At 41.7% G+C, this 136,168-nt stretch overlaps 14 protein-coding genes and 1 long non-coding RNA gene across 47 annotated transcripts in view; 6 read left to right on the forward strand and 9 right to left on the reverse strand.

Moving 5' to 3' along the window:
* Positions 1-299: 299 nt before the first annotated feature.
* Positions 300-12,667, reverse strand: LOC109642324 (uncharacterized). 4 transcript variants are annotated; one of them, XM_020107048.2, is made up of 17 exons: positions 12,560-12,662; positions 10,232-10,286; positions 9,622-9,654; positions 9,353-9,526; positions 7,596-7,747; positions 7,417-7,506; positions 7,058-7,124; positions 6,603-6,766; positions 4,893-4,998; positions 4,778-4,807; positions 4,506-4,682; positions 4,121-4,269; positions 3,951-4,040; positions 3,643-3,678; positions 3,211-3,292; positions 2,957-3,120; positions 300-909 (listed from the first exon to the last, which is right to left on the reverse strand). In XM_020107048.2, the coding sequence occupies exons 2-17, from the start codon at positions 10,284-10,286 to the stop codon at positions 742-744; spliced, it is 1,737 nt and encodes a 578-aa protein (XP_019962607.2). In that variant the 5' UTR covers positions 12,560-12,662; the 3' UTR covers positions 300-741. The 4 variants fall into 4 exon arrangements, with proteins under 4 accessions (XP_019962607.2, XP_019962608.2, XP_019962609.2 ...); XM_020107049.2 differs by having other exon boundaries at positions 12,529-12,632; XM_020107050.2 differs by lacking the exon at positions 12,560-12,662 and adding an exon at positions 10,522-10,571.
* A 149-nt stretch (positions 12,668-12,816) lies between these two features.
* Positions 12,817-17,252, reverse strand: LOC109642329 (sarcoplasmic reticulum histidine-rich calcium-binding protein-like). Its single transcript, XM_020107056.2, has 6 exons — positions 16,216-17,252; positions 14,644-14,750; positions 14,474-14,545; positions 14,330-14,384; positions 14,215-14,251; positions 12,817-13,499 (listed from the first exon to the last, which is right to left on the reverse strand). The coding sequence occupies exons 1-6, from the start codon at positions 16,871-16,873 to the stop codon at positions 13,478-13,480; spliced, it is 951 nt and encodes a 316-aa protein (XP_019962615.1). The 5' UTR covers positions 16,874-17,252; the 3' UTR covers positions 12,817-13,477.
* Positions 17,253-19,237: 1,985 nt separating this feature from the next.
* Positions 19,238-32,988, reverse strand: LOC109642330 (transient receptor potential cation channel subfamily M member 4-like). The gene is made up of 28 exons (XM_020107059.2): positions 32,847-32,988; positions 31,245-31,306; positions 30,959-31,136; positions 30,492-30,672; positions 29,286-29,455; positions 28,834-29,011; positions 28,305-28,369; positions 27,976-28,209; positions 26,836-26,938; positions 26,638-26,759; positions 26,250-26,546; positions 26,035-26,136; positions 25,580-25,708; positions 25,244-25,373; positions 24,851-24,996; positions 24,503-24,615; positions 24,247-24,363; positions 24,053-24,102; positions 23,472-23,710; positions 23,223-23,338; positions 22,370-22,502; positions 22,095-22,269; positions 21,792-21,957; positions 21,528-21,709; positions 21,248-21,380; positions 21,093-21,165; positions 19,970-20,063; positions 19,238-19,852 (listed from the first exon to the last, which is right to left on the reverse strand). The coding sequence occupies exons 1-28, from the start codon at positions 32,916-32,918 to the stop codon at positions 19,815-19,817; spliced, it is 3,798 nt and encodes a 1,265-aa protein (XP_019962618.2). The 5' UTR covers positions 32,919-32,988; the 3' UTR covers positions 19,238-19,814.
* Positions 32,989-34,657: 1,669 nt separating this feature from the next.
* On the forward strand, positions 34,658-46,553 carry LOC109642326 (synembryn-A). Of its 3 annotated transcripts, XM_069517440.1 has the most exons (16): positions 34,661-34,799; positions 37,558-37,598; positions 38,285-39,221; positions 39,943-40,037; positions 40,136-40,183; positions 41,173-41,190; positions 41,293-41,382; positions 41,472-42,079; positions 43,007-43,142; positions 43,265-43,453; positions 43,768-43,862; positions 44,317-44,467; positions 44,567-44,662; positions 44,788-44,932; positions 45,362-45,641; positions 46,107-46,553. In XM_069517440.1, exons 4-16 carry the CDS (start codon positions 39,948-39,950, stop codon positions 46,246-46,248), a joined length of 2,088 nt encoding a protein of 695 aa, XP_069373541.1. In that variant the 5' UTR covers positions 34,661-34,799; positions 37,558-37,598; positions 38,285-39,221; positions 39,943-39,947; the 3' UTR covers positions 46,249-46,553. The 3 variants fall into 3 exon arrangements, with proteins under 3 accessions (XP_069373539.1, XP_069373542.1, XP_069373541.1); XM_069517438.1 differs by lacking the exon at positions 37,558-37,598 and having other exon boundaries at positions 34,658-34,799; XM_069517441.1 differs by lacking the exons at positions 37,558-37,598; positions 41,173-41,190 and having other exon boundaries at positions 34,658-34,799.
* A 252-nt stretch (positions 46,554-46,805) lies between these two features.
* irf3 (interferon regulatory factor 3) lies at positions 46,806-52,579 on the reverse strand. 2 transcript variants are annotated; one of them, XM_069517442.1, is made up of 11 exons: positions 52,308-52,579; positions 50,898-51,082; positions 50,570-50,741; positions 50,051-50,130; positions 49,884-49,944; positions 49,671-49,736; positions 49,298-49,543; positions 49,009-49,099; positions 48,076-48,365; positions 47,868-47,986; positions 46,806-47,448 (listed from the first exon to the last, which is right to left on the reverse strand). In XM_069517442.1, the coding sequence occupies exons 2-11, from the start codon at positions 51,060-51,062 to the stop codon at positions 47,335-47,337; spliced, it is 1,404 nt and encodes a 467-aa protein (XP_069373543.1). In that variant the 5' UTR covers positions 51,063-51,082; positions 52,308-52,579; the 3' UTR covers positions 46,806-47,334. The 2 variants fall into 2 exon arrangements, with proteins under 2 accessions (XP_069373543.1, XP_069373544.1); XM_069517443.1 differs by having other exon boundaries at positions 50,898-51,064; positions 52,308-52,560.
* Positions 52,580-54,436: 1,857 nt separating this feature from the next.
* prr12a (proline rich 12a) lies at positions 54,437-70,308 on the reverse strand. Its single transcript, XM_069517423.1, is given in 16 exon segments — positions 54,437-55,822; positions 56,049-56,144; positions 56,636-56,767; positions 57,265-57,362; positions 57,820-57,939; positions 58,040-58,536; positions 58,842-58,975; positions 59,119-59,235; positions 59,395-59,921; positions 60,141-60,840; positions 60,965-61,192; positions 61,392-65,466; positions 65,468-66,062; positions 66,317-66,478; positions 66,907-67,064; positions 68,919-70,308. Coding segments are annotated over 16 exon segments (7,857 nt in total). The 5' UTR covers positions 69,002-70,308; the 3' UTR covers positions 54,437-55,687.
* Positions 70,309-71,942: 1,634 nt separating this feature from the next.
* LOC109626844 (uncharacterized) lies at positions 71,943-73,734 on the forward strand. Its single transcript, XR_002202562.2, has 3 exons — positions 71,943-72,103; positions 72,923-73,035; positions 73,494-73,734. It is a non-coding gene; the product is annotated as an uncharacterized lncRNA (long non-coding RNA).
* A 2,551-nt stretch (positions 73,735-76,285) lies between these two features.
* brsk1a (BR serine/threonine kinase 1a) lies at positions 76,286-86,846 on the forward strand. Of its 14 annotated transcripts, none has more exons than XM_069517432.1 (19): positions 76,286-77,513; positions 77,609-77,703; positions 78,131-78,216; positions 78,626-78,766; positions 79,132-79,248; positions 79,631-79,664; positions 80,105-80,173; positions 80,309-80,455; positions 81,033-81,064; positions 81,252-81,416; positions 81,694-81,902; positions 82,662-82,815; positions 82,905-82,965; positions 83,886-84,510; positions 84,746-84,809; positions 84,943-85,066; positions 85,348-85,601; positions 85,855-85,944; positions 86,458-86,598. In XM_069517432.1, exons 1-18 carry the CDS (start codon positions 77,429-77,431, stop codon positions 85,916-85,918), a joined length of 2,526 nt encoding a protein of 841 aa, XP_069373533.1. In that variant the 5' UTR covers positions 76,286-77,428; the 3' UTR covers positions 85,919-85,944; positions 86,458-86,598. The 14 variants fall into 14 exon arrangements, with proteins under 14 accessions (XP_069373533.1, XP_069373532.1, XP_069373531.1 ...); XM_069517431.1 differs by having other exon boundaries at positions 76,288-77,513; positions 85,855-85,941; positions 86,443-86,583; XM_069517430.1 differs by lacking the exon at positions 86,458-86,598 and adding an exon at positions 86,134-86,435 and having other exon boundaries at positions 76,289-77,513; positions 85,391-85,601.
* Positions 86,847-89,959: 3,113 nt separating this feature from the next.
* On the forward strand, positions 89,960-104,429 carry LOC109626920 (carnitine O-palmitoyltransferase 1, liver isoform-like). Of its 2 annotated transcripts, none has more exons than XM_020083164.2 (19): positions 89,960-90,124; positions 92,958-93,103; positions 93,902-94,041; positions 94,526-94,697; positions 95,070-95,171; positions 95,460-95,597; positions 95,795-95,872; positions 96,287-96,394; positions 96,865-96,952; positions 98,913-99,108; positions 99,199-99,387; positions 99,478-99,583; positions 99,673-99,789; positions 100,800-100,964; positions 101,075-101,203; positions 101,320-101,475; positions 101,597-101,710; positions 101,879-101,971; positions 102,362-104,429. In XM_020083164.2, the coding sequence occupies exons 2-19, from the start codon at positions 92,963-92,965 to the stop codon at positions 102,485-102,487; spliced, it is 2,358 nt and encodes a 785-aa protein (XP_019938723.1). In that variant the 5' UTR covers positions 89,960-90,124; positions 92,958-92,962; the 3' UTR covers positions 102,488-104,429. The 2 variants fall into 2 exon arrangements, with proteins under 2 accessions (XP_019938723.1, XP_019938724.1); XM_020083165.2 differs by lacking the exon at positions 96,865-96,952 and adding an exon at positions 97,497-97,581.
* Positions 104,210-106,479, reverse strand: LOC138406176 (macrophage mannose receptor 1-like). Its single transcript, XM_069518083.1, has 5 exons — positions 106,443-106,479; positions 105,978-106,361; positions 104,951-105,283; positions 104,490-104,593; positions 104,210-104,320 (listed from the first exon to the last, which is right to left on the reverse strand). The coding sequence occupies exons 1-5, from the start codon at positions 106,477-106,479 to the stop codon at positions 104,210-104,212; spliced, it is 969 nt and encodes a 322-aa protein (XP_069374184.1).
* A 3,233-nt stretch (positions 106,480-109,712) lies between these two features.
* LOC109626922 (troponin T, slow skeletal muscle) lies at positions 109,713-112,538 on the forward strand. Of its 3 annotated transcripts, XM_069517929.1 has the most exons (11): positions 109,713-109,721; positions 109,819-109,845; positions 110,233-110,251; positions 110,344-110,404; positions 110,504-110,620; positions 110,754-110,831; positions 110,952-111,065; positions 111,549-111,658; positions 111,822-111,912; positions 111,994-112,034; positions 112,298-112,538. In XM_069517929.1, the coding sequence occupies exons 5-11, from the start codon at positions 110,522-110,524 to the stop codon at positions 112,341-112,343; spliced, it is 579 nt and encodes a 192-aa protein (XP_069374030.1). In that variant the 5' UTR covers positions 109,713-109,721; positions 109,819-109,845; positions 110,233-110,251; positions 110,344-110,404; positions 110,504-110,521; the 3' UTR covers positions 112,344-112,538. The 3 variants fall into 3 exon arrangements, with proteins under 3 accessions (XP_069374030.1, XP_069374031.1, XP_069374032.1); XM_069517930.1 differs by lacking the exon at positions 109,713-109,721 and having other exon boundaries at positions 110,236-110,251; XM_069517931.1 differs by lacking the exons at positions 109,713-109,721; positions 109,819-109,845 and adding an exon at positions 109,931-109,977.
* Positions 112,431-116,637, reverse strand: LOC109626921 (dynein axonemal assembly factor 3). Of its 2 annotated transcripts, XM_020083167.2 has the most exons (12): positions 116,553-116,637; positions 116,186-116,268; positions 115,615-115,721; positions 115,424-115,517; positions 115,190-115,344; positions 114,808-115,008; positions 114,559-114,681; positions 113,760-113,882; positions 113,530-113,674; positions 113,158-113,272; positions 112,920-112,994; positions 112,431-112,735 (listed from the first exon to the last, which is right to left on the reverse strand). In XM_020083167.2, exons 2-12 carry the CDS (start codon positions 116,265-116,267, stop codon positions 112,594-112,596), a joined length of 1,362 nt encoding a protein of 453 aa, XP_019938726.2. In that variant the 5' UTR covers position 116,268; positions 116,553-116,637; the 3' UTR covers positions 112,431-112,593. The 2 variants fall into 2 exon arrangements, 1 of the variants encoding a protein (XP_019938726.2); XR_011239762.1 differs by having other exon boundaries at positions 113,151-113,272; positions 116,186-116,628.
* A 508-nt stretch (positions 116,638-117,145) lies between these two features.
* On the reverse strand, positions 117,146-121,686 carry syt5b (synaptotagmin Vb). The gene is made up of 9 exons (XM_020082954.2): positions 121,528-121,686; positions 120,295-120,498; positions 119,327-119,499; positions 119,143-119,241; positions 118,889-119,056; positions 118,411-118,578; positions 118,171-118,288; positions 117,909-118,042; positions 117,146-117,806 (listed from the first exon to the last, which is right to left on the reverse strand). The coding sequence occupies exons 2-9, from the start codon at positions 120,491-120,493 to the stop codon at positions 117,597-117,599; spliced, it is 1,269 nt and encodes a 422-aa protein (XP_019938513.1). The 5' UTR covers positions 120,494-120,498; positions 121,528-121,686; the 3' UTR covers positions 117,146-117,596.
* A 1,312-nt stretch (positions 121,687-122,998) lies between these two features.
* Positions 122,999-125,006, reverse strand: LOC109627169 (ferritin, middle subunit). Of its 3 annotated transcripts, none has more exons than XM_020083613.2 (5): positions 124,835-125,006; positions 124,257-124,360; positions 123,983-124,129; positions 123,772-123,897; positions 122,999-123,530 (listed from the first exon to the last, which is right to left on the reverse strand). In XM_020083613.2, the coding sequence occupies exons 1-5, from the start codon at positions 124,989-124,991 to the stop codon at positions 123,381-123,383; spliced, it is 684 nt and encodes a 227-aa protein (XP_019939172.2). In that variant the 5' UTR covers positions 124,992-125,006; the 3' UTR covers positions 122,999-123,380. The 3 variants fall into 3 exon arrangements, with proteins under 3 accessions (XP_019939172.2, XP_019939170.2, XP_019939171.2); XM_020083611.2 differs by having other exon boundaries at positions 124,468-124,857; XM_020083612.2 differs by having other exon boundaries at positions 124,477-124,853.
* Positions 125,007-126,771: 1,765 nt separating this feature from the next.
* The window catches only part of LOC109626912 (receptor-type tyrosine-protein phosphatase H-like), an 11,895-nt gene continuing 2,498 nt past the window's right edge, over positions 126,772-136,168 (forward strand). Inside the window, exons 1-21 of one of the 8 annotated variants that reach the window (XM_069518035.1) lie at positions 126,809-127,132; positions 127,827-127,944; positions 128,430-128,684; positions 128,818-129,075; positions 129,209-129,466; positions 129,709-129,963; positions 130,097-130,354; positions 130,488-130,745; positions 130,988-131,242; positions 131,376-131,633; positions 131,876-132,133; positions 132,375-132,629; positions 132,763-133,020; positions 133,338-133,592; positions 133,674-133,895; positions 134,203-134,466; positions 134,679-134,772; positions 134,860-134,907; positions 135,475-135,556; positions 135,668-135,758; positions 135,878-135,954. In XM_069518035.1, coding sequence (XP_069374136.1) covers positions 127,058-127,132; positions 127,827-127,944; positions 128,430-128,684; positions 128,818-129,075; positions 129,209-129,466; positions 129,709-129,963; positions 130,097-130,354; positions 130,488-130,745; positions 130,988-131,242; positions 131,376-131,633; positions 131,876-132,133; positions 132,375-132,629; positions 132,763-133,020; positions 133,338-133,592; positions 133,674-133,895; positions 134,203-134,466; positions 134,679-134,772; positions 134,860-134,907; positions 135,475-135,556; positions 135,668-135,758; positions 135,878-135,954 — 4,152 coding nt within the window. In that variant the 5' untranslated portion in view covers positions 126,809-127,057. Of the gene's footprint in view, positions 127,133-127,826; positions 127,945-128,429; positions 128,685-128,817; positions 129,076-129,208; positions 129,467-129,708; positions 129,964-130,096; positions 130,355-130,487; positions 130,746-130,987; positions 131,243-131,375; positions 131,634-131,875; positions 132,134-132,374; positions 132,630-132,762; positions 133,021-133,337; positions 133,593-133,673; positions 133,896-134,202; positions 134,467-134,678; positions 134,773-134,859; positions 134,908-135,474; positions 135,557-135,667; positions 135,759-135,877; positions 135,955-136,168 lie in introns of all 8 variants that reach the window. The other 7 variants (XM_069518038.1, XM_069518039.1, XM_069518037.1 and 4 more) reach the window with 7 other exon arrangements.

Genomic DNA, 136,168 nt, shown 5'->3' on the forward strand with positions numbered 1-136,168 from the left:
CACTGGCATTTTGAGTTATTACATGATGTGATTAATAAATCAATGAATGAAACACATCATGCCAATTAGGTGTGGCAATAAAAATTGTAATTAGAAGAAAAAAAAAATTTGTGACATAAACCCCATCAAAATGTCAGTCTAAAATTCCCACTTTATTATCAAAGTGTCAGATGGTTTTTTTCCCACTTTAAGTAAGAAATTCATGTAGTGTTTGGTGTTATACTCTGTATTAATACAGCATAATACTCATCAGTTAATATGGTGGATCTTTTAGTTTTGGTAATGAAACAGTCAGAAGGTGGTTTCAATACAGTTATTTATTTAAGTTTCACAGTTATTAATTTCCTTCTGATAAATACACCCAGACACTGGTTAGTATGATAGACATCAGTCTGTGATTCACTCAATTCCATTTTTTTTTAATCCATACAGCATATGTATTTGTGGTTAGCAATCTCAAAATTTTACAATTATTCACAGCCATGGTTGAAGGTAAAGAGCCTGATAACACTTCGAAGTTTAATAAACCATATAAGATTTTTTTTAATTAACCTTCTGTAGTCAACATCTTGATTATGAGATCACAGCTTATTATACTGCATATACGAAAGTGTCAAAATAAACTACAGAAAACACCACATCGTCCTTTACTTACAACTACGGATATAACCTTCAGAGTACAAACAGATAATCAATAAGATATGATTATCCTTCACAGCAATTTAAGGTAGGTAGCTCTTTTTAAATATGCAAATTGGATACAATGGTAAAAAGACATGCCGGCAGCAGAAACTGCATGATGGGTGCAAGGCAGCTGGCTGCGGCTGAGGTGTAGACTGTCCTGTCCTGAAGAGCCTGCGGAGCCCGATACACGTTGTTGTATTTCATCTGAGTTGGGAACAGCATCATCTGGTTGGGTTAAACCAAAAGTCAGCCTTCAGTTGGTAACAAATTCACATGCTCCGCTCATCCACCCAAAGTAATTCTTTTTTTCTCCCCAATCTAGAGACCTGCATGAACATTTCAAAGAGCTGAAGACTGAGCAATCCTGCGATACACGTCCTAAAATCAGTACAATAGTAAAATGTCAGTAATAGTAAAAAGGCTTTTTCACACTGCAGAATAACCAAACCATGTCTCAGTTTGATCCACACCAGGATCAATTTGGCAAAGGATGAAGGCAAGGTTGTGTATTATTAGATGGTTGTTGGGGTTGATGGATAGGTTTGTAAAATATTAACACAGGAAACCACAATTTGTTTCCTGTGAGAAACCTGTTTATTCCAGCTTAGATGGTACATTTGATTATTAGAGCTGTCATCAAGGTTGCGACATGCCTGTAACTGCAGCGGATTTCAAGCATTCATTTGACACTTGAAAGTTTGAAGGAACTTAAATGAACTCTTGTTTGAGAAGGCACTCAGTCTTTGGCTGACCACAATTTTAGTTGATGCGGGTGAAACCAAGTGGAAATGGCGGCTTGGAGCCGTTGAGCCGGCCAGACTTGTAATTCAGTGGCTAAGGGTGGGGCTGCACCAAGCAAGAAAAAATTACCAGATATCTTAGAAGGTACATGACGTTCTGATAAGTCATATAGTTTCAGCTTTCAACTCCTGCCAAGTGACGTTGATATAAAACACTAACAGTTTTAAGGGCCATCACAAGGTGACCACTGCCGGTCTCGTAACTTGTTGTACGTCTTGTTAACCTCCCATGTCAAACATTGAAGACTTTATTACCAGCACAGTTGAATGTTTGACTCATCTGACCAGACTAAAAGCAAAAAAGTCAAGCAAGTCTATGATGGTTATAAATATGAATTTTAAAGTGAGTTTGATTATATTCCAACTAATCCAGAAATTTAAAAAAAGTTTTCCCTGTATAGTTGAAAACTAGTAGCTCGCTCTTCTGTGCATTAAAGGAATAGTTCAAAATGCCTGCTCCTGCGGGACACTTGGATGACCACAGGAGCAGAATGGAGGCGTTTTTTTTTTTTTTTTTTTTTTTTTTACATTTGACAAATCGGTCACCATTTACTTCAATTGTATTGATTTGGCTGCAATGCTGCTTACCCCTGAAACCCCAAACACTCCACCCACCCCTCCATCGGCATAGTGGTGAGTAGATGAGTGAATTTTCATTTTTGGGTGAACGATCCCTTTAGGCCCAATGTTTATTTACAAAACTACTTATCATTGACATGTAGACACGTTGCTTCATTGATATGAACATGGGCATTGTAGTTTTGTAATTAGGGAATCGCGCTCACACACACACACACCATTTTGCTGCCCTAAACACTGGCTTGAGCAGTCAATGTGTAATATTAAGGCATTTAAAGTAGTTCCCTGAAAAACCATATTTTTCTCTTGGGTAAAACTACAGCGCTCAGAAATTTAAAATAAAAGAATGATGAGCTGTTTAATAATTTAAATCCTCAGTGGAGTCCACTGTGTTAGCACCAGAGAGAAACCACACAATTGTTTGCATTTGGTCTTTTAAATTGGATTAATGAAGAAAATTCCGGACTCTACGTCACACCCGTTCTGATTACTTTGTGCTCTCTGTGATCTGGGTATGAACTCCTTGAAGATCATATGCATATACCATGTTGGTGTAAATTCCTAAAATTACATTGGAGCTACGAGTCAACAATTTAATCTCAGCCATTTATTTCAAATCTTTGATATGCATGAGAAACAAACAATGATGTCAGAGAAAATCTGACAATGCATTTCTGTATAATCTACTGAAAAATCACTGGAGACTTGATTGTGCTGTGATACAGTGGAACAAACAGCTTCTGGAAATGAAACGTAATGACCTCACCACATGATGATGCAAGAAAACTGTTATTTAAATCTCATTATGCTACCAATATCATTAAAGCTGTTCAGGAAAATACTCTTACAAATATAAATCCCTTTTTTGTTTGAAAACAGATGAGTCCACTCACCAGTTTTTGGTCGACTTTGATAGACTCTTTAAAGACGGTCCAAACCACAGCTTCGTTACAACCAGGGGTGGTTAAGGAGCCATTGTAGCGGTAGTACACAGTTTTGCTCACACTGCTGAGCAGGTCATCAATAGAGATCTCCTCTGTGAAGTTAACTTTTGAGTCTGTATTGAAGCAAAAAATGCACAAAATGTAGTGGTACATTTATGTCTGCACATTCAGTGTTATATGCATTGAAACAAAGGGGCACGCACCGATGTCTTCAATAGCTGAGAGATAGTTTGTCAATTTCTTCCAGGCTCCAGTATCAGCTGCTGGACTCGGTGTGGGATTTGTCTGCAGAGACCAAAGACTCTAAGTAAAGATGGATGACCCATCTCTACTACCTTCCACTTTCCAAAAATGAAGCCAGTAGCAAACAGGGGATGGCACCACGGTGGCGACCAATTAAAAGTCAGTCTGAGCTGTCAATCATCACATTTTAGCTAATTTTTATAGCATAAACTAATAAAAACCAAATTTACTGGAGAATTAGCAGTTGTATGATAAGAACTACTTAAAATGACATATTTGAGAAAAAATTATTTGATGTGCACTTTGACTTTTTAGTTTGGTCCTTGTGTCATGGTGAACAATGTCCGGTATCAACATTTAAGGCCCTGGTTTAACAAAGCTATGCTACTTACCTGTCCTGAGCCGCTGCTGCTTTTGGTCGATTCAGCCTGGAAAATATGTGAGAAAGTCTCATACAAAAGATTCACTGGTAATGTCAAAGTAAGACAGGGAAGAAAAGAAAGCAGGATTCACTTTGTTCAGTAAGACTCCCTTTAAGTTTTTTTAAAGTGAGATATTTAAGATGGACACTAGTTGTTTGGTACATGTTCTGGTTGTCATGTTTTTTGTGTGGAGACAGGTCACATTAAAAATCTACTTAGAATCAGCAGATACTGTACATCATGGATTTGCATCTTACTATTAACAAACTCAACATTACCTCAATAAAAAAACCCAGAACTGCCAGGCCATTCGAAGTCTGTACAGCCTCGTCCAAAGTTAAATCCTTCCTCTTGTTCACTATATGCATCTGGACAAAGACACAAAAGCAAACCTCATTACAAACCACTGCATTTAATGCAACAGAATTATTCAGAGTTTTGCAATTACCTCCATTGAATATCGTTTTGAATCCACCATGTGCTCCGAGCCCTTGGAGACAGTGGAACCCCAATGGAAATGGAACTGAAGGGTGGAGTAGACATGTCCCAAACCGCCTCCCGATATCTCCACTGTGTTTTCTTTCAGCACACACTTAACTGGGAGTTGAGTGAGGACACAAGCACAGGAGTAAATGACCCTAACACATTTAAAAAGGGTCCTCGCTCAGGCCCTAATTATAGAAATCTAAGTTTCTCCTAAATCAGCAAATTCTCATTTTTAGGTGTCATTGTCATAAGGCTAATAAAAATACAGCTAACTTGAGTTTCAGTTGTGAGATGTGTTGGATTTCAAAAACACAACAGCCTGTAATGTAAAAGGAAAACTGTCAAACCTGCGTGGCCGGTGTTGGTGATGTACTTGATGGTGTGTTTGTCGTCAAACTTTGTAAAGGTGAAGGCGTCAAGTTGTTTGTCCAGCACAGCCTTCTTTGACTCAATGTTGATGGGTGACTGATTTTCACCGCCACAGTGTGACAGAGACAGAAGGTGCCAGCGAGACTGATTGTAAACTGATGGGAGAAGAAAACCAAAGTTTAAAACAAGCCAGAGTCCTCTGCCATCCAATATGTCTGAGCAGTAACTTTATAAATTTGGTGATACATACTGCAGTGATTATCATAGCACCATGGACCGCCTGTAAAGAATGGAACTGGATATTTAATGCGCCAACACAGAGTCAGAAATATCATGAGTCACATGTGTGTGATTTTTCAACTCACTGGGAGGGAGAGAAACTTCAGGAGACGCAAACACTTGACGTCCATTAAGTTCTTGTACAGGCCGATAAACATTGGTGAGTCCCGTAATCGAGGCAAACCGCTCAATCTTAGAATATAAAAAGACAAACATTTCCTCCGATGGATCCAACAATGTAGGGCTGTCACTTTTTACACACTTCAGTAATTGATTTGAACGTGGTAAATGTATTATTTCAATTGCATGCCCCGTAGGGCCATCAGTATTGCTATGTTGCAATGAAAATGGAGGACGCTAGCAGGCAAAGCTGTCCTGAGCAGACAAGCATGACACCAGAGAACCTGAGAAGCAGTGTGTTAAAGTCTTTTGGATTCTGCGGCGTAGACCGCAAAGGTGTAGCCGTTAGCGGAAGCTGAGCAACACCAAGTGTCCAACCTTCTCATAGATACAATCAAACACATAGTGTGTGGTGTGAAATTTGTTTCCATTCAACACAATGAAGATATGCTGAAATAAAATATTTTGTAGTTGCTAATGAGTAGCAACATCAACTGGTTATTAGTCGACAGGCTCCTGGGTGTGGACTTTATATTGTGATCATTTTTACTGAATTTATCCCAATTCCAAACATTTGATTTATTGCATCATGCAGACGTGCATCATAGGTTAAGCTCACTTTGACATCTGATTGTGTTGTGCTGTTGGTATACTATGACTGGTATACTATGCTAAGACAAAATGTAAATGCACCTTTTCAGTTATGGAACACAGCCAAGAACAATTCACATGCAGAGAAATGTGAAACGTTTTCTTATCAACTGTTTGCTGTCACACAGATAAGAAATCATTCTTGGATCATCACATGCAGCTAACCAAGGGCATTGTGTTGCTACGACAGAATGGTTATGAAACACAATTATCCAACCATGCAGAGAACAGGCTGTACAAGTATATTGGCATTTGTCTACATGCAGGCAAGGGTCACCAGATGACAGTGTGCACGTGATTCCTCTTGACATAGGTCAAGATATTAAAGAAGCAACAATTAAGACATTTTAGCCGTCACTAAGGTAGCCAGAGGACAGGAACAGGGAAACCTGCACCAAGACAGCTGGGAACAGACTCTGACACAGCTCCTGTTGACTGATCGTGCTTGAGTATTTGCTGTACACAATGCAGTAATTATTTATGACAGTTTGTCTCTAGGCGTCAGCAAAATCAATTGCAGTAACATAATGGGTACTTCAAACAAAGTCTTAGCTTTAGTATGAGTATACATGTAATAATTAACTAGTGAGTACCCGTGGGTCTGACTGTCAACATGTTGACTGGCATTGTGGCTGGGGTGCTGCCACTGCAGGACGGTCTTATCTACTGATAAGGAAACATGTACACCTACATCCTGAAGAGGGTTCTTGACTTGCATTTTAATTTGACTCCTGAGTGGTCATAAATGAATTTCCTTGACCATGCAAATCCACCATTATGTTCACAGCAATTTAGCTTTTGTGCTAAGCTGGTAGTGTTCAATGTATCTTGCCATGGACATGGTAAAGCAGTGCCTGAAGGCTTTGTACTGGGGCACAGTCTCTTTGCACTTTTTGAAATACTACAAATACAAGCACTTTAAATGTCTCTTAAGGAATTTAACATTGCAGGAGCATGTGTTGTCTAAACTTAGCTTTTCCTCCTCTTTCTCTCCAGAATGAAGATTTTCAGGCTGCCCAACTGACCAGATTTTTGTTGATGTTGATTGGCTCTTGAAAGACAGTCCATACGACCGCTTCACTGCAGTTGGGCGTTGTCAGGGAGCCCATGTAGCGATAGTACTTTGTTCGGGAAACACTTCCAATCAGGTCATCAATAGAGAGGCTATGGTTTATGGCAATCTCAGTGTCTGTGGAAAAGGGGAAAAAAAAGCTGTTATCAACTAAATGTAGATATATGGATTTAAATGCACCAACATGGCAGAATCCTTGATTTGATGCCATGAACTTGATTACAAAAAAATTAAAAAGACTAATCCAACCAAACAATCATGATTTGACCCGCAAACCTGTACCATCTATACACCGGCCCCTGCATCACACACAAACCCTCATATCCCTTCATGCCCTTGTCCCCAAGTACCTGTCTCACACTTTAAAAACTACCATTCATGATTATGTAATTATACTATTTTATTTACTTATGTTGCTCATCAGGTAAGATGTGAGTATGCCCCATGGTCCTGTCATATTTCCATCTTCTGTTGCCTTTAAGGAGAACACATCATTATTGAATTTGCAACGTGGATATAATTGTGTTTTGACAGTTCATGCGTTCCTTGTTAATTTTGTTGTTGGCAAAACCAATTCTGACTGTTTGAGTGTGTTAGCATTCAGAAGCAGCCAATGGATGACCTTGAACAAAAAACAATTTCATGGGTGCATTCCCAGTTCAAATTAGCAAGCTGGGTTTCAGCAGAAAAGTAATGTCTTTGTTTGTTTTGTTTTACAACAGGTTTGCCCAACACTTTTCTTCGCAATAATAATTGTGTACACATACGTTAAGGAAAAACCCAAGAACAGCAATTCCTTCCGGATTTGCGACGGCCTGTTCCTTAGTGAGACCTTTCTTCAGACTAACGATATGCATCTGAAAGAGAGTATATAATTAGTGATGACGTAAGAGAAAATCACAACTTAACAGAAGAAAAACACAGCGAATTTCAAACTCGAATGTACCTCCACTGGATATCTCAACTTGTCAATCGTGTGCTCCGAGCCTGGATGATGGGCAGTATCACCCCAGTGAAAATGAAACTGGAGCGTAGAATATGTTCCATTAAGTCCACCTCCACTCACTTCAACTTCATTATCCTTCAGCAAGCATACCACTGTGCATAAAAGAGATGTTTGGTGTGCTTCTGTGCAATTAAATGCTTAGATTCATTTCTTGATATCTGTCACAAATACTTGAGCTCTTGTTTTGCTGGTTGATAATTTGCTTTTAAGTGATGGACAACCAGCAGTGTTACATTCCTTAGCAGAAAAGCACTATACCCAGAATGTACTGCAGGGATCATGTATTGCATGCAACAATGAACCCTATTCAAAATAAAGGAAGTGAACACTTAAATCACACACCAGATCTTGATGAACAAATTATTCAAGTTGAAAATCTTTACTGATCAACATTCTATCAATTGTTGAGAACAAAAAAATAAATAAATAAATAAAAAACGCTTGGTGGAAACAATCAACCCATTTAGGGCTGGATTCAAAACCACAACAAATTGAAATCAGTGACTCAGTATTGTGCATGGCCCCTTCCTGCCTGTATGGACTCCTGACTATGTCTTGACATGCTCCTGATAAATCGGTGGATGGTGTCCTGGGGGATCTCCTCCCAGACCTAGATCAGGGCATCAGTGAGATCCTGGACCGTCTGTGATGGTAGTTGGCAGTGTCAGATTCACAGATACATAACGTGCCATATAGTAGCTCAATTTGATTCAGGTCCGGGGAACGTGAGGGCCAGTCATGAATGCCTTCATCATCCAGGACCTGCTGCTGGGTCAATGCCCTTCTGTGGCCCTGTCCAGCTCTCCTTGTGTAACAGCCGGTCTCCTGGTATTTCCTCCATGCTCTTGAGACTGTGCTGGGAGACATAGCAAACCTTCTAGCGACCGCACGTATGGATGTGGCATCCTGTAGGAGTTGGACAACCTGTGCAACCTGATTGAGCTGCGGGTACCCCCTCATGCTACAGGTAGTGGCAAGACAAAAGAACACAAAACTAGAGAAGAATCAGTCTGAAAGGATAAGGAGAGAGCAACTGTCTGTGGCAACCACATGTAAAACATTCCATTTTAGGAGGTTGTCTTGCTTTTGCCTCCATTGCACCTGTTTCTAATTTCATTTGCACCAAAGCAGGTGAAACTGATTCACAATCACTCATGCTTCCTTAAAGGACAGATTGATGTCCTTGAAGTTTTACTGACTGGTTGTTTACTGTGACGATTCATTGTTCCCTGCTGACGTCAATTTTCTTAGGTAACATCTCCCTTCATAATATATAGATCTGCACACAGCTCATTAATTCATTCAGCCCCTCCTCATTCTGCAGTTTCTCCAACACACACAAGCAGAGATGGGAGGGGTGCGTGCATGGGGAGGAGTTTAACAACTTTGGACATGTGTCACCCAACGGAAACTGGTTGGGAAAGAAGTTGTGTCAGAATGGATAAGCAAAGAGTAAACTGTAAACTTGGTAAACCGCAGTTTGCATACACAACAGCACATATAGAACACTGCGTCATCTTTGTGTTTAAAACTTGATCAAATTATTGTTCGAATTTTATGTATAAAACTTAAACTACCTTTTTTATGCTCATGTAAAATTCTAATGGGGCTGGGAGTTTGGCTAATGAAGTTGATGCCCATTTTTTTGAGTGAGATTTCAGTCAACCCAGATTTTCAAAAGGAAACCGTTTGTTTACCTGTATGTCCGTTGTTGGTGATGGATTTCAAGACATCCTGAGAGGAGAAGTTTTTGAAGGTAAAGTCCAGCAGGTTCGGGTCTCTTTGAACATGGCTGGTGTCTATATCAATAGGAGACTGCCTCTGTCCTCGACAGAAAGAAGAGATGTCTCCCCAGTGGGTCGGGCTGTGCGCTATGAAAGGTCGAGGTTTTCGCAATGTTAAGAACCAATGTAAACAAATGATTGATCCAAATCATTCAGTGAGTCGGAAATCTGTCCGTTCTTACCACAGCCAGTATAGCACCAGTCACTTCCAGCAGCTGAAAGAGAAATACAGCAAATATAAACTTTATTCATCTCATGAACCCAATGATTTTGTGACCATTTTATTACCTGACCTTGAGGTTTGGAACCACTGAACCATTTGTTTTTAAATTACTGCACTCACATTGTGGTATTTCTAAAAGAAAAGTGACATATGTCCCTGTGGGCATGGAGGGGGCTGGGAGAGCACCGCCACCATGTCCCTGATTTATAAAAGAAATAAATCCTGTTGGAACATTGAACTAGGGTTTCTAAAAAGGTGTGACATGAACTGGTTCCACAATTAAATGAGGACACAAGCTTGGAGACCAAATAAATCGTGAGATATATACGTGAAAAAAGACAGTTGTTGAAAGTTACTTCAGTTGGTGACACACAAATGGATTTAGTTTGTTAAATTAAACTTATGTTAAAACAAGTAATATTTTTAATTTGACAAACTTAATTTGAGTACTACCAATTATTATAAAAGTATTTAGGTATTTTCCTTTCTTTGAAGTTATGCAAAATCAGGAAACAAAGGATAGAGCTCATTAACACACAATTTCCTGGAAATTGATGCATTTTACTCACCACATTCTATCAAAGCTCCCAGACTGAGCCACAGCACCAGTGAGGAGGGACACATCTGCATAAGGAATGAGGAAAATAATTTTTAATCAATATGAATCATGATCTGAAATCCCATTAAAACAACTGTGGCCCTGCGAGAGCATGAGAAATTACCTTGTGTGATGCTACTTGGTTACAAATTCCATTATTTTAGCATATCATGTGGAAGTGATGTACCCCATATGGACAAAAACAGTTAAAGAATGATAAAAATTAAAGTGACATGTGTTAAACATCTGAAATCGTCTTACCTTATGTCCCTGAAATACTGTCAGTACATCAGTGAGGAGAAGAAAATGTGAAGACTTTTTCAAGTTAGTGCTTTAAGTAAGAGGCTGGAAGGGGGGGGGGGGCACTGTTTATACAACACTAAACCAACATGACAGTAACATGACCACAGGCCTTGTTGGATGTTGTAAATAAAGGCGTTCAGAGCAAATTAGTGATCTTGTAAAATCTTGCAGTTTATTTGGTTAAATTACTCATTTTTTATGTCTCAATTTTATATGACAACTCATATTTGAATTCTGTGTCACACTATAGAGAGGAATTGTCTCCATTAATGAATACCAAAGTCTGTATATAAAGATGGAGTCCACTTCCTCCCTCTATCCAGAAATGAAGCTAAAATATCCAGTGATGAGTGACGCCATGTTCCCCATTTGGAGCCTGAGCCCTGCTACAATAATCTATTTTGCGTAGAAGGATCCTGACCAAGAGAAATTACCTAGAATTATTTCAGCGAGCTTAATTGTAAGAGCTTTCAAATTCTCTAAATTAGCTTCAATTCATCCCAAGGACAAACTGGACCATTCTTTATGGTAATTTAAATTTACATCTTACAAAAAAATTTACAAATCTTTGTGCAATTTGGCTTTTTAGTTTGGCCCATGCCCCATACACTAACATGGAGGGAGGTTGGACTTATGACCTATACTGTGGCCAGCGACCAGGTGGCAAACACTTTGGCTTCACTTTAAGGGAGCAGTCATGTCATCCATCTTTACACAAAATCTAATGAACACCCATATTGGATTACAGCTACACATAGTACCATAAACCATTGATGAAATGTTGTGGATATACGCAAAGTCGATTTAAGTCGGTTTAAGCAAAGAGTACAAATCTCTTTAAAAATACTCCATAAATTTCCTGCAAATAAATAAAATAGACTCAAATACACAAAAGCACATTCCAGATAAAAGTGTATATACCCTATAGAGATTTGCTCTGGAGACATTAGCTTTAACAGTGACACCAAACGTTTAATTTATGGGTGGCTCAGCAAACTGATACCAGAGTTCTCAAGCTTCTCTCTTACACCAGTCATTGCAGCAACGTAGACGATTGTGAAATGCTGTGTCCTGGGACGGTGCCATTTGTGTCATGCTTTGAATTTCACAGACTCATTTCTGATCAGAAGGTAATAGAAATCATAGGAGAGAACATTGAAATGTTATCTGATTTTGCAACTCGTTTTCAGCCTGTACAAAAAAAAATAAAAAATTTAGCTCTTCTGGGTTTACTCATCTTGATATTGATATAGATTTTATAATGACAAAAGCAAGTTTACAATAAAAACATTGACACGAGTGAGAGTCACTTTCCCTGGAGGGGAAACCAAATGTCTTTATCTGGTAATGTTTATTGTAAACACTTCAGAGGTCACTACATTGATTTCCTGGAGACTTAATCAAACCTTAACCATAGTTACTACTAACTTGTCTTCAGCTTAATATTCAATGATTTACGCTCTGGGGAGTTACTATTTTTCCTAATAAGGAAAACAAGTCACCAAATGTCACAGTGGGAACAGATATAGATCCACAAAACATCAGTAACACACACACACACACACACACACACACACAATGCCACACCTCATTACTCCAAGCCTTCAGACACATAGCCCACGGTACAGCTCTTGAAATGGAGTGGTTTGTTTTTTCAATAAGAATCTGAAGTGCATGAAATGACTCAGACGACGTAACAAAAACAATCAAGGCTGAGGTCGCCTGGTATTCAGTGATCTTTAGGCTCAAAATGTGGTAGACTGGAAGTTGAATGTTCATATGTTTTACATTCATGTGCTTTATTTTATATCACTTAAACTATTTATATGTTTTAAATGCCATTCATATCACTTCCTTTACATGGGTATATTTCACTAATGTTATTCATCATTTTATTTTATCACCACCAGCTGCCATAGGTCAATTAACTTTGGTCTGATGAGTTGTGGAGAATCAGGCACTTACTTATTTACAGTTTTTCCATGGTAATGCAAACCTTGTTTCTGCACCGGACTGCGTCTGACCTGGGCACAACCTCCTAATTTTGCCAAGTCACTGAGAAACAAGGAAGAACTTTGCTTTTCTCTTGACTCAGCACAGAACCACACCTGAAAACCATCCAGAAGGAACGACCACCATCAGCATGTGATTGGCCGAGCAACTGACCTCATTCTTCACCAGCAGCACCTGATGCAAGTGTCAGCTTATGTGAATCGTGTGCATGGCTGTATTTAAAACACCTGTATTCCACAGTCTGAAACAAAATACACAACTTTATTCAAACAGCTGAGAAGATACATTTATAAAGGAGTTACAGTTATTGACATAATCATTGTGAATACATGCACAATAATAAAAACTACAAAGTGCACATAGCATTAAAAAAGCTAATTAGAAGCAAATTTGTGTCACACAATCTGTGCAGGTGATCGACATGTTATATTAGACAAAGTTTTATGGATAAGCAGAAATTTATTTTCAAGTGAGAGTCACAGCAGCATGAAATATAAGATTGTATCATAACATGTTGCAAAGTCAAATGACATATCCTGAGCGGTTTCATATTCTTTTATATTTACATTCATTTTCATCTATTTAGTGTGTCAATACAGACTCCCGCCACAAGACGGGCCCACAAATATTTCTTGCTCAGCTAAAGTTGTTTTACAATAACGCTCCTACAAAAAAAACATATGAATAAATCCTAGCCTTAGAAATACTGTATTTTGCATTGAAAATACACAAAATCAAGGGCATCAAATGAAATTCTACAAACAGACTCTTTGCAGCTTTTAGTAAAAATTGAAACGTGAGCCGTCAGATTCAGGGCGTGAAGCCAGGCGGCGCCAGTCCTAAACGACATACATCTTGTGACCACAGGAGGATGCTAAAGGGGCGAAGTCTCAAGGGTTGCTCAAAGAATATAGGAAAAGGTCCTGCAGGAATAAAGATCAGAGCAGAGTCAGAGTGTGTGCTGACCTGAGGCCTGTACCACGGATCAACTACAGCGTACAGTCGGCACCCGGTATAACCTATACAACAAATCAGGTTCTCAATGGTCCCAGTTGGGTGTGAGCATGTTTGTGTGAAAAGAGAAGGCGTTGATAGGAACGAGGAACACAATCAAAACCATTAATTAAGTCTTTAGTTTGGCAGGAGAGTGAATGCTGAGGCATGCAGGTATATTCAGTTGTAATGACAGACGAGTGACTTGTAAACATTTTCAACATCATATAATTAAATTAGAACAGACACTCTACAGTAATGAAATAAAATTACTAGTTGTTAGTCAGGTAATGAATGTGACAGGAATCGTTATTGAGTTTCCAGCTGTTCTCAACACAAGCTGCAGATTTTAGGAAAGTAGTGAAAGTAGACTGTGCCTGAGAAGAGAGGGAGTTGACGTGTGGTAAAACTGGTCCAACTGATTCAAATGTTGATTTATAGGGAGAGGAAAATCAATCCTGATCAACTACATCAGAGTAAAAGCACAGTTCTGTCAAAATCAATAATATATGTTCAGCCTCAGTTGCCATGGCGAATTATCTCGTTGCTAAGTGAACCTTGCTTGCGACAAATCCTGCTTCATAGCACAGGCCTCCGCTGCTGTTGTGTCCCTAAATGTGTGATGTGAGAGATGAGGAAACTCACTGAAAGAGGGACCCAGTCAGCTCATCCACAAGGCCGCCTGCAATACACACAAATATTAATACTTCAATAGAATACACGAACACTGGTACGTGCACTGTTTAAATAATAATACTACCTGGGGAGCAAATGGTGTCACACAGTATGGGGCAGAGGTAGCAGGACGAACATCCCTGCAGGACAAACAGTGTGAGCACACAAGGACGTCGTGGTCATGATGAAATGTGCAAGGTGTGTTTTTTCTAAGGAGCTAGGACCTTACCTGACAGTGCACGCAGTGATCTGACTCGTCTCCCTCCTCACATGGGCACTTATCACAGCTACTAGAGCAGTGCTAACAGGAGAAACACACACAAACAGTGCACAGTTGTGTTTATTACCCAGAATACCATTGGACCATTGAAGGCTCGTACTCCTTTCTCATCATTTTACCTGGCAGACGGAGCAAACGCTGCACCAAGAGCCAGAGCGGAAGTGCAGCATGTCAGAGAGGGCGTGTTCGTCACCATGGGTCTCTGCTGCGACGGCCTCATGCTCATCTGAAGTCAGCAATGTTAAAAACGTTTAATAACTTGTATCAGTGAGCACATATCGAATCAATAGCTAAAAGGAAACCGCAGTGCAAAAATGTGATGGAGATTCATGAAAATATCCCGCTCTGTACGTAGCAAGCAGGTTCCTAGTTCGAATCCCTGTGTGGAGTTTGCATGTTCTCCCCATGTCTGGGTGGGTTTCCTCTAACTTCCTCCCACAGTCCAACACATGCAGATTGAGGCTGGGTTAATTGACCATAAGTGTGAATGTTAGTGTGAATCACCTGTTTGTTGCCCCTCAGCGTATATAAGCGGTAAAGATGGGTCGACGTGTTTATGTTTAAACTCCTAAATGTCAATATCTATTTCCGAGTCTATCTAAGTCTATTCTTGGCCTGCTTCATGTAAACCTTCAGCAGAGATCATGAGATCAAATTATTGGTGTCAGGTTGGTGGCGTGAGGTTATGTTAAATGTGAATCAGCTTAAATGTTGTACCCTAGTAAAGTGCGTAACACCGAGGACGAGGCACGTGTCAGATATAGTCAGAAAGACAAAATGTGCAGAACAGGACGGATTATAAAAACACATTTTTGTTTCTGGTGTTGTTCACATGTATCGTATAACAGTATGAACACTTTGTAGTGATCGACAAGGGTTTTTCCCCTTTTCTGTCCCAAAATAGCCATATTGGCCGAACAAAAGGAATGGGATACTGCCGGGTGCCATGCAGCTACCACATAGATAAGCCGAGCTATTTTAGGACCGATATGTGTCACACTGTTCTAACAGTAGCTTTAACAATGTCAGAGAAGAAACTCAAGTATGGGATGAATAACACGGCACATTCAGAAAGGGCTCTGAACGCCTGTGTTTAAAAGTTGGATGTCTGATATAAAAAGGTTTTGCATGATAAAAGATGAAGTTTCAAAACCGTGCATACATTTTTGACGGACTGCAAACATTATTTTGGATTTGAGTTTCTGAAGCACCTCACTGTTCTCCCTGTGCATGATGATCTGAAAACTGATGCACGTGGAAATGTTGAAACTTGAGTTTTGAAAGGTCGGATCTGTATTTTGAAACTTTGCAGACGTACTGCAGCCTGTTCCTCCAGTGCTGAGTTAACCACACACACACAGATTCATCCACTTGCAAGCTTGTGACTTTTTCCTGCACCTTTGATCTGACACACCCCCAACTTGATGATCAGGATCCTGGATGCAGGAACATTTGCTCCTAACCTATCATAGATCTGTTTTTATCAGATTTCAAGCTTTTCAAACATCAAGTTTCAACATTTCAAAACATTTTTTCTGTCATGATATTCATTCCAAACTTTAGAGTCAAACTCAAAGAAAAAAGTCAACTTGTCATATTTGATACTAATTTGTGCCTTGTTTTAGTTTCATTTTCCTGAAATATATTTAGGATCTGTTTAATAAATCGATACGTTAAAGAAGTGGATATACCATGATCGTCCTCTTCCTCCTCAGCATCATCACCCTCCTCTTCCGCAGCAACCTCCTCTCCTTCAGTTGCCTCCTCTTCCTTAGCATCTTCTTCTTCTTCTTCTTCATCATCCTCATCTGCAGCCTCCTCCTTCTCTTCTTCTTTTTCTGCATCATCCTCATCTGCAGCCTCTTCCTCCTCATCCTCCTCCTCTTCTTCATTGTCATCTTCTACCTCATCTGAAGCCTCTTCCTCTTCCTCCTCATCGTCCTTCTCCTCTTCTTCATCGTCATCCTCTACCTCATCTGAAGCCTCTTCCTCCTCATCGTCCTTCTCCTCTTCTTCATCGTCATCCTCTACCTCATCTGCAGCCTCTCCCTCCTCCTCATCATCCTCCTCCTCGGCTGCCGCCTCATCACCCTCCTCTTCTTCGGCATCATCATCCTCCTCCTCGTCTGATTCTTCTTCACCTCCCTCTTCTTCTACCGCTTCCTCTTCCTCAACAGCACCACCATCGCCCTCAGAGGTCTCGCCCTCCTCTGCCACAACCTCATCGTTTCTGGCTTGGAGGTCTGCTTCGGCCATGTTCTGGGCACTCACTACCCCAGAGAGTGGCAGCTGGGATGGGCACAGGAGCACCAGCATGAGTCCCAATACCCATGTCTTCACAGGTGCCATCTTGGAAGATTTACACAACTCTTAAGAGCTAAAAAAAATCCACTCAGGAGGAACGTCTCCAAAACTGGTTCTTCCACAAAAAAAACTAAACGACCGAAGGTTTGTCAGCTCTTAAAAAAACAAAAATCCACTGAAAACAAGAGAGAGCTGCAGACAGGAAATGATTTCAGATCTTTGCTCCACGCTGCAGAGAGAAGGGGTGAGGAGGGCCGTGCTCAAAGGAGTGACAGAGCGGTTCGTGCCAGTCTGGTGCCAGTGAACACAGAGGACACAGTGGAAACATACAGCTGGGTTTGTGGCGTATGGTTGTGTGGCTGCGTGAGTGACAGAGGCACATGTGTGGGAAGAATGCTCCTGAAGCCTTTAACACAGTGTATTGGAGAGGGGGGGGGGCATATGGCATTTAGGGGGGGGGGAGGGGGGGGTGAGGAGAGGGAGGAGTACATTTGTAATTGCTGACATCAAATGATGTAGTATAACAATTGTAGGCCCATACATATGTACATACAGTATATTGTACATGCAGTGGGGTCATGGGACAGTTTTCACATGTCCTCCATATGTCCACACTTGTTTGTGCATGACTTTTTATAATTTATTTCTTTTGTTTAATTTACAGATCTATTTCTTTTCATGAAGATTCATGAATTTTTCCCTGACAAAACTCTAAAAGAAAACTTGCAATGTTATAGAATGCAAAATCCTTCCACAGAAGTTGAATGGAAATCTGTTTTTGTGAAATCTTACTTATACAATATACAAACCAACGTACAAACAGACCTTGGCTGAGGTAAATACACTAGAATGGGTTTCAGTGGAGCTCACATGTCCTCAAGGGCACAAAAGTTGTTTTGTTAATGAATTCCTTCCTGGGAAATCAGTGAAAATTAAAATGTTAAAGAAAGGGATATAAACATTTCCTGAATTTGCATCTTTGTCTGGTTCCATGCAAAATGAAACTGGTTCTTTCTTGGCCCGCTTCACATCCTTCCACTAAATTTTAAGAAAATCGGTTCCCGTAGTTTTTGCATAATCCCACTGAAAGTCATTAAAACTGCAATGAAACATAACCTCCTTGGTGGGAGTAATAAAAAATCTAATTATTAATTCTCCAGTAATGAACCTCTATAGTAAAATCTGCATTCACACACCAACAATGACTTTTGCTGCATCAGCCAAATAAAAATCTTTGGAGGTCAAGAAGTTCATCCATACACCCCACTCCTCTGTAACTCAATCTACTGTAAAACCTGCTTGAAACTCTGGACTGCATGTGCCACACAGGTCTACTGCACATGTGGGTGCGGACCCATTCCAATGAAAGCATGCACTGAAGGTACATATCATATGATGAACAATTATGCAACCTGAGGGAGTGAAATCTTAAATAACAGCTTAAAAACCACCAGAGTCTCAACAGCGAGGGTGATATTTGCCTGTCAATCCCAAAGCTGAGGAAAGCCTGACAGCTTGATGTATGGAATGGATGAAAATAGAAGGAAATGGAGATGATGGGAGTCTGTGTCCCATGTGCCGTGTGTTAGAAGAACAGACGTGAGCAGCTGACATTCCACAGAAATTGCACTTTAATCATTTTACTCCAGGGTTGTGATTGAGACAAGGAGAAATTAGTTTTGCATGAAATGTGTGAAAGGAGGAGTGTTTACATTAAAGTCACTGAGATACAGAGTCATCGGGAGTGACACACGCATGATCACGTACATTGGAGCAAGTTTGCACATGGAGCCGTCATGCAACGAGAGAAGCGCAGGGGCAGAAAGTGATGACACCGCCTCTCTCTGTGTGTGTGAGGCGCTGGTGCGGCTGACAGGTGGCCCGGCTGGCTATTTACAGTAAAGGCTCTTTCAATAGCCCTGCTCCACTATGTGACCTTCAGTCGAGCTCTGGCGAACTGAAACTAAGCACCATGCTTATGGAACCATGTTCCACCATGTTTTAGTCACGTCGTGTTCAGTTTTAATGGATTTTATTGGTTTTATTGGATGAATTTTATTGGATTGGATTTTATTGGATTGGATTTTATTGGTTTTATTGGATTGGAGTCCACTTCACTTTGGGCCTTGCAATGTCACGGCCTCATTAAGCCTTTGTTTGACATCTTTCTGACATCAGACCTCTATTGATCATTTCTTTCTTTCCTACATTGGGTTGAAAGAGCAGTTTGATAATGAAAGATGCATTCATTTGCTTTTTTGTGAAGTCTTTGGTAAATAAGTACCTGGAGGGAACAGCTGGATTAGCTCGGTTTTGTATAAAGTATGAAAATGAAGCTGCAGCTAAATGTAGCCTGAAGCTCACTAATGAACATGTTACATATATAATTGCTTAAGAATTCATTAAGTATACTGTGAATAAACTTTATTGAACAGGATCAAAAATGCAACAAAACAAAAACACCGGTCTAATAAACAGACAAATATGTCTTTTGAATTCTCGACAACCGCTCAACTAACAATGTCATTCATCCCCAATCAGATGAGCGGTTGTCAAGAAAATTGGAGGAAAGACAGAAAAGAAACACAATTTTGTTAGAAAGATTAAAATCAAGTATAGCTAAACACAAAAGTAATACAATGTGCCCCTGTAAACAGTATCATTAGTTTCACTGTTATGATAAAAAACTATATAAAAACCTTAAAAACAGAAAAAGCAATAAAGCTTTAACAGCAATGCCAAATTAAATACAAAAAATATATCCTACCACATTATAAATACATGCACCTGACTTTGGCATTAGAATGAGATGAATTGCACATTAAAAGGTCACATTTTCCATTAACTCGGTACTGTAACAGGAAGTCACGACATCTCTCTCTCTCTCTCTTTCTCGCTCTTTAAGAACCACTGAGGGTCTTTGCTAAATGAGTCCAGTGTTGAAGACGGCAGAAGAAAAGCAAGACTGGTCTTTCACCGTTGTCTTTTACTGACCATGTGAGCTGGCCGAAGAAGGGGACACATCTGTGCAGAGGAAGAAGCAAAATTATGCATCTTCAGGGAGGAAGTCAGCGAACACACACACGTGACATCACAACATGCAGAGAGCTGTGTGAAGGCATGCTCTGATTTTGGAAGTACCTCTTAGTGTAGGTGGAGGACGAGGAGGTTTAAACGTGCTGCCTTGAGCCAAAGTGTCCACGATCCAGCTGAGAGCGCTGGAGCAATACTCCATCTGAAATAACAAATTCACTGTGCATTAGAAAACTGTAAGGTGTCTAGTACTAGTGTCTTGAAACCTTGTTGAGGCCGATTTTCAGGTGGTGTACAGACATCCACTGAGAGATGTCAGACAGGCAGAGATCCGTGCTGCTACCGTCTTTTCTCAAGAAGATCAGTTTAATCCCAGTCTACCCTATTGTGTTCTTAGGCAGGATACTGAACCCTAAGTTGCTCCTGACAGCTGTGTCATTCTCAAAGAAAAGGTGCACCCCCTAGAGGCACTGTATGAATGGGCGAATGGCAAAAACTGTACTGAAAAGAGCTTTGAGTGGTCATCAAGACTAGAAACGTGCTATAGAAATACACAGCATTCTACAATACAGACCCTAACTAGAGATTTCAACAGGTGAATGTGCAGCAGCAGCAGCAGCGGTGCAGCCTCAGGGTCAGGCAGCAGCTGTTTGCTTGCTGCAGCTCAATTACTGCAGGTAATTTTTTCTGTTTGTTGTACATCCTTACAGTCATTGGCAGGATTTAAAGTTTAAAACAACACATGTGTTATTTAGCAAAAAATAAATGAGAGTTCCAGTGAAAGGGCCATTTTGGAAAATTAGCTTCCTGGCAAATCATGATATTGGCCCACTCTTATATCTGCCTGTTCATTATGAGGTGTATTCAAATGACAGCTACTCGGAGAGGGTCAGTAAAAAAGTCTATTAGTATTTAATTGTCCGAATACTCCCAATATATAGTTCAGAAACATTTTTTCCACAATACCGTCACTTCTTGTTGTTTTCTTTGAAAAAGGTGGAGGTAGAGGAGCTGAGAAAAAACACCCACGGCCTGCATTGATATTTGTGTTTGAGTCATTAACTTTCTGTTTATCTTACAGATCGTCTGTAATCTGTAAACAATCTGCATCATACAGCCGCCGGGCTCACGTTGTCACTCTCCCCTCAGTTTTTTTCCACCTTCAGGTCTAGACTGAAGAAATCTTTTATAGCGATTATGATGATGAATGGCAAAGAATAGTAAAATTTACCTCATTCTCCAGAGCCCTTAGCCTGTGGTCAATGTCTCTGGTTTCAGTCAGGTGTTTCAGGACGCCATCCACTCTGAAGAAGGAGACGATCAGCTCAGTAAAGAAATAAGAATTTCACTGTTAACATGTGGGCAGGTGCAAGAAGGTGCACTTACTTGACCGACATCCGTTTAAGCCTTTCGGAGTCGCTGCTTTTCTGGATCTTGGTCTGTGCCGTGAGGAAGTCCTCCTTCTGAATGGTTTCCCACGTCATCAGCCTGTTCGCCACTTTCCCTCGTAACTGCAACACTGAGAGAAAAAGATTCAGGTTTTTAATCAGATTTGTTCAGCTCACTTCAACCACAGTGAGGGAAGCTTGTATTTTTGGTTTCAATCAGCATTCAATGTGAAATAACTTTATTATATTAATCTTTAAAGGTCTATTGTGGAACTGACCAAAATGGTGGATCTTGATCGAGGGCACCTTGCGGATCGTCCTCTTGATAAACAGATTGATGTGAGAGATGATGATGAAGGGAGGCGCCAGCGAGGGACGGGAGTGGTACTGAACAATCAGGTTGTAGCGCTGGAATTTCCAGTAGATGTCGCTGTTCGCCTGCACCTCAGAGAAGGTGGAGCTGAGGGAACGCAAATAGAGTTGTTATGAGGGTTGCTCAGCCACGGACAGATTGATTGAAAGCAGTCTCCTCGTCCTTTTACCTGAACATGGCGATTAGAAGGTTGATAAGCAGGATGTTGGTGACGAGCAGGTAAACGACGAGTAGAATCACCACCAGCCAGTTACTGGACATCGTCCTGCATGGCTCAGCACCGCCCTGGATCAATGTCACATTGTCTGTGCAGGGCATGTCCCACTGCTTCCCAACTGGAACAGATAAACAAATACAGAGAATCTTAAAATAGGTCAAATAATTACAAAGTGGCAGTATTCTACCACTGGTTTGAAACCATTGCAACTTTTTTTTTTTTCTTTCTGCACCATGCACACACAAACAGATTTACCGTCCATCTCTTCCACAGGGATCTGCCCAAAGATGTGCAGATACGGCCTGTAGAAAACCCGGCGGAAGATGCGGTCCAGGCGCGGGTCGTAGGAATACAGCAAAGCCTGGTTGGCTACTCCATACGCCATGAGCCACACCCCCAGGAAGAAGAGGAAGAAGAAGATATCCTTCATCTGAAGAGGAAGAATGAGTATTGCTTGGTTAACATTGTGTTGCCGGTATCATAGTGAATTTAAACATTAGTAACACGTCAGCTTGATGGCATCTTCTCACCATCTTGCCAACAATGATGATTTTTGGCCCCAGCTGTTTGTGGATGGCAAAGATGTGAATGAGGCGGAGGGTGAACACCATGTAGTCCACACACAGGACGTCCCGGCCAAAATCATACGACACGTGGAACATTCTAAAAGCACAGAGTGAAGCAAATGAACTGTGGTAACAGCGACACCCAGTGGCCAGTTGGTAAACACCAACATGTGCATATTTTGAATGCAGATGCTTTTCCATGTCTCACAGATCATCTTGATATATTAATGCTGTTTTTAACCAAAAAATAAAAACAGTTTTCAGCCTCATCAGGATTGAATCCTGATCAATTATTGTATCTGACTCAAAAAAATAATTTTAGTGGCTAAACTTTGAATATTATCACCATCTGATCATTTGACTCAGGTATCGCTTTGTTTAAAAGTCAAACTGGCAAAATCCAATAACAACTAGAATGGAACTCATTAGAGAGCCTTCCTCCAAGCAGTCACCTAATGAAACCACATTTAAATTCACTAGATCCAGATTTTTATTTGGATCTGCACCAAATTGCCATAGATATCTGTCTCCCATAATTATTATAAATTTCATCAAGATCCATGATTAATTATATGGGAAAACAAGGACAATGTTAAAAAAAAAAATCAACCTCACAATGTTAGAGATAGAGAAAAGAAAATCCTGGACCCACTCCCTGAACACCAAAATGGAGTCTTCCCTGACCCATGACACATCTTTCTTCCAAGTTTTGTTGCAATCTGTAAGATAGTTTTTGCGTAATCCTACTAACTAACAGATGGACACAGACAGTGACGGGGGTGAAAACATAATATTCATGTTCTGTGCGTAACCACACCTGCAGATTAGTCCAATGATGAAGAGAATGATGGCGGTCAGGTCACACTTGTTCCACACGTCCTGAATGTACACTCGCATCCTCTGGCGCCAAGTCATCGCCCCCAAAAAGAAAGTCTTGGAGAAGACAACACCAACTTCACAGATCAGTTTAAAAGATCACACACTGTTTTAGTTTCACTCCATATCTTTGTTAGAGGTGAAATTGATTCATTAAAATATGAAGCGTCCCATTAAACGTCTCTCTCACCTCTCGGATCTCCTCACACACGATGGTGAACACCCAGAAGTACAGCACGTACTCAGTGACGGCCGGACCAGCGGGCGGAGGGGGCTCGAAGTCCACCAACAGCACGTAGGCGAAAAGCAGGAGGAAGAGAAAGTACATGAGGACATTGCCCAGAAACGAGGTGACGGGTGCAAACCAGAACTGGCGCCATCTCGACACGATGAATGGGCGCTTTGGTGGTCTGGGAGTCTGAGGTATGCCTGTGAGGAAGGTCGTTGGACATTGGATTAGCAGCTGATCAGTCGGAACAGCTGAATGCATCAAGCAACAAATATTCATGGCCGATCAAATCACATTAATGCCTGACATCATACATAAAAATGAGTCTGGACAGAGGAGGCAGAAGTGGTTGTGGATTTTATTTCCTTTTATATCCCTTCAGCATTGCATTGACAGCGAGTACAACATGTTAGCACGAAAGTCGGCTATGTTGTGTGTCCGTAGCAGGAAACTGTGGTTGTTGTCGTAATGACGATCAGCGTCAGGCGTTAATGTAACATGTCAGTCCTGCGTTAGAGGTACTGCATTTAAACAGGACCCACCTTTGATGTGTGCTGTCCTCGGAGTGGTTGCATCTTGTGCGTCAGCTTCACTGGTGAAACAACAACATATTTTTTAAAGAATCAACACAACAACACATACAAAGCAGTGGTTCTCATTCAAAGCTGCAACCTGGCTCCTTGACACAACTGATGATCGACAGAAAACGCCAGAGTTAATTAAGTAGGAGCATTACATGTGCTTGATGTCAGAGAAGGAGAAGATGGTGGTGCCGTAGAGGCTGTCGCTGTCCCGGCCTTGACCTTCCTCATTAGGCTTCCCCTCCTCCTCTAGCTGATGGTCCTCGTGTTTCCTGTGTTGCAAAGTTTTAGCGAAGTGATAACACTCTCCAGAGCAGGCAGTTTTGTGTGGGAAAATCTATATTGTTTGGATGCTAATCACAAATAACAGTGTCGTCAAAAAAATCACAGTGTTGTAGATGTGGACTTTACCTGAAGGAGATTAAGTTGGTGTAGCAGAGGAAGGGGCAGAAGAACGTGATGACGAGCTTCCACACCTGTGTGTTCCTCTTCATGTCACCCCACCAGATCTGCGACAACAGAGACTGGAGGAGGACAGACCATTAATGTTATTATGTTAAAACTATAACTCACGACTTATTACGAGTTACAGCAGACTTCCATACGAGGAAGAGCACATTGGGTTTGTTGTATTTGAGTATTTTCTTCTAGACAACACGAAAAACAGAGCGAGCATGAATAGAAGTGGTTAAACTACAAAGATGCATCGACTTGTTCTTGTGTTGTCTTTAATGTGTTCGTCAGAAAACAGCGACAAACCTGCACTCCGTCGTTGCTGAAGAAAAGCCGAGCGTCAGCGCCCATGCCCATCTGGAGGCAGGTCGTACCGCCCCAAACCGGAGACTTCCTGATCAGCAGAGTGAACGAGCGACTCTCATTGCTCCGATAGCAAGAGCTGAAGACGTCTGAGAGGCGGGGGGAAAAAAACATGCAGAGATGACGAAACTGACAGAAAAGAAAAACTTTTGAAATATCTACTCATGGCAATATAAATTATTTAAACAGCAACATCATTTACTTATAAGGAGTGGCCAAATAACTCTGTAGTTTTGACGATGTGAAACTTAATGTAAGTTTATTATTTCTGCTCATTATTTTTAAATCAGTCGCTGTTTAAAGGAACTTTAGTGGATGACACATTCAGGGTCTCACCATGTGCCAGGTTCTCAAAACTCTGGGCCAACTCTTTCATGGAGACCTTGTTCTCAGTCTCAGTCTCCAGCTTGGAAAGTTCTCTCAGGATCTTACAGCCGCTCAGAGCGCTCAGCACCGACTCCGCCGCCTGACACAAACAAAGACGGACATCAGATAAACTGGTGCTGATAAAATTCACCGTATTTTGCATTTAAGTCAGTTGTGATGGTCATGGAAGAGACAAGCTATGAGTGTGTAAGCAGCAACAAGTCAGAGGGGGGTGTCAGTTCAAAAACGTTGATTACCATTGTGGGCAAATGTGTGTTTTCTGTAAGTGTCAGTTCAGATTTTTACCATCTCCCAGAAGAAAGTAGCCATCTCTCTGCGATTCTGCAGAACAGCCCAGATGAAAAGCGACGCCCAGGGGAAGAGGCAGCGTTTATTGCGATACAGGCAGTCTCCACGCAGCAGCTTACTGGCACGCTGGGAAGGAGAAAGATTCACTTAGGGGGCAGCGAGTCGAAGGTGACAGTCGTGAGCCGGTCAATCACTATTGACTTGTAAAGCAACAAGAGTTCATTTATTTTGTGATACACTTGGTGGACTCCTGTTACGTGCTTCTGCAAAATCTAAAAACAATCCATCACAATTTTGCAATAAAATCTAATTTCACCAAAATGTTCAGATTTGATAGCATCAACAAAAACTGAACATCAGCAGCTTTGTAAAGGTCGTTTTGTGGCTGAGTTGCTGAATAATAATAAAGTGGCCATTGAGTGTATGTCTGCAAATTAGTAGGTTTAGTGAACCTTGAGCGCCCTCCTCTTGGATGTGATCTTCTCTAAACCCAAAGCTTCAAAGTAGAACGGCTGGCAGACATCACCAATTAACAGCTCCAGGACTCCTGACACCTGAGGCAAAAGGGGGGGGGTAGAATGAAAAATTAAATGCAAGATTCTTTCACATTAGTTCTGATTTAATTTCAGTAAAACTAGGGTAAAAAAAAAAAACTATAAAGAAGAACCTCAAAAAGGCTGATATCCATCCCTGGCCCGCGCTGCATCTCCTTCTCCACTTTGGAGGGCGAGGCCTGCTGCCTCGACAGGGTAGACACAGGAATGGCAGTTCCTTGCCGCTCCATCAGTTGGCGCTGCAGCAGGTAGTAGAGGAGCGTGCCATCGGCTACGGAGCGGTACAGGCTCTCCAGCCTGTCGTAGGTCAGGTACTCCAGGATGTTGAGACCATTCTCAGTGAAAAGACGCACAAACTGAGGCTTGTCATTGATCAAGGCGTCCGTCATCGAGTCTTCCAAGTCTTCATACTGATTGGATGAAGTTAATTGATTATCTGGCAGGTTTAAATACAGGAGCGGCCGTGTTTCTCTGAATGTATCATCTGATGTTTTCTCTTACCCTCCACTGTATGTCTCCATTGAAGAGTTCACTTTTGGCAATGTCGACCCTGTTCCACGTGACCGCCAGCTTCAGCTCCTCATTGTAAGGGCTGGCATCCACTGACGCACGGTGCTTACTGGCTGAAAAACACCACAAACATCCAAATAAACATGTGTCACCATGTAAACAATATTTAATAGGAGTTTACATATCTACCTCCCACTAATGCTTTGAGCAGGACTGTGTCAAAGTCATTTGGGCCCTCCTGATCCCCGTGGTAGATGGTAATCATATCTCTGTTCTGGTAGATACTCAGAGCCTGAAGACACGGAATAAACAGAAAAACATGATATTTTGAATAAATGAGCACAATATTTTTTTAGGGAAAATATTCAGATGAGGAAAGAAGTGATTACAAATGGTATAGTCAAAGCCATGACATCATTAAGTGTATGGCCTGATGCTGAGTGAGGAGAATATCAAACAGTTAAAGGTTTTATCAGAGCATTTGAACCTAAGGAGCAGGATTAATGAGAAGAAATTAGTAGGATTAACATAAAACTGTGACTTCTATCAGTCCCTGATACTAAATGACAAAATGATTGGAATTTACGCACTGATTATGGTTTCAATAAACCTTATGACAATGATGAGTTTATAAGTGATAATAATGCAATATGAAATAAATGTCTTTGTGGAGCTGATGAGCTTTGCAGCTGTAAATATATTTATGGGGCTTAAAGCAAGAAACATTTCTGTGGCTGAAATGTGTGCACATGTATCAAAAAGTTTAACTACAATCCATTTTAGACATTTGTATCATAAGAATAACCTTTTAACGCTGCATTAAACCTGAACCTGATTTCCAAACTTCACCTTGTGTGTGAACAAATGAGACAGAGAAAAGATCCAGCAGTTTCAGGAATGTGGGACAAACTGAAAACAGGAGTTTATGAGGAGCCTGAGGTTCACAGGGCAATAATTTAGTTCTTGGAGCTGTTGCGGCAGGGGGGCTAAAAATGTGAGCTTGCCCTAAGGGGGTGTGCATGAAGAAAGGCTCTTTGGGCCATAAAAATCCAAAGACATCATCCAGTTGGAAGCACGAATATGCTCAGCAATCTGAAACATCTTGTGAGTAAAGGTGGAGTCTTGAAACAGGTCAAACTGCAACTTAGAATATTTGAAAACTTGAGACCATAAATATAATATTAAGGAAACCAAGCCAGTAGTTTTCCAGAACAAAAAAAACACAACAGCTGCCGAATATACAAGGTAAAGAAATCCCTTGGACATTCCTCTTCCTGCATTCCAGTAACCGGATGATAATGACAAATTCACGTTGTGAACTGATCTTACTCGCTCAACAAGTTTGTCCGTCTCCGCTTCAGAAGGGAAATACTTTTTAACCCTTTCTGCCACCCGGTCTTTCAGGTCCACACTGGGAACCCCCTCCCCATCCCCCTCGTTGGAGGACTGCACCACGGGGACTGACGACAGGTTCTCCAAGACGTCGCTCAGGAAATCAGCCATACCTCCTGAGCCGGCCAGCACCAGCCAGGGCATGTTTTTTTTCAGAGAGAGATCCACTCTCTGACAGAAGAAAGAATAAGACATTTTGATAAATAGTATTAGTTTTAATCCATTTACGTAATAATTGATTTGATTATCAAGAGCCGTGATTGTACCTCCAGCATGCTTGCCTCCCCAGACACCAGCATACAAAGGACGGGGATGTCAATGCTGCCGCTGCCTGCAGAGATGTAAGCATTCTTTTACAAATTCATATAGCGCGTCTGTTAATTATTTCCTGTGATGCAAACTTTACAAACACATTCGCAAACTTGGAATAATCAAACTGCATATTTCTCAAGTAACACAAGAGCAGAGTGACAACACAGATACAGAAAGAAGACCCTGTTCAATCTTTAAGACAAATCTCTGCTTGACTTTACATGTTGACGAGCTGTGTCTCAAACTCATGCAGTGGCATGCATCAGCATGCATCCGGTGGATTCCAGAGGATCGCATGCATTGATCAGAGATCATCTCAAGACGCTCAAATAGCTTAAAATCAAGGTTGGATACTTGTGTCCCACATCCAGTTCTACCAGATATTTCAGGATATAAACTAAACTACAAAAGCAGAAATGTTTACACCTACTTCCTTATTTCACAAGTGGAGAGTAGATGAGATTTTACTGTGCAAACTCTCACCCCAGATGCCTGTGCGCTGGTGGGAGATGTAATCCTCCAGTTTGGCCCTGAACCCTGTATCGCCTCCTCTGCGTCCCACGCTCCCGTCGTCTACCAGCAGAAAGGCCTGGTAGTTGTTGTCCAAGCAGCAAGAGTTCCGTGTCGTATTTTGGACGTAGTACTTAGCAGGAAAGGAACCCTACAAAAGAAGAACAATCCCAAGGAATAGCAGTGAAAAGCTGCAGTCCAATGGATACCTGCATTTCAGTGGATACTCTTATTGTAAAAATCCTTGAACAGTTAAAGATAAGAGTAAGTATAAATATATCCAAACAATAAAGTGATTCAGCCAAAAACTAAACCATAAAACTGATGAGAATGCTCAAATTATAAGGCTCATATTACAGTGAGATTGTTACAGACAAATTAACAAATATCTTTTTAGAGCGTGAAAAAGTGCTGAAGAAATGAACCTGAGGGTTGACCAGCTGCTCCCGGTTGTGGACCAGGCCCCAGGGAGCGATGCCCAGCGCCACCACCTTGCTGAGGGAGACAGACGAGGCCGCTGTGGCGTGATCCCTCACCGCCTCTCCGACACACTTCCCCACACCTTCACGCAGGCCGGCCGTCAGGATCCACGCTCCTTGGGGGGGGGGGTTACACAGAGAATGCAAGGAGATATGAGAAATTGTGTAACTTTGAAAAGCCACAATAACCTTTAACTATTAAAAACATCTGTGTCATATCTCACCAAGTCCTTGACTTTAAAATATAATTTAAAATAACCACAAAACTTGGTGGACAGAAGCAGTATAGGTGAGGAATGAGGATCAGGCAGCACTTCGAGGATTTTTTTCATCACTTTCATCATTTGGTCTTTTTAAATTTGTGCTGCAAGGATTTATTTCCAGTTCTGCCGTGTCTTCAAATATCTAAAGGTTAACCAGAGTCGTGTCCCTTGCTTTCATGTGTTCGCCTGAATGTTTTTGTTTTGATCCACGGCCACAAAAAGAACAGCTACTTGAAGTGTCCTGAGATGATGAGGATCACAGTGTGCCACCTGTCCTTGGCACAGTAGCCAGGAAACGGCTATTGTATGACTAAATCAGGATCGCACCCCAGAGAGCCATGAAGTTTAATGGTGCTGCAGTTTGTAACGGCGGGAATCTCCTGTCATAACTTCCACGAGTCAATTCTTTGAATTTCAAGAAAGCGTTGATTCATTATTTTACACTGTATTTGTCAGTTCCTGAGACATGTTGACAAATTTCGGAGGGATTAAAAAGCATGAGGATCTCCAGTGAAAGATCACAAACCCGAGGAAAGTGCTACAAAACTCTCACATAAAAACATTCGGAACATTTTTATCTCTTAAAGCATGTATATATAGATATAATCACACTAACAAATAATGCTAGATTAGTCCCCATATTAAAAAAGAAGCTACATCAGTAAGAAAGATTACTTCAAGGGGAACAAGTCGATTTAATCAAGACCAAATACGCTGAACTCGGACAAACTGCTCCACAAGTTAGAGCTGCACTGATGTAATCAGGATAAAGTAAACAGCGGATGTGGGTTCGACAACACTGTTAACTGGTTGCAACCTCTGATCCACTTCTGTAGAAGGGTGTGAGGTGTTGATTTAGTTACTTCACATGCTTTCACAGTGCGTTTACCTGTGCTTTGTGAGGCTTTCACCAGTCCCTGCCTAAGGACCTCCCGTACCCATGTCTTCACCTTTGTCCTTCCCTCTCCACCCACTACAGACACCACCAGATTGGGCGGTGGCAGGCCCCAGTGGGCCGTCATCAGGGTGTAGACCATAGACGGAGGGGTGTCCCATGACAGGCGTAGGAACTGAGAAAAAAAATGAACATAAGGTATGTTTCAAAAGTAGTAAAATGAGCCAAAAGACGAACTAAGACATAAAAAATGTAAGGATTCTGATCATTTTTGTACAATATGATGCTAAAGGTGTCTCAATCTAGTTATAATAAACTCCGTACAGATATGTGACCTCAATCTCAGTGTACTTTGTTATAGCAGCAGGGTAAAGGTTACCCAGATTGCTACACATTTAATCATAAACTCTAAGACTGTAGGAATAAAGTGTTAAATGAACCCTCCAGATAAAGTCACCCACATAGCTATGTCTCTTGCTGGCCCCTGCAAACTGGAGCTCTCCAAAGGCATCCGTCGGGTACTCAGACGAGTGCTGGGCGCTGTCCCAGTGGTTGACGATCGCCGTGCTGAAGTAGTCACCGAGAGCCACAGAGCCGTGGGTGTCTCTTGCACTCCCACACTGGCAAAGGGCCCCATTACTGAGAGAGGTGAGAAGGTAATACATCAACGTGAAACCATCTTATTGGCACAGTGATCAGAGAGACATTATTATCAGACAGAAACGTGCTCGGCAAAGTTCACACTACCTGAACGAATCCTCTACGAAGGTGGAGCACACTCTTTTCTTTATGATTTTGGGGATCCAACTCTGAAAACAACATCAGCAGGTTAGTAATCTGAGTTGTACGTGCAGACCGACACAATCATAGGAAGTTTATTTCTGACCATACCCTTGGATGCCTGGAAATAAGAGAGGAGGGGATTCTGTTCAGATGACAAATATTGACTTTGGCTCTGTGAAATACCGAATGATGGGCTGGTGAGTTATGCTGAGCCTAAACACCCGACTGTTACTTCTGACATGGTGCTGCAGTTTCATCTCGTGTACATGTGTGTGTGTATGAACATGCGTGTGTGTGGGCACGTAGGTATCTTCAGTCTGCAAGACAACCACAAACCTGCCTACTGACACTTGCCTAAACTCTGATATCAAATGAACACTGTAAATAGTAAATATTTAAATGTTTGTGCTAAAATGATACAGTTATCTTAAATAGATGAGTCCACTGTTTTGACAGGGATAATCATGTTACCATAATAATGTTATCAGTTACACCAGTGCATGGGAGTGAAACTGCAACTTTCACATTTTAGTTTCATTATTTAGATGCTGGTGTTGCTAATACTTTTCAATTTACAGTATAGATTTTAAAACAACTCACCAAAGAACAGACATAAACAGTAAACACAAAACCTGATCTAAAAATAGATAAATACACAAACAAAAACAATGAGAATATATATATATATATGAGAATAAATAGCTTCAAGTAATTTCTATACGTTATTCTGGAAAGATGGAAGAAAGAAAGTAAATATATAAGCAAATTAAAAATAAATAAATACTTTAAAGTAATTTCTTTACAATATTTGGGAAGGAAGAAAGAAGGGAACATTTTAATAACAAACAAATAAAACTAATGAATAAAACTAAATTACTTCAAGTAATTTCCTTGACCTGCTTATGGTGATAATTAGAGAAGGAATAAATAAACAACAAATAAATAAATAAAGCAGTTGATTGAAATAAGCATTAATATCCTGATATCCTCAATTCTTTTTTAAATAAAGTAATATTAAATAAAAAAGTAAATAAAATATTTCCTAATATTCTACATCCTCGGCTTTAAAAGAAACAAGGAAATCTAATATATTGTTTTCTCCTGGAGGTTATGTGAATAAGTTTTGAGTGAAGTTTTTAGAGGTGTTTTTGAAGAAGCACTGGAGGTGGAGTGTAACGCAGAGAAACGTACGCTGCCTCAGAAAGTTGCGGTGAAGTCACCGTGAATCGACTCTTACGTATCAAACGCTTGCAGCAGTGTCGGTTGTTCCGCAGCGATGCTAACGTTAGCTTCACTTCCGCCGTCTGGACGCGAGACACAACAGCTGCGCAGCTCTGTCACAGAGGACTGACACTTCTGTTTACACACAACACACATGAACCACTGTCCCCGTGTGTGTCCGGGACCACACACCAGACTGTGAGTATCGAACTGTGACTCAGTGTGAGTCGTTCATCGTGAGTCTGGACCACAGAGACGAACTTCCACCTTGTTTTTAAACTTCCCTACAGTTTTCTTTGCCCACACGTCACCAAAGTCACCGTGAACGGAAAGTTTGAAACCCACCTGGTCCTTCTCGGATTTACAGATTTTGTCTTCTTCTTCTCCTCCTCCTGCTCCTCCTGGTGTGTCCCTCATGTTGTTTCGTGTCCTCTTCCTTTGCTGCAGTTGTTGGTCTCAGAGGGAGACAGACAGGGAGGGAGGAGAGGACCTCAGGGCTCCTTCCTGGTCATGATCCTCCGGAGAGAAGACTCGTGTTCTGAGCTAAACCGGAGCTAAACGTGTGGGAAGGGAATCTAAGGAGACGCCATTTGTCTTTCTGCAGCCACAGACACTGGATCAGGGCAGACAACGCCGCTCAGGTGAGGGTGTGGTTCGACAGAGAGGCAGACACGTTGTAAAAGCCACCCCTCAAAAGTGTGAGGAAAGGTGGGGCCACGTCCAAGACACTGACTGGTAATACCTGGAGAGAGCTGGAGCCCACTCACCAGGATACACCTTCCATGGGTGTCTGATTTTAAGACGAGTTAAGGAAGCTATCTTCCTTACCTCTTGTACATGTAGTTTGGTATGTACGAGGGAAGGAAGTAGGTAAGATAGGTATGTAGGTTGGTAGGAAGTAAGGAAGGTAGGTAGGATAGGTAGGAAGTAGGTCAGTAGGTGGGTAGGTAGGAAGGAAGTAGGATAGGTACGAAGGTAGGAAGGTAGGTAGTGAGAAAAGTAGGTAGCAAGGAATTTAGGTTGGTGGTAGTTGTATGGCGAGAGAGAGATAGAGAAAAAGATAGAAAGATAAACTTTATCGAGCCCAAATAAATTCACTTCTTACAGCATATATATATATATATATATATATATATATACAGTATATATGCATGTAGACTAATTGCATGTTCAGTAATTTCTAATGTCTCTTTTTATGCTTGGAAAACACTAAAATTCTTACACCTGAAAAGTTATTATAACTATGATTTTTTTTAAATTGCCACTAATCATAAGAAGTGACACGACTGTAGCCGACAGACACATGGAGACAGACTAACGTGTGTATTTCCTGCTGTCATGGCTACCTAAGAATATCACAGTGTAAAGCCTGGAGTACCGAATGTCTCAGCCACTTCACACCATCGACTGCAATGAACGGCAGAATTTTTTTAAAATGTTAATTTATTCATATTTTGCATACAGGCAATTTTTTTCAGCATTAAATATTAATTAAAAAACAAAAACATACTCTGCAGGGCCACAACTTATGATCTGTGATCCCAAAGGCAAACATCTGCATATATAAACTATATCTACAATACTTATTAATATTAAATAATTATTATAAAATACATTTAAATATTGAAAAAACATGTTATAGGTGTATTTCACGCACATATTAGATAAGTACCAGTCAGTCAGAACATAAACAGATAGATTTGGTTGTAGACTATGTTGAGAACTCTCCACCTCCTCAGTCCATAATATTTCCTCTCAGTCCTATCTCCCGTATCCCTGCGGGTCGTTGGTCTTCTTCGACTTCTCTTTACCATCTGTTTTGCTTAAGGTGAATAAAGTGTTGGCCAGGTTGTGGAGCTGGCAAGTCCCGAGCTGGCAGCCAGGCTGAGGTGAGCGTCGTGGGCGTCGTGGGCGTAACCTCAGTGCCATGCTGTCGAATGGAAAGAGGGTAGAGGTCAGAGTTGGCCCCTCAAAACATTTCATATACACTCAAGAAATAATCTCAGGAGTTGCGGTATATTGTGATACTAACACAAGCAGATGAGTGTTTACAAACACTCGCAGTATGTTTTTAAATTTCGTTAATTAATTTCATTAATTAATTTCATTAATTAAGTTTCGTACTTATGTTTCAGTGGATCCAGGCCCAGACGATCATCCTCTGAATGAAACGGGATGATCTTCAGTGCTGAGACATGCTCTTCCCGTGTGTCCTCTGATTTTTTCACCCCTGAAGCCTGGACAGTGTCCCCAGAGAGGACAGAGTCTGCGTCTGACCTGCGAATCCCACAGAGTGAGGTATACAACTCAGATTTACGATGATATAAGAGGCAGTGAAACTGATCTGTAGGGAAGCTTTCATTTAACTTCCTAAGTCATTGTGGTTAGTGGTTCTCTTCTGTGTGTTTACAGACGTTGTTCAGTCACTTACCTTTGAGTCAGTCTAAGTGGTGAGGCAACAGTCAAAGGCACAGTCAGCAGCAGCAGAACAGTTATCTCCATTCCGCACTGGCCTGTGGCAGAAAAATAATTGTTACTCAACATCAATTTAATTCTTCAAAACTGAATATTAGCCATAAAAACACAGATGCATTAGACATCTAATATGGCCAAAAAAAGGCAATAGACACGTTAATTAAGAGCATTAGAGACCTTATCATAAGAGAAACAAGACAATTGAAGAATGATACTCACCACCAAGAAAATGTAAAAACCTGCTGTGGCTGTTCGAGTGAACCATCAATCCAGATGTGCAGTTGTAGTTCTTTGCAGATTGCTGAGATGCTCCAACCTGTCAACCAACTCCACATCTGGTCCTTTATAGTGTGATGGCAGAGTGTGGGGGCGTGTCCATCACCCAGTCATTCACCACACTGACACACTCCCACTCATTAATCTGCGGCGGAGGCAGTTTTATCTTCTATTCACACAAGCTACCATACTAACATAAACAACCTCTTTAACCATACGCAGTATATATGCATTGTACTTATACTTGAAGTGACCTTGTACCTCGTGTGACACACACACACACACACACACACACACACACACACGAACACCCCTCCTCTCCCTCACTCCACTTGCTGCTGAGCAATTGTTCCAGAATATCATTCTTTCATTTCCATCACCTGCAGGAAGCCCGCCAAGCCCAAAATAACCCTGATTCTCCTCCAGGCGTTTCTTTATCGCTGCCGTTTTTTCCTGTGGGCTTCTTCCTTTGAGTCACTTTTGCCGTCAATATGTTTATTCCTGAAATGTCCTTCATCCCACCTCCCCTACCCCCCCAAATAAAATACACTGTTTGGAAAACAACTGGTTGATCTTACCCCTCACATCAGGGATAATGTTTTCATCAAATTATTGCACTTAATGTTGGTTAATGGTTTTTATCTTCCCCCTGATCACAGAAATAAGGAATGATGAACTTTTTAGGATTGGCACATTTGAATATCTCTCTAGGAAATTCTCCCATAATTCTTCATCTTTTTATAATATAGTATCCACAGGGAGCCGGTGTCACGTTTAATGTTTTCCAGCCTCCACATGGTTTCTCCCAGCTTCTGTTTTCGTCACTAAATCACAACTTCCTCTCTAGAGTCTATTGTGTATTCTTCTTGTGACTGCCATCTGGGCGATATAGAGCACTGAGTCATCGCTGGCGTGCATTCAGACCACAATATAAGCAGTCATATGATGAGGCAGCATCGTGATTTCCCATGATTAAGAAGTAATTTAACACGTATTGTTATGAATAATTTCCTCTGAAACGTTACTGCTGTGATGACAGTTACTATGTGTTAAAAGCCTCCCAGCCTGGGGGGGGAACCAGGTCCTGTACACCTGCTGCTACCGGGTTTGAGTAAATTGGTAATTTTGGTCAAAAGTATGAGTAGAGGAACATTTTATAAACCAAGTAAATACATCCTATATAAGAAAATGAACTTTGCTAGTCAATAGCTGGGAACAACTGTCACATGTACAGAATCAGAATCAGCTTTATTGGCTGAGCATGTGTACACTCACAAGGAATTTGACTCTGGTTTTACATTCCTCTCAGTGTACTCAGTGTAAAAATAATAAACATGCAGCTAGGAAGGAGAAGAACAATACAACTGAACAAATCAGTAAAATGATGGTTAGCATGTTATAACAAGTGGCTTTATTCATATTTTTTTCAGTTCTCTAAGGGAGTGTCAAGATCTGTTTTGTTACCCTGCAGTGCAATTTAAAAGCAATTATTATTATTATTAATCTCATTATTGTATGTACATGCGTCCGTCCATGCCATTCCTGTGAACGTGAACTCAAGAATGTCTGGAGGGAATTTCCTTGAACTTGGTACAAATATTAATTTGGACTTAAGGATGAACTAATTAGATTTTGGTGGTCAAAGGTCACGGTGACCTCACAAAGCACATTTTTCTGCCTTGTGAAGGTGATGTGTCTGAAACGTCATCAAGAAGTTCTTCACATTAAGCAAAAACATTAACTTGGAGTGAAAGATTAAGACATTAGATTTTGGTAGCCTAAGGTCAGCTTATTGTTTGCCTTGTGAATGCAATATCTTTGAAATGCCTTGATTAGATAAAGTGATTCTGTTTCAGCTGTAAAAGGTAAAGGTTACAGTGACCTTTATATGAATTGGGAAAAAGTATGAGAAATATCTACTGTGCAATAGTTAACAGAGGCATCTACTGCAGAGCTGTATGTAATTTTTTAATAGTGCATTACAGTTTACTCAACATCATGAAGACACATGATGCAGCACAAACTAAGAGGGTGAACTAGAGTTAACAACATCAATATCAACAAGAAACTAAAAACAAAGAGAAAAAATAATGTTTGTCTTAGATTATCTTATTGTCGTACATGTGTATGTATTTTTATAGATTCTTAATAGAGAGGATTAAAATTAAGAGTAACTCAAACTACATGTCTCCTTAAACATACATTGTTTGTCACTGTCCAATGGAAGTTTTATGTTTGGATTCCGTAGGAATTGTAATGGCACAAAATGATCTCACGTGTACATGTCTTAAACTCCTCTTCACAGTACACACGGACGAGCACAGAGAAACGTTCTCTCTTCAGCAGGTGAATGTGAAAACAACTTTGTAGTCAAACTGCAAATATGTCACGGGGAACAGTGAAGATCAGACATTCAAGTGAAGTAATGACAATCGTAACACATGTTTGCGTGGAAGGCGACTTTAAGAGGATAACAAATACATTGCAAATGTACTTATTACTTAAGTATAAACATTGTGTAAAAATATTTTGATTAATACATCTATAACGGATTATTTATTTCACAGCCATCAGTAGATATTTACCATTATATCAAATATAGAGACATTCTATCCTGTGGGCTCCTCATATGGGATACAAATAATGTCACAAAAAAAGAGATCCACACTCTGTCCAAAATAGCTTTCTATCAAAGTGTTGACCCTGAGCACGTACAGTGGTGAGTTGAGTTAAGGCTACATGCAGTATTTAGTGTCCTAGGTGTTATGACAGCGAGTCACGATATGAGTCTGTGTCAGGATGATTAAAGTGGGCAATCCTGGATTGCGTACATCAGTAACAATGGTTGTTTTTAAAGGTCACCGTGGGTCCTCAGCCCCCTTGTAGCTCTGACTTGTTGATATCCCATATGTCAAGCGGCTAATTCATCTTGGAAGTATTATGCGTTTGCTTCCAGGAGAGCACTTTGTCAGGACTCCTCTGACTTTTCTCCCGCTCTCATTGACGTAACGTGCATCCTGTTGTTGTTGCAGATCCGCAGCTACCAGTCAGCCACTTCAGCCTCTCTGCCCTGTTTCCTCTACCCACTGGGCATAAGAGTGAGCATCCTGCCAGGAAGGCCTGTCTGTCACTCGCATATCATCTTCTCACAGTTCTCAGCTTTTCAGGTCACTCAAGACTCTTCGCCACAAGAGTGTGAACATCTATTTCAGACAGTAGAAAGTAGGTTAGCTTAGCCGTAAACAGAAACCTTTTACATTTTATATTGTACAGTTGCATACAGATAAATAATCTTCTGAGTGAATTAACTGAACCATAAATGGCTCCATCTTGTGGGATTAGACACAAACATTATCTTGATAATAAGTGCTCAAAATGAAATTCACTGTACATTCTCATTTATGTTTTAAGCTGTAAACTATACTGATTTTATCTTAGGTGACTCTGCAAACACATTTCCCAGCTGTGTTTTTCAAGTCCAGCTTAGAGAAGCTCAAGCGTGGTCACGCAACAGCTAGAGAAGCGACGTTAGACAAAATCTTAATGGTTATTTAAGTGTTTCCTCGGCTATCAACAACTGTGAGTGAAACAGATAGACGCTAGGCAGACAGACAGAGAGAGAGAGAGAGAGAAAGAGAGAGTTGTGTAGCAGCAGTCTGGAAAACCTGTAAAAGGTTGGAGGGTCAACACAGAGAGATATAAGCCGAGAGTCCATTAGTGGATTATAACCAAAACCACTCCATGGCTACTGCATCTCTCCTGGATTAAAGTGAGAGAGAGAGAGAGAGAGTGAATGCTTGAGGGCGACTGGAAAGTGAAGTGACCAAATTCAAATGCAGAACACTGCAGTGTCCGCACACGTGGACCGAGAAACGCAGTGAAACGCTGAACTGAGCTCTTTGGGTGGATCTGAGGTGGTTCTGTCACACGTACGGTACAACACCTGACTGAAAGAGTGAACGGACTGAGGTAAGTGTGAAGGATGAACAGCTTAAAAATGTTTCTGGAAAGTCTTTCCAGAAACATTATCAATAATCATTGCAATGTCATTGTCTTTAATAGCAATCTAACAGGTGGAATATATATCGATAAATGTCTTTTTATTGTACAAGCACAGTGAGGAGGTATAAAACATTTGATCGACCTCAGTTTGTGTTTGTCATTCTCTATAGTCTTTGAGAAGTTTTCAAAACTACAAACTTCACTCTGGAGTGATGTGACATTTGTCATAATAATTATCAATATCGAAATACACTTTTTTATCTTGATGTAATATTTGGCCATGTCCACCCTTCTTTATAGAAAATATTCAATATGGATAATTGTTGTGTAAAATATCAGATTTCCGCTTTAATCAGTCAGGAAACCATTGTTGCCGTGATGCTGATGTGATGGTATGATGAGTGTTTTACCAAATCATTCCTTCTCTTAAATTTCACATTTACTTCGCAGACGCGTATCCTGCTAATGTGTCTGTTAATGCATAACCTCTGTCATCACCATCATTGTTGTTGTGTAACTTTAATTTTGTTATGGCCCTGAGTGATTATTCCTCTGTGTGTGTGTGTGTGTGTGTGTGTGTGTGTGTGTGTGTGTGTGTGTGTGTGTGTGTGTGTGTGTGTGTGTGTGTGTGTGTGTGTGTGTGTGTGTGTGTGTGTGTGTGTGTGTGTGTGTGTGTGTGTGTGTGCAGGAACCATGGATGTAGACGTGGAGGGGATTATCCTGTGCATTAAGGAGGGGGATGAGACCGGTGTTCAGACACAGCTGCAGGAGTTCAACAAAGAGGTAACTCCACACAGAGACACGTCCTCACGTCTCGACGACACACTTCTGCTTGGTACAGTTGGGGATCATGTATTTGTCGTCATCTCTCCCCCCCACAGTACGCCCAGTGCTTCTTCTTCGACGCCGAGCAGAGGGACCAAAGGAAAGTACGTTGGTTAATGCGCCTGCACCTGCTGACTAAGATTCAGTCCTATCCCCGTCCTCCCAGTGTTCCTTGATTAAACCTCACCTTGTGTTACTTCCCCTCCTCATAGGGTGTCATCCCTCCCTCTCCTCCCTCCCCACCCCCTCTCCATAGTCTGTCCGTGATTAATAATTCTGCTGTATCAGTTGTATCCCTGATCCTCTCTGCTTGCATGCTCAGGCAGATTGAGCACAGGCAGAGTGATTGAGTGACCAGCGTACTGCACGTTAATCTATTCATCACTCATCACAGTCAGCTCAGACATATGCAGCCACTGGAAAAGGAGATCCCATATTCTAGTTACTGGGTTTGAAGAAAGTCCTGAAAAATAAGGAATGTGTCATTCCTGACTCTCCTGAAAGTTTTGCTGATTAAAAAATGACTTTAGAGCTAAGAGATGTTAGAGGCAGTCCGGAGGCAAAATACAAAAATTAAAAAAATGTAGAAGTCTGTCTATCTAATTGGTATTTTGATATGATTTGTAATATAATTTAATTTTATTCAACTTTATATTTTATTCAATACATTTATTTCAATTCATTTTAAATTATTTAATATTCAATTTAAATTAATTAAAAACAATCAGATTTCGTACATTTATTTTATTTCATATATAAAGTAACATGGTGATTTTAATTTTATTGTTTCATATTTTTTATTCCATCAAGTTCCTTTCATACAAACTACACACCAGGCAACTGTGACTCCACATATACAAAGCGGGTTGTCTCCTAACCAGATGGTCCCTGGTCCGATTCCCAGCTCCTCTAGACAGCATTGTTCTTGGGCCCTGACGACTCTGTGACAGTGTGTGTTGGAAGCATAGTAGCGCTCTATAAAACTGTGAATGACCTCTACTTCGGAGTGATTTTGTTTATTATTGTTAAATATTAACTTTTAATATTTTCTCTGTCTTCTGCTGCATTAAAATCTGACCATCACTTCCTAAAGCAAAGAAAACTAGATGAAGTAAGTGCTACTAGTGTTGCTTTGTGATGCTCATTAACCTTAAACTACTAATTCAATTAAATAAAGTGTGAAACTAATTTATTCTGTGTTTTTCTGCTCCAGTTCAGGAACAATAAAGTGAGGGAGTGCGCTGATTCTGACTCCGACTGTGATGAGTATGACCAGGAAGATCGAGGCCTCATCCTCAGACAGGTAACAGCCGCCGTCACTTCTTGCTGCACAAACAGTTTCTCCATTGCAGAATGTAGTTTGACTAAACGTCTGCTTCTCTGTTCCTGCAGAATTTAGCTGTTGTCCTCGTGAAGTTTATTACAACAGGAGCTAAAGGTCATCTGCTAAGAGTGTCTTTACGCACCCTGAGGATCCTGTCCAGGGACAAAAAGGTCTTGGGCCCCTTGGTGACCGACAATGCTCTGCTGACTCTGGCCAAACTAGCCGGGCTGACCACAAGCGATGCCAGCGATGAAGCCTGCGACCCCGACACCAATTTTTACGACAACATCCTCGCTTCCCTCGCCGAGGCCAAAGTCTTGCGCAGCCGCATCGAGGAGGACGAAGGCGACGCCGAGGCCAACGACCAGAGCGAAGAGTGCTCTGCCGTCGACGAGGACGCCAAGAGTGACGTCAGCATCACCAACAGCGGGGACGTGGACAGCATCAGCTGGATGGGGAGCCACAGGACCAGCATCAACGAGATGCACCAAGGCAGCATCCATCACAAGGTGCTGGTGCGAGGCAGGAGGGACCGCAGAGAGAGCAAGATGGAGGGGACAGAAGAGGAGGAGGACGGGGAGTTGGGAGAGGAGGCTCTGAGGAAAGAGGCCATGAAGGTGCTGTGTAACGTGGTGTACAACAGCACCTGGGCACAGGAGAGGTTCAGTGCTCTCAGGTGGGCTCACACACGCATGCACGCTATTTTGTCCAACATAACACACTCCCTCTGAATCACTGTGCTAAATGTATTAATTCAACCTTTAATTTAACTCGCGAATACATTAAAACCTCAATCACCCGTTCTGGACTTGCACCTAAGTATGTTTTAGATGTTTTGACACCATATCACCCGTCACCATGTCGGCTGAGGACCACAGGTGACCTCCCACTCTTTAGAACGGTCTCCCTGAGGATATACATCGGGAAACTCCCCTCTCCTCTTTTAAATCTCTCTTGAAGACACATTTTTATAGTTATACTTTCTACTAGTTCAGATCTTACTGAGTATTTCAATCATTTTAAGATTGTTTTTACTCACTTCTCATCTGTTAAATTTTTTTGCTCTACCGCTGTATGATCTTCAAATTGCAATTAAGTTGTTTCTTGGTGATTGATTTTTAACTGGTTCACTTTTGTTTGCCAGTATCAAAAACTAGAACAAAAATAAAAATCTAAGGAATAAATAAGTTAACAAAATTGAATTTAAAGCAAATTAATGAACTAAAACAAGAACAGCTGGAGGAAAAATAAGGTGAGATTAATAACCCTAAATTGGATAAAGATGAGTTGAGCTTTAGATCTTAAATCAAACCCCATCAATCATCCATTCTGACCCCAAGTTTTGATGTGAAACCTTCTGAACCTGAGAAACTTCTTTCTCTTCACCAGCTGCACTCACAAGGCTAGAAAATATTTGTAAAAGTCCATCAAGTCCGTGCCCGTGCCTGTCTGAGTTTATCCTATGGCTATAAATTGACCGTACAGGCTTTGACACATGTGTGTACATCTCCTCAGAGATAATCTAACATATCCCTTCATATGTCTTTTGTACAAATCAACATATTTCTGAACATCTGACCTCCTGGTGTTTTTCCCCCGTCAGCCTCCTCGGTGGTCTCATGGAGCGTCTATCCACCAGCGTCAGCTCCTCATCTCCCTCCAGTGTTCAGTTCTACGAACTACGCCTCATGTTCCTCATCACTGCTCTGCGGCCTGAGCTCAGAACTCAGCTCCAGCAGGTAACGAAACCATAAAGCTGGCAGATCATTCCACAGTAACAATCCCCCCCACCGTCACTTTATTCCAATATTGACAAGAACCTCGTCCTGCTCTCACACTCATCTTTATTTGACTCCTCCAGCAGGGCGGGGTGCCCGTCCTCACAGCGGCCCTGGAGAGCTGCCTGGAGGTGCAGTGGAAGGAGCAGTACGAGTGTGTGCTGCAGCCAGCGTCAAATCCAATCTCTCTGGAAGCCTCCCAGCGTGTCATAGAGATACTGAAAATCCTCTTTAACATCACCTACAGCACCCACAGACAGGAGCCCAGCGAGGTCAGTGCATAAGAGGGGTGTGATAAACCTGTCGGGTGTGATAGAAATAAGTAGAAGGAGAAAGAGGAAAGAGTCTGCATACATTTGGAACAACTCACATATTAGAAACCTTGGAATGATGTTTATTTATTTTACAACTAATCAATTTTACGTTTTTAGTCACTCCTGCCTCTCTCTGATGAGATACATGAAATTAACATGTACTTATGAAGACATTGGATAAAACTCTTCATCATATTAACATCGTCATCAACACTTTTCAAATGCACTTAAAGAGAGAAACGAGCTGCACCCTTTGTTTTCTCATTTCTCAGGATAACGCAGCTCTTTACCGACACCTGGTGGCCATCTTGCGTCTCTGCCTGATGAGGAAGTGCATGCTGTCGGACGACACTGATGAGCTGCAGGGGTGAGTGAGACCCAGAATGAAGGACAGAATGATATCAATGAATTTCATTTCTTCATTCATGCCTGTTTATATCTTCTCATCTTTATATTTATTATTTAACTTTATTTCAGTTTAAATGAACTGACCACCACTTTAATACCTCAGCCCAGGCCCAATAGTCCCCAAAAAGATCAATGAATTATTCCCAGGGAAAAAAGGGAAACACAATGTTAAAGGAGAGTGATAAAACATTCCTGGATCTGATCCAGATTAGCAATCAAATGAAATGGGTTCTCCCGTGATTTATATGATTTTCCTCAAGTTCAGTGGTAATCCGTCCAGTAGTGTTTTGAGTAAAAACAAACAGACCTTCGTGAAGACATAACCTCCCTACATGCAGTAATTCTACCACTCACTGGAGTTTTGTGTTCACAAGTATTTAATAGTCAATCGTTATCATGTCTCTCTGCCACAGTCACACAGTGAACCTGTTGTCAGCGCTGCCCCTCCAGTGTCTCGACGTGTTGCTGATCGTCCCTCTGGAGCCTGACTCGGAGCAGTGCCTGGGGGTCAACATGGACTGTGTGCACATCCTGCTGACATTCATGGAGAGACGCCTAGAGTCGGTGAGGGCTTGTTTTACAGAGGGAGGGGCTGAGATGTTTGGGCACTTTCGAATTGGTTTGAGTTTTAAAGTTTAACATATTGACTTGTTTGATCCTCAGGGTGATAAAATCAAAGAGAAGCTGACACCGATCCTCAATCTGCTGACAGAGTGCTGCAGGGCCCACAGAGAAACACGCCACTACATCAGGAAACATGTAATAGCCTCCACTTATATTGCACATTTTCCTCCTCACAATATTTTCAGTATATGAACCCAGTATTCTTTTTTGTTTTTCAAATATCATACACATCTGGAATTATAATTTATCTCCATCATTAGGTCCTGCCTCCTCTGACGGATGTATCACACCGGCCAGAGGAAGGCTCCACAGTGAAGAATCGTCTGATCCGTCTTATGACTCACCTGGATACAGATCTCAAACACTGTGCTGCCGACCTCCTCTTTGTCCTCTGCAAGGAAAACGGTAGGACATGACCTCACCTCCTCTGCAGAAATGAGACACATTAATCTAACATGTTTAGACAGAAAGATAAAGGACAGTAGATTTGTTGTGATCTGGTTATAAAACTAAGTTACTGACATTAGTTACTACATTTCCTTTAAAACCACATACAAAAATGTAATATCTACTTATTGGATATATAATTTTTTAAATATTCAAACCTTAATAACTGCCATGTAATTATCTTGTATATGAGTTTCTCTACCTTTCTCGAAACTCAGCTTTTACAATAATTTAAAATAGTCTTCAGTGGTTTTGAACAGTCATTTTTAATTAATGACTCCTTTGCCGTAAAGAAATAATGTAAAAATAAATCAACTTTTGTGTTCTTTGTCTCCACCATCATCCCCTATCCCCCCCTTCTTCTACCTCTTCTTCCTCCTCCTCCAGTGAGGCGTTTTGTCAAGTACACAGGTTACGGCAACGCAGCGGGCCTGCTGGCCACCAGGGGTCTGCTGGGTGGCCAGGGGTCCAGAATGTCCAACTCTGCCGGCCGCTATTCCAGCGACTCTGACTCTGACACCGAGGAGTACCGGCAGGTCAAAGATCGCATCAACCCCGTGACAGGCCGGGTGGAGGTGGAGCAGTCCAACCCCATGGCGGGCATGACGGAGGAGGAGAAGGAGGAGGAGGCCAAGACGCTGATCATGCTCTTCAACAAGCTGTCCAGGTCAGTGAAACGACACAAGACATGACTGGAGATACAGTCTTAAACCTTATAAATACATGAGCGAACCAACACAGGGAGGGAAATATGACCTGGATATGATTGGTTAAGCTTTTTATTTTCAAGACTTAATTTTAAACCGAAACATATTTCATTAGAAAGAGGATTCAGTTTCTGTTAAATCTGTCAAATCAAAGGGTTATCACACCTTAAAGGATAATATTTCACATGTATTAGATAGATTCAGAGGTATCAACCTGTTTTCTATCTTTTTATTTCAATTAACCTCTTTATCTTTAGCTGTCACACTTTAAATTCTGCAGTGTCATGATGTTAATATTTCAACAGGTTGTAAGATAAAATATGTTCTGTTAAGACCAAGAGCAAGCAAAAGTTAAAGGAGAAAAGAAACTGGTTTTTTTGACAATGGTAAAATTCGGAGTTCCTTCTCTGCCTGGTGTTTTGCAGAAGTAACATCATCCAGACTATGGGAGTGGACTCGGAGGGGAAGCTGGTCCCACTGTCGAGCCTGAGGGAGAATTCGATCACTGAGGAGATGAGGTCTGAGTCAGAGAATGACGGAGAGGCAGAGGAAGGAGAGAAGAACTGAAACATGTCAAATTCACTCATTCAAATTATTCTGGGTTTTTTTGGGGGGGGTGGGGGGGTAAATATTCAGTATCTACAGACATTGGAAAATAATTTATCGAAAATACACCAAGCACATGAAAGTTAAGAGATTAAGGAACTGCACTCGAGCTATTTTTGATTTTATTTATTTGAATAAATAAGAAGAAGACTATAGAGCCATTTTAAGGTCACAGTGGTTTGAGTCAAGAATCATATTCTGATTGACAGTAGGTTTTGTGAACATGATGAAAATACATAATATTTTAATAAAGTCTTGAAATCTTATTCTTTGTCAGGTAAATATTGTAAAGTTAGGTGTATTCAGACTTCTCTATACTGTTTCATTCAGTCAGGTCAGCTGAGACCCATAAATAAGTGACATTATCATCTGCACAGCTTCTCTCCGATCACTCGGGTCTGATTCCAGATGTTCTGATCACATCTGTGTTATGGAATCACACACACAGTCACACTGTGACCGAAATGCCTCAGGCTTTACGTGTTTGTGGTTTATTGCTGTAAATATATGAGGATTCATTTCATTCATAACCATTTATTATTCTGAAACATTTGCATCAACCATGTAAACAAAAATACCTAACGATCATTTCACATTTCAAGAAATCAAATCTCTTTAGAGTCAAATCTGCTGTACAGCACAAAATGAAGCTGGACTGCATGTATTTCAGTAAACACATTATTTGCCGGAGCTGAACGCAGCATGAGTCACTGGTTACGTGTGCAGCTGATTGATAGATCTCCTTCAATTGACGAAACAATGTTATCTTTATTTTTAAGAAAAACACAGCACCCAGTATTAACAAAATCCATCCTGATCACTGTCTCATTATTTTACATGACAGGGTTAACATGTATATATGTTTAAATGTGCTTCAAATATCTTCCCCTTCAATGTATTTGCTTGAAATCTTTACATGGACAGCAAACAGCATTATTATCAGCTCATGATCTGTTCCACTGGCTTTCTGAGATGTTCTCTTCAAGGTTAAGGATGACATGAAAACAAGGGGTAAACAATGCCTTTCCTCAGGCATCACGAAGTACGTCAGCACATCTCCATCATCTCTTCCAGGGACATCTGCAACTCCACAGACTGCAGGGAGGAGGCGCCACCACCGATGGCGAGTTTCTTTAGCATCTCCATTGAAGTCAGCACCACCTAAGAAGGGGGGGGCAGAAATCAGACGACAAGAATGACAAAAGAGGTGCACGAATGTGAAGCCTGACGTAAAGAGTCGGTGAGAGCTCGGGCAATGAGACGTGTCGGGCTGGTTTCTTTAACTTTTCATATGAGCGTTTTCTCTGCATGCATAGTAGAAAACACTTTTCCACCCGAGGGATCAGCTGTCACCGCTGGTATTCAGGCTTTTGTTCTCTCGGTGCTATTAATCAATACTGAGACAGAATTGCCTTTTGAGAAGTGCTGCTAACTGAAGCTCCCTTGAGTGGGCAATTTTCGGCGTTTGATCACTCATGAAATTTGACGGAGGTATGTGAAGCCAAACAAAAAACTCTACCACACTGAGACTCTGCTTTAAGGTCTGTGAGGGTGTTTGAATAATTCAAAGGTTCCCTAACCTCCACTGTGATGAGTTTCTTCTCCCAAGGCCTGTTGTCTGGGTCAGGCCACTTCTCCCCGAGGCAGAAGAACAGGGAGCAGGGGGGGCAGTCTCTCCCATTGATGAAGTCCATAATTCCTAGAGGGATAAGACCAGCGCCCACTGTGTCAAGCCCACATTTATTCGTGGGTGTGCTACAAAGCTGCATTATGTTTCCTTTCACCCACCTCGCACAAAGTCCTTGAACATGAAGAGCGGCTGCGGCTGCAGTTTAGAGATCTCCTGAGGCTGTTGGCTGCTATCAAATTTGGAGAAGCTCCAAAACGCTTTGATCTCACCCCGTCGCTGGCCGTAGACCACGTAGCCGGACACGCCCACGTCCAAACCGCCGCCCAGCTTGTCCAGGATGCGTCGGGTCAGTTTGGCTTGAGTTTGATCCGACATGGCTCCAGGAGCCGGCAGGAACACCATGGTCAGGCCAGATTCCTTGTCCAAAAGTGTCCCTGTGACTTCAGGGCTGATGTGATGACAACATGTTTGTTTGAGTGTTTGAACAGCAGATCATATGAACAGAACAGGAATAGTTTGACATTTTGGGGAATATGCTTATTTGATTTAGTGCCATGAGTCAGATATAACCATAGACTGTATGTAAAGACGGACGATGTGAGAGCCCCCCAAGAGTGAAGCCAAAGCATCTTGATCGCCACCTAGTGGCTGGCTACAGTAGAGGTCATGAATCCAATGACTTCTGGGACTAGCGCCAAACTAAAAACATGTCAAATAAAATGTTCTCATCGATGGTTTGTCAAGTGCGTGTGCTGGTGAGACTTTGATCATGTGGTTCCCTCTCCTGATTGGCTCCAGATGCAGAAGATATGGGATATTCGGCTACATTTCTGGATAGTGGGAGGAGGTGGGGAAACTTTGTCCACCTTTAGTTACACTATAATGCTCCTGAGCATCACAGGTACTGGAAGGGGAATTCTGTTGCCTTTGGGCAGTGGCAGGCTAACTGTTTCCCCCTGTTTCCAGTCTTTGTGCTAAGCTAAGTACCTATCAGACACAAGAGAGATTTCCCAAAACTCTGAGTCAATTTAAGGCTAGTGTTGATATTGAAGATCTGTCGGACATGTTTGGTCAAATCACTCTGATGTTACCTGTAGACTAAGCGGAGCCCAGCTTCATTCACGACCTCGTGCTCCATCACCTTCAGCCCTCTGTAGTACACCGACACCCTGAACTGTGTCTCTGAGGTTTAAGGAGGAGGAGACGTGCATGAGAGCAGGTTACAAAAATAGCCACCACACCATACATGGCCTGGTGTGGCCATATAGATTCAAAATGTCCTTCTGATAGATATTCATTTCTAATGTTATTATAGGAGGATAGTTTGAGTGATTGTGTGAACCCCACATTTCATTTGCACAGCGCCGTTTGTCAACTCACTGAAATGATCTCCGTCGTTGCTCTGGTTCATGGTGTGTAGGAACTGCTCCACCAGCTGCCCACCACAGGCCCCTCCTACAGCTCCCCCCGCTGGATGTGCCGGTTGCTCAGGCAACCCAGTTTCACTGCCCGCACCCTCCAACGTTACTGGATACTGCTGTTGCCCGGGCAACGCATATCCACCAATCACCACCTCTTCCTGCAGCTGCTGTTGCTCGGGAACAGGCTCAAAGGCTGTGGTTCCCTCTGTAGAAAAGTTGGAGAGCATAATAAAAAAAACCTGTTTCGAGGAAAGTACCTCGTGTTACTCTTCGGTTTCCTGCGCGTACTGCGGCAGCGAGGAGGAAATGATGAGCAGGGCAGATAAGTCTACCTGTCTCAGGACCAATGTGCAGTTCGTTCAGACACTCCTGGAGAATATCCTGGTTGATGGTGGGCACTGTCGGAAACATTGATCTATTCAGAATCATCTAAACAGAGATTACACATGTCTAACTATCAAATTAATGGCAAATAAATTAGTAAATGTATCTTCCAAGATACACAAATCATTTAAATGAATAAATATTACAAGAGGCTCCTTTACCTGCAAACACAGTTTCTTCTGCAAGGTAGAGGCAGTCGTCAAAGCACGTGATGTCCTGGCTCTAATCACACATACGCATCCGAATGAGTTCTTATGTTGTTACATCATTACACATCCTTTAGGAGGCATTTGCATACATCACAAACCCTGTGAACAGAGACACTTACCTCCTGTATGGGGAGGCCGCACTTCTCAAACAAAGCAGGGTCCTCTTTGTCGAGGGTTCCAGGCGAAGACTTGGAAGAAGCTTTGAGGGTGAAAGCAAAGAACTACGCTTACTATCTTTTTATTCTCATCTAAAACACAGCTTCAGTGTTCTGATCCCATGTAATTGGACAAAATTAGAGATGTTCTGATAACATTTCTCCCTCCCTGATACCTGGAGTCTGCGGAACAAGTACTGATCCGATACCAGAGTGTAAAAACTTCACCTCCAGGGTGAAATTTGCCAAATTGCTGATGCTCCACTAGTGGAAATCACTTCTTCTTCATTGCTCCAGAAATAGTACTTGCCGGTGGCGGCACAGTGTTTGAATTTTGTAGATTTTTTGGTGTTATTTCTGAGTTTTGAATGCCATGTGCCAATGAAAACGTGTCAAGTGAACATTTGACAGGATTGAGTCCTTTTCAACTTGCAATACAGAACCAAATGGTGATTGTCTGCGGACACCCTGATGGGTCCTCACCTCCTGACGCTGACTCGTCCGGCCAGTGAAACACTTTGTGGGGGTCGGCGGTTTCGTTCTTTTTGTCGTTGACCATTTTAAAGCCTTTTGATCGCAGGGCGCTGCGGAAGTTCCTCTTCCAGACCGAGGCGTCTCCATGAGCCCGACCATTGCCGCTCACCTCAGCCCAGGCCTAAAGGGAAGAGAGAGGTAGAAGGAGTTCAACTATATGAACAGATAGAGATTAACTACATGATGGACCATCACTGTCACTGGGTAGAACACCATTACAACATGGAATTTCAATCTCATGTGTGATTCCTGTCTGTGACGTGTTCCTGAGTGTTACCTTAAAGATGAGAATGTCAGTGTCGGAGGAGTCCTGTCTCAACGCGTGTTTCCAGGGGACGGAGAACTCTGTCTGTTCCGGATTCGTCCACTGGACACCAGGATACCTGCCGCTGTCGATCTGAGTTCGCAGCCACGGGATGAGCAGCGGCTTCGAATGTGACATTTCTGCAGGAGCAAGTAAAACTGAGAACACAGAGAGAATTTAAACCATTTAATTGTAGCCACAAACTTAGGTTTAGTATTAGTAGTATTAGTATATATTGAGATGATATTATCTATTAAATAAAAAAATGTGTTAATCAAAGTGTCATTAATTTGAATAGAACAGAGACAATTTAAAGACTACATAATGTTTAGGGGATTCATAATGATTAATACGAACAAAAATTGTTTAATAGTTTAATAACCTTAGTTATACATGTATCTATATTTCTTGGGTTTATGCTCATTAGAATCTAATGCATCTAGAGAGACATATTTCACCTGCAGAGGGGGCTATTCACTAATTTTTCTACTCTGTTCATACAGTAATACATTATCATTGGTATAGCATTAGTATAATTAAAGGAAAATAAGTAATATTCATTTCTACATATATTCTACAAGTATTGAAATTTCGAATGAGCTGTTCATTAAGATTTTAAATAATGTTTAAATTTAGGAGGAATAATTGAAATTCATTTAAGATTGATGCAAATATAAATTTTTAAATATTATATTTGTTTATTTTTAACTAACTTTACTATACCACATTTACAAAACACGACTGGGAGCATGGAAACAGCAGTGACCACAATTCCTTCTCCACAGTGGCGGATATTAAATACCCGGATAATAGAACTAATCAAAATGAATTACTATTAAAAGCAAATATCATTATTATTAGAATGGAGGATAACTTTCCTCACTCCCATCAAATTATCAAAAACATTTGTAGATCGTCCTGATTTGTGCAAAGCCCCTGATGCACCTGGGATTTCTGAAGCTCAGAATATCAAGAAAGAGGAAGCAGGACAATATGAGGCCTGACATTCAATCCCCAAAATACTCTATTTATATATATATAATAATACTGAGAAAATAATGTCTTATAATAAAAGTACTCTATTTATTACAGTAGAATGTATAGAGGCATAAAGGTAGAAGTATGTTAAAGAGGCAGATAATCATATTAGTGCAGCAGCAGATGTTGATTGTTTGGTCTTAACTGTTGATTGTAGGATACAGTCACAAACAGTAAAGTACAGAAACTATCCTCCGTTTCTATCAATGCACAGACATCCTCATGTGATCATGTTTGAATAGCAGGAGGAGAGTTCACATGAGTCAGAGGTTCTATCATGTTTCTCCATATCGTCTGTCCACAGCTCCACTGCAGAGGCAGAGCTGTGGACAGAGACTCTCTCACCTGAGAGGATGAGGTCCCTTCCTGGTTCTGGGGGACTGTTGAGTTCAGGTACCGGCGTTTCTCTGCGGACAGGAGCCGGACATGTAATGCAGGACGGCGGCTGCAGGTTTGTGCTGGAGTCGCAGTAGATGTGAGACACACTGAGGTTCGGTCTGAGCTGCTGGAAGCTACAGAATAGAAAAACACAAACACACACACTCACACACTCACACACTCACACTCACAGCTGCAGCTTCACGGGAAACTCCAACTCCTTCTGGTTTCGTTTTCCAGATGTGACGTCAGCAGGGACCGCTAGGTGGGGCAAATCACTCGTTTATATCACTATACTTGTGAGGACATCACGCATTTACAAATGATTTACAATATTAACCATGAATCTGAAGTTTATTCATGACATATAGCAAGGTTTATTTATTATTACATATAGAGTAATAACAACAATAATGATAATATGTGTTGCTATTATTATTGCATTTATCCAGAAGGTGTGGAACTTTTTGCTTCTTATTTGCTTTAAAAAAATTTGTATTCTCGTAATGTTATGACTATTTCTCATTTAATTAAGACCTAATTCTCATCGTATGACTATTTCAAAATCTTCATTATGGCTTTAATAGTCCCTCATACTGAAAAATAATAATTTGTCTTGTTGAAAATTGATTTCAATTCATTTTCAGTCTTTATTTCCTTAAATTTCTACATTGTACTTGTTTTGAGTTTTGTATTGAACCACAACTTTGATTTTTTTATAAATTATACTAGTGGTTGCTTGTCTTAAACTCAGATTTATGTCAATCCGTGTACAATCAATGAACATTTATTACCAAACAATGAAAAAGCATTACATAGCTATGGGCATCCCCACACAACCTGGCTGTAAGCCACCCAGAGTTGTGAAAAGTCATTTGGCATCACACAGTTTTTGTAACATGAGAATTAACGTGATTGGTCAATAAGGGCGGGGAACAGCCATGGTTTCGACTCAGCTTTCCCTTGTTGGTGCACAGACTCAGTCCTGGCCTCTTGGCACTTGAAAAAAAACAATGAGCATGAGCCACTCCTTGCTTGGTCCCTCCTTTGGCGATGTGGTACCATCTTTACCTTGAACCTCATGTCCCCATCCCTATCTATCTCCAGTTATGTTTTATCATCTCTTGCACATCATGCACAGTGTATCATCCTTAGTTTCACCGGAATAACAACTCCTTATATGGTTTTGGTCAATGTGGGAGAGGGAAGAGCTCTTCCTGACCTTGACAGCAAAACGTGTGTGTTTGTGCACGGGAATGTGTGTGTGTGTGTGTGTGCATAGAGCAGAGAGTAAAATGTGCACACACAATGTGTGTGCGTATCTTCCATTCATGACTGCACCTGGTCTGAGATTATTTACTGTTCTTCAGACCTTGTAGCAGATACTTGTAACTTTCCCGGACGTGTCCTGCAACTCCCTATGAGCACATTGCAATCATGTTTGTGTGTTATTGCTCCAAACAATGGTCATGCTAAAACTGGGACAACTCATACTAACACATGGTTCTCAGTGCGGTGGTCAACAACTTAAAGACAATACTCTCCACACCACTTCCTCCCACTATCCAGAAATGAAGCCAGAATGCCCCTACAATGAACGATGCCTTCTTGCACCGATGATGGAGTCTGCCCAGTGGCAATCAAGGGAAGGAGCCAGGCATGGAGGTCTCGCCGATATACTCACTCGACCAATCGTGAGTCAATCTCAGCTGTTAATCATGTGTCACCACGTTTTTAAGAGCATCAAAAAAATGTGTTAAAACCAAACTTACTAGTGTAATTGAACACTTGGACGAACCTCAAATGGCAGAAACCATCTTTGAGAAAAATTTATCTGACGTGTACTTTTTAATTTGGTCCATGTCCCATTAACTGACATGGAGGAGATGGAGGTGTTTATGACCTATGCTCCAGCCAGTTACCAGCAGTTGAGAAGCTTGCAGCTTAACTTCAAGGGAACTGTCATGTCGTCCATATTTATATTAAGTTTACGGACATAAAGTGTCAGACATCCAAGTCAAAGAACAACGCGCAAATCAGGTTTTAAAATAACCTTTAGACTAAGTAGTATAGAAGAGTCGGGGAATCAAGCAGCATTTGTTCTTTGCAGATTTTATTTGTTTCTCAAATACAGGAGAGTTAATGTACAGAAGGACAAAGAATTTCATCAAGAACTGTACAATATTTACACGCCTTTTTTTTCCTTTTTTTATGGAAAATTAGATTGTTTTCAAAATAAGTCATAGTATGCACAAACATCAAAATGATAAAAATGAAATGACTATTTCCTCTTTAAATATTACTTATTTATACTCCTTCTTCCCACATGGGAAATGGATAGTTTACTTCTTTTTCTTTGCACCTGCATGACTGATGATTGAACTGAAGAACGACAATGTTACGTTTCAAATAGAATTTCCCATTCCCTTCTTTTTTTTCTTCTTTTCTTCCTTTGTTTTTGTTATTTTACACCCACTGTATTTTATACAATATTTCTGTCTCAACGTCTGTTCTTTTTGTATAGAGGGGAAGACGACTTGGATATGTGGGTTACCGATTGTACACTGAACCTGTGGAAAATAAAAAAAGGTATTTAAAATGTCCGGGCAGCAAACCCAGCGCTTGTGAGAGTTTAAGTTAAAAACCTCCTCATATAAATAATAAAAATGTGTTTATATATTATCACACAGCGGACTGGTGCTGCCCGTGACATAACACGGGATGAGAGGGAGAGCGTTCGTTAACACATTTAATGTTTCTATTCGTAGACGAGTCCATGTTCACGTTAGCTCACGGCACGCTCGACACGCAGGTTAAAAAGCATTCTCACCCTCTTCCACTCTTTTCAAAAGCCAACAGCGAATGTTAGTCTTTTCAAAAAAATAATTTATGTAAAAACTAAGCGGTAATAGTTTCTCTTTGAACTATTGTCTTTATGACACACAGTTAACAAGATGTCAGTGGCTCCTCTGTTGACTTGGCATTTGCGGCTCCTCCTCTGTTAGTCCTTTGTCCACATCGCGTCGCTCCCATTTCAACAACCGTCAATTCCCTCTTGACCCACCAGCGGCCCCATATCTGGCGGGGTCCCCCTTCTCACAAAGTAAGATATTTCTTAAAGTCATTTATCAACAACAAGAAAAAGAAAAGAGGCCAGTGTCTGAGGTCACATGAACAGACCCGCTTTTGTTCGTCAAAGGCCTTAAAAATTCATCCTCAGATATTAGAGATTTGAAGAGGGTTGGGGGGCTGTACAGTAGGATCCATCTCTTTCCGTTTGGATTTTCTTCTCTTTTTTTTTAATCCGTTCGCTTTTAATGAATTCTCTCCGTCTTGCTGCAGTTGGCTCAAGCTTTGGTGCTGAGCGTGAGCAGCTCGATGAAGGAGCTGAAGAGGGTGTCCAGCCAGCTCTGGTTGGCCATGCACTGCTGCACCACTTCCTCTTGGCCCGGGTCCTCAGCTGCCTGCTCAATGGTGTTGGTCTGGAAAAGTGGGACAGAAACACAGACAATTGTGACGCTCGGACATAAACTAGGGTTTCAAGCAAAAAAAGAAAGCATATATGAGCTGGTTCTGTGTCTAATGAGGTTTGTGGACTGTATTTGATTGGTATCTAAAACCTAAAGCACAAAAAAACTGAAGAAATTGTCAATAAACTTTTCTAGCATGACCTAAGTGTATACTGATCCTCGGGACATGCTTTCTTACCTCTTTCTTGCACTGTAAGAAGGTGTGGTATTTATAGTGATGAAGGGAGTGGTAGAGACTGTAGATCCGATATGTCTCAGATGACAGTTTAAGGTCCTAGAAGAAAGAAATCCGATTAAGAAATGTCAGATTCTACCAGCATCAATAAACAAAACTATCTCAGAGCTTAAAGTCGATATCAACTCTGCAGCTCTGTGTGAGAAAGAGGAAAAGTGGAGCCGGTTCAGAAACTTGCAGCAGGTGTTTGAGGGGAAGCTCATCTGTCAGCCACACTCCACTGTTACTGCTTTTAACAGCAGTGGTTATTTTTGTTTAGGCAGGAGTTTCAGTTTCTATATTTTCTGCTCCTCAGGAAGCAAACATCAAGATCCTCAAGTGCTTCAATTATCTCACCCAGAAACAAAAAACAATCACCTGGTCATAGGCTAAAAATGTCCTAAAATGAGCAGTAGAGGTTCTGCTAATGTTTGAGAGCTCAACAAATCAAATGTGACTGAATGGATCATTAAATCTGAACAAAAATACTGTTAAATACACACAAAGGCCCTGATGACTCATCACTGGGAGAGCACCCACACGAAGCCTACCTGTGGTTTAGGCAGGGTCTTCTTGACTCTGTTGAGGGTCTTGCGGTTGTAAGCGTCACCGCTCAGCCGCACCCTGACCACTCCTGAGTCCAGGGGGTCTACAATGATCTGGGGGTAAGCATGCACGACTTCCTGTTGAGGGAAGGGACCCAGAATAACATCAGACACAGTCACGGGGAGAAGAGATAACTTGGAAACAGAACATGCTACATTTTGTATCTCAGCTTGAGTGGAGTGATTATTTTGACTACCAATAAATGTATTGATTATCTGTTGTTATTATCACTTACTATAGCTTTAGTTTACTCTACTTAGTAAAGCCCAAGGTGCATTTCTAATGGAAAAGGCAGCCAATTCTAACACCTAGGAAACAGAAAATGTTTACTGAATTCCTCCCGTAAATATATATATTTTATTGATGGGTCTAGCATTGTTCTTATACGCACAACAGAGCTATTTAACAAGAGTCTAGATTTTGTTTGTGTACCACAAATATCAGCATATTTTACAAAATAGAAAATGTGCCAGTTTAAATGAAGGGAGCACAGTATTGTGTATTAAATATGAAGAGAGTGTTCAGCCATGAGAGAACGAGAAAGAGAGAGAGACAGGCATTCAGGACAGATTACCTGGTGCTGAGAGTTCATGCTGACTCTCCTCAGCAGCCTCCTTTTCTGTTCGCTGAGGATGCTGTCAATCTTCCTCATCGGTGGGAGGTACAGCTCGTCTGGTGGCCAATCAACACAGAGGAAGTTTCATTAGTGATCATTCATGCAGCTGCCAATCATTATAATACGACAGGGCTGAATCAAAGAGGCTCTTTCTGTCTGCAAATTTTTCAGGATTCGGGGGGCTTTCTGTCAACCTGTCACTTCCTGTTTATTTGGATTTCTTAAAAACCCATTAAAAGATTCATCTGAGTATGCGCGCTACACAACTCGCTAACAATTCCCCTGCTGTCGTAAAGCAGGTTGTTCCGCTGGATGGCTTCATTTAAAACCTGGCAGGTGCTGCTTACCAGTGGTTGTGATATTTAATGCGTCAACACAATTGTTTGGCATTTAAGCTGCAAAAAATATGCCACCAGACAGGGAGGTCTGGTTAGATTAGAAATACACAATTAAAGTCTGAGCTTCAGTGGATTTATAAAAGCAAGCTTGAAGTGTAATAAGCTGATTTCTCACCATCTGTGTCCTCCAGAGCTTGGATCATGTCGGGGTCCAGGGCCGTGCTGACCAGCATCTCCACGTAGCTCCTGAACATCTCCCTCATGGCACGGTTGTTCACTCCGCCTTTCACTGGCACTGAGTGGATGAGAAGCAGCTTCATTATTATGGCCTCAAAAGAGATAAAAACTCTATAAACCCCAAAATGCAAGCACAAAGAATCAAAATGGCAGCTCACTTTCATTCTCACTAGCTGCCTCATCCGATGAGTCCGAGTCTGATGATGAAGGTACTTCCTTCAGCCACTTCTTCCTCTTCTTGGGCGGTGGCTCGGCCTTCACTTTGGCCGGCTTGGACTTGGGTGGGCGCTCGGCCTTTTCCTTCTCTTTCCTCTCCACGGCTTTCTTCTCCTCCTTCACCCGACCTCGTTCTGTTGCTGCAGCTCGTTTCTCTACTTTGTCCTGCTGCGGCTGCACTCGCTTCTCCTTCTCTCTCTCACGCTCCTTCTCATGCTCCTTCTCTTTTTCTTTCTCCCTCTCTCTCTCCTTGGCTTTCGGCACGGCAGATGGAGCCTCCTTCTTCTCCCGTTGATCTTTTGCCGTTGTTGTACTCGCTGTTCTCGTTTTCTCTCTCTGTTCGCGTGGGACTGGTGGAGCCACTCTCTCCTCTTTTTCCGCTACTTTGGGTGGCGCCTGGGACGCGGGAGGGGAGGCCATCCTCGGGAGGGACTGGCGTCTGTAGCACATGAAGGAATTGTTTTACAGATGTGCATCAGTACAGTTCAAGAGAAGTCAACTCAATATATACTGCATATAGTCATTAGAAAGACAGAAAGAATCTCATCAGGTGTAATAGCAAAATAATTCACTGTGTCACAGTTCAGTCCCAGAGGTGAGATCTGTATCAACCGGCTTATCCTCCAAGTGCTCAACTGGGGCTCCTCTTCCAGCCCCAGAGCCAAGGTGATTTTCTTTCCTTGCTAAATCTAGCTAGGATTAATTTAATATGAATAGAATTTTCCATATGGTAAATATTGGTACCTGAGAGCAGGTGTGGCTCTGCGCCAAGGCCTCCGAGAGCAGACTCTGACGTAGTCCTTCTTATTGACATTCTCCAAAAACTTGACATAGATTCGCTGGTATCGTCTCTTGGCATCTCCAAAGTAGCCAAGATACTGACAGAGAAAGAAATTACATATATTTAACATGATAATGTTAAATTTGTGTGCACCCATTGATATTCACACATAATGTACATTTCAGCGTATACTACATTACAGAACCTTAATCACATGCTATGATGTAGCAGAGAACTCACATTGCTTGTGGCGCAGAACTGCCTCTGCCCATCTTTAATCTCTGGACTGAACTTCTGCAGCAGGGCTTTCTGCACTCTCCAGATGGGTGGAGGCTCACGGCCCGTCTGCAGGGCCAGCTATGGCAAAACACATGAGACGTAAGTGAGTAAAACATGTCACTGTAACTTGGCCGCCATTGAAAGATTCAAATCTTAAAACTCATTTATTACGAATTATAAAACATAATTTTCCCTGATGATTTTCCCCAATAATTTTCACACAAAAAACACAAATACCTTGAGAGTCCGGATGTCTTCCACTCGCACCACAAACTCATCCCTTTCTCTGAAGATTCCCTCCCCGCCACTTTCGCTCTCATCCTCCTCACTCTCTCCAACAATGGCAGCATCTTCTTGCTTCTGGGCAAGATGCAGCGAGGTGATTTTGGGAGGTGGGGGCTCTTCGGGAGAGGCGGGGGACTCTGGAGATGGCATGGGAGACTCCTTCTGAGTAGGAGGCTCAGGAGCAGGGGGAGGAGGGGAAGGAGGAGGAGGAGGGGAAGGAGGCGAAGGCGATGTCGCAGGTGGAGGAGTGGCAGGCTGAGGGAGAGGAGCGAGTGCGGGAGGTGGCGGAGATGGGGATGTAGGAGCGATGGGGCTTGGAGGCTGGGAGGGCTCCTCTTGTTCTTCTGGTGGAGGCGGGGGTGAGGGGAGTGAGAGGGGAGGGAGGGGGGAGTGAGACGGCGAGGAGGATGAGGAGGGAGATGGGGGGACAGAGGGAGGTTCAGGAGTCGCTGGCGCTGGAGGGATCTCGGGGAGCGGCACTGGAAGGAAAGAGGAGGTTAAGGTCACTTTTACAGATCAATTTAGTTTAATGACTTTGATGAAATTATTTTTTTTAAATATTTAATAGGACATTTAATTAAACTAAAATACAATTTATATACTATTACAAATATAATTTATACTTATTATAACTCAGGGTAAAAAGAAAATTGATGTGCAAGAAAAAGGGACACGTAATGAATAAAAATCTGCCTTACCATCATGCTTAGGTGCACCCAGGGTTTCCAGCTGTGGTTCACTCTCTTCTGTCATATCATTCTCTTCGTCCCCTCCTGTGCTTCTTTCCTCCTCAATCTCCTCCTCCTTGTTCACCTCCTCCATGTCTCCATCTTCGGGCTGGAGATCATCAGGTTCATCAGATTGGGGCTGGTTGTGGGGAGTATGCATGGTGGGCTGTGGGCTGAGCGTGGGGGGTGGCAGTGTGGGAGTGAGAGGGCCCTGGGTGGATTGAGACTGAGGCTGGGGAGGTGGAGGAGGAGGGAGTTGGGGCTGGATGTTCGAGGTGAGCTGAGGAGTGTCATACAGAGCAGAAATGGCCGAGGAGATGCTCTTCTGGAGGTCCTGGTTCTTTCCCACTGAGTCTTCCTCATCAGAAGAGAATGAGGGCAGGGTCTCCAGGTTCCTCTTTAGCTCATCTTCCAAGCGCTTGGGGCTGGGGCAGTTGCCCAGGGCCAGACCACCATTCCCTTCGCCATCCCCAAATGGAGGTGGCGGGGGTGGAGGAGGAGGTGCAGGAGACAGTGGGCGCAGACCCCCTGGTTTACACGGTGAGGTTTCCCCATTGTCATGCTCCATTCCTGGTGAGATGTCCAAGCCTGGAGGTCTCTTCCCCGTCTTGAGGAAGTCCAAGAATGAAGCAACGAAGCCAGCCTTGGACTCAGAGTCCTTATCATCGCCCTGAGAAAACAAAAGCCACAACTATCAAGCCATGAACTTAAAATAAATCCAATCAATTTGATCTTTAAGCATCTTAAAGCATTCTCTACTTAACAAAGCTAGGATACAATCCCGTAGCCGTTACCCTTTCCTCCATCCCATCATCATCGACCCCTTCACCCATCATCTGTATTTTCTGTTTGTTCTTGTCCTGACTTCTGGTGCTTTCTGTGCTGCAGGGGGGTCCAGGACTTAGACCAAGTGAGGGAGCTGAGCCCACAGAGCCATCAGACAGAGCTGGGTCCGTGCCAGACAAAGAGTCTGTCCTCAGCAAGGCATCGGAGGAGGACAGGGTACCGATAGGTAATTTTATCTAAAACAAAAGAGATGAAACAGAAATATTTCAAGTAATGCATTTCATATTTTTAGCTTTATGCACATGCAACACAAACCACTGCAGGTATCTTTGGATTTCTCATTCTTATCAGTTAAAGAACTCATATGTGAACCACATCTGTGACTTGATTTATTTGAAAATCCCCACACATTTTTCTAGACAGAAAGCCACTGACCTTCAGAGGAGGAATAGGTTCGTGTTGCTGCTGTTGGGGCTGGTGATGGAGCTGCTGCTGCTGATGTAGGTGATGGTGATGCATCTGATCCTGCTCCTTCCCACTCATTTCCATGTACATGTCCTCCCTCCTTCCTCCTCTACCTCTGCTTCCACGACCCCTGCCTCTGCCTCTTCCCTCCACGCTGAATCCTCCTCCCACTGTTGTTCCACCCATCTCCCCCATCATCCCTCTCGGAGTGTATGGCTCAGGCATCGGGCGGATGCGAGGCCTGCCTCTTGGCCTAGGGGGACCCTCTCTCTTGGGTCTAGTAGGCTTTCGGCCCCGCTTCTTCGGTCCATCCTGAGGCATAAGAGAGTGTGAACCCATAGATGTGTATCCAGAGGGGTGGTAGAAGTCAATGTCACCCATTAAAGGGCTGAGAGAGCCACTTCCTCCTCCCTTTCTGCAACTAGACACCAGGTCTGGTAACAGGTCCGGGAGCCTCCGGCTGTTTAAGCGTATGTCAGCTGGCTGATCAGCTTTATCCTCATCATCTTCAAACTCATACTCTTGAGCGTAACTTTTCTTAGGCAGTGTGTTGGGGTCCCTGCGCTCCTTTAACAGGTGGAAAGAGCTGGACTTGAGCAGCTTCTTGGGACGAGACGAGCAGAAAATGGGAGACTGGAGGCCTCCAGAACCACTTCCTGCATTACTTCCTCCAGGCCCAGCGGACATTTTGGCTCCAACATTGTTGGGACCAGCAGGATTGGGGCCCATACCCATAGCTGGGCCCTGGGACTGTATCAGTCCAAGCTGCTCAGTGTTGACAGTGGAGGGGAGCTCATGGGTTTTAAGGGAGTCTAAATCCAGAGTCATGGTGTTGTTGCTGGGCTCTTCCAGGCCATGACAGTATGATTCATAACCCTGATCTCCGCCATGGTGACCCATTATGTCATAGCCCGCTCCGCCACCTCCCCCTGCTCCACCCGCACTCTGTCCGGCTTTCATGGAGTCCATTCCCTCCTGCCCAGGGTGGCTTTCATTCATCTCTCCCTGCCCTGGACCTCCACCCCCTGCACAGCTTGACTTGTAGTCCTCTGTGCAAAACATGTCTTCCATTCCTGGAAAAAAGGAGCGGTCCTCATCCTGAAGGAGGGAATCCGGGAAGCAGATAGAAGTTAGGGGCACAAAGCGGTTACTCTGTTGATTCTGATCTGCTTTCTCCACTGGGCTGACTGTGTCAAACTGGTGTTGCTCCGAGCGCTGCTGGTCCAGCTGGCTCTGCTGAGGGGTGAGCTGGGATGAGAGCGGCTGCTGTGGGTCAGGCTGAGGCTGGGAGTGGGCCGAGGCAGAGGTTGCGGATATGTGGTGAGGGAGTGGGGGTTGCGAGTGAGGGTGATGTGAGTGGGTTTGTTGATGCTGAGGGTGGTGCTGTGAGAGGTGGTGCATGTGAGATGGGGCAGATAAGCTCATGTCAGGCTCAGAGAGGAAGGAGTGGAGTTCTGAGGCTGAGTGTTGCTGTGAGTGGTGATGGGACGGATGCTGCTCCTGCTGTCTGTGTCGCTCGCTGCTTCCTCCGCTCCTCCCGCCGCTGCCGGGTCCACCGCGTCTGTCTTCAGCTACGTCTGCACTGGACGTCTGAGAGAGGGAGCGCTCCAGCATGTCCAAGGAAGAGACCACTGTGCTTTGTTTCACCTGACTCTGCTCGTGCTGATGAGGAGGGGGGCCGTGGTTGTAGTGAGCCGCAGCAACTTCCAAAGCCTGGGACTGGAGTTGAAGCTGGAGCTGGGTGGTTTGGGACTGAGACTGAGCTTGATGTTTACTTGCACCAAGTCTCCCACCAGCGCTTTCCATTACAGCTTGCTGTTGGCTAATTGAGTGCTGCTGTTGGGCATGAGAGTCCATTTTATGGTGCTGTTGATGTTGTGAGTGAGAATCAATTTTGTGGTGCTGCTGATGCTGATGGGAGTCCATCTTCGGATGCTGCTGATGTTGAGGGAGGGAGTCCATTTTTGGGTGTTGCGGATGTGGTTGGTGGGAGTCCATTTTGTGATGCTGCGGGTGCTGCCGGTGAGAGTCCATTTTGTGGTGCTGTTGATGAGGCTCCAGTTTGTTGCGGGTGGTGTGGGACAGCACCGACTGGAGCAGGTGCGGTGGCTGACGGGACTGATCGGTGGGAGAGTCCATGAGGGAGGCTGCAGCTTGAGACTGGGAATGCTGCTGCTGGACTTCCGGTGTTTTCCGAGGATACGGGATGTCAGCTCGCTCCTGTGACTTCTTTTGGAGCTCCATTTGGGGGTGGGACGGCATCTGTGAGTGAGAAGTCACATGTTGACTATGTGAGGAGTGTTGGGGGGCAAGGGAGTGTTGGGAGTATGGGTCACCCCTCCCATAGTGAACTACCGAGCCTAGGTTGTCATGGTGATGGAGATGAGAGTGCACTTGTTCAGCGCTGCCCCTCCCTCCAGTGCTTCTGCTGCTTCCAACGGACCTCTCGTTCCTCTGCTGCTGCTGCTGTTGATGGTGATGTTGTTGATGTTGCTGCTGTTGTTTCTTCAGTGACATCTCCAGCTGGCTGTCCAGCCCTGATATTGACCCCCCGGACCCTGCATTTCCTACTCCGGCCGTTGACGTAGCACTGTGGGTACGTATGACACTCTGGGGGTGGTACCTCTCTTCAGAGGTCTTACCCATGTCATAGCTCAGCCCTTTGCCTGAATCAGTAGTTGGGGGCACTGGCTGGGACTGAGACTGAGTTTGCTGGGACGCCTGTTGGGGCGGTTGTTGAGGATGGTGATGAGCAGCCTGGGGAGTGGGACTTGCTTGGGCTTGCAGCAAGTGCTGTATCAAGAACTCATCGTCATCATCTACTTCCTCTTGTGATCTCTGTGAGCCCACCCCAAGCATAGAAGTGTCTGCCTTTGTTTTAGAAGAGGTGGAATGATAGGACTGAGGTTGGGAGTTAGGGCCTCTGGTGTCAGGGTAGCCCTGTGGGGAGGCCAGGAAAGTGGGGGAGAGAACTGAGGAAATGTATTTATTAGAGCCTGCACCTCCTGGAGATTGTGTGGGGCAGGTGGGCACTGGGGAGTGCAACCCTGGACGGATGATGCCCGAGTTGCCTGATGGGGAGGGGCTAGAGTCTGGAATATGATAGGAACCACCACCACTACCTCCTCCACCTCTCTCATTGGTCATACTGTTTCCTGCTCCTCCTCCTGAGCCAGAGTTCCCACTTCCTGTGCCAGTACTGCTTCCTCCCCCTGATGCTCCACTACCTGATGAGCCACTTGATCTTAAAAGAGCAGGGGAGTGGCCTGGGGCTCCGTAGCCTAGTGACGGGCTTCCAGCTCCACCCAGTGAAGATGGAAGTGATCCATAAGCAGAGTCAGCTCCATATATATCAGTGGAGTACGACTGGCTTCGCCCACCTAAACTCCCGTATCCTTTCCCAGCAGTACCTGAGCTCAGGTCTTGCGCTTGTGGTGAACTGAAGCCTCCATAGGATTGAGACAGGTGGGATGAAGGGTGCTGATTAGGGGAATATGACTGTGTTTGTTGTTGGGGTGGGGTCTGACCAGTAAGAGCAGCGGTGGGGGTCTTCACTGGCGGTACAGGAGAACCGTAGCCTGAGAGGCAGGATTTGGGGAGAGACTGGGGTGCTGAGGAGGAGGTGGAAGGAGGCTGCTGCTGAGGGGCTGGGGGAGGAGGAGCTGGCTGAGGGGGTGGCTGCTGCCTGGAAGGGGCTGCGCTGGAGCTGGAGGTGGGAATGGAGTTGGAAGGATGAGCACCAGAAGTAGCAGAAGAAGAGGAGGAGGAAGAGGATGTAGAGGAAGCAGAAGGGGGTGTGTGAGGAGTTCTTGATGATGAAGCTGAACTGGCAGAAGAATAGCCACTGCTGGAGCTGCTTTTCGTACCTTTGCCAGCTGAGGACGAGGACGAGGAAGAGGAGGATGACGAATAGGGAGGCTGGATGATTGGCCGATATTGTTCAGTGCGAGAGGGGGCTTTGTGGTCAGATGAGGGGCTCTGGTCTCCCAGTGGGCTGCAAGAAAGGCCAGCGTGTCTGTGGTGGGTGGCTATCTGCTGGTACCCCCGCCCCTCCACAGCTGAGATAGTGCTGAAGGGAGTGGGCAGCAGAGGATGAGAGCTGTGATTGAGCTGGAGTGGGCCGCTGGTAATGCTTGATAACACTGTCCTGGCGGGGCACGGCCCGTTCCTGAGCCGAATTTGACTGCGACTGAGACTGAGCCTGGGGCTGGGCCGAAGAAAAGACAGATGCATTATATAGCTGGGAGGACTGGTCCTGGAGCTGTGATGACAGCAGGTTGAACTGGTGGGACTGCAGGTGCCTGGCGGACGATGCCTGGGCTGATGTGGCTCCCGTGGGATCCTGGCTGCCCCTGTAGGCAGCTGCAGCTGCACCCTGTGAGGACAGGAGTCTATCAAAACCCAGACTAGACTGGGAAGGAGCCTTTATGTGTAGTAGGGGGTCATGTGGGGAGAGCAGGCCATTGGATGTGGGACTAAATGTGGGCGTGTCCTGGAGGGAAAGGGAGGCAGTGGGGAAAGAACGGCTGGAGAAGGATGCTGGATGCTGATAGGCTGAGAGAGCGGAGGAGGAGGGGAAGGATCCAGAGCCAGGAAGGGCTCCAGAGATGAATAGTTCAGGAGGAGCAGGCGTGTGCATCGCTGTTAGGAAAAGGAAGACATATTTCAAAATTACACAATATCCATCGAGCTATCGTTTGAATTAAGAAATAATAAATTAGTCATAAGTGAGATGATCAAGTACAGTAAAAATGCTTAAATACTATATGGAAATGTACACATAGCAAAACTGTTAATAATAATGCAGGAAACATTGGGAGGTTCTTTAAATGTCATGTTGACTGTGGGGCCTGTTTGAATGTCAACACAAGAGGGAAGATCTAACTCAGCCCCACCTGTCTGCCAGGATGGTGTGCGGAACTGGGAGAGAAGGGAGGAGGCAGAGGGTGGAGGCTGAGGACCCCGGGACTCCAGGGCAGAGATCAGATTCATGACAGATGCATCGGGGGCAGAGGGGCTGGCATGGTGCAGGCCAGTGTCAAAGAGCCCTGAAAGACCTTTGGGAAGACAGAACAGTGAACACTGATTAAGAATGCAAATATTAACAAATTAAATATAAAAAATAAATGAGAAAGAAATTGGTTAGATTTTTGCCAAGATTTAATCTTATCAAAAAAATATATAAACTTGCTGAATCTGCTGTCATCCATACAAAGAATCTAAGTCAAGAAGTCTATAGTTCTTACTGTAACCATGAGTACACCATCCTCTCTTGTTGAAAACAAACCTAAAACATCAGCAAAACTGTATGAAAATCAATGCTGTGACAACAAATCGGGCTGTAACAGCTCCAGCTCCAATTCATCTGAGCTATAATGTGATCATCTTTCAATGACAATCTACCAGGGCCTGCATGGAGAGACACAATAAGTCATTGTCGGGGTCCCTTATGGTGGTGACATGGAAGGTATGACATTTATCTCACCCAAACTACGTCCAGCTGCTCCCCAAGCCCCGCCTTGGCCAGAGCTCCCTGGGTGGTGATTGGTGGCATAGCCCTGCAGAGGGTGTGGGGTGGCGTAGGCTTGTCTGTGGAGGAGCTCAGACTCAGGGTGGGATGATCTGGAACTCCCATATACAAGACTGGGGAAGAAGGAGATTGTCATTCACTTTTCAGCACATTTACATACACCTAATCTATTCCCAAAAATGTGACCCTTGAGAAAAGACTGCCTAGACTTTGGTCATGTAAAATAAATAAATAAATAAAACTCTAACATGCAAGTTAATTGTTCTTTAATTGAAAAGGATGCTAATTTGTTCCCATATGCTGATTCTTAACATGTGAAAACCAAAATCACTCATGAGTCTCATTTACATTTTAAGTTTAAGGGAGAATAATCTATAATAATAATAATCTAATAAAATATCAGTGGCAGAATTATACAATTGTTACATGTAACTATACCAAAAATTGTGTTATAATGGATGTAAATCTGTCAAATCAGCAATAAAAGTGTCATGCAAAAATAATGGGGGACTTAATTTGCAATTATAATGGAGTCTTGTGACAAAACCTTAACACAATTTGAAGACGTGAGCTGAACAAGCTTCTTATTTCAAAGCTGTAGATGATCCAGCTGCAGAAGTTTGCTTTATAAAAACTGATGAAATGCGTGGATGTCTGGCAAAGGGAACATGTTAGCATTTGTGCTGCTGGCTGGTAGCACCGCCTAGCAGCGATGCACAGCTCTAATGGGAGAAATGAAGACTAGGCCCGAACTGCAAGGCCAATGTTTTACGTTTAAATATACCATAAGTGCGTAATGTGCAGATTGATGCAAGTTGAAAGAATGCATTTAGCTGAACTCGTTAAGGAAAAAAAGCCTAAAGACCCGTTTTGTCTGCGACCACTCATTATGTGGGTACGGCTAACAGCTGGATTGAGCAGGTCGACGCAAATGCATGCTAAAGTTGCATGCAAACACCAGCGATTAGCCAGGCTTGTTTGGCCAAATATCATTTCAGATTGTGCCGTGGTGGCTCCCAGGTACAAGCAGGCAGCTCACCGTGGGTCTAACTATCACATACGCGCAGCCAAACAAGAGACAATGATGCTGGCGTGCACAGGCCTCAAGTCTCTCCCATGCAACAGAGCGCTAGCTTGAAGGCTAACACAAGGCTAACAGACAAGAGCTATCCTCCACAGCTCGGACCATTCCCATCATTATCACCATCATCTCGCGAATGCAGCCTAGCCGTGTTATTAGCATCGTTCGTTTTCGACGAATAGCCAGATTGTGTGTTTGATGCGTGGGGACTGTGATGTTATTACATTATGCAAATTAACATAATCCACCAGCAATTATCTGGATCACGATTGGGAGAAAATGTACGATAAATCTCAAATCAGGGGAGTGTGGCATCGCCCCTGCTTGAAGATGTGCATTCCCTGCTTCCCTTTGCAGTGCGTCGCTATTGATATTGGACCTTCCCGGTTAATATGCATCAGTTCTTGTTGATGTCTGTCAGGGGGGCTGTTGTGAGGTGGATAGATAGATAGGTGGTGGTGGGGGTTGCTGCTGCGTCTGCACTCTTCGCAGTTCCCATCAATCCGGGTGAATTTATATCTATCAGGGGTCTGTATCCAGGCCTGCACACGGGGAACAATAATTCCTATGGATGCTCCAGACATGCACCCCCTCCCCCTCTCCCACCCTGTGCCAGGTCTACCTAAAAAACCCACGTCTGTCAATCACACTCAATTCATCTCCCCAACCTTCTCCTTTCTCCACCCCGCCCACCCCCACGACACGCACACTGCCCCATTCCTGCTTATAATATTATTACTATGCAAGTGTTTCGGGGATGACAATGCACTGCACATTAAGACGAGCCGTGGCACTGGATCATCAACATAATTTGTTTACACGGGTCACACCGTGCCCTGCAAAGCGCCACTGATGCATATGCACATTGTCTGAATCCGATGCATACCTTGCTTTTGCCGATCTCTCGTAACTCCATCCTGCTCCTGCGCCCAGATCACCAAATCCTGTTCCCGGGTAATTTCTATCCATTTATGTGTTGGAACAAAAAAAAAAAAAACGTGTGCGATGAGGACGAAAAGCAACGAGATCGTCGCGACAAGCAGATCACGGAGAAAGAGGGAGAAAGGGGGGAATAAAAATCCCTGTATTTCCCTTTCTCGGTTTCAGGCTATTTTCCCCGGTTTCATAAGCAAGTCCTCAGGAGTGGAAAACAGCATATTGAAAGAGAAATGGAGGGGAGGAGGAGAAAGCTGGATGAAAAAAAAGAGGGGGGTCTACGGGGTTATAATCCAACCACCTCCAAAAAAAGACAGTCTTTCTCCTTTTCCTGCGTTTATCATTTCCCCGAATGGAGCTTCAGTCCAAAATCGGTCGCGGTCATGATGGAGATGCGGCGGATTTGGCCGGTGATGGACGAATTGCTGATAAACATTTGATTTGAATGCGTCCCTTTTTTCTCTCCCTCTCTCTCTCCGCCGTCTCTCCTCCCCTTTCTTTAGGCTAGTTTTGCTGCTACGCTGCTAACACCATAAAGGATCGCGATCGACGGGCCACGTTGGTAGCGACCGATCCCCGTAGACGAAGCGAAGAAATCCCCAAATCTCTCCCCCTCCTAAAAAAAAAAAAATCTTTTCTTTTTCACCCCCCCCACTTGCTTTACAAATGGTTCCCACCCCCGTCTCTGTCCCTCTGTGTCTCCGGAGCTGTGCAGCTAGCAGCAGATGCTAGCTGTCAGTAACGACGCATCAAAATAAAACAGGGCTGCTTTTCTTTTCCCCCCCAAACGCCTGCTCCCTGTGTCTCTGCCTCTTCTTTAATGGCTGCCCGAGTAACAGCGAGCTTCACCGGCACCGAGGTTCAACACGAGCACGACGATAAATACGACCCCCCCCCCCCCTAGAAACGAGGAGAGCGCGAAGAAAAAGCAGGCCGCGGCGTTTTAATATTTTTTACTCATTTTCCTCCGGAGACGCCATGTTTGAAGGCGGTTGGCCGCTGTCCTGTCCTGTCCTCCCTCTCCCCCTCTCCGTCTCACCGCCGAGACTCATTCAGTGTCTGCGGTGACCTCCATTCCCCGGCCCGCTTCACCCAGTCAGTCAGTCAGTCGGTCTGCAGGCGGCCATGCGCGCTTTTCCACACTTTCATCGTTATTGTTTGGCTTAAAATGTCGCGTCGAGAATTTGACACGAGAAGAAGAAGAAGAAGAAACAGTGCGCTGTTTAGTCCTGGACGCTGTGATTGGCTGAGGCGCGTTCTCGGGTTTTCCAGGTTTATATTAAAATGCCTTCCGCAGTCACATCCACATTGTGCAGCCTGGTTTGCACAGTTTCCTGCCAACAATCACATGATTCCACTGTTAAATAACCTGCAGGCTGTGATTATAATATTTTACGTTGCGTTACATTTTGCATTTTGTCCTTTATATGAGCCACAGATGCTTAAAAACACCGAAACCTATTTTGGTCCATTTTCTCTCTGATTTTTATTATTTGGACCACACATGTAGTGAGCGTGTCCACCTGCAGGCGGCAGTCTGGTGTTTATGGGTCTCATAAAAAAAGGAGGGACCATCGAGATGTGCTTTGCTCTTGTGTCTATTTCACATTTCTATATACAAACACATGCATCTGATCGTTTTTCTTTACTGGCATAATACCCATCACATTAACTTGTAATTATCTTCAATCAATGTGAGGAATTCAAGCGCTTAAATAGGTCAAACAAACATTTTGGCGTTCCTCACTGTCAATGTGACTCCTTTTGTTTACAGGTAATAATAATGGACACAATCCAGAGCCCAGAAATCCATCATTGTGTTATACACCATAGTGTTTGTTGCCCTCCAGTGGTGCTTGTAAAATCTGCAACTACAACACTTCAAAACCACAGTGGTTACAATTTTATATCAATTTGAATCCTGCAATAATTAAAATAATACATTTATAATCATTAGAATTTGAGGACCCATAAAAATCCATAAACTCTATATATTCTAATAGTGCTTTGAGATTATATAACTGTTCAATAGGATTAATATCTCATGACATCAATGGGGGATTTCCCCTCATATCCCTTAAATATATAATATCATTATGAAACAGGATGCAGTATGTATTGTTATTGTTCTGAGTTGCTGCTAATTCTGAAAATACATTTTTCCGCAATGTTTAAAGGGAAAACACTGTGTTCATATGCCTTAAACATTCTACATAAACTGTTTAAATCACATTCTGTTTACAACATAAAATATATTGAAACTAGGCTGGATTATGAAAGATATTCACAATACATTCTTTGACTTATAACGACAAACCAACTGTGTAGTTACACAATGTCATCAGGATTTGTTGACAATATGAAACAAACGTGTGTTCCTCTGTGGATTACCATCACTAAGGTTAACCCTTATCTGCTTTCATTTTTATTTTTAAAAGCTTCAAAATTCTGGATTATTTCCAGAATATTAGTTGCATCGTTTCCAGCGGCGCGCTCAATGCTAATTCAAGGGGTTTATCGGTTAAACAAATGCCACCACTCTGAGCTCAACCCTACTAAGCCAACAAAACAGAGTAAAACAAAAAAGTCAGGCTCCCCAGTCTCTTTTCAGGAAAAAGCACCTCTGCCAGCTCCCCTGTAGTGAGCATTTTAGATGCACCACGAGGCCTTTGTGATGCATAATGATTGACTCAAAAGGTCCTCCATCTGCATATTCATTAAAAGGACAATAAAACAAAAGGCAGGGATGAAGGAATTTTAAGATTACTCAGTTTGATGAACATAAATAGGACAGAATATTAGAGAAAAGGAGAAAAGAGGGAAGAACTCACTTAAAACTTATTGCAATAAATAGTGAGTATTCTCTTGCATATGATCATTTCCTTTCTCAGCTTCCTTGACCTCTTCCTCTCTGGAGCCTCTTATATATGACACAGTCCCTGTCATGCTTCCTCCCTCCCTCCCTGGCCTGTCTATATCTCTCCATCTCTGTAGCCGGCCAGTGACCATACTTGACTGCAGCTCTCGCAGCAACACACCTCCACAAAACCCCAGCTCTCCTCTGTCAGACATGCCAGATTGCAACGAGGCCGTGCCAGCATCATGCCAGGTCATCAAGGAGGACGTTAACAAATGGTGAGTTCTGATGGGACTTACGTGCAACTGTAGATGCTAAAAGTGCTTTTTATAAAATTACACTCATAATTATTAAAGAAATGATTCATCTCCAGGCACAGTGACAGTCTTTAGTGAGTGTAAGTGCTTGTACAGAGTGTCTGTGTGGAAGTTTGCGCCCTCGAGGACTATTCATTAACTGTGTTTGGGTTCCAGTTGAGTAATTGTCACTTTCCATTACATCCCTTTGGCCACTCTCAGTCATCACTTACTGAGCTTTATGTTTTCATATTAATTCTTTATCTGGGCTCATCTTGTAAGAGCACCAGTGGAGCAGATCATTAACTCTTAATTAATGTAGAATACATTTTCCCACAACTTAAAGGAAATCCACTCTTGTATGAAGTGTGAAGACTTCTAGGGCCCTTCTGTGTTGAGGAGCATAAATAGACCTGATGTTTAAAAATAGGACTTGAAATACGTGGCCTATTGCAGAGGAATGGCACATTCCCGGCTGTTGGTTCGTGTTACGTGCGCGCAGGAAGTGACAGATATTTGGTGTGTGTGTCCACGTGCGGCGGTGATTAGTGCTGGTGAAGCCGCTGCACAGATTACTCACTCGTGTTCTTCATAGAATGCAGATAAAAGCTGCTGTGGAGATTTGAGTTGGAATACACTGCAATCAGGCTACACTGTAATAATCCCTCTGGTGCATATGCAGGCTAAATTTAGAGTTGTAATTTATGTGGAAAAGGTCATATAACGTCTAATGCATGTATTTTACCAAAGAGGATAAGGTTTTTTTTCTTTTTTTTATAAATCTTGTTTTTTTTATTTCAGTGTCAGAGAGAAGAGTGTGGAAGACTGTAAAGATCTGATTGATGCCTTCCAGGCCTGTATAAAGACCCTGTCAGAGGGATCATAATGCACGAGAAAATGCATTTTGATCAAATGTAAGTTCACAAAAATGACAACACACTGTTATTTTATTTTTCCTCTGCTAAAAGCAGCTATGAAACATAGGTCCTGTGTTCTTACACAGATAATGTTGCAAAGCAGAATTTTAACAATCCCTCAAAGCCACAGAACAGTAAGCTGTGGTACTAATCTGACAATCACTGAAACACAAATAAACAAACACAAACACACAATGTCAGATTGGTTCAAAAAAATACTATTGGTACATTACTTTTTTTTGTTTTTGGAGTCATAGCTGTTACACTGCTTTGGTATTTTCTATATTTTTAAATAATTTTCTATATAATATAAATATATCCTTGATACCACAGTGTGTTGTATTGTATCATACTACATTTGTTTGATTTAGATCACATAATTCTGTCACATGTTCAGCCTTCTTCAGTTAGTCCTAACTTTTTCCATTTGTGTTTTTTTCCAATCACATCTTCAGAGTCCTTCACCCTCTCAGCACTTCCTTGTTTATTGTATTGGACCCAACCATGTGAAAAACTGAGGAGGGGGGTTATGATGCTACTGGACTTCAAATATATGCTGCTGTGAATGTAATGTGAATTTTCCTTTCATAAATGTTATAATTCCATTATGGACGATGCTTTGACATTGATTATTGACGCACTGTAATTCTTAAAGCACAAACACACACAATATAATAAATGTTACAACACACAGTATTTTCTTTTGTTTTGTTTTGAATTGTTCAGCAGTTTCTTTTATTTATTAGAAGTGCTACTTGTTGGAAACCCTCGATCCACTGAACATAGGCTTCTTCTGGAGTAGTTGCTCTTAATGGAATTAAGAAGATCTTGTTAATCTCTGCTTAATCCTCACATTAGTACCTGCCCCGAGCAGTCTAATGTCAATATCCCAGTCTGAGCTCTGGCAATGAATGTGGGAATGCACAGAGATTAGACTGCAGCAAAGACCTGGAAAATAAGTTTTAATTTTCTGAAACCACCTGTTAGTGTGGTCAGTATATATCAGTATAGGTGGGAGGGAGAGGTGTTAAAACCTCTTGTGTATTTCTGGAGTGCAGACTGAGTCAGCTGGGATTTAGGACCAAGATACAAAGACATTAAGAAGTTGTAAGACATTTGGGAGAGAAAAATCCTTTGCCTGTCCTCAAAACCTACAAATGCAAACTGAGAAGTTTTTCTTGCAGGACAACCATGTTCCCTTCAATCTTAAATTTAAAATACCTTTAGAACTGGTACCTGCACATGTTTATTTTTCATTTTCTACAGCAAGCTGTGTCGTTCACGCCACTGACGAAGGCCTATTGCACTGAAAAATGTAGTTCTCATAAAGACCATCGGAATCAAACCAGAGAATTTCCGTTCTATTTCTGCTCCACGGCTGGAGACAAATCCTTCTGGCTGCGTGCAAATCAAGCAGCCAGGCGCAGATGACGATGGGCTTTGGGGAATTATCCACCCACACAACATTTCAAATTGAGATTTTAGAGATTTTTCAAGGCACTTTACAGATGATTCATTCAAATGTCCTACTTTACCCTTTTTTTTTTGGATAAAACTGTCATCTCTGTGTTATTCATTGGAAATAGTGCCCAACAATTTGCAGTCTCACCTTGCAGATCAGGAGGTGTGCTGGCTCACTCGTCTTTAAGGAGCTCTATACTCTGTAGTGACTCTGTCATGGCTTATAATGATGTGAAGGATTTTTATGGGCTACCATAGGCAACTAAATAGAATTCAGCCCCAATTGATTTCATTATGTACAACTGTGCTTTTCTCATTGTGACATGACCTCTGTGGTAATTGGCAAGTATGGAATTATCACACAAAAATTAGTCTCTGGGCGACTGTGGCTCAGGAAGTAGAGCTGGACGTCCACTAATCAGAGGGTCAGTGGTTCGATCTACAATTCCTCTTTTGCTGAGGTGATAGAAAGACTCAATATAAATACAGTCTGAATATAGATCTACATTTAGAAGTTTAAACTAACTGAGTACATTTACTCAAATATAACCCTAAAATACCATTTTGAGATGTCTGTCAAAATGTACTTTTAATTTAATTAATTAAGATTTTGAATAAAATACAAAACATATGGTCATCTCATCACATGTGTTGCATTTTTGTGGATGGAACTGCTCAAAATTAAACAAATTAAGCCGATGACTCATAAATGATTTCTGCACAGTCATAATAATAATAATCCATTAAAAGGGTAGAGGGATAAATCTACCACTCAGTGGATTCTTTAATATTTGCTACTGTGTTGTTCCTTTGTTGTACTTCTGGACTGCTACTTGCTTAAAATGACTTTAAATGCATGTATTAGACTATTTTTTGGTTTTTTAAAAACATATGTACAATATGGGATATCTCATAAAACACATGATATGACCTATGATGTTTTGTCATGTTTTTAATTAACCGTCATCTAATTTTAAAATTATTGTGTACAAACGCCTTTCAGTTTTCACAATGTTGTTTTGATCTTTAAGCCATAACGATAAAGAATAAATTTATTTTCTTGCTGGAGACACAGAATCATTCCACTCCATCATGAAACTGTGAAGATGATTGTGAAGTGAGTTTTAATTAACGCTGATTGACTGTAACAGGGTTTGACCACAATGATGATTAAAGATGATTAAAATATGTAAGAGATAGATAGATAGATAGAGATAGATAGATAGATAGATAGATAGATGGATGGATGGATAGATAGATAGATAGATAGATAGATAGATAGATAGATAGATAGATAGATAAATAGATGGATAGATAGATAGATAGATAGATGGATAGGTAGATAGATAGGTAGATAGATAGATAGATAGATAGATAAATAGATAGATAGATGGATAGATAGATAGATAGATAGATAGATAGATAGATAGGTAGATAGATAGATAGATAGATAGATAGATAGATAGATAGATAGATAGATAGATAAATAGATAGATAGATGGATAGATGGATAGATAGATAGATAGATAGATAGATAGATAGATAGATAGATAGATAGATAGACTCCGAACTGAAAAATAAGATAAAACCTCTGGGACTCTGGTGATCGTGAGAGGCCCAAGCTCCCCCAGCATCACCACACCCCAACCAGGCGGCGTCCCATCCACTGGCCCCTCTGGTCATGTTTCATAAGAATGGCGAGGGAGGTGTCCGCAGAGGCCCCCGGGGGCCCCTAAGCCGAGGTGGTGAATGCGGAGATAAGCGTATTTGAGAGGAGGATGATCGGGAGGAGGAGGAGGAGAGAGGATGGAGAGGGAGAGGGACCCGGATGCTGATGCGAGTGAGACGAGGGGAGGAAGGAAGGAAGAGGAGAGAGAAAATATCGATTTACGGCAAGGAAAGGCGAAGCGGGTCTGAAACGGGAGGGGGGCCTATCTTACCCTGCGTGAACCGTGATCAGAAGTGAGGAAGGGGGGACACCGGCCTCCATTAAGACGCTGATCTGCGGATCCGTGTTTGTTTTTTTCACCTGTGTATCCGCCGGTGAAGAGGAGGAGGGAGGAGGAGGGAGGAGGACACGCCAGAGGAGAAGATGCTGTGATCTCGCAGGGATGTAGCGACGAGGAGGGAGGAGAGAGAGCGAGAGCGAAAGAGAGAGAGAGAGGACGCCACGCTAAGAAGATGGTTGTTTTGCGGGGGGTGCGCGGTTCACCACGGATTATTGCGGGAGCGCAGCGGCCGGCCGACGAATCCAACCGTTTGGCGACGCCCGGAAACTTCGGGAGGCGTCGGCTCTTCTGACCGGCGGCCGTCCGTCCGTCGGCGGCTAACTCCGAGCTAGCTCCGCCGCTGTGTGGGAGAGCGGCGGCCACGGCTAAAATACATAGCATGTTGTTGTTGCACCTGTAAAATAGGCCTGTCAAGATAGAGAGAGGATATAAAACTCACGTATTTCCCAACGTTTATCATCCACTCTACGTGTTTTTGACGTTTCGTTGCTATACTCAACCATCAAATGACATTAATTACACGGCTTGTTTCGATGCTATATCGTCTTTATATATAGTTAGCAAGCTATACAGGTAGGCTAATGTACAGAAGTCAAACTCATTGGTTGTCATGTTTATCTTTAGGCTAGTGGTTAACTTAGCGTCACCTCTGCTTTAGCTAGCTGTTTTTGTTAAATATCAAAAATAAAAAAAGAAGTGGCTAAGGATAAGTAGCTTGGTTATTAGCTGAAGGATGCTCATTTATCATCCACATGTTGTAAATCAGCACCGGTCCCTCCTGAGTGTTCTCCCTGCGACCAGAGGGGTCTTTCCTAAGTTGAGCACCATCTTGTATCCCACGATAACTTCTGTATAAGCTGTGCAGTGATATCGAGAGTGAATCGCAATAATCGCTGTCATTAGCCTCCAGTGAGAGCAGTATGAGTAAGGAACTGTCTCTCGGTCAGTCAGCTCAGTATGTTGGGCCCTACAGACTGGAGAAAACGCTGGGGAAGGGACAGACAGGTGAGTGCCACTGTTTCTGGATTCAAAGACACCATTTTTGGACGTGATCCCTCTCTCCGTGTCCAGATTTCATGTCTCTTGTTGTGTGTTTTAAGGACTGGTCAAGCTCGGGGTCCACTGTATTACGGGTCAAAAGGTCGCGATCAAAATAGTGAACAGAGAGAAGCTGTCGGAGTCGGTCTTGATGAAGGTACAGTATGACCCCCGGTGCAGGTTGCAGGCCCCACACTGAAAAGTAAAATGCCACTTGGTAGAGCCCATACCTCCAACAGTCCCTGTAAATTCTATCACACTTATCAGTTGCCTAAATATTCCCTGGGAAATTTGGATGAAATGTCCAAAAAGCACCCTGTATCTCAATGCTAAAGGAAGTTACACATTATTCCTGGATCCACACCAACATGCCAAGTTTCGTGATATTCTGTCAAGTCGTTTTTTGCGTAATGACGTGTCACGCTGTACGTAAACTGCTGCTTATTTCCTATATTTAACCTGTGTGTTAATTCACCTCACTTCTGTCGCTTCAACAACACTGAGCGTCCTGTGTGCTCTGCTTCAGTATCTTCATCTCTGTCTCTCTCTCTTTTTCTTCCAATCTGTCTCTTCCCTCTAACCAGGTTGAAAGGGAGATTGCCATTCTGAAACTGATTGAGCATCCGCATGTGTTGAAGCTGCATGATGTTTACGAGAATAACAAATACCTGTGAGTTCTGTCTGCTTTCGACCGAGCCTCGGAATCGGGGTCACTGCAGTCTGCATGCCTTTCCTTTCTTGCTGAATACTGAACTTTGGTGTGGGATTGGTATGAATATTACTTTAAGAACTAAATAAATCTGCATCACTATAATCCTCACTTTTCTCAAGAGGGTTTTGATCTATCTTGAAGGGAAAACAATGTTTGTCACTGTTATGAAACAGCTGCCGGAGTAGAAGCTGGCTGAAAATTAGTACATTTAAAATAAGATCAATTTTCACGATTGAAGAATCATGAATAGACAGTATGTAGCAGTTGAGAGGTTAGAGTTATTGTCTTTCTAAATGTATTCACTTTGTCCTCCTGTCTCCTAACGATGAAAGTTTCAAATCACACTTTCATCCCCGTTTGTCATCAGGTACCTGGTGTTGGAGCATGTGTCTGGAGGAGAGCTGTTCGACTACCTGGTGAAGAAAGGCCGGCTGACTCCGAAAGAGGCCAGGAAGTTCTTCAGGCAGATCATCTCTGCTTTGGATTTCTGTCACAGTCACTCCATCTGGTTGGTTTTTGTCACAAAGCAGCAGTTCTAAAATTGGAATCTGGGGTCATGAGTAGGGTGATAGTTTTGGTTCCTCTGCCAATGTACAAAGCTACAAAGAATCGATGTCAGAATCCTGTCAAAATAAGTCAAAAGTTCCTGCTGTTTTATCATTAAAAAGTATCTGAAATAGACCATTCTCTTTTAATATAGAATTGATGTTTTCAGATACTACTCTAACCTTTTTAATAATCAGACTTTTTGTGATAGTGTATTAAAAAATGTGATTCTGTTGCATGAACCAATATTAAAGCATTTTTCAAACCCACGTAGTCATACTTCAGCTGTGATGAGTGTTTTCTGTTTGTGTGTCTGTGTGTGTACAGTCACAGAGACCTGAAGCCAGAGAACTTGCTCCTGGATGAGAAGAACAACATCCGAATCGCTGACTTTGGGATGGCCTCCCTCCAGGTGGGAGACAGTCTGTTAGAGACTAGCTGTGGGTGAGTACCTACTCTTTGTGTGTGTATCCATAAATGTGTACACACTTAAAATGCCTGCCTATATTCTTATCAAATTAAACTACTCCAGAAATCATTCAGAATAATCATCCTATTAAAATCCATAATCGAATTATACATTCTTAAAAATGTATATTGGCATTGTTCCATAATTTTACCCCAACAATAGAAACACATCTCCCTTCTCGACTTTGCTCTGGAGATCATTTGAATTATTTTATAATATATTGAATCATAAAATTTTTATAGCGTGATAGTTTAGAAACAGACACACACATGCACATTGCTTTTTATATTTATACTGCTTCAGAGTTGTAAGTGTAGTATTATCGCTTTAGCTTCTAATATTTCTTTTTCATTTCAGATCACCACATTATGCGTGCCCTGAAGTTATACGGGTAAGACTTGCACAGTGTCCTACTCAAATGTTGTCTCGCAATAACGAAATTAGCAAATGTTATTCATAAATTATTCATTTAGAGGCAAATACACAATGACAAAGCCACACGAACATCGCATATTGTTGTAAAATCGGGAAGAATAATTCAAAAAGTCTTAATAGAATCCTAGAATCTGGCACGTGTGTTGTTAAGAAGGCTCATTTCTGATTAAGGGACATCAGCATACAAAAAAATGAACCAGTTCTATCAATGAATAGATGGTTTCAGTGTTTTGGACTAAGTGCTGGATTAAAATGGATTACAGTGTTTCCTTTTCATAGTCTTTGATAAGCCTTAAACCAGATGAAACTTTCACATTGAATAGGAATAATAAAAGTTAATTTTTGTTTTCACATTGTCAGTGGTTCATGAATTTAAGGGGTTTCTGTGTTCGGCAGGGGGAGAAATATGATGGGCGGAGAGCAGATGTGTGGAGCTGTGGGGTCATCCTGTTTGCTCTACTGGTGGTACGTCCTCTACTCCTGTTTTCACAATGAAGTTTGGTCCATTTCTAATAAGCCCTTGTGTGTTTGCGGTTTTCTACTTACCTCCCTCCATTTGTCAAGCTTTTCGAATCTTCCCTCTCTCCCTTTCTCCTGAAGGGCGCCCTGCCTTTTGACCATGACAACTTGCGTCAGCTCCTAGAGAAGGTGAAGAGTGGGGTGTTCCACATGCCCCACTTCATCCCCCCGGACTGCCAGTCTCTGCTCAAGGGTATGATCGAGGTCAACCCTGAAAAGAGGCTCACGGTATGAGACTGAGCTCACATGCAGACAACACCTTGAATTAATACAAGTCTCGTATATAGATTGTAACTGAAGAGTCTTAAATGAATGGGCCCTTTATATTCAAATACTATGTATTTACTTTGTTTTTTAAAGACCAGACAAAATAAACACCTTTTGAGTTTTACAACAACTGAAGGCCACCACAGGTTCTGTTTCATGTTTGGAAAAGGGAAGGGTATTTGGCTGCAACATGCAACTTCACCACTAGATGTCACTAAATCCTAAACACTGAACCTTTAATACTCTTTTAGTTTTTTATTCACTTTGCTTTTGTACTTTTTAGCATTTTAATTATCTTATTTGACAAAGTTGCATTTATATCAGGTCATTTAATCATTGGTGTGTTTTTGTTGCATTTGTTTGTTAGAATTTAGAAAGATCTATGTTCATGGGGTTATGTGATCTTTAATACACAATATCTGGAATGGATGAGCTGACTTTTATGTCTGAAGAAAACTGTTTATACAACATAAGGCTTTCTGTGATCATCTGGCTCGGTAGAAACTAACGGCCCCATCTGCCATGTCACCCCTTACAGCTAGAGGCCATCCAGAAACACGCCTGGTATCAGTGAGTATACGTTCATCTTTGCTTACATTACTGTTGAAAGAAACACTAATTTAAAGGGATGTTGCATCATATCTTAGCATACACATTACATCTGTATCATCTATTGTGTTTCATCACGTGTGACTTGTGTGTGCGTGTGTGCGTGTGTGTGCGTGTGTGTGTGTGTGTGTTTGTGTGTGGCTCCCAGGGGTGGTCGAAATGAGCCGTGTCCTGAGCAGCCTCCTCCCAGGCGAGTGTGTGTGAGGCGAATCTCGTCCCTGACTGAGCTGGACCCAGATGTGTTGGACAGCATGCACTCGCTTGGCTGTTTCCGAGACCGAGTCAAGCTCACACGTGATTTGCAATGTGAAGAGTAAGAGATTTTTTTTTTTCAACTTTAACCATGACTGGGCTTGGAGTGAATAGAATAATCTAAACACAGATTTTTATACCAGAGGATAAGGCGTCTGGCAATATTCTGCCCAGAAAATATGACCTATCCTCACAAATATCAAACTAATTTTATTGTCATGTTCTTCTTCTCAGCTTTAACTTTAAATTAAAGTCAGGTTTATCACAGGGAAGTGATACTGAGGGCTTTAGAATACAAACTGATTTGTGACATGTCTTTTGTTTGTGTTGTTCCTCAGAGAAAATCAGGAGAAGATGATCTATTACCTACTGCTGGACAGGAAAGAGCGTTACCCCAGCTATGAGGATGAGGACTTGCCTCCGCGCAATGACGTAGGTCAGTCTTTAGGGGGCAGGAGGGATCCACTGAAGGCAGGGAGCTGCTTTTCTCATCCTCACGTCTCGGAGAAGCAAGTGTACCACAAAGGGAGGCTGGTACTATACTCGGGTACTCAATACCTCTGCCAGTTAATCTTCAATCATTTGACAATTTAAATGTGACATTTTTGAATAAATATTTTGCAATGGTAGCCATTAGCTAGAGAATCAGTAACTGAGATCTCTTGTTGGCTTTATTAGCTAAAGGCCTCTTTAGGCTTGAGTGTGGAAGTAGGTTAAATGGAACCATGTGTAAAATTTTACACAAGTAACAACAAGTCTGTTGTCTTTTGCATCATTCAAACCATGGGAAAGAACAGGGTTAACTGAACCATTCTCCCAAGCAGAAGAAGATACGTTAATCACAGTCACAGATGGCACAGTGAGTGAAAAGCCTGTGGAAAAAATCACTTTCAACATGATCAGACATTTTCACAATGGTGAAGATGTAGCAACAGCTCTTACTACCAGGGAGGACTAGGGCTCATTTGAAATGTCTTTCTTATTTTTTTTGATAATACCTCTGCAGTGGTAAAGAAAGACTGGTAAATGGTCTGTATTTATATTGCACTTTTCTTTTCCTGATGACCACTCAGAGCACTTTACAGTACAGTTTTACATTCACCCATTCACACACACATTCATACAGTGCATCTATATGAAATTTTGGGTTCAGTATCTTGCCCAAGGACACTTAGGTATGCAGATTAGTGACCAGCAACCTTCTGGATGACCGCTCTAACCCCTGAGCCACAGGCTCAACCAACTACTTGCTAAAATTGATTTATTTTGATGAATTTTGTTACAATTTTATGGTGGTACTCTACAGCAGACCCTCCTCGAAAGCGGGTTGACTCTCCCATGCTGACGCGCCACGGCCGCTGTCGCCCTGAGAGGAAAAGTCTTGAGGTGCTGAGTGTTACAGAACAGGGGTCTCCCACCCCACCTCGCAGGGCCCTGGACACAGCTGCACACAGTCAGAGGTACAGTATATTAAGCTCTAGAATTCATTCCCAGTTGAGATAATAACAGACTGGTGTGAAGATCTTTTGACCTCTGGTCTCCTTGTCAGGTCTCGCTCGGTGAGCGGAGCCTCCACTGGTCTCTCCTCCAGCCCTCTCAGCAGTCCCCGGGTAAGGGCCTGTTGGCCAACTTTTACTGAACCGTACACACTGCTTCGCTATCATTGCACACGTTACTAGCATGCATGATAAAATGTTGAATTTCCAAGGTTCATTTCTGTTGTTTAACTTCCTCATGTGACATAGTAGCTCTACAGTTAAATTTAATTAAACCAATATCCTTAATGTAGATGTATATCTGAAAATATTTTAAGCATATCATTTAAAAAACATTATTGATTGATTTTGAAATATAAAAGCCCTTGTGTGACTTATTACATGTAATTCTGAATGCTTTGCAAATTATATTGTTAACGATCGATATCAGTGTACTGTGTTACTGTGATGATTAATGCAGCCGTTATCAGCCTCTTCTGAGCAAAAATTCTGACCACACTCCATACCCCACTGAGACGTCCATTTTCCAAGATCCCTGTCATTTTTACACCTTATCACGACACCAGTGCGTCAGATTTAATCTCTCAACCAGCAGGAGGTTTGCGTGGCATTTTTCTTCTGTCTTCATGTCACTTCTCTTTTTCACCATGCATGAACTGGCACCTTCAGAAAAAGAACTTGGAGATTATTGATTTTTGGTTTATGGGTTTAAATAAAAAAGGTCAATGGATGTTAAAATATCAGCAACAGTACAGTAACTCTTTCACTTCCACTGTTCTAAGTCACCACATTCTTAACCACACCCTCATATAAGCTATAAAAGTCACTTGTAAAGGACTAAGCTAGAGCTTTAATATTCAAGGCTGGTAGAATTACATTTGACACGTTCACTTCTCATAAGTTGCACTCTTTTTGTCATGAAGCATGGTATTCATTTCCATCCTTTCTCCATGTTCCATCCCTTCTCTTTCTTCTTTTCCATCTCTCCCACCTCCCCACCAATCCCCCCCCCACCCTACAAACCCACTCCCCAGTCCTATCAGAGCCCAGTCTTCACTTTCAGCCAATCAGACGTCACCTCTGCCACCGCTACCCTCCTCACAAAGGAGCCCAAACAGGGAAACACCACCACACCTCGCTCAGCACGGGCTCACGACAAGCCCAAAGCTCCCCCCAACCCAAAGACCCAGACCCTGCCCAGCAAGGGACCCGCTGACCGACCCCACCTGCAGCCCATCAAATCCCTGCCTCTGCACAACCCATCCTCCCGCTCCCCCTCTCCGCTTCTGTCACCCATCCCCCGTTTCTTCTTCCCCTCGTCCTCTGTCCTAAAGTCAGTGACTAAGAGCTTCTACCCAAACTCTGCCCACTCTGTGCCGCAGGTCACCCCCCAGGGCTCTCCGCTGCCCACACCCCTGGGCACCCCTGTCCACCACCCTCACCACCCTTCCTCCACCCCGCCCTCCTCCTCCTCGTCCTCGTCCTCCTCTCGGGCGGAGGGAGGGGGAGGTGTGGGCTCACTCTCGCTGACCCCGCCCTCCAGTCCAGGGGGGGGTAGCGGCATGGCGGCCAGCAGCTCTGCTCACTGGAGGACTCGCCTCAATTCATTCAAGAACAACCTGCTGGGCTCGCCGCGTTTCCACCGCCGCAAGCTGCAAGGTGAGTTTACCACAGCAGTAAGTGGACTTAAGTTATATTTTTACTACAGGTATGGGACCTTAAGACTTAAATATGATATCAGTTTCAAAATGTTTAATGTTTCTCTGCTTACTTTCTCTAATTTCTCTTTCAGCATATACTAGTAGAACAACAATGGATTATATCTTGATGGTTATTTTTCTCAAGCATCAAGCGTAAGGAATAAAATTGTAGATCAGCTTTATTTTTAAAATAGATTTGTCTCTTTCAGTTCCTACATCAGAAGACATGTCCAGTCTAACACCAGAATCTAGCCCTGAGTAAGTCACAGTCCTTCAGATGAATTTCTGCTAAGATGTCACTTTTTTTCTCAAAATAAATCTGTACCTTTCTGCTTATGGACATTTTCCTTGGGTCAGAGTATTTGCTCACACTCTTTATTTTTCCTTCCAGGCTGGCTAAGAAGTCTTGGTTTGGAAACTTCATCGGCTTAGAGAAAGAGGAGCAGATCTTTGTGGTCATCAGAGACAAACCTCTGAGCTCTGTCAAAGCCGACATTGTGCACGCCTTCCTGTCTGTGAGTTTCAGATGTGGCTTGTCTTTCACGCCTTGCACTGTCAAAGCTTGTTTGTAGAAAGCATGGCTCTCACTTTAACTGTAACATTCACACATGCTCTTGTGCTGTACACACTTCATTTTTCTCTTGATTTCAGTTTTCTTCTTTATTTCAGTCTTGCTCACTGGTGGCACATAAACACTTTGCTTTCACCAATGGCTCACTCTTTCTCTGTTCTCCTCACCCTCGCCCTTTGTCTCCCTATACTCACGTTGGCCCCCGTACCTCTCCCGCCTCGTAAGTCTGTCGGTCTCTCTGCTTCTTCTCTGTCTCCCCACCACACAGATCCCATCGCTCAGTCACAGCGTCCTTTCCCAGACCAGCTTCAGGGCCGAGTACAAGTCCTCCGGCGGCCCTTCCGTCTTCCAGAAGCCCGTCAAGTTCCAGGTGGACATTGCCTTCTCAGAGGGCGAGAGAGAGCGGGACAGGGAGAGGACCGAGAGGGAGGGCAGGAGGGAGACAGGAATCTACAGCGTGACGTTCACCCTCATATCAGGCAATTGCAGTCAACATTTAACCCTTTCAATTAGGAATTGAACCTACTGTATATAGAGCTAATGTTGAAATTTAGCAAATGCTATCTGGCAAAGAGCTGGGTTTTGTTAAGACTAAATGAACCATAATGCATTAGAGAATTCAGAACTATTTTACTAAATGAGAAAAATATTAAACACGGTAGAAAAAAATATGAATAAACAAAAAAAAAACGAGCCACCGTTCGATATGTGTTTGCCTTCTTTCATCTCCAGGTCCAAGTCGCAGGTTCAGACGAGTGGTGGAAACGATTCAAGCCCAGCTTCTCAGCTCCCATGATCAACCCATGGTGCAAGCCCTATCTGGTAAGACTGCTTACTCATGCTTGTGTACACGCCCTCAGTAAAACAAATTTGCACCTTCACAGGGGCCGTTTTGTTTTGTTTGTTTCTTTTGCATATTTTGCAAATTATATTTTTTTCCCCTCTATAAATATCTTCTGTTTAATGTTCTAAACCCCATTAAAATCATTGTTATTTCCTTGTGCTTGAAAGTTCCTTTAGTATTTTCAAAGGAGGGTGGTGTTTTCATCATTCTCTGTCCAAAACCATGAGTGTCACCTAAACTTTTGGTTCAATCATTTGGTAATTATACAGCTTTCATTTCCATTACCATGCTTAGTATCATCTAGTGCTAGCAGGCTACATACAGGCAACATGTTTTTGTGATATGCTACTAACTAACAGACAAACAAAGGAACCCAGATGAAAACATAACCTTCTTGGCAGAGGTAAAAAGGCTAGACTCAATTTTTCAGGCTCAGTAGCACTTTACGTTAAGAGTGACTTTCCTGTCCTCCTCTGCTGATCCCTTCCCAGATGAGAAGAACGGCCGGCCCCACGGGACCCCCACCCGCCAAAACTCGAGACGCTCTGAGGGTGGGGGCGACAGGTGTGAGTGGGGAGACCGAACAGATGGAGGAGGCATCGGAGGCAGCGGGGGAGTTCTGCAGCGCAGAGGCTCAGCAAAAGAGAGAACCCGACTGCTGTCCTCCAATGGAACCCAGTCCCAGCCGTAGGATAGAAAGTGAGACCATGCAGCAGGATGCTTGAACTACACCCGAGAGACGACAGTGTAACTCCATCTCAACGTATCCCTGCAAGCCATGAGCTACTCCTCTTCTTCCTTGACTAAGTTAATGAAGGTGCTTGACCATAGCAAGGATTGAGCCTTTTCCCTCCGTCGTGTTTTTTTTTTTTTTTTTCAACTCATCATTCTCTTGATCGTTTGGATCATCAGGATTCCTTCCCTTAAATGAGAAAGAAGTGTTAGGGAATCACCCTTTAATGAAAAAAAAACTAAACTTTGAATGAGCAGTTTGGTATCCATCATAGATACAGCTTCACAGATCAAACTAGGAAATTTTGAAGTGCTAATGTGCATGCCAGTTAGCAAATCAGCCTGTTAAAGGATGCCGACCTGTTCAGATAGGCTAGTCTACCATATCATTGTTATACAGTTTCTGACACCAAAAAGAAATAACAGTCTTGTTCTCAAGATTCAAATTAACCAGTGCGCTCATATCACTATCAAGCAACACGCAATTACTAGTCCATACTGAAAGACATATATATGTAATCTCAGCAGAGGAACGCTAAACGTTAGCAGCCTGCTACCACTTCAGCAACGAGCTGAATAAAAAGGTCCTGATTTTCTCAGAAGAAACGACACGCTGCTGTGTCCTTTCCCGAGGTAAAGAAAACCAACAAAGTAAGCTAAGTAAGTGAATGTGAAAAAAAGATATTTTTTTATTTAGTTTTATTTATTTATGTTAACGTGTTTCTTTGGAAAATGTCAGTAGCACAGGGATAGCAGTACAGTAGGTCACTAAAAACACTGCAGTGTTAAAGGGGAAGCTGACATTTTTGTTTTTTGTGACAGGAATCTGTTTCAAGTTTAATGTTTTAAATTCTTTTGTATTATTATTATTTTTTGCTCAGAGACAATATGAAACAATGCATCTGAGGTTTTGGCATTGGACTCCTGTTGCTCTGAAGAAAAGTATTTTTGATTTGAACAGAAATATGAACATTACTATATGAAGAAGAAAAAAAAAAACACTATGCGTGAATAGTTCCATGAACCTCATCACAGCTGTTTGTGCCCAGATTGAATGAGAAGAAGAGCATCCCTGACCTGTGGATCAAACAAAGGCCACTGTTCTCGTGGAGCTTGTCTCCCATCGCCATAGTATTCACGTACTGACTCTGAACAATATAAAATGAAAAGAGAAAAAAAAGAACTCAAAAAGGAAATTCATCCTCGGACATTTTCATCATAAAAAGCTTGCAGCGTCACTTCCTCGTTGAACAGGACTTCAGAATAGGAAGCGAGCAGAGAGTCTCCTAACCACACGCTCCTCACGTCAGTGTTCACCAACGAGCCAAGTAGTCCATCGCCACACCCACACTCACCACCGAGAGTCGCACCATTCAGCAAACAGACGTAGCAACTCGGACGGTCACGTGTTCCTCCATTACTCTATCAGACTAGTCGACGTTCATCACCAGTCTTCCATACAGCACAATATGCAACGTTTTCAGAGAGATACACACTGCTACATTTTAATGCTAATGTTTTTTGTTGTTTTTATATTTGCCTACTTATCTATCCATCTATTTATTGATTTTTATTTATGTATTTATTTGGTCATGTTGATGTTTGTGTTATGTATTTGTTTACAAAGTAGATTTTCTGCCAACAAAACTATATCAAGAGCCAATTCAAGGAACCTGCTCCGTTTCATTTCTCACCATTTTTCTTTTTTTTGAGAATTTCTCTCCACGACTTCAATAGCAGTGCCGACGGATCGTCTGTTTGTTTATAGCTCACATTTCATCACGCTTATCCCTAGTAACCGGAATGTGTGCGTGAGACGGGTGGATGATGGCTGACTGAGAGTGAAACTTTGTGGCCACTGAGTAGGTGCGGAGATTTTAACTGACCCAAGATTATTCAATTAGTTAACATTGCCAAACCCTAACAGGTAAATAATTGCTATTTCACTTCATCTCCTGCCTTTATGCCTCGTTCCCTTGTCTGTCCGCCTCTTTACCCCGTTGTGTAGCCATCATCACAAGAGAAACTGTACCAAGTCGTTTGCCTCACTGTCCACACACTATGATTGCTTCACGATCATCGGTTTCATCTATTTCCTCACCACGTCACCTTCACTTTCATTGGCCCAACTCTGGCTAAGATTGTAAACTATTCTCCATCCATAAAGGGTCAGTAGAATAAGGTGTTTAAAAAAAGAAATGTCTGTATCATAATTTAAATATAAAAAGTGCACTATTATAACTATTGCCTGTGATAAAAAGAACAATTATGATTGAATTGATGGTCAAAATAAAGAGAGATCCACCTTATTGTTATGGTTACAATAATAAACCCTAAATTCATGTGTGTGTGTTTAGTCTCTGGGTTAAAATGGCGTGTGTTCATTTATGCTACTGTCTCTTTTGCCAGAAAATGACACTATTTTCACCATAAGGATGCAGATATTATTGGAATTATTTTACAGAACAATAAATAATATGGAAATAATTACACAATTAAGGATCTTGAACGTCTTTAAATTAGACAAACCTGAAATTGATCTGATATATTCTCAGTAAACTTAAACTTTACATACAAATTTCATACATCGAAGCCATAGACTTTACATAAAGATGGGCGACACGTCTCCTCTTACCCCTTCCATTCAGAAATGAAGCTGAAATATCCTGGATATGAACGCTGCCATCTTGTGCCGAAAACTGCAGTAGCACTCAAGGGACGGAGCAGCATGACTTTTCACCCTGTTTTCATAACATCAACAAACAAATACCCACGCCAATGAGGATATATGATTTCACTGCTGTTCTTCATGTACATGAGATGTTAAATGTATATTTTAATTTTACACTTATACAGACCTACGAGTCTGAAATAAAGGTTAAGATAGCATGACATGACATAACAGCAACATACATAGCATGGCATTGCATGACATTACACGGCAAGATATGACAAAAGATATATCATAACATAACAACATAACATGACAAAACCTCAAATTATGCAGCACAGCAGGGGAAAGGTTGAAATGACATGTCATGACACAACATGGCACAACTTTGATATGACATAACACAGGCACATTTAAGTGACTGACATCTCTAATTGTGTGGGACTGCTTGTGCTCTACTGAGTGTAAACCATCTTCGTGCTTTTACTTATTAATCTTCCCTCTAATTGTGGACATGAGTTCACAGCATGGTTCACAGGCTTCTGCATGATCGCATGATTTCCTACAGTCAGTGAATGCAGCACTAGCTTCGTTCAGTGTAGTCCAGCGGTTCAGAGAGGAGGAGGAAGAGGAGGAGGAAGAAGAGGAGGAGGAGGAGAAGGAGGAGGAGGAGGAGAAGGGCCGGACACTTGATCGACGTCAGAAGTTCAACAGTGGATCCCCGCATCTCTGGAGCTGTCCGCCTGCTACACCAGGTATGCTAACCGGTGCTAACGGTTCACTGACGACGGTGCGATGTGTGAACACCGGAGGAACAATCCATTCTCCGTGTTAGCAGCCGTTAGCGAGCAGCTAACTACGGGATGCTCGGCTAACAGCGCTAGCATCAGCCAATCCTCCAACCCAGCGCAGCTAGCCTAACAAATCGAGCTAAGCCAACAGGAGCTTTCAGACATGGATATAACAGACAAGCTTTGTTGCAAAAATATGAAAATAACCTCAAGAATACTGTGACTTTGTGTTTGCCATGAAACAGGACATTTTTGTAGGTGTTACATTGTGCTAAGATGTTCATTTCAGGTAAATTAGCTTTGTTGAAATGGACCAGTTTTCCTCATGTGTGTGTTTATGTGGCTGAAAGAGCTGCTGTGGCATGTTTACTGTCACCTGTCCTGCATGTTCATATGCTGGTGTTTCCATGCAGAGTTTACACATCAACTTGTAGTCTGAAGTTCAGTGCTTGTGAATCAGTGACACACACACACACACACACACACACACAGCTCTGCCCAGCCCATCCTCATTAACACTGTCAGTAAATAAGACACTGACCTTACTGCGGCTCAGAGCAGAGTTTGACTTCTGTGTAACTTGAATGTTACAGGTCTTTCAAATATCCATGCATTGTTTGTGTGGTCTAAAAAAACCCTTAACCCTGCACCAGACCATAAAAGAAACATCACACACTGCAGAACGCTGCAGCCAATGGCTCTGGATCAGGAGGCAAGATCCCAACTGGGCCCCAAGATGCATGGGACATGGGATCAACCTGTGGTGGGCCTGTACGGTGGCTGAGAGAGCTCAACACACTGCAAATTAAGAAAACATCTAAATCGCTTTGATAGCACATGAACTGCTAAAAGTCACAACACATGCAAATACAGGAACAATGGCAATACCACTGACAGTATCAGACCTCAACAACTTCACAAAGCATTGAACTAAAATCAGGTTCATCACTTTTTTTATGGCCCCATGGAAACATTTCCGTTGTTGTTTATCGCAGCGCATTTCTATATTTGCATGTGTGTTCTTAATTTAGTTGTAGTGAGGTAAAGGTCAACACGGCAGCGTTATAAAACTTTTTTGTTTATTTTTCCTACATGAATCATCAATGGTTTCATTATATATTTTTCACTGGTCACCATCTATGGCTTCTTGGCCTCTTTGCTAATATTATGGTTGTCAGTTATCTGGCAGGATCCTGGTACTACAACATGCTGCTTTATTTTCATTCTTTTCCTTGTTTCTTGTGGGGCAGACTGTAAGGTTAAGATTAATAATGATAAGGCAGAGCTTAGTCAAACACACTGGCAATAATACTGCTGTTGTTTGATTGTGGAGATCTAGAAGCTCTTTCCTGGCCCCGCCTTTCTTTGCTCATTCTTTTCCGACTCCGAACTCACTGTCTGGTGTTGATTCAAAGATCTAAATGCAAAGTTTATAGATACTAAGTACAAAAAATTATTATATTGGACCAGAATTTGATGTAAACAGCTGCTTCAGTTTATATGTGGAACACACTGAGCTGAGCCAAGCAGGTTCGTCTGCACTGAAAGAAATGTTCTGCTGTTATTCCTCGGCACGGGCACAACTGTATGTGCAGGATGGGAGCTAAAGAGCAGAACCTCCATGGGACCTGGAGGTAATGACAGAATAGTGTGTGTGTGTATGAGAGCAGACATGGCTCGATGGGGGTGCGGTCCAGTGTCACGCTGACTAAACCTCAGGGCATTATCCATAGCCTATTTGTGGAGGAAAATCAATTCCCTTTGTGAAGAGAAGCAGTAATTGCCTTAAACAAAGCAAAATACCAATCACATAAGCATCCAGTGAATGTTTCCCCATTAAACTCCATCACTTTCAAGCTGACTTTGCATTACAGAGGAGTCATAAATAATTCAAGCTTGTCTTAGAAATGCTCACATGTAAGATGGATTTGTTTTGATGTGCTGACATGCCACAACATTTTCTAAAATTCATAATCAGTTTGATAAATCATCTGTTCGGTCCCATCACAGCACTTGATAGCACCTTCAGTCTCCATGTGTTTCTGCGTGTGTGTTGCAATTGCTGTTGGTCGCTTACGTTGTTCTTTGTGGTTGTTTGTCTTGTTGCAATATAATTCTCAGTATTATGTTCACCGCAACCTCGAAGAGCAGAGTTTTCATAATCGGGGATTAAACGTTGCCTTGTGTCAAAGGTGTCACTGTTTACTTCTTCACTAAGAGTCTGAAGCAGAACTGACTCTCCCTCTGGTTATGAAAAGAAAAAAAGGGTATTTGTTCTTTATTCTCTGTGTCTGATGTCCTCTCTGTGTTGGGTGTCAGTAAATAGCATTAACATTGAGTTTGAGTCAGTAGATCTTTTTGTGTATTTTTCATTCTGTTCCCCATCAGTCTACCTGTTCTTCGATTAAACTGGGAGGGTTATGGGGGGGAGTATGTGACTAAGTTTAGTGACACACTCGACTTGAGGTTATTGACAGACTATTAAATATTTCCTGACTTTTCCTCTCACATATAAACAACACAGCAGGTGATTTTTTTTGGTCAGAGTTCAGGCACGGGATGGCATATTGTGAATTCTAAGACGGGCTCATTCTGACATTATGCAGAGTTTTACTAGGGAGCTGGCAGAAAAAACTCTGGAGATTGACTCAAGCTTCTGACTCAGATATTTGTGTTCTCACATAGCCTTTCTGTATATTTTCAGGAGACCAGTGCATGTCTGAAAGCAGCTTTATCGATGAGTTAAAGGCAGCTTCTCCTTTTCCCTCTCTCCTTTTTTCCCTCTCATCGTGCACAGTAACCATGGCAGAAGCCCACCAGGCGGTGGCCTTCCAGTTCACCGTCACCCCAGAGGGCATTGATCTGCAGCTGTCCCACCAGGCCCTCACTGAGATCTACCTCTCTGGTGTGCGCTCCTGGAAGAAACGCATCATCAGACTTAAGGTATCTCCGCTCTACATATTTTGTTTGTTCATGTGTACCAGGTGTTTCAGTCCAAAACCATCTGCACTGCTTGCAGCACTGCTTAAAGTGTTGCTCTTCCCTCTTATTATTACGGCTTCACCTCCTCTTGGTATGTCAGGAATGTCAGCACTTGCATCTGTGTCAAAGTTCCAGGTTGAGGAATCTGTCATGGACACTATTCTGTTGGTTTGTCCATATTATGGTTTTAAAGTTTATTATCGTGAACACTTGAACAAAGAATGCAAACAAGGTGTTTCAGGCACTTCAGGAGCAGTGCTGAGTGTAGGAGAAAAGGACTCCCTTTGCTGTGGACTTAACAAGTGATATGACGCACTAGTAAAGTAAAGGGAAAAACTTGAAGAGCAGAACATGGGCACTTCAGAACATCAGTGAAAAGTATCGGAGGGGGAATGCATTCCTGGCTTGCACTCTGTATACACCCCAATCAGGCAACTCTAACTTTATTATAATAATGCCACTTCATTATAATGTTATTATGATCTCACTTGCCATTGCCACAAACTGATGATCAATGATTGGGTTATCTAAATAAGATGTGAATATATATGATGTCATATGATTGGGAATCATTTTCTTATCAACATAAGCAATACAAGCATGCTGGGTAATAAGGTATTAACCTGACAGTTTGAACTCAATCTAATCATAACAGAACTGGAAGGGTGGTAAGAGGGTGCATCTCCTTATGTCAAAGACAACTTGTGTAAACATGAAGAATGGGATTTAAAGTCAGTTTTTCTTTTCTGACTTAAACAGAACAGTGTGATAACAGGGGTGTATCCTGCTAGCCCCTCCTCCTGGCTATTTGTGGTCATTGCAATCCTGGCCACCATGTACACTCGCTCCGACCCCTCCATGGGCCTCATCGCCAAGATACAGGAGCACCTGCCGGTCAGGTAACACATCATATGACTCGGTGAAACTGTTAATGAGAAATCTTATGATTCGCCAGACTCCTCCTCGTTCCCTGGTTGTGTAGTGTGTCACAGAGAGGACCGTCTGCAGTACAAATAGCACATCACCAGTGTGGTATACATCATCCTCACCCCTTTCAATTTTTCCTCCTTCATAGGATGTTGTGTTTTTCTTTGTGTCTCTCTGCATAGTATGGTCTCCCTCTTCTTCCTTTCTCTCTCCCAATCTCATTTAAAGTAAAGGAACATTGCCCACAGCACTGATTTTATATTTATAATAAAAAACAAAACAACTTTCTCTTATAATTAATCAAAAAATGTGTTGTCGATTCTCCTCCCATCCATCCTTCCTTCATGTGTGGTTTCTTTAATCCCGGCCATCTTCCTTCTCTTCATCTATTTTCACTCTCTGCCACCCCCCACCCTCCCTTCTATCCATCTGTCCACCTACTCCCACTGTTCTCAGCCAGTCGATGAGTGCCCAGTGCCAGACGGTGGTGTCGGCAGTGCTCTTCAGCACCATGCTGTGGCTCTTGCTCATCTTCACCATGCGCCTGTGCCTCAAGCAGCTCCTCTCTTACCACCGCTGGATGTTTGAGCAACATGGCAAAATGTCCAACACCACCAAAGTCTGGGTGGTCAGTGCTGTTTACAAATTTTCAACTACGCCTTTCACTCTTGTCAGAATATTGTCATGCTTACGTGCTGCATTGTAATGTAAACCAAAGCTCATCATGTTTGTTTTTTAGAACTATCAAAACAGCTTTTTATGTCCTCACATGCTACAAAATGTTCATGTTGTGTTACTACATACATTTTATTGTACTTCTTCCATGAATGACCTCTTATTTACACAATATTTCCAGGAAAATAAATTGATCGGGTTAAAAAATGTTTATTTTTAATTCTAAAAAGGCTTTTCTGTTGATTTTTATGATACATATTAAGCTGAAAAAGTAATAAAAGATCTTATAAATGTCCTCATATAAATATTTGTGTGACTGTGCCAGGCGCTGGTGCGGATCTTTTCTGGCAGGAAGCCTCTACTCTACAGCTACCAGGGTTCACTGCCAAACCTGCCTGTGCCTGCTGTCAAGGACACAGTCAAGAGGGTGAGACAAAAACACGCTATTTACTGATCACAAAACAAATGCATCACTTTCTCTCATTCTTCTGACTGGGCTTCACCAAATTGTCTTTTATGTCATATATGAAATTTATATGAGATGCAAGATACCCACCTCTCTAAAAAGAGATATTTGACAAATGAGAGGAGATCGACCAGAGAAGAGTTTCAGTATCATATCACAAATATACAGTGGTTGTTGTCCTGTTGGCATTTTTACATCTGTTATTTACTTGAATAGTTGCTTATTTAACATACATGCCTATTGTTTTAGTACTTGGAATCTGTGCGTCCACTGATGGATGATGCGAAGTATGAACGCATGACCAATCTCGCTGCAGAGTTTGAGAGCAGCCTCGGCAACCGCCTGCAGTGGTACCTCAAACTCAAAGCTCTCTGGTCATCCAACTATGTAAGTGCCCGACCACAATACTCTAGTTACAGTAAGTGTGGCTACTTCAAATGTCCACAGTAAATTTAAAATTCCATTAACAATGCATATCTTTGTGAGGTTCTGTGGTTTGAATTATTCATCTTGTCTGAATATGCAAGTGATGTGGCTGCCAGTTGGCTGCAGTATTCGCTTTCTCACTGTTTCTTTTGTTTCAGGTTAGTGATTGGTGGGAGGAATACGTCTACCTGCGGGGACGAAGCCCAATCATGGTCAACAGTAACTACTATGGAATGGTATGAAAATGTTCCTGTTTCCTGTCCACACACTGTGCTTTAACTGTAAACTGTAAATAAAGACGAATGACGCTTCTCCACCTCATCCTACTATCCTACTGTTGGGGAGCTGTACTGTTGTCTACCTTTTTACACGTTATGTTACATGGAAATTCCTGGATCCACCCCTAATGGGTTATTTTTTGGCCAATGTCCCAATCTTCCACCAATTTTTGTGGAAATTGTTCTGTAGTTTTTGTGTAATCCAGATGATGAACAAAGAAACAAACAAGCGAAAGCAGAGCACAACAACAACAACATTTGTAATGCAAACGAGTCAAATGCAACATTTTAATCCCAGCTGTACTTGTGTATCATTTTGTTTGGTTGATCTCAATCGTTTATCCATGTCCGTCTGTTCCTTCTCTCCCGCAGGACTTCTTGTACGTGACACCCACGCCCATCCAGGCAGCCAGGGCAGGCAACAGCATCCATGCATTCTTTCTGTACCGTCGTAAACTCAACAAAGAGGAGATTAAACCTGTGAGTTTTGCTGCCACTCATTCCCCACAGCCACTCTATATACAAAGAGACATTCACCATTCTCGTGTCCCAAAAACGTATCAAAGAGACATGTGAGATGTTGGGATATTTATTTATTTATTATAATATTGTGTTTATAGTTCATAATATGTATGTGTTTTACTTGTGTGAGTAACATCCATCCATTAGTGTTTGTGCGTCTGGAGTGTCTAGTATATACCATTCATTTATTTAGTTATGTGTATGTGAAGACATTTCCCTCATGTTCTCATACCATGCTCATTTCTCACCTCCTCCCCCCTGTTGTCCTCCTTTCAACCTTTCCTTCTCTTGCTTGATTTCTCTTTACTTTGCCTCTTGCTCTTTTTCTAATATGTATCCTTTTTGCTTGACTCTACCGTCTCCTCCACTGCTCTCCTCTGTTCTCTCCTTACGCTTTCGCCTCCGCCTCCTCCTCTTGTGTTTCCCAGAGTCGTATACCCGGCACTGTCATTCCTCTGTGTGCAGCTCAGTGTGAGAGGATATTCAACACCACACGCACTCCTGGAGAGGAGACTGGTAAAGAGACTGACATGTACACACACTGTGGCAGCGTGATGTTCCTCACTCACAGTGATAGACTGTTTGATACATGATATGAATATGAGCAATTAACATCCAGGAGGAAGCCTGCAGTGGCTTCATAGTGAGCGATACAAACCCACTGCTGCTTCAGAGATGATGAGGCAAACTGACGATTACTAGAGTTGAAGTGTGGGATAGGAAAGTGTGTGAGAGCCAACATGCGTGTATGTGTGAGACTGTATGGTCTCCTGAAACAGTATCTCTTTCTGTCCAGCTCATCCTGTCGTCTCTTATCTGTCTCATCTTGCCCTCTGGTCTCATCTCAGGTCTGTCTCTGTCTCTGGGAAGGTCCTGTCTTAAACTAATGTCTATTTTCTTCTGCCCACACATTGTTGTTTTCTTTCTTTCCCCCTCTCAACCCTGGTTTCATTATTCCAACACACTTCTATGTTTTTATTCTATCATACCCTTTGTTTCCTCTCTATCTTGCCCATACTTCTGTTTTTGTACTGGCCCACCCTTCTTTTATCTTGCTCAGTGGTTGTTGAGGTCTGCAGTTCCTTGCTGTTCCTATCAGTTTGAGCGGATGTTTGACTCTTGTCGAATCCCTGGAACACTTACAGGTAGTATTTGTATTTTTTTACAGCTGGTTCATTCCCAGTTTTACATCTTTAAATGTCAAAAACCTTGTAAAATGTACTCAACGTTGTTATTATGTATTGTTAATAATTTAAGATAAGAGGCATCCCTGTTTCACACAAACTAAATATTCCTGTTCAATATGTATTACATATTTTGTCAGTCATTTCAAATCAGAAGACACAATGGAAAGAAACATAGTTTGCATCCTCACTTTCGGTGGCGCATCGCTGATCTTTGCTCATGCATGTCTCCTACAGTATGTTTTCCATTTATTTAAATCAGCCTCAAGATCAATTTTTGGATTCATTTTCAACCTTGTAGAACAACATACTGGTTATTTATGAGCATGTGGTTAAGGCCTTGATAGCTCAGGTTGTTTGTCTTTTGAAGATGATAATTGAGTGGAGTCCGATCACACAGCCAACATTCGTCCCATGTCACTCCTCCTAACATACGTCCACTTCTTACTCTTTGGCATCAGGTGCTGTTTTTATTCTTCTGCGCCGGTGATAGCCAGTGGCCTGAAGCATTATGTTCTCGGGTTGTTGGTCCATCCGTCTCATTCTTGTGAACACAATAACGCCTTGAGCGAGTTTCCTTTGACACAAGTATTCACTCAGACTCAACGATGATCTGATTCGATTTTGGTGGTTAAAGGTCAAGGTCATGATGGCCTCACACACAAAATATTTCACCTTGTGAAGGTGATTTTTTTTTAACTTTGTCAAGGAATCATATCAAAATCAAAATATGCTTTAGTTTGAACATAACATAAGTTAGATCAGAGATGAACTCAAAGATGAACTGATTTGAATTTGGTGCATTGAGGTCAAAGGTCAAGGTCACAGGGACCTCATGTTATGTTACATCTTAGGACTGCCCGAAGATCACAATGGCTTAAAAAAACAAGCATTAGCGTGGCCATATATGAATATGTACACAGAAACTGCAGCGGTTGGCGAAGGAAAATAACCACAGTGCTGCAATTCTTTTTTTAAACAGGGAATGTTTTCTTTCTAATTTTTATCCAGTAGAAAATGGTGAAGGTGTTTTTCCAAGTATATCTGGAACTGCCCTGTGCAAATACAGTTTTTAAGTAACTTAACTAGAGCAAGATGAAGGTTAAGGGTCTTGCAAAGTAAAACTTTTGCTCGCTCACTGATTCTGACTCAGTACACTATGTAAAATGCCAAACTGGAGAATCGATTGTGGTTTGCGTTGTCATGAAGGCGTCCATTGTGTGTGTCCAAGTGTGAAGTGAAGCCAATAAAATTAAATATTTCCTTTTTTGTTCTTTCTTCTGTACCCAAAGACACTCTGCAACATTGGCAGGACAGTGACTACATAGTGGCGTACCACAGGGGGCGCTACTTTCGTCTGAGGGTGTACCAGGCTGGCAGACTCCTGTCCCCCAGGGAGATTGAATTTCAGATTCAGAGGATCCTTGATGACACTTCAGCTCCTTGCCAAGGAGAAGCAAAACTGGGGGCCCTGACTGCAGGAGACAGGTGAGCTTTACAAGCCTCTTGTGACTAAATCACTTAAGCATACTACATCCCTGATGTGACGTAACCAGTTTGCTCTGAAATGTTTCCCAGAATTCCATGGGCTAATGCAAGGAAGAAGTATTTCAGTAGTGGGGTCAACAAACGCTCTCTGGACTGCATTGAGAGAGCCGCCTTCTTTGTTACACTGGATGATGATGAACAGGGCATGCTGGGAGATGACCCTGTAGCTAGTTTAGATCGCTATGCCAAGTGCTTGTTGCATGGGAAATGTTACGACAGGTAATTCTTCACTAAACCGATCACCGCCTTGTGAATTCCTTCAGCAGCTAGTCAGAATTATGTTGGTCTTTATTTGTGTTTGCCATGCAGGTGGTTTGACAAGTCCTTCTCAGTGGTTTACTTCAAGAATGGAAAGAAAGGCATAAACGCAGAGCACTCGTGGGCTGACGCACCAGTGGTTGCACACTTATGGGAGGTAAGAAAAAGCATCGGAAATTAGAGTTGGACATCATCATCCAGCTCCGCGAGAAGAGTCTGACACTTCAGATTGTTGTGTGTCTCCAGTACACCCTGGCCACCGACTGTTTCCAGCTGGGTTACAATGCAGAAGGTCACTGCAAAGGGGATGTGGATTCATCACTACCACGACCACAGAAACTGAACTGGGAAATCCCTCCAGAGGTGAGTCGGCTCACACATTATTCTGAAACGTCTTACTCCACTGTTATCGAAAACCCGTACTGGCTTGTAATACATAGAGCAAGAAGTTGAAATGATGCACGTACTATAAACATCATAATTTATATTATATGGTCATAGTGAAAATGTAAAACAACAATTTGTCCAGATTAAATTATCACAATTTGAAACAGATACTCTAGCTACTCATGAAGCAAAATGTATCATTATTATTATTCGTAGTATTTCTACAGTATGTGTGGGGGGGATTTTCCCTTTAGATATTTTTAACAGCATATGTTAAACAAAAAAAACATGAAACAGCATAGCTGTAAGATCCTAACCCAGCCCATTGCACTGTGTAAGGTCATCTAGTATCTGTGCTTTCCAGAGGGCAGTTACTTGCTGTAGCCTGCAAATATCAAGTCATTTTACAACCAACTGCCAAACCTAGAAGTTTCAGTATACAGTGTTAAAAAAGTGTTAAATTAGAAAAGAGCCCAAAAGAGTTCCTTTGTACCACCCTCCTAAATGACCTGAAAAACAATTGCACTTTTCTTGATCATTATAAAGTAAGAATGGATTTGGACACTAATGTTTTCAGGATTAATTACAGTGTTGACAGTTTGAACTTTGAGGATAACATGGACTTAGTGGTTTAATTTTTAACAAGTTGAAAGAGAAGATCGATACCTCCCTCATGTCTGTATTCGAAGGTTTAATCAAACATATGTCATTATATAACATTATCCAGCACTAAGCAAGAAAGCAACTCAATTTATTTATGGTTTCAGTTGTATTCACACTGCCATGCATTGTTCTTGGGATACATCATGTCAGTAACAAGTTGTTCATTCTGAAATGGGCTGAAAAGACAAAAACAATTACATGTGGCGTTTAAAAACTGGTTAAAACTGGATCATGTCAAACAGTATAGAGGTATGGCTTACTTTTTATACTAATACTTTCGATGTCTCAGCCCTGCTGATGTTAACTGTTGGTGTCTGTCTCAGTGTGAGGAGCAGGTCTCTCAGTCCCTGTCAGTGGCCCAGGCTCTGGCTGACGACTTGGACTTTCACATTTTAACCTTCCGAGACTTTGGCAAAGAACGGGTGAAGAAGTGTCGAGTCAGTCCAGACGCCTTCATTCAAATGGCACTTCAGCTGGCCTACTACAGGGTGAGTCTCTCTCTGAAGTATAACACACACATGGGTGACATGAGGGCGATCTGTTGTGTTCGAGTCCGTCTATATTACCTGTTGCATGTGACTTATTTTTTGTTTTGCAGAGCCGGGGGACGTTCTGTCTGACGTACGAAGCCTCCATGACCCGCCTGTTCAGGGAGGGCAGGACCGAGACTGTTCGCTCCTGCACCAATGAGGGCGCTGCCTTCGTCCGAGCGCTGGAGGGTGGAGAGGTGAGACCAAATGCTGCTGATGTGATAGTTTTTCCAGTAGCTATATTCCTCATATAAATCAGACAGTGTCTATTTTTAATGTTTGCAGTCATGCCACTCATACTTTTCTCCAACAGGCAGCAGATGTGTGCAGGCGGTTGTTCCTCTCTGCATCCGAGAAGCACCAGCAGCTTTACCGCATGGCGATGACTGGAGCTGGTATCGACAGACACATCTTCTGCCTCTACGTGGTTTCCAAATACCTCGGAGTGGAGTCTCCTTTCTTGAAAGAGGTTCAATTCTTCACTTTTTTCACTTAAATGACACAAATCTTATGAGTCCAGTTCAGTCGCAACTCTTTTGTCGGCCGTGACTTCAAAAATGTGATGCATCTGCCTGTTGTGTTTGTCTCAGGTTCTGTCTGAGCCTTGGCGGCTGTCCACCAGTCAGACTCCTATCCAGCAGGTGGAGCTCTTTGACTTAGTCAACCACCCAGAGTATGTCTCCTGTGGAGGGGGCTTTGGTCCGGTTAGTGTCACGTCACGATGTAGTTGGATTAGTTTTGTCTTTGTAATGTAACTGTACTATTCATCATTTGTTTTTTTATTAATCTTAACACATACTCTTTTTAGAGATGGCTCTGCTCTGATGTTCTTACAGAACCATGAGTATACATTTTGTCTGACTGTATTTCAGGTGGCTGATGATGGTTATGGGGTGTCCTACTTCATTGTGGGAAACAACTTGATTAACTTCCACATCTCGTGCAAGATCTCATGTCCAGACACTGTGAGTAAAATGGAATCAGTCATTTTTACTTGTACAATAAAATATTGGAGCAGAAACTGTTGTGCCAGGACTAAATACAATTTTCAACTAAACAAAATATGTTGATCTGATTGTTTCTTGAGAAACTACAAATATATTGTTATTTTTGAAACCTTTACCAAAGTATAACCGAACAAGATGCTCCATGTTCCTCATTTTAACACGGGCTGATCCTCTGATATTATATATGAGTTTTGTCCCTTTGAGCAGCACTAATACTCTGTTGTAGTAACAACATATTGAGTACAGCTTTTTAATTTAACCCTGAGCCAGTGAAGTAATTTGGTTTAACTCAATATCTGGTAGATTGATGTGGCATAAAACCTCATTTTTTGTGTGTCTCCCTTCAAGGACGCCCACAAGTTTGGTGCTGAGATCAGAAAAGCCCTGCTTGACATGATGCAGCTGCTCAGCCCGGCCCAGAAAGAGCCTTACAAGGCGGGAGAGAGGCGGCCCGAGGTCAAGAAGGACCTGTAGATACTATAGTTACTCAGGAGGGAAAAGGGAAACCGTTGAAGGGAAGCTTATTTTCTCATGCATTGGGAGAATTTTATAGCCAGTGAGATGATGTTTTTACTGACATGCATCTGTATTTGTGTTTTTATTTTAGCTGTATGATTGGTATGTGAAGGGAGAGAGGGTGCCTAGAATAACAAATCAAACTGTGTAATTCTAATAAAGTGTTTTATTGGTTTAGTTTAGTTTTAACAGTTGAGCCAGTGGAGAAATTCTTTTTTGACAAACCTTGATGAAAAACTACTTATTATGATATAGTTTTATTATTTTTGAAAGGCCAGGGTTAATTGCACCACTCAAAGTTATTATAGAAATCGCTAACTTTACCCATTTGCAGGGATGAATTTCATATAAATTCAGGTGCAGTATATATTGCTGCATTTTCTGTGCCACTAATGATCTGTTCTGAAAATGCGGCTGGAAAATGTTTTGTGTGATAAATCTTTGGTCTTGGAGCATCAGCATGGAGAGAAAAGGTGCCGGACCTTCAAGGTGACATCAGTCTCTATGATCTGAATGCAACATCGTCCAAACAGTGAGGAGGTATTTTGAAATCTCGGAAGTCTGTGACTTCTCAGTGTTTACTGCTTTTTAAATATATGATTGTAACGCTGTGCTTCTACGATGGAGTATTAGGGCTGAATTGGATTTTGATAATGTTGTAATATCTTGAGAGTAACGTTGTAATATTATGAGATCAAAGTCGTAATTTAATGGGAAACAATCATAACATTAGGTTCTTTCCCGGGTCATCCACCCCTCCACCAAGTTTCATGGAAATGTATTCACCTTCTAAAATGACACGTAGCTTAAATTACAACTTTATCCTAAAATATTCTGACTTCATTCTCGAGATACCTGATTCTTTTTTCCTTAAAGTGTCTCTAATACTCCGTCTAGTGGTGCCAGGCTGTTTATACATGACATGCTTCTGTTTAATTCATGAGTTACAATTACTGTGTCACAAGTAATTCGTTCAGTGGCAACCAGGAAATAACTTATTATTTTTGTCAAGCACATTCAAACAGATATAGATAATGTTGTTTAGTTTTTGTTTCAGTGGTCAGTAGGCATTTTAATCTCGTACTGTAATGAACTCGAGTTATTTCACTGCCACCTACAAATCTGTTGTGTACTTAAGATTTTTGTTTTACTACAGAAGCACCATTTCAATGCAAGTTATATTCATGAACTTGAACATGATGTGAAGTCAGCCAGTCTCGTAGCCGTGCTGCAGGTCAAGCCATTTCATTCAAGGGACTGTGCGTTTGCAGAGAAGCAGATTCTCGTTATTCTCTGTTGATTTATTGCCGCTGTTTGTTTCCGGTTCAGATCAGTTAAGCTCGTCTCATTATGTTGCTACTGTCGGCCTTTTTTAATGCAATGTCACAAGAGAACATAAAGTTGTTCTTAAAGAAAAAAGGCCTCGAGTGTTGTTTTTTGCTGGGTTAGTAATTCTAAATCATTCGATAAGCAATAAGAGTAAAAACAAAATATGAAAGAGATAAAAGGAGTAAAAATAACCCCATAAAGAAAAATAAAATGTACATTTCAGATAAATATCACACCTATTCTGACTGTGGGAAGTCAAACCTGAAGGAGTAAGCGACTTATTCAAGTGGATCATTCCACAAAGGTCGTATTCAACACAGAATATTCCACAGTGGCAGCTTCCCTTTATATCTAATTGTTACCGGAGCCGTCGTTAACTTTCTCTTTTGTTTTTTTATGGAGAATCTTCCCATCAGGCTGGATGATCCACTGAAATTTCACCCCTCTGTTCTGTTTTTGGATCTACAGAGACATGAAGAGATTAACACACAAAACACACCTTCATTCAAATGGGTTGGATGTTGTCTGAATGATTATTATCACCTTTGTACTAAAAAGAAAATGACTTTTACCTGTGTACGTTATCGTTACTTTACTGAAAAACACCCAGATTTTAGAATAAAACACTTACTTGGATCAAAATTGCTTCACTCACAGCAAAATCCTGGTAGTTAAGTAGTGAGTCTGACTTAATTTCCAACTTCACAAACTGCTTTACCTTCTGTCTCCTTTTTGCTGTGGTCAAACGCATAGAAACAAAAAAATTGCATCAAGTCCGCGCTCATTTTAATTATCATTTTGAGGCTCTGGTTACATTTTTGAAAAAGACGGGGTTTCTGCAGGGTTTTAAAAGATTTGATCATCTGAATTTCAGGCCTTAAAAAGTCTGAAATGCCTTAAAATACATGAATTAGTCTATAAATACATTTAGGTAGATCTTCTTCACTTAAAATGTATTATTGTTTTGGAGGCATGGATCTCTTGGAGTCTGTGTGTCGTAGTTCTTTCTCATTAGACATTATCAGACATTATCCTGCTGCCAGAATTGATCTCAGTCTACCTTTTTGTCTGTGGGAAAGACAGTATGCTTACCAATGTGGCAGATGAAGTGAGTTTTGTACTGACATCCTCTGTCATACCATCCGTTGATGGTAAACAACGTACAGTCTCCATCATTGTTTGGCTGAGTGTGGTGCCAGTATCTAAAGGAGCTGTTGCTCTGGTCCGACCACTTCCATTTGTCTCTGACCAAACCGATCCAGACCAAGGCTGGCGACCCAGTTTCACTAAGCACTTGCTGTAATGCTTGGTTTTCACTCTGGCTTCTCGCACTGGCCAACTCCATGTTGTTCCGGCGACAGTGCTGTTGGGCCTGCTGCCACGTCTTATTTTGAAGGACGACGGACACCTCACCGGACGCCTCAACTGTGAATATTTCAAAAATGTGCAGATTAGGAGTATTGGAGAGGATGAGGACATTTTCAAATAATATGTAATAAAACAACAGCATCTGTAAGCACTGAAATGGCTTCATTTACATGTCAGCTACAAACATGGTGTAAATTTGAATTTAATTTGAATGTCGGTCTTTACGGACACTTGGATGACATCACAGGAGCAGCATGGAGGTTTTATGTGTTTGAATAATCAGTCAGTGTTTAATTTATTTGTATTGGATTTGGCTACAACGCTGTTTACCCCTGAAACTACAAAAGTGTTTCAAAATCAGATGAAAGAAATGCAAATTGAAAAGTATGGTGTGACCAGTTATTATTTGTAATTAAAACCCAAATGTTTAAGGTTTCAAATGTTTTTTATTCCATATTTCTTTGGAATATTTCTGATATTCATTTTAAAGATGGTTCGTTTTTAGTGCTTTTGTAAAGGGCACCTTCGGTTCTAATGGTTTAAAGGAGCATTAAAGATATAATTTAGTTTTATTCAGTCTGATTCAGAAGAGGCTGAGACTCAGTCTTTACTTTATAGGACAATATATCTGCACAGTAGACATACTGATGCAATAGACAGATGCATTAGGGAACAGGCTACTCCCTATAGGTACTTTTACTTTTAATACTTTTTAAGTATATTTCAAAGTTTTTTGTTTGACCTCACTGACCTCCCTGACAGACGAAAGGAAGAGCTGTTCCACAAAGTCCGCTGATCCATTTCCCATCAGTCCCCATGCCTCCGCAGTAGTGATCACTGTGACTGTGACTGTAACTGTCCCAGTTTGAGTAGGTAGGTGATTCTTGGCTCATCCCTGTTTCTCCCACAGACCAGACCCAGGACTCCGGCCCCGTCTCTCTCAGACCGATCCACATCTCATTTCTCAAATTACTGGCTGACACCATGTTCTCCAGCCGCTCTATGTCATCATGGTTATCGATGGTGGCGAGGTCATTGTAGTTCTCCCTGCAGTAACTCTGGGCCTCGTCCCAGGTCTTAGACTCATTTATCGGGTGATACTCACGATGAATGTGTGAACCCAAAGTAACACTACCTGTAGGACGCCCATCAAATATCATTAAAAAAAATCAAGTCTTAATTTAACTGTATTTCATAGTTTTATGAGAACACCTACCAGATGTTAGCAGCAAAATCACCAGATATTTAGACATGATTTGTCTAAGATACAAAAAGGGTCAATGTTAAAAACAAGTCAAACGAACTTTCCTACACTAGAATTGTCTCCTGCTTATTTGCCAATATTATTTTACACCAGTGAATACCTCACTCAGGGCCAGTGAGTATATAAGTTACATTTATTTAAGAAACAAAAAAGATACATTCAAAATGTAATTGAAAATAAAATTATGTTTACATATAAGATATAGAATATAAAATAAAAGATATATAGCTACAATGTTTGACCTTTTGCTATAAATATGATCAATTTCTTAAGTTCGTTCCCAACATCTGCAGCCACATCAGTAATACAACTCCCTAAATTAAAAAAACTAAAATCCTTTTATTTTATTACACCTTATCCTTTCAAAAGTGTGTAGTGAGACGTGATCTCTTGTCATTATCGGCTGCTGTAGCCCTAAAAATATATGTTTACCCCCTTGCTGCTCTTTGTTAATAATTCTAAATATCCTCAGTGAATGCTTTGTCTTACCTGATGCACCGACGCTTCTCCTGTGACCTGAGTCTCTCTCTCTCCCTTCTTCCCTCCCTCTCCGTCTCTCACCCTTCACACATGTCGGTCCCAAGGAGCCACTACATTTGTCTTTATGGAAATGCTGTTTGCATTTGAGCAGTTCAAGGACATATTTGCTTTTCAAAATACATTTGTAAAAAGGTCGTGTATATGGAAGTGGTGGGCTTCTTTTTCTATAAGGAACATCGTGAAGTTAGTTTCCTCTCTTGAATCACCTTTTGGTGTTAAAGGTCATTTAAAGACAGACAGGAGTAAAGACCCAGGGTACCAGCGATGTTCAGAGCCTCCAAATCCTGAACCACAAACTGAATCTCTTTGTTTTGTCTCTTCCATCTCTCTCCATCATCTGCCACCTGTCCTCATGTCTCTGTTTTCAGCTGTGAGGTCCCCAACACACCCTTACTTCATTATCAGCTTATGCTCCCAAAAGCTGCCAATAATCCACATACATTCCCCCCGTCGCTCTTTTCTGAATCATACCCCCGACACACACGAGCACCTCAGCGTCGCCTCTTCGTCCCCCCCACAGGGCCACGTGTATATAAGGGTCTGTTTCAACCTCTGCAGTTGTTACTCATCATCAGTGAAAGTCTCTCTCTGTCCTGTGCAGGTATGTGCTCTGAATCTTCCTCTATGCTGCTGTGACAGTGTGAAACCATCGAGAAGAGCTAGTTTTTATCATTCTGAGTTATTTTCAGTCAAATCTGAACTGGATTTTTATTTGAGTATAAAGAATTGTTTATGGACTGCACACATTTTAAATGGCACGACTGCTCATTGAATTTCAAGTTGGTGAAAACATTTTGTTTAAATTAGATTGTCATTTTTAAAGTGAAAATTGAAAATGAATGTTTAACGTACATGTAGCCAGAAAAATGACTCAAAATGCAGCCAGTGTTTACTGGATGTATGTAAATGGCAGCTGCTTACTAACATGTTTGCCACATTATAGGCTACTTACACTAATACCACCTGTCAATGTTGTGTTCTCAGCTTGTCAGCTTTTCACGAGTGGCCATAAATCACTTACTATACTTTTAACAATTAATTAATAATGAATATATAACAATTAAATAATAATGAATATATAACTGATAATAACTAAAGATGCTGTAAAACATCCAAAAGTAAGTAGTTTGAGAAAATCACCTTTTTTTCATGGTCACAGTTACAATATATTCTCTGTTTTCATGGCAATAAACATAAAGAGCCAAATTTAGCATCTTTGCAAAAACTGGATTCACCAGGGAGCTAGTGGGTGTGTTAGATCCATTAGGAATGTTCCCTCATGACAAGTTATTCTTGGTTCCCTTAACCTCTCTGTCTGTTTGTCATACTGAGGATGGCCCCGTTGGTCAGTTTGGTCAGAAACATAATGAATTCTTCTTTCAATCCCTCATTTGCCTTTTGTCCATGTGCCCATGTTTATTCAGATTTGCATGCTCATGCCTGAGACAGGCAGACTGAGGGGGCTTCCAGCTATGCTGTTACAAATTGGGTTTCTGTCTTTAGCCAGAGACCTTTCTGTCCAGTTTTAACTCATCAGACTCTTTAAAAGTCTAGAACTTAAACTTCTTTAACTCTAAAAAACATGAAGAAAAAAGTGAAGAAGTTATTGTTGGGAATGCTAAAACATTTCTGGGGCACCTCAAGCAATGAAATACCCATTCAGCTCATGGCGACTGTGAGGAGATGAAATGATAATAGAGGACTTGGCTGGTGTTAATGGCGTCCAGCCGACCAGCTTTAATCTCTCCATCCCACATTCTCTCTTGTAAATCAAATTAATCAAGACGGATTGGCCAGCTGATACTTTGTTCTTACCCTGGGTAACAGGACACTGTCGCAGCCAACGGTCCCCCTGTCCTCGTCTATTCCTAGATCATTAGCTACAAATGGCCTTTCCCTTCATCTTCTTCTTTGAACAAAAGCAGTGGCATGCTTTGAACGAGTAGTTCATCGCCCCTACGTCTCAGATTAGATGAGATAAACATGTATTTTAAATGGCCCGAAAACTCAGCCATCTGCAAATTAAATATTTGACACCACTTCCTTGAGTCCAACCACCACTATCATAATATATCATGAATACAGGATATCTAATGCTGTAAAGCCCTAACATATGGTTCAGGATACAAGGTTCTAGTTGTAGTCACTGAAGCTTGCCTCCAGAGTGACTTCTGGATCAGCACCAATCTACTTGAACTCTGTGACACTCCTTCGCTTCACTTCTTTCTTCCAAGTAACTTCACCTGGCATTGCAGATTGGTTTTCTACTAAATGCTATCCGAGAAAGGGCATTTCCTCCACATCTTCAACAAACTCTTGAAAGAGCACCTACTCTCTAATACCTTAAAGTTTTTGGTGCACTTCTTGACCTGATCTCCTAAACTTCTTCTAAAACAACAGCTTTAGCTCTTAGTAGTTAACCATAAGTATCTCTTCGGTAGTGAAACTGTAGTATTGTCGGTTTACTGTTACCCTTCTTAACAGAATTGTATTCAGAAAAACCTTTCATATTGTGAGCTAAGGTTGTTGCACATTTATAACAGTATGATTTCTCCCCAGTGTTACCATGTCTGATTTAGAAGATCATGGGTGAGTCAATGCAATCCTTTCATTCATAATAAATGAGCTTTTGTATCATTGCATGTCTGATATATAATTTCTTTTCTTTTTTATTTAGAGGACACCAGGAAGGTAAGAACATCCTTTTTCATTCATTTCTTATTTAAAGAATGCAGGGGTTTCATCTGTTCCCTCGTCTTGGACTCTCTCACACTCTTTCTTTTTCCAGAAGAAGATGAGGAGCAGGGAGAAGGAGGTGAGACTGTGATGGTGAAAATTGTATCAACCTCTCCTTCGAGATAACACACTCAGACACGAGCTTTAACAGCACTGAAGAATCAGAATGTCCCCATAAGCAAACTCCAGTGTTATCCACCTTGTAGTGTTTGTGAGTCCATCATCAGTAACATAGTAAAATACAAGAACTTATTGTTGTCTTCTTCTTGGCAGAACATATTGTAAGTCACTGTTACAAGTGGCCATGAACGTATTAAATGTAACATATTAAAATGTCATTCAAATGAGCTTAAGTGAGTCTTTGCCTATTAGAGTTTCATCTTTTGTGTTTTCAAACCGACCTGTGTTGTTTTTAAAACATGAACTGATGTACTTTTTAATTTCTGTTCCGGCTGTCATGTTGAAGAAGAACGCCCTAAATACAAGTAAGAATGAATGAAAACACGATTTTGACACAAAATGCCAAAAAGTACTATTAATCTGATCAGTAAAAATAAGCCTTCATGTTATTTTGCAGGTCCCTGGTCACACAGCTTGCTGCTCCAAAAATCCCTGAAGGAGAAAGGGTCGACTTTGATGTACGTTACTTCAAGGTTGTTTTTAATGAAACAATTATGTTTTTACTGCGCCTAACACATTATATAAGATACATCTGTGTATCCATTTGCTCCTGTTAGGATATCCACAGGAAAAGGATGGAGAAAGATCTTCTGGAGCTGCAGACTCTGATTGATGTCCACTTTGAGCAGAGGAAGAAAGAAGAAGCGGAGCTGATTGGACTCAAAGAGAGGATTGTAAAGCCTTTCCTATACTGTTTTCCCAATGGTTTTAGCTATCTGAATAGGGATTTTACAGAATAGAGAACCTATTCAGAGTAATGGTGATTAAAGAGCCATGTGTGAATGTCTATCATTTTTTCTATTGTAGGAAAGCCGACGGGCAGAAAGAGCTGAGCAGCAGCGAGTGAGGGCTGAAAAAGAGCGAGACAGACAGACAAGGATTGCGGTAATCAAAGTTTCTCTTTGTGTGATCAACTGTGATCACAACATTTTGATCCTACACTCTGTAGAACAGCAAATGCCAGTGAAGGAAACTGCAGTAATGAATGCAAAGTGACTTCCTTAGGAGGAGAGGCAGAGGAAGGAGGACGAAGAGGCAAAAAAGAGGGCGGAAGACGATGCCAAGAAGAAGAAAGTGCTCTCTAACATGGGTGCTCACTTTGGAGGGTTCCTGGCCAAGGTCAGAATAATATATTTGTAGGCAGGTGTGTCCCTGCATGTTTGTAGAGTGCATATCATCTGAACTGCCTTCTAAAAAAAGCAGTCCACGTGACATTTAGAGACTCAGTGTGTGTGTGTGTGTGTGTGTGTGTGTGTGTATGTGTGTGTGTGTGTGTGTGTGTGTGTGTGTGTGTGTGTGTGTGTGTGTGTGTGTGTGTGCATTCATTTTTTGTTACCTCTTAAGGACCCTTTCCAGCACAAACACTGACCTTGTAAGGACCAGTAGACCTCATGGGGACCAAAAGCTGGTTCTAATGAGGCAGAACATAATTTCTGAGGTCCTGCATAAGGTTAGGTTTAGGCTTGAATTGGTCAAGATTAAGGTTAATGGAAGCCAAAGATGTAAATGGTCTAGATAGGAAATGCCTATTAAGGATAGCTGCACAAACCTGTGTGTGAGAGATAGTTCTGAAGAGTGATATGTGATTATTTTCCCGTGCAGGTGGAGCAGAGGCGAGGAAAAAAGCAAACTGCGAGGGAAATCAAGAAGAAGACTCTGGCTGAGCGCCGTAAGCCACTGGCTATTGAGACCCTAAGAGAGGACGGCCTGAGGTCAGTTAAAGTCTCATCAAAGATGATGCTATCAGTAAATTTGGTTTAACTTTAACTTAAGGTCAGATGGCTAAGCCTGACACCCTCAATACAATAACCAGTCACCCTTTGTGGAGATTTCCGAAGGTGTATGTTGTTGATTGTTGATGCCATTGTGTTTTAGAGAGAGAGCTAAGGAGATGTGGGAATGCATCTACCAGCTGGAGTCGGAGAAATTTGACCTGACAGACAAAATGAGGAGGCAGAAGTACGAGGTGAGACATTCAGTTGAAATTATACAAAACTGGGATGTAGAACATTTTTGCCATCCTAACCTGTGTGTTATTCATTTTCAGATAAACGTTCTCCTCAACAGAATCCAACACGCTCAGAAATTGTGAGTTAATCTGCTCATCTCAGTCACACCACACCACAGAAAAGTAAGAGCATTGGGGAGAATTACTTTGCATTAGCTATGTAAATCTGCCACAGATGAATGGCAACAGTCACACAGGAAATGCCAAAGTCACAGCTTTTTTACATTTGCAGATATTTACATGTTGTCAGGAAACTATGTACTACTTCTCTTTCTTTGCCCTCTCAGTCACACTTGTTGGTTACTGATAATTCAACTCTCACTTCTTTCTTGTATTTATGCAGCAAAAAGGTCCATGGCAAGGGGAAAGTTGGAGGACGCTGGAAGTGAATTTACACACAAAGAAACAAGAAGGCGCTTCACCAGCTTCAGGATGAGATTGCAGTGTTCATCAGTTAGGCTAAAACAGATTCTATCAATGTTTGAGTAACATTTATTCAAAAACATAAGCATCTGTAACATTAAATTGCATAGATAAATAAAATGGATGTTTCACATTCAGTGTCCATCACATTGGAAATTAAATCTTGTTGGTTTGTTGCATCTTGTGAATGTAAAGAAAGTGGGACGTTAACCACTTTTACTTCGTCTGTGGTATGAACACAGCATGGACGTCATCACTCTTCCCCTCAAGCCACGGCTCAAATCCAGCCGCCAGAGCGATGCTCGCCACTTTCGCTGCAAAATCCGCCTCTTGGTCTTTGTTCAGATCCAAAATGTACCTGGGATATACAGTGACACACAAACGCAACTATTATGAATTGCCAAGACTAGTCCTGAACATTTAACACAAATTATCTGATACACACACACAAAAAAAATACACAGCAGAGTCACTATACTCTTGGTGACAGTACTGTCACCATGGAAACAAGGTACTATTAAAAGTCACTATAAAACCCTCACTTGGCCAACTCCATGACAACCACAGCGTCTGGTGCTGCAATCTGTGTCATCGTCTGGTCCAACTGGTGCACGCAGCTTCACAGCAGACAAAGAGAAACACACAAATGAAACATGGTCAGCAGTCATAGCAGTTATCTGCAGTCAATGTGACTGGATGGTGAAGAAAATATAAATGTATTTAAATATCCATGCAGTCAAATGATGGTTGTAGTAATTATGGTAATAAAGTACCTCTCACCTAGTAGAGAGGTAAATGGTGTTGAAGAAGTGGGAATATTTCTTTTTCTCTGGCAGTTTGTGAAGTGAGTCCAGAGGCAGGAAGGTCACAGAGATGTCGTTCAGACGCATCAAGTCTGAAGAGGATTTGAGAAAATTCAGTAACCGACAAAAAACGTTTTCTGTTTTACAAAGTGGTCTACCACATAGATGCCACTTCCATATAACCATGTTAAATGCAACATAAACAAAATCAGCCTTTCCCCTCAGTCTGGGCCTTGCTGACAGCTTCAGACAGCAAGGCCCAGAGTTCAACTACTTTTGTCATTGTGTCATTTTATATATTGCAAATTGTCTAAAGCCACAGGCCTGCTTGCTGCTAATACTATTTTACCGTTAATGGTGACAGATTTGAGGTCAATCTGTGTGGATGGCTCCTCTCTCTCTGTGTCTGACTGAGAAGTAGAGGGGCAGCCCCGTCTACCGGACAGCGACTTGAACAATGCCTGCACATTTGCAAAGGAGATATCCTGGGCTGTCTGACGATGAGGGAGGAAAGAAAAGAAAGGACAATGAAGACACAATTAAACATAAAACCAGTGCTGTTACAACTGTATATTTTACCTTGATATGTTGCCCATTTTGTGTCTTCAGGAGGCTCTTGTCATCAGTTTCAATGCCAAAGGAGAGGTATGGACTGGATACTATGTCTCCCCAGTAACCCCTCACCGCCACTTTGTTCCCTCTCTGTCAACACATGCACAAAGTGAAGTTCACCCAGTTCACGTTATCTCCAGGAGATAACAAATCTGTACATTGGCAACTGGACTTGCTTGCGTTTTTTGCAGTTGTGTGTACAATGCTGTCCTAAGATCTCTCTTCAGACAGCTGAATGCCATAGACTATATATAAAGATGGACAACCTTGTAGATCACCACAAATGAAGCCAAAGCATCTTGATCATTCTCCCTTTTCGTTAAATACATTTTTCTCAAAGATTGTTTCTGTCATTCTAGGTAGTTCTAATCACACTGATTAGAACTACTGATTGAGACTGACTCGCGATTGGTCGACTTCATGTATCAGCACGACCTTGCTACCGTGGCTCCAGACTCTGGCTTCAAATGACGTCATTGGCACAAGATGGCAGCATTCGTTTCCGCAATATTTCGGCTTCTTTCTCCATCTATATATACAGTCTAAATGAACAACCACCCAGACCACAACTCTTGTGATACGACTCAGAAAGCAGATTGCATCAACAGCCATTCACACCTTGACTCAGATGACCTGGTAAGAAGTCCAAGAGGTCAAATCCCTGGAACTTCCCAGCAGTCAGTCAGAACTGATGAAGTCTCTCTTGGATGAGAGGTTCCAGTTGCCGTACAGTTATGTTCAACAACAAAAAGAGTGTAGCACCCACCTGACTGAACACTCTTGATGAGAGTAAAGTTGGATTGGTTATTTGGTAGACACCTTCCCTCATTTCGAACGCCAAACCCCGCTCCCTCCATTGCATATATTGTTGTTTATTGATGACACCACACTGGTGATGAAGAATTAGAACAGAATGAGTTTCCATCACTGCAAATACAAAGTTACTGAAAAATTAAAATTTTATGGTCAAATAGTATAAGTATTCAAAAGAAAAAGTTTCAAAGGTTTCAAATACCCCTTTCTCTTGCAGCTTCATGGTAAGGTCCCAGTCGAAGCTGCCTTTCTTGGAGTCGTATCGTGCTCCAAGGTGTTGCCTGACCCGATAATCCCAGGCTTTGGACATGAAGATGGGAACAGAACGCTCGGATGAAGATGATGAAGACTGAGACTGGATCCACGATTTGAATATCCTGGCCAGCTCATCTCGCTCCTTGAACTGTAGAAATACTCACATATAAGAGTAGACTTGAACTAAATGTGTAAATTTGAGCAATTACTCACCCACATTTGGTCCAAAATGGCCTGAATACCAACTATAATCAAATATAATAGTTTGCAATGGGTTTGACTGAGTAGACCTGTGTGAGGTGTTACAAAAACACAACGGATTATTGTACCTTGAGGAGAGCTGTGTTCAGACAGGGGTGCACGGCTGTCTCCATTGTTTCAGTAACACACAGAGAAAGCTGTGATGCTGCGTGTCTCAGTATTCCCTCTGTTTGACTGCGGATCTCACCGTTCCCAAACACCTCCAGGTAAATCTCTGTCTTCTCTGTGAATAAAAACCAGCGTCAGGCGAGAGTTTTACACACATTTAGATTTTAAAAGTAATTCAATCAACTTGCACCCACCGTTCAGTCCAATGCTTTCCTGGGGCATCAGTGCCAGGTAGAGGAGCAGCAGCTGTCGAGCCACCACCTCCATGCTGCTTTCTATCACCCACACCTGCAGTGGAGCAGAAAGGAGAGGTCTACAGCTCACAATGGAGTTAACCAATCTGCTCTCAGGTTTAACAAGAATGATTTAAGAGAGGGAGGCTCACGTGGACGCTTTCTTCAATCCGCAAACCACTGATGGTCTTCAAAATATGTCGTGGATCTGCGCTGCCAACCAGGAGAACATTGGCCTCCTCTTCTTGTCTCACAGGGCCTTGACACAGGGAGAGAGACCATACAGGAGATTCCACAGCATAATTCTGAGGTTGGGTGCTGAACCTCAATTTTACAGCTGTTGCTATACATTGATCGCACATCAGTGGAGGAGCTTCTATTCTTTGGTCCTTCTTTTTTCCTAAGTCTTTGCTTTATTGTTCTTATTGATCTATTTGATTTCATGTCGGTTTGATTTTATTGTATAGCACTTTGAGCTGCATTTTATATATGAAAGGTGCTATATAAATACATTTTAATATTATTATTATGTAATTTGCTGTTTTTTGATTTGAATGAAATTATATTCATTTACTTTTTGTTTCAAAAGCTGCTTAGCAATTCATATTGCATATGTTAATTGTTTAGTTGTATGTTTCATGTAAAGTTAAAGTGCCTTTTCAACAAAGATCTATTTCCCTGAGTATTGTTCCACCATCATTATGCTTGTGTTGTGTGTCTCACCTGCAGTGAGCAGGTCCAGTGCAGGACTGAACCCCCACCAGCTGACCCACCCTGCGCCTTCAGCTGCTCTTCCACCGCTCATCCTGTTTTGCAGCACAGACAAAGCCGCATGTTTCAGTGTAAGAGCCTCACACCGCAATGCAAAAATGCTGGACTGCAACTTCCTCTTTGTTTCCTCCGACGTAGCTTAGTTTACCACGAATGCCAAACCACCGCTAGCTAGGGTTAGCTAGGCAGCTGCTAGCTGGCTCATGAATGTAGCTGTTGTCCAGGATGACAAACGCGTCTCTAGCATCACATTGGTGATAAACCCTGTTACATATCTCCTACATGCATATGATCACCTGCCACACATGTGGAAACTCACCTCACAGACGGGTTTAATGACCGAGGGAAAGTTTGCAGTGAACTGTCTGTGGGAAGTTTGGGTTTCCTGTTGCTAGGCAACGACTTACCCATGCTGAGGCGTTGATGACGTGATGGTGTCTGATCATAGAACTACCTCTCTTACTGCTCTGTTCACACCAAACTCCTTAACTACGACAACAAAACATGTTGTTTGTTACTATGTTCCTGCAGAAGAAGGGCCCCCTGAATATTTAACCAACTTTATTATTCTTTATGCACATTATTTTATTCACAAATATTCAAATTCACTTCCTTAATTTTCACCATTTCAATCAGAGAGCAAAAAGAATATAAAGCTGGTGAATATCTCTTTTTTTTAAAACTTGAAACCACGAGCAAAGCTCTTTTCTTATATGTATATATACCTGCTTACAACTTTCTTTATTTACACTTTTATATATATTTATTAACACAGATGTGTATTACTTGTGCTGCCAAAGTCTTGTGGAGTAATGTGTACAACTACTGATGATTGTCATTTTTTCCTACAACAAACTGCTACATATTTTATTTAATCTAATTACAGATAAGATAGTAAGAGAAGCATCCATGCAAAATTGTCCATTTTGGGTTTATTTGCATTCGAAACACATACAACAATCATTATCTAGGACGCTGGAGCACCACAGCATTAGATAAGAAAATATTTTTTTCAGTTTTCAGGTGGACACAGAGCAATCTTAAAATCCTTCCTTTATGCCACAAATCTTTATTATGTCCATGCAAGCGCATACACAATATATGCACATTTAAATTTTTGTGTTTGTCATTATACAAGTACTAAGTCATATCAGTTTATAGGTGTAACGCATATTAATAGGGGAGGCGGGGTTGTTAATAACAACCACATTTCCTAAAACAACACACCAGCACTCGTAACCACGTGTCATGTACCTCAAAAAAGAAACAATATGTGTTGGAGAACTTAACATACGAATTGAGACAACATCAGGGTCAAAGCAACGAAACATGTCGACAGTAGGCCTATGCAGTAGGTTTGACTCTAGCGGGGTTTTGCTTTGACTGCAGCATCGACTTCTTCCTCTGGCAGGAGAGTGTGCCACTGGGCTACTGGACGTCTGGGGTTGGCCAGCATGTCCGACCAGTGACGCAGGCCCACTCCTGTTGCTCCGTAACCCATGAAGGTCTTTCCAATGGGGTCATTGCTCCCGAGTTTGTCATAGTCAAACACTGTGATGACGACCTGCACTTTCTGAAACGAAAAAGAAAAATGTGTTATTGAATACTGTTGTAATTATTATTCCCCGACATCAACACGTCTCAATCTGGTGATTGATGTGATTAAACAGCCCACCTGTATCTGCTCAAAGGGGACTTCAAAGCTGAAACTTTCATTAAAGTACGGATTGAGCGTGTTTTTCTTCACCGTCGTCTTTTTCTTCTTGATGCGTTTCCCATTTTGCTGTAGAACGATCTTCACATAGGGATCTTGTGGAAATAAATGAAATACATTATAACTTCTTCAAGTCACAGATGTTTGCTAAAGTACTCAATTTTAGCGGACATGAAGGAAACATCTGAGAAAATATGAACAAAGAACAAAAAGGCGAGTTTACCAGACAAGCCTCCCACATCCATTTTCTTCAGATTCTTTGCCTCCATGATGTTCACTGTCAGTTTCCCAGCAGTGGGTACGTATCGTAAAGAAATGCAAATATCACCAAGCTTTTCTTGCTGAAAGGGAATATGATGGGACAAGGACTTACAGCATATATCTACAAATTCTTTATCCAAACATCTATCTTCTAAATTTGCATTATTGAAACAAAGAGAAACAAAACCGTTATATGTCATACCTCCTCCTTCTCACCACTTTCCACGTCTCTCCACTGTTGTATTGGCTGACCCAAATCAACGCTGTTCATGGGAATCTTTATCTCGCCAATCATGTCATGCTTGGAGAATCGGTCAAAGTCAAAAACTTGCAGCACCAAAGTCTTTCCACCCAACTCTGCGTACGGGATCTAGAAAGAGAGGTCATTACAACATGGGGATTAACAATAGATGCAGGGAGACTGTTTTGTTTACGTCAGACAAAATGTGCAAATCCAGACATTAACAAAGAACATATAGTGATGTGATACATTTAAAAACAATCTTGGGGGAGGGATACCTTGTCAGACACCACTCAGGAAATGAAAGACTAAAGACGAGGGGAGGGGGAGACATTCTCCTCATGAGGGGTAAAAAGTGACACGTGGACATAAAGAGAAGAAAAAGAACAACACAACAACACAATTGACACCAAGTAGACACAGGCGCGATGTCAGGCACCTTGAAGATGAAAGTCTCGTTGAAAACGGGGCATAAATTCTTGCGTTGAACCTTGGTCTCATACTTCTTCTTTTTGTCTGGTAACAAAAATACTTTGACGTAGGGGTCTGAGGTTCCCCCCATGTCCATAGCAGCGAGGTCCTGAGCCTGGAGGATGCCCACTATCAGCTGCAGAGGAAAAGAAATGTGTGTTCACAGAATTCATCTTCCATTCATTAATAATATGAATTATTTTATTTTCACACAGGACCCACCTGGGAATCGGTGAAGTTGTAGTCCAAGGAGAACTCCAGTTTACCCAACTTTTCCTGTTCTTTCTCCTCCTCCTCACCTTCCTTCTTCACCTCCCCCTCCTGCGAGATAAAAACATCAGTGCCTTGGATAATCATCTTAAAGATCGGGTAAGATTATCTCCAGTAATAGATTACTAGACATCACCTTCTCTCCAGCTTCTCCTTCTTCCTTCGTCTTTCTGATGCGACCTGCCTTCCTCTCCCTCACCTTCTTCGGCTTTTTCTTTTTCCCAAAGCATTTTTTGAATACACAGAAGATGAAGCACGCCACCAAAACCAGGACCACCACAACGATGGCTCCCACTGCCCACATGGGAACTACAAAACAAAAATCAGCGTATTAACTCATCAATATTCAGTTTCCAGATTTGGGGTTATGCTTATCAAGGTAATAAGGAGGACGATTAATCAACTAATGTTCTTTACTTTAACAGTACATGCTGTGATATAATGTGGAAAAATCTTGACATTCAAACAATAGCAACAAAAAACACGTATTTAAATTAATTTAAATATCTCAACTTTTAGACACTACCCTCTAAAATCTTGTTGGTCTTACACATTCAGTCATTTTCAGGAGGATTTAAATCTTTCACATCTTGAGAGTATGTCGAATAAAAGCCAGTCAGATGAGTCAGTCTAAACCAGTTCCAATTATTTCATTGTACTTAAACTACTTTTCTGAAGCTAGGTAAAAGAAGCATGGTCTTAATGCGAAATAAAATCTGCAGGAAAACATGACACATGAGGGTTTGCTGAGCCTGCACATAGGTCAGTAGCAACCGCCTTGCCTTAATCAGTTAATAATACACTCCCAGCAAGGAGTGGCCCTGTGAAACAACAGCCACCAACACCAGTCATGCAGTTTATCATTAAGTGATTTATTCAAGCAAGAGCAGTAGTCGTTAAAGAGAAGGAAAACAGTGATCAAATCTACAACATCTTGCAAACAAATCAATGCCAAACAGAAAAAGCTCGTTTAAACTACTCAAAACAAATATAGCAATATATTAAAAAATCAGGATGTCTGTAAAGGGATAGATCTCCCCTACCCAAAGATACATACTTCATTTTAAAAAGTAAATTCAGTTTCATTTCCTAGAAGTGGCTTACTTGGCAGATGACTAAATTCATTCATGAACTTCTCTTTCATGTGGTTGTAGTCGTGTCCGGGGTGATGTTCTGTGTGGGAATGCTCGTGGTGCTCTGAATGAGTGTGCTCATGGTGAACCGGCTCCGTCGCTTCCTCTGGCTCTGGTTCAGACGGCTCGGCGGCCCGCTGGGCCCGCACCCCTGTGCTGACTAACCTCATGTCAGCTGTGAAAATGGCAGAATAAGAGCAGTTATTATTATTTTTAGTTTTAATCTGCATTTATTTGTTAGTTAGTGGTATTCCACAAAAACCGGTTAGATAAACTTGGTGGAAGGATGTGGACTGACAAAGTTTGGAGCGGATCCAGATTTTTTTTTCAATTTCTTTATCATTGCAAGATATGACATTTTCCAACATTTACCATTTTCCTAGAGAATAATTCATGGATCTTGACGATTGACTGATATAATCTGTATAATTTGGTGCATGATTGAATTTAAGGTGCATGATTGAATTTAAGGGCCATGATGGATTCTAGTTCACATTGTGTTTGTGATGCTTGGTGTGCAGAGAGAGTTAGCACCACTCTGTATGTTTGCTGTGTAATCCCTATGTCCATGCGTTGCAGTACAGTACAAGACCACAGGACATCTCTAAGCCAGATGCTCAACATGGCTGACCCTAATCCCTCTGTTACACTCATTCTCTCTGCCATCTCCCCCATCCCACAAACCACGCTTTCACTCCCCCTTTACTCCCATCCCACTTCTCTCTCGTCACTGTCTCTGCTTGTAACTGGATTTAAATCTGGTGGCCAGGACAACAATATTAATCCAAAATCCCAGATCCCCAAAGCTTAGATAAATAGGGGCTGGTCTCCTCCCCTGAATTTTCCACACCAACAGTTACTGTTTGATGCCCAGGAAGCTTTTGTGGTCAGATTTCTGGATTTGTTATTTGCGTTTTACATGAATATTTGTTCCCACATTAAAAAAAAAATCATCATTTTTAGAGTATACTGCACATGAAGTGACATTTAAGTGTCATATAATGGGGGGGGGCTCAAAATCGTAGAAAAATATGAAAACTATTCACAACTACAGAACCAGTCTGTTCAACCACTTTTTAAGTAGGTGTGTTCAAAAACAAAATTATTTGCCTAGCTTTTCTCATTGGTTTAATTTTTTTTTGCGATGCTCTTGCACATGATCATAACAGACTTTACAAGTTTACAATCTACATATTGATCTTACCTGTCGATATGTTCCTGTGATCTCCTCTATATCCACAGAGCTGATGATGCAGCTTTTAATTGTTTTTCTCGTTGCTTTGCTTTTGCGTCATGCATCCATCGTCCCTTCACTACGTCGTTGACTCTCACTGGCTCTTTGCAAACCTTTCCATCAAAGCTAAAGCGCTGGCAAATCACTAGAGCAGTGTTGTGATTTAATCCCCCCCACCCCTCCTCCCGATATTAGAATGCTGACAACACATCTGTTGCTTCATGTCTCTGAAGGAAGATGCATGAAAAGCAAAAGTCGCCTTGCTCTTATTTTATTGCTCCACTGTGAGTAATATCACACATGTTGAACAGTTAAAGGCTTTTGTCCAAGTAGCAAAAATAACTTCATTAGACTGATGACGAATTGCAACAGTGCTTGCGTTTGTCCATTAGACTGAAGAGATTGTAGTGCATCCGGCTCTTTACTAATCCCCTCACCAGAGCTGCCCTCGCAGTCATTCGGCAATCTACCAACAACTTGCATCGCGAGTGGATATTCCAGCCTCCCCATCCCTTGGCTTACCATTTTACTGTACCGAACACATACCCGCATTTAGAGCACCGTGAAGAGTAATCCCCAGGCACGCTGCTACGTGTTTGCACTGCTACATCTGGAGATTTCAGTGGTTAAACTCAACTTATTAAACAGCAGAGGGGAATGAAAACTCTACCAAAAGAGCAAAAATATTAGAAATATAATGTATATTATATATATATATATATATATTATATATATTTTTTGGAAAGATGTTATTCTTGTTACCTCTGTCAAGGAGGTTAGGACATTGTGAAAACGGACATTGACAGTCCCACCATGTGCATGGATCTTGAAAAAAAATCACACATTTAAGGAGCTGATATCTGAATCTGCAATTTGTTGCAGCATGACTGAATTTAATGGGACTATTGGGCCTTTGGCAGACTATGTGCTATTCTGGGTTGCATTATACTCTCTTAAAGTTCATGTAATTTATCACGGATGTTATGATGCTGTATCACAGAGAAAATACACTTGACTGATGTCGTCTGAACACCTCTGCAACTGCATCTTATCTTTGCTGAAATGTATAATTTACATGAGCATTTTTAACCACACACTGCTGAGTAAAATAGGAAATACACTTGACTCTGATGTCATCTGTTTACACCTCTGAAACTGCGTGTTATCGTTCCTGAAACTTGTAATTTACTAAGAAGCAGCATGGGCATTTTGAACCACAGGCACTTTGGTTCCTCAATGTTTAACATTAAACCCCCACCACCCAATGGTGACTAAGCAAAGTTCTGCTGTTATCTTTATAGTGTTCTATAGCCAGACATGCTATTATGGAAAGCACAGATAGTATATATAGACTGCACAACACATCAGATGACTATATGTCTGAACAGTTAGACATTAACTGTTAAACTGTCTTTTAAAAAAAGATCGACAAAAAACAGTGTGAGCAAAATCTGACTTTATTAAATGTCTCCATATTCATCTAAATTTTTACACCTTTTTGTGAATTGATTTTGATTGGCAAACTTTATTATGAATTTTAAAAAAACAACTGTGAAGCTTGAAACCTCTGACAGTGGAATGCATGACACATGATAAAGTCTAAATGAACAAGTGATAAATAGTAGCTTTTAGCACCAGAGATTTTTTCACTGAGGTTTAAGGAAAACTGAGGTATTTTATGTCATTTTGCTTTTGAACTTCTCTTGTGCCTTTGATAACAGAATGAAGTTTAGGTCAAGTGTTAAAATATTAGTTATAACGGAAAAAAACACAGCGAGAGATTGTTACACTGTGGAGCTTGTGTCACTGTACTGCTGTGACCTTTACAGAGTGTGTTTATCAAAGAGGTATTCTCCCATAGGGCCATGTGTCTCGGACGCAGTGATGCGAGTCAGACTCCCGACATAGTCACCCAGCTTCTTGATGGTCTCGTGGCTGTCAGTGAGGAAGTGCTGCTCAAGGAAGTCACACAGCTACAAAAGAGGGAAAACAAAACAAAGTGAGTAAGACGTGAAATCAGTCTATAAGAAGGTAGTCACATTAGGACGCAGTTAATATTTAATATACTATTAAACTTTCCTCAAAAGCTTCCGGACTTATATTACTTGACACACAAGTATTTTCCATGTATAGAAGTGCATCAGTTTCCTAATCTTGCTGCTCAACAACAGTCTTAGGAGAAATGGCAGTTTTATCTAACAGAGCCAGACGTACATGAGGGTCGGTGTGGCTGCCAGCTCTGCGGTGCACGTCAAGGATACATGTGTTGAGGGTCTTCTGATAGTCGAGGGAAAAGGAGATTGCATCCAGGCCACCTCTCCAATCCTCTCTACTTGGTTTCTGGAACACGAAAAGTTGATATTAAACAGGATCCGCAAATGTTCTCAACAAACTCAATAGTCAAGGCCAAACATTTTGGACTTACAGCGATAGTCTGAAGCAAAATACGGCCTCCTCTCATGTTCTGATATTCCAGCAGCTTCTCGGCTTGCTCCCTCTCCTTCACCGAGCGCTCCAGGAAGAAGCTGGAGAATTTTGGCAGGGCTACATCATCCCTGTCAAAATACATCCCCTAAAAGATGCACACACACATGTGCAGGATTAGATGAAAAGAAAAAACAGTGAAGCAAAAAGGGCAACGTCCAGCAGTTCACATTACAAAACAATTAAGAGTGATCACACAAGACATGAATTCGTACCAGAGCGAGGTAGGTGTAGGACGCATTGAGCTTCAGGTTGATGAGCTTGTTGACGTCTCCTTCAGTCTCCCCGTGGAGGTTTTGTTTAACCACAGACTGCATTTCTGAAACAAAGAAAGATGTGTCAATCCGTGGGACTGAAATGAAGTTAAAACAAAGCTCAAGGTGAGGACTAACTTCATCTTGGAAGCAGCGCAGAGGAAACACGAACCTGTCTTACCTTCCCCTCCTCTGGAGACAAACTGAGCTAACTATCGCTTCTGAGAGGCTAATAACACCCCCGAGCTTACTTATCATCCAGCTTCGTGCAACCGATGTTTAACCGCCTCAGTGAAACATTAGCCAGGGTGTTGTCATGTGTTGTGCGGTGAGTTCAGTGGTCTCGTGGGATGAGATAACAGACGCTTGATTGAAGAGCTAGCTGCTGATGCTATCTATACAAGCTAACGCTGAAATCGTTCGCTGAAAGTCTAGTTAGCCTTTAGCCGAGTTAGCACCAACTAAGGCTGGTTAGCGTAGTCAGTGGCTGTAGTTTAGTTGGTGTAACACAGGTCAGTGTTAGTTCGGATGTTACTCACTGTGCTCGTCTTTATCTTCTTGTTTACACTCCTCCAAAACAGTGACGACATTTACCTCGTGTGTACGCTCATGGTGTCTGCCTGTACTGCCACCTGTCGTGCTGGAGGGCACACGACATCTTTCTGACCCGTTGACATAACAATGGTTAGTCACCATCTCGTCCTATTTTCGAAAAATATGGTGAGAGAATAACTAACACTTTGTTAATCATTCACAGGCACAGTATGCAGCTGAATGAAATGCTTTTTCTCACAGTCCAATGTGCAAAAACAGAGCAGTGCAACTATGTGGTGTATGGCAGTACGGTGTTAAAGGGTCTGACAGCTTGATCAACAGAACAAAACATTTGACATATGTCAGGTACATCAATTATGTGTTAAAGGTACAGTGTGTAGAATTTTGTGATCTCTAGTGTTGAAGTTGCATGTTGCAGCTGAACACCCGTCACCTCACCCTCTCCTTCCAAACATGACAAAGAACCTGTGGTAGCTTCAGTTGTTGTAAAAACTCAAAAGGTGTTTAGTTTGTCCAGTCTGGACTAATGTAAAAAACATGGCGGCCTCCATAGAGAGGACCCCCTCGATGTTAATATAAAGTATTTGCATATAAAGGGACTTTTCTGGGGTAAAGAAAACTACAATTCATACAATTTAGATGAAATGAACTAGTGAAAACATCATGAGAATTATTCTACATTGAATTTCTGCCAATAGTTCCCGTCCACCTAAATCCTACACACTGAACCTTTAAAGAGTCTGACAGCTTGATGAACAGAACAAAACATTTGACATCAGGTACATCAATTATGTGTTAAACCTCTTCTCTGTGCTCACACGATGCTTTTGCATTATGCCGATATGTATTGCTAGACTAAATTGTGATAATTATTGTTTTGTCAGCTAGCCCTATGTTCAACCCAACTGAAACAAATTATTAAACTCGGTTAAACTTAGTTTTATATCAACAAATAGTTTAGCTTTAACACTCACATTTCCCATAATGTTTCTCTCACTGCTCATGATAATCAAGAAGATATATGAAGATGGTAAGCAGACCTAGTTTGTAATAAGCACATCAACATACATGCTTCACATTTATGTATGTAACCAGACCCAGAGGTAAATATAATGTGTGTTCAACAATTTAGTATGACCCTCAATGGATGTTCTGTGTGCGTATACAAACTTATGTAAGTTGAAATGTGAATGCTGAACTACTTTGATATCTAATACAGAAACTCATTATAAACTTGTTCTGTTTATGACTGAGTTCGTGCAATATAGTGAAACCTATTAGCATTTGTAAATGTGAACTTCCTCCTCCCTCCTTCCGCAGTGGTCACAGCTGGACAGCGTTTCCTTTGACATCCTAAATCATTTTATTGAGTTCTGCATCATATGAGACCATATACACTGTTTTAAATTGATGTGGTCTGCAAATTCTGTTGCCCATTATGTTTCCCGTTAACAGTTCCGCATACATGTATCCACAAGGAAGCTATAAATATCACTTCCTACACAGTGTGAAGAAGCAAAAAGCAAATAGACAGTTCTGCAAAACCAGCTTAAAGAGATGAGACGATGAGTATAACAAAAATTATAACAAAGAAATTATTATAGTCAGTAAATATGCATATAAAACCATTTATATTTACATGTTATTTCATCATGTTTTATTTATATACACTTTAACTGTTTTAAATTGAGAAGCATTTTAAAGCTTTGCCTGAGCCTAAAGAAAAAAAAGTCTTATTATCAAGTTACACAGGCAAGTACAAACTACGAATCTGAAAATGACAAATATACAGCAGATAAAATGCAGATAAAACGCAACTACCACCAATAAATATGTGAGACTGAAAAATGCACTTGATTGAAGCACCTATGAAAAGCTACACACATTGACCGTTAATAAGGAAGTTACAGGCGGGGCAAAGGTCCCTGTGGTTGTTCAAAAACGAGAAGCAACCATTTACTTAGTCACTTGTCATTATGAGTGGGGACCAGAGGTTAAGAGAGGAGGACATGGCTAAGAATTAAAAGTCAACTTCGCTGGAGTAAAGTAAATATTGGTCAGTGTCAGCACAGGCTGAAAGAAATTCTTTGCCAGCCTTAAGTGTTGTTTCTGTCAACACACTGGTACTGAAAACAGAAACGTGAAGTTCGTCTCCTGACAACAACAGAATTTAACAAGTTCATAATATGTGAGTAACTTAATTAACCATGAAGAAGATGAAGCCTTTATCTTTCACCTCAGACCACTCGCTGCTGCTCTGCATCGTCTGGAGTCTTCTCTGGGTAGGTTTTTTTTTTCTTTCACTTTCCACTTTGATACTGATCAGAGTATCAGGGTATCTTCTTTTAGCAGCAGATTAGACTGCACAAAAGGAAACTATGAAGTCAAAACCACAGTGACGGCTCAATGCCCGATATAAATTATAATGCATTTGAGATGTGGAAGTAAACTGTCAAAACAAAAGCTCAAACCTCTATTGTTATACGATGTTCTAGAAGTGGTGTTATAGCTCTGGAAACAGTTTTGTATTGCATGTATTATGATAAAGGAAATATTCTTTATAAGTTATATGCACAGTATCTGTATTTACTGTGTATTATTTGATTTTATTTAAAAAGTCAATCGTTGTATTGTCTGAATTTTAGGTGCTGTTATTGTGGTTGATTTGGAAGAAGAAATACAAAGTTCAAAAATTAATTATGTGCCATAATTTGTATTTGGCGTCTGACATTTCCTACTTGTCTCTAAAATTTCCAAAGTTAAGAAATTGTTGACAGCAGAACACAGTCATGCTGTATATTTGAAGATTGCGATACAGATACAATGAAAAGCAGAAATGAGTTAGAGACTGCAGAAGAGCTCTGTGTGAACTCCACAGTCAGAAGATGGCTGACCTTTTTTACTAAAACTAAACTTGGATGTTTTTTGGGTTCAGGTCATTTCTCTCTCGTGCCTCATCAAATCTTATGTTTTCAGGGTTTCACTGGCTCCAGTTCATCAACACCACATTCAACAACAGGGACAACTACAACAACAATAGAAACAACAAGCACACTCCAAACTCAAAAGACAACCCTTTCAACAACAAAACCTTGTAAGTGTGAGCCGATGTCTTTTATCTTTAGTTTCATGTTAGTATTTTCGGGTATAATAAAGCAGACTTATTTGAATACCATAAATCTGTAATGATTATTATTATAGTGAGAGTCTCACATCTCACCTTATGACAGCCATGTATATATGTGTGAATTATGTAATGGCCCCAGATCAGAAATTAGTTCCTCATCTCTGAACTAAGCATTAAAGCTGTTGCTGATCGGTGACTTTTAAGTTCTTGGCCTGTGTTTACATGTTAAGATTATTATTTTTATTTCTATATCATTACAATGTTTATCAGTTGAGGAAGATGATAAAGCAACTTGCAATATTTTTAGTATAATATCAAAATTGTCATGTGATTAATGCTTAGTGTTTCTATACATGCTAGCTCCTTGTAATCATTAATACAACTTACTGTTTGGGACAAATTTTTATATCAATTATTGTTACACCTTCTCCTTTCTAACTCTTAAATCCCAGCTCCTCGTAATGCAGAAGACTTTAAATCTGTTGGACAAAATGAGACCAGTGTCACTCTGCAGTGGAACAAAGTGGACAACATCCTCACATATACACTTGTGTCCAGTGGAGGAGAGATGAACGTCACTGCATCAGAGGGAGATCAAGTGAGACACACCATCTCAGGTCTCAGCAGTGGAACTAAATATGATTTCAGTCTCTTCACTGTGTTTGAAAACGTCAGGAGCAGTGGAGTGAACCTCTCTGCAGTCACTGGTAAGATGTTTTAACTACATGAACCACGACAGATCTCTGTGCTGTGATGAGCTGAGTGACTTAAACTTTCTACCTGTGATAACAACTCTGCAAACACAACCTTTCCATTTCCTTCTGCCTCTCTATATCCCAGCTCCTCGTAATGCAGAGGACTTAAAATCTGTTGGACAAAATGAGACCAGTGTCACTCTGCAGTGGAACAAAGTGGACAACATCCTCACATATACACTTGTGTCCAGTGGAGGAGAGACGAACGTCACTGCATCAGAGGGAGATCAACAAGTGAAACACACCATCTCAGGTCTCAGCAGTGGAACTAAATATGATTTCAGTCTCTTCACTGTGTTAGAAAACGTCAGGAGCAGTGGAGTGAACCTCTCTGCAGTCACTGGTAAGATGTTTTAACCACATGAACCACGACAGATCTCTGTGCTGTGATGAGCTGAGTAACTTAAACTTTCTACCTGTGATAACAACTCTGCAAACACAACCTTTCCATTTCCTTCTGCCTCTCTATATCCCAGCTCCTCGTAATGCAGAGGACTTAAAATCTGTTGGACAAAATGAGACCAGTGTCACTCTGCAGTGGAACAAAGTCAACGGCTCCTTCACATATACACTTGTGTCCAGTGGAGGAGAGACGAACGTCACTGCATCAGAGGGAGATCAACAAGTGAAACATACCATCTCAGGTCTCAGCAGTGGAACTAAATATGATTTCAGTCTCTTCACTGTGTTAGAAAACATCAGGAGCAGTGGAGTGAACCTCTCTGCAGTCACTGGTAAGATAATTATCCTCTTATACAGATGTAAAACTCTGCTCTGTAACAATATCTGATTGAAAGTTACTTATCAACTGTGGAACTTGCTCACTCTGTATTTAGACTGATGTTAAATGAACACAATTAAATTAAACCTTTTATCTATTAAAGCAATGATGCAAACACAACATTTTGTCAGAGATATCCTGTCATTTTATTAATCACATTTTCTTATTGTTCCTTCTTGTCTCTATTTCCTATAGTTCCTCCAAATGCTAGACAGTTTAAATCTGTTGGACAAAATGAGACCAGTGTCACTCTGCAGTGGAACAAAGTCAACGGCTCCTTCACTTATACACTTGTGTCCAGTGGAGGAGAGACAAACGTCACTGCATCAGAGGGAGATCAAGTGAAACACACCATCTCAGGTCTCAGCAGTGGAACTAAATATGATTTCAGTCTCTTCACTGTGTTAGAAAACGTCAGGAGCAGTGGAGTGAACCTCTCTGCAGTCACTGGTAAGATGTTTTAACTACATGAACCACGACAGATCTCTGTGCTGTGATGACCTGAGTGACTTAAACTTTCTACCTGTGATAACAACTCTGCAAACACAACCTTTCCATTTCCTTCTGCCTCTCTATATCCCAGCTCCTCGTAATGCAGAGGACTTAAAATCTGTTGGACAAAATGAGACCAGTGTCACTCTGCAGTGGAACAAAGTGGACAACATCCTCACATATACACTTGTGTCCAGTGAAGGAGAGATGAACGTCACTGCATCAGAGGGAGATCAACAAGTGAAACACACCATCTCAGGTCTCAGCAGTGGAACTAAATATGATTTCAGTCTCTTCACTCTGTTTGAAAACATCAGGAGCAGTGGAGTGAACCTCTCTGCAGTCACTGGTAAGATGTTTTAACCACATGAACCACGACAGATCTCTGTGCTGTGATGAGCTGAGTAACTTAAACTTTCTACCTGTGATAACAACTCTGCAAACACAACCTTTCCATTTCCTTCTGCCTCTCTATATCCCAGCTCCTCGTAATGCAGAGGACTTAAAATCTGTTGGACAAAATGAGACCAGTGTCACTCTGCAGTGGAACAAAGTCAACGGCTCCTTCACATATACACTTGTGTCCAGTGGAGGAGAGACGAACGTCACTGCATCAGAGGGAGATCAACAAGTGAAACATACCATCTCAGGTCTCAGCAGTGGAACTAAATATGATTTCAGTCTCTTCACTGTGTTAGAAAACATCAGGAGCAGTGGAGTGAACCTCTCTGCAGTCACTGGTAAGATAATTATCCTCTTATACAGATGTAAAACTCTGCTCTGTAACAATATCTGATTGAAAGTTACTTATCAACTGTGGAACTTGCTCACTCTGTATTTAGACTGATGTTAAATGAACACAATTAAATTAAACCTTTTATCTATTAAAGCAATGATGCAAACACAACATTTTGTCAGAGATATCCTGTCATTTTATTAATCACATTTTCTTATTGTTCCTTCTTGTCTCTATTTCCTATAGTTCCTCCAAATGCTAGACAGTTTAAATCTGTTGGACAAAATGAGACCAGTGTCACTCTGCAGTGGAACAAAGTCAACGGCTCCTTCACATATACACTTGTGTCCAGTGGAGGAGAGACAAACGTCACTGCATCAGAGGGAGATCAAGTGAAACACACCATCTCAGGTCTCAGCAGTGGAACTAAATATGATTTCAGTCTCTTCACTGTGTTAGAAAACGTCAGGAGCAGTGGAGTGAACCTCTCTGCAGTCACTGGTAAGATGTTTTAACCACATGAACCACGACAGATCTCTGTGCTGTGATGACCTGAGTGACTTAGACTTTCTACCTGTGATAACAACTCTGCAAACACAACCTTTCCATTTCCTTCTGCCTCTCTATATCCCAGCTCCTCGTAATGCAGAGGACTTAAAATCTGTTGGACAAAATGAGACCAGTGTCACTCTGCAGTGGAACAAAGTGGACAACATCCTCACATATACACTTGTGTCCAGTGAAGGAGAGATGAACGTCACTGCATCAGAGGGAGATCAACAAGTGAAACACACCATCTCAGGTCTCAGCAGTGGAACTAAATATGATTTCAGTCTCTTCACTCTGTTTGAAAACATCAGGAGCAGTGGAGTGAACCTCTCTGCAGTCACTGGTAAGATAATCATCCTCTTATACAGATGTAAAACTCTGCTCTGTAACAATATCTGATTGAAAGTTACTTATCAACTGTGGAACTTGCTCACTCTGTATTTAGACTGATGTTAAATGAATACAATTAAATTAAACCTTTTATCTATTAAAGCAATGATGCAAACACAACATTTTGTCAGAGATATCCTGTCATTTTATTAATCACATTTTCTTATTGTTCCTTCTTGTCTCTATTTCCTATAGTTCCTCCAAATGCTAGACAGTTTAAATCTGTTGGACAAAATGAGACCAGTGTCACTCTGCAGTGGAACAAAGTCAACGGCTCCTTCACATATACACTTGTGTCCAGTGGAGGAGAGACGAACGTCACTGCATCAGAGGGAGATCAACAAGTGAAACACACCATCTCAGGTCTCAGCAGTGGAACTATATATGATTTCAGTCTCTTCACTGTGTTTGAAAATGTCAGGAGCAGTGGAGTGAACCTCTCTGCAGTCACTGGTAAGATAATCATCCTCTTATACAGATGTAAAACTCTGCTCTGTAACAATATCTGATTGAAAGTTACTTATCAACTGTGGAACTTGCTCACTCTGTATTTAGACTTATGTTAAATAATACAATTAAATTAAACCTTTTATCTATTAAAGCAATGATGCAAACACAACATTTTGTCAGAGATATCCTATCATTTTATTAATCACATTTTCTTATTGTTCCTTCTTGTCTCTATTTCCTATAGTTCCTCCAAATGCTAGACAGTTTAAATCTGTTGGACAAAATGAGACCAGTGTCACTCTGCAGTGGAACAAAGTCAACGGCTCCTTCACTTATACACTTGTGACCAGTAGAGGAGAGATGAACGTCACTGCATCAGAGGGAGATCAAGTGAGACACACCATCTCAGGTCTCAGCAGTGGAACTAAATATGATTTCAGTCTCTTCACTGTGTTTGAAAATGTCACGAGCAGTGGAGTGAACCTCTCTGCAGTCACTGGTAAGATGTTTTAACCACATGAACCACGACAGATCTCTGTGCTGTGATGACCTGAGTGACTTAGACTTTCTACCTGTGATAACAACTCTGCAAACACAACCTTTCCATTTCCTTCTGCCTCTCTATATCCCAGCTCCTCGTAATGCAGAGGACTTAAAATCTGTTGGACAAAATGAGACCAGTGTCACTCTGCAGTGGAACAAAGTGGACAACATCCTCACATATACACTTGTGTCCAGTGAAGGAGAGATGAACGTCACTGCATCAGAGGGAGATCAACAAGTGAAACACACCATCTCAGGTCTCAGCAGTGGAACTAAATATGATTTCAGTCTCTTCACTGTGTTTGAAAATGTCACGAGCAGTGGAGTGAACCTCTCTGCAGTCACTGGTAAGATGTTTTAACAACATAGCTTTACGTTGACAAAGCTGTATGATGTGATATGTCTAATTAACATCTACTAATGGATTCTTCACTAAATATGAATGGTGTTGCCAATTTTGAAGTGTGCTTAATGTTATATTGACATTGGTGGTAAGTTATGTTAATGTTTTTTCTCACTTCTCTCTCTTCTACGACTGTGTGACTGACCTTTTTCAGCTTCTGAAAATATTAACAATGTGACAGTGTTTGTCTGTGTAAGGGTGTAAGTTACAGTGCAAACATTTTGTTTTGTGGGGAGTGAAACCTTCCTTCCTTTCCAACAGTTCCTCCGGCGGTGTCTCTTGTCCACGTGACTGAACGCTCTGTGACCAGTGTAACTCTGCAGTGGCAGAATGTGGAGAAAGACTGGAGCTACTCACTTCAGATTAATGGAGTTGATGTGACAGTCGTCCCAGATTTATCCCCCAATGTGTCAAGTTCAGTCACATCTCTGCAGCCTGGGACAGAGTATTTATTCAGCGTGATCACACAGTTCTCCGGACTCAACAGCACTGCTTATGAGGGCTTCACAGTAACAGGTATATACAGGCTGTCCCTCTCATTTCTGCACTTTAACAAGTGAAGTGTTTTGTCTGAAGTTATTTTCTCATCCAATTCAGCCATAGACTGTGCCAGTGTGGCCTGGCACGTTACCAACTCATCGATCCAAGGGATGGTTCAAGGCTTGTTCTCGAATGCAACTGTGAACGGAACTCACGTCAGTCCTGCAGATGGCAATGTGTCGTTTACTGGTCTTTACCCTGGTGCAACCTATGAGGTGTCTCTTGTGTACGAAAAAAATTCTACTCGCTTTGAACAATGTCGCCACAGTCTGACCGTCCGTAAGTAAACACACAAATAATATCAGGATGATATTCCTCATTGCTCTAATTCTGGAGCTGTCATGTCGTCCATCTTTATCCACAGTCAATTATTCACATAGCACCAGTTTGGCTTCATTACAAGTGGTTCATGACTATGTGAGCTGCAACAAATGATTAGACACAATATGTATTATATTACTGTTTCATTTAAAAACATATATATATATATCTGTCATGAAATAAATGAATTGAAGTCATACTGTTACACTGCTGTCATGTGTTATATGATGTTTTGTGATTGTGCATCTTTCGTCTTTACCCTCAGTTCCTCCCAGATTAAGTGCTCACTGTGAGTACTGGGAAGCTGGCTATTCCATCTTCATAGTCTGGGACAAACCAGACGGTGTGTGGACTGCAGTGGAGGTGAACGTGAGCGGCCAAACTCACTTACTGCCTGAAAATGGGGAACAGCAAACTACGCTATCTGGATTCCGTCCTGCCAGAACATATGTGGTGTCTTTAGATTCCCTCTCTGGGACTGTGAGGAGTTATGAACCTTTCATTTTTCAGTGTTCTACCGATCCAAGGGGTGAGTCACAGTGATTATATTACTTTATTGTGTGCAGAGTATCTATTTAAGTTTGGTTCCTGATATAGAATTTTAAGGAAATGCTCACAATTTCCTCATTATTGTGCTTTTTGGCATTGGTTTTATACTCATTGATTAGTTTGTCCAGTGGCTAGATAAAGGACTTTTCTGATGTGTGTCCTAGCAATTAATCCAGATGTTACTCCCTGCAGGAGTCATTGCATGTTCCTTCTTTGCTGTGCTGCTTCTTATTGCCCTGGTCTTCATGGTTATCTTCATTTTGTTTAAACGACCAGATTTGATCAGGTGAGTTCTGCCACAGCGACAAACTGTATTATCTTAAAAGTCCCTGGATTGTGCTCTGTCAGTGAACCCGATTCCTTCCCACAACAGAAAACTGCAATCCTTTGGTGGATCCAAACTACCCAGGGAATGCTACAGGTGAGTAAACGTTAAATTATCTCCGCTGATAAGAACACCACTGTCTGTCTCTGTCTGTGTATTAAAAGCAGTTAATTAACCAGAATGGGACTCGGCAGAGTGCATATCTCCACCAAGGCCCAACAGTCCCCAATGAACCCACATTTAAATTCAATAGATCCAGATTTCTATTTGGATCTGCACCACATTACACACACTCATAGATATTACTCCTGTAAACATGCTTGAATTTTTGGACTCATAATCCACTGAGGATTGACAGAAATGTTGAAAATTGCTCTACCTCGTAACGTTGAAGAAAATGACAAGAGTTTCTGGATCCTCAGCAAAATTTTATGGAAATCAGTTTGGTAGTTTTTGCATAATCCTGGTAACAACAAACAAATATACAGACAAAAGTACAATCTCCTTGGCAGAGGTGATTATTGCATGATGAGGTACATTTGTTGTTTACTATTCATTTAATGATACCATAAGATTAATGTAAATATTTATTTGGAGAAATTTGTGTCAATGTCATTATGTGTACAATGTGACATGTAAACCCTTTTTTAAATTTTCTATTAGAACTATACCTGTAGTAGACTTTCCGGGCCACTTCTACCAGTTAAGTGAAGATGACAACAGAGGTTTCAGCCAAGAATATGAGGTGCAATAAAAATATATGTATTTTGTTCTGCCTCTTCATTTCCTTCCTGTTTCTGTGCAGGATTGTAAAAATCATATCTGTTTTATCTGTTTTCTGTTGATCATCACGCAGCACCTCCAGCTTGTCGGCAAAGAACAGACACCTAAAGCAGCTGTTCGACCTGAGAACCAAAATAAGAATCGTTTCAAGAACGTGCTGCCATGTAAGCCTGTCTTAGCTCCACATAAGAGACATACAATGTTCCACACCTCGATGTTTGGAGCAGTATCTTCTTCACTGTGGTGATTTGCAGTTAAACCATCCTCACTTGTTTCATCCTAGACAACTGGAGTCGAGTGAAACTAACATCTTCAAAATCCAAAGGGACCTCTGACTACATTAATGCCAATTACATACCAGTAGGTATTATTTTAATAAATAATGTTTATTATTACCATTATTATTTTATGGTGAACTTATTAATAAAAAAGCATTTCATAAGATAGGAATGGTTTGACAAGCTTAAACTCTCTGGAGTGAAGTTGCAGCAGTTCCAGGCAAATAGCTGCTAAAACATCTGCACATGCACATTTATTTGACGTCTGGCAATTTTCCTTCTGAGTTCATGAGCAC

This window comes from Paralichthys olivaceus, chromosome 21, assembly GCF_024713975.1.
Source record: "Paralichthys olivaceus isolate ysfri-2021 chromosome 21, ASM2471397v2, whole genome shotgun sequence".
Taxonomy (NCBI): domain Eukaryota; kingdom Metazoa; phylum Chordata; class Actinopteri; order Pleuronectiformes; family Paralichthyidae; genus Paralichthys; species Paralichthys olivaceus.

Bases quoted from the DNA above. Each gene is read 5' to 3' on its own strand.
- LOC109642324 (XM_020107048.2), bottom strand. From the start codon at position 10,286: ATGTGTCCCTCCTCACTGGTGCTGTGGCTCAGTCTGGGAGCTTTGATA. The intron at 4,683-4,777 runs GTATGTATCACC...TTCTCCCATCAG, and splicing joins GTGCTATGATAATCACTGCA to TTTACAATCAGTCTCGCTGG. The intron at 910-2,956 runs GTGAGTGGACTC...TAACCCAACCAG, and splicing joins TCAAAGTCGACCAAAAACTG to ATGATGCTGTTCCCAACTCA.
- LOC109642329 (XM_020107056.2), bottom strand. From the start codon at position 16,873: ATGGCACCTGTGAAGACATGGGTATTGGGACTCATGCTGGTGCTCCTG. The intron at 14,751-16,215 runs GTATATCCACTT...TGCTGACTTCAG, and splicing joins GGAGGAAGAGGACGATCATG to ATGAGCATGAGGCCGTCGCA. The intron at 14,385-14,473 runs GTAAGGTCCTAG...TTTGTCCTGCAG, and splicing joins ATCACTGCGTGCACTGTCAG to GGATGTTCGTCCTGCTACCT.
- LOC109642330 (XM_020107059.2), bottom strand. From the start codon at position 32,918: ATGAGGGACACACCAGGAGGAGCAGGAGGAGGAGAAGAAGAAGACAAA. The intron at 25,374-25,579 runs GTAAAAATCTGA...TGTTTGTGTCAG, and splicing joins CTACTTTCTTCTGGGAGATG to GCGGCGGAGTCGGTGCTGAG. The intron at 19,853-19,969 runs GTACTTCCAAAA...TCCTCTGCACAG, and splicing joins TCCTCCACCTACACTAAGAG to ATGTGTCCCCTTCTTCGGCC.
- LOC109642326 (XM_069517438.1), top strand. From the start codon at position 39,948: ATGGATGTAGACGTGGAGGGGATTATCCTGTGCATTAAGGAGGGGGAT. The intron at 43,143-43,264 runs GTAACGAAACCA...TGACTCCTCCAG, and splicing joins TCAGAACTCAGCTCCAGCAG to CAGGGCGGGGTGCCCGTCCT. The intron at 43,863-44,316 runs GTGAGTGAGACC...TCTCTGCCACAG, and splicing joins GACACTGATGAGCTGCAGGG to TCACACAGTGAACCTGTTGT.
- irf3 (XM_069517442.1), bottom strand. From the start codon at position 51,062: ATGTCACATTCGAAGCCGCTGCTCATCCCGTGGCTGCGAACTCAGATC. The intron at 50,742-50,897 runs GTAACACTCAGG...TCTTCCCTTTAG, and splicing joins CTGACATTCTCATCTTTAAG to GCCTGGGCTGAGGTGAGCGG. The intron at 49,737-49,883 runs GTAAAGGAGCCT...TGTTTCCGACAG, and splicing joins AGAAGAAACTGTGTTTGCAG to TGCCCACCATCAACCAGGAT.
- brsk1a (XM_069517424.1), top strand. From the start codon at position 77,429: ATGAGTAAGGAACTGTCTCTCGGTCAGTCAGCTCAGTATGTTGGGCCC. The intron at 77,704-78,130 runs GTACAGTATGAC...CCCTCTAACCAG, and splicing joins CGGAGTCGGTCTTGATGAAG to GTTGAAAGGGAGATTGCCAT. The intron at 78,217-78,625 runs GTGAGTTCTGTC...GTTTGTCATCAG, and splicing joins TACGAGAATAACAAATACCT to GTACCTGGTGTTGGAGCATG.
- LOC109626920 (XM_020083164.2), top strand. From the start codon at position 92,963: ATGGCAGAAGCCCACCAGGCGGTGGCCTTCCAGTTCACCGTCACCCCA. The intron at 95,172-95,459 runs GTGAGACAAAAA...CTATTGTTTTAG, and splicing joins TCAAGGACACAGTCAAGAGG to TACTTGGAATCTGTGCGTCC. The intron at 101,711-101,878 runs GTTAGTGTCACG...ACTGTATTTCAG, and splicing joins GTGGAGGGGGCTTTGGTCCG to GTGGCTGATGATGGTTATGG.
- LOC138406176 (XM_069518083.1), bottom strand. From the start codon at position 106,479: ATGTCTAAATATCTGGTGATTTTGCTGCTAACATCTG. The intron at 106,362-106,442 runs GTAGGTGTTCTC...GGCGTCCTACAG, and splicing joins GATTTTGCTGCTAACATCTG to GTAGTGTTACTTTGGGTTCA. The intron at 104,321-104,489 runs GTAAGTGTTTTA...ATGTCTCTGTAG, and splicing joins GTGAAGCAATTTTGATCCAA to ATCCAAAAACAGAACAGAGG.
- LOC109626922 (XM_069517929.1), top strand. From the start codon at position 110,522: ATGGAGAAAGATCTTCTGGAGCTGCAGACTCTGATTGATGTCCACTTT. The intron at 110,832-110,951 runs GTAATCAAAGTT...TGACTTCCTTAG, and splicing joins ACAGACAGACAAGGATTGCG to GAGGAGAGGCAGAGGAAGGA. The intron at 111,913-111,993 runs GTGAGACATTCA...ATTCATTTTCAG, and splicing joins TGAGGAGGCAGAAGTACGAG to ATAAACGTTCTCCTCAACAG.
- LOC109626921 (XM_020083167.2), bottom strand. From the start codon at position 116,267: ATGAGCGGTGGAAGAGCAGCTGAAGGCGCAGGGTGGGTCAGCTGGTGG. The intron at 113,883-114,558 runs GTGGGTGCTACA...ATGTGTTGACAG, and splicing joins CATCAAGAGTGTTCAGTCAG to AGAGGGAACAAAGTGGCGGT. The intron at 112,736-112,919 runs GTGAGGGTTTTA...TGTATATCCCAG, and splicing joins GTTGTCATGGAGTTGGCCAA to GTACATTTTGGATCTGAACA.
- syt5b (XM_020082954.2), bottom strand. From the start codon at position 120,493: ATGAGGTTAGTCAGCACAGGGGTGCGGGCCCAGCGGGCCGCCGAGCCG. The intron at 119,500-120,294 runs GTAAGCCACTTC...TTTGTTTTGTAG, and splicing joins TGAATTTAGTCATCTGCCAA to TTCCCATGTGGGCAGTGGGA. The intron at 119,242-119,326 runs GTGATGTCTAGT...TTTATCTCGCAG, and splicing joins AAGGAGAAGCTGGAGAGAAG to GAGGGGGAGGTGAAGAAGGA.
- LOC109627169 (XM_020083613.2), bottom strand. From the start codon at position 124,991: ATGGTGACTAACCATTGTTATGTCAACGGGTCAGAAAGATGTCGTGTG. The intron at 124,361-124,834 runs GTGAGTAACATC...TCTTTGTTTCAG, and splicing joins AGAAGATAAAGACGAGCACA to AAATGCAGTCTGTGGTTAAA. The intron at 123,531-123,771 runs GTACGTCTGGCT...CCTCTTTTGTAG, and splicing joins GCAGCCACACCGACCCTCAT to CTGTGTGACTTCCTTGAGCA.